Below are 144179 nucleotides of genomic sequence, written 5' to 3' on the forward strand. Positions count from 1 at the left end.
CCTGAAACTATTTAGGCAAATCACGGAAAACCTAAATCGGGATGGCTGGAGACGAGATTGAACCGCCGTCCTCCCAAATGCGAGTCCAGTGTGCTGACCACTGCGCCACCTCGCTCGGTGAGCCACCGTGATTCAATGTTGAGACGTGTAGCAGAGGTTGTAACTAGCAATGGCGGAAATACTCAATCTCTTTTTCATCACCTTCTTCACTTCACATGCGGTTGTATTTTCAAACACGTGATCTTTGAACAACGTATTATCTCTCACATCAGTTTGGCTTTAATATCTCTGGTCCTTTTTTTGGTGTCCCATTTTGGATAGCCACCAGTGTACACGAAGCAAAATTACATCTGTCTCTGAAGTTAGTTTCTCAGTACAGTATTTACTTTTGAAACTTCCTGACAGATTAAAACTGTGTGCCCGACCGAGACAGTTTTAATCTGCCAGGAAGTTTCATATCAGCGCACACTCCGCTGCAGAGTGAAAATCTCATTCTAGTATTTACTTTTTTTCACAAAAAGTAAAACCACTGTTATGGGCTTCACACTAATTGTCCTCTATGCAGACTTTCTCATTAGACTTTCAGGAAACTAGTCGGAAAGAAAACATTATTCTTTGTCTTACAGTTACACATCACAGCTTGCTAATGAAGTGGTTTTATTTTCGTTGTTGCCCATACTTATTGTTATACTTCGAAGTAAAGGGAAACACCGTGCATGTTTTGAATAGTTTGCTATGAAAATGCAGTCGCTGGCCAGTTTGTTTGATGTGTTTTACGACATACATCAGAACATACGAAATATAGCTAACATTTCGAAATTGTTTTTAATGGTGGAAGCAGAGCTATACATCTTTCCATACTTGAGAAAATCCGTGAGACATATTGGAGGTTCTCCATATCGATGTTGGCAAATGCTTCAAATGGCTCTGAGCACTATGGGACTCAACATTTGAGGTCATCAGTCCCCTAGAACTTAGAACTACTTAAACCTAACTAGCATAAGGACATCACACACATCCAAGCCCGAGGCTGGAATCGAACCTGCGACGGTAGCAGCAGCGCGGTTCCGCACTGAAGCACCTAGAACCGCTCGGTCATCGAGGTTAGCAGGTGGGCACCACAAGCGAGGCAGTTGCCGCCTGCTAAGCAGAGTGCAGAACTGCCTCTTGTCTCTCTTTTTCGTATGCAGCCGGTGCAAGCCGAAGCTGAAAAGTAAAAAGTTACTCAACTGAAAAGACACTGGACGTCGTCAACTGACGATGTTTTTTTCTCAGTCTGTGCTCTCGGATTTCACGAATCCTCGTGACAGGCGCGAAAAGGATTTGAAAGCTAAGTTCCTGTTTCACCTGAATGAGTAACTACACAAACCCAAGGACACGTCGAGATTTTTATCATCAAGGACTTCTTCAATTTCTTCAAACGCATTGTGTACCTTTGCGAAGAGTTCACTATCCACTGCTATGGCACTGGTCGTGACTGATTTGTCTTCAAATATAGCAACATTTCTGTTCAGTACTCCTCTAGCTCAATTGTATACGACATTGTAAAACTAAATAGTTTTACAAAAACTATGCTAGCTTTATTAATTTGTAACCATTATCTATATACGAGCCGCCGGCCGCTGTGGCCGAGCGGTTCTTGGTGCTTCAGTCGGGAACCGCGCTGTTGCTACGGTCGCAGGTTCGAATCCTGCCTCGGACATTGATGTGTGTGATATCCTTAGGTTAGTTAGGTTTAAGTAGTTCTAAGTCTAGGGGACTGATGACCTCAGATGTTAAGTCCCATAGTGCTTGGAGCCATTTGAACCATTATGTATATGAGCCACACTCAATAAAGTAGCACACCAGATGATCTTACTAAGAATAAACTGTTCACAGTGGATTTTTAAACATCACCCAAACACTTGCACGACCTTGCCTATTGCAATGAGCAGCTTCTCAACAGGTGAAGGAGCAAGTCGAAAATTTGTCCTGCTTCGTCAGTGTAGCAGATACCAGTGGAAACTGTCTGGACTCATTCTATAGAATTCGTAAAATTTATGTTCATGTTGGGAGAGCTCAAGAGAAATCACAGCCAAACTGTATTTAATATTAATAGCATTGTATGGGTGCACCCAGTACTTACCTTTGTTTTTCAGTGGTTTGAGCTTCAAATACAGATAAACCACAGTAGCTCTCTCTTCATAAGGCCTCATACGTGCAGGCGAGCCAGAAACGTGCTGTCTTGTTGTTTTCTGTAACACAGGTCGCATCATTTATCGTGTCCCTTATCGTATGCCCCAGTGGGAACGCCAGTATCACATCAATCAGCGTCGCATCGCGCGACCTTTATTTACAATGAATCATATCGTATATCACACCGCTTCAGTGTTAACCGCATCTAACTCAGGAATGACTAAGTTTGCGACTAATAAATTTAGTTTGTGAATGGTCATTAGTAAAAATAGTCGAGTGTAGTGTGTTACATCTACATCTACATGGATACTCTGCAAATCACATTTAAGTGCCTGGCAGAGGTTTCATCGAACCACCTTCACAATTGTTATTCCAATCTCGCATAGCGCGCGGAAAGAGTGAAACCTGTATCTTTCCGTACGAGTTCTGATTTCCCTTATTTTATCGTGGTGATCGTTGCGTCCTATGTAGGTCGGTGTCAACAAAACATTTTCGCATTCGGAGGAGAAAGTTGGTGATTGGAATTTCGTGAGAAGATTCCGTAGCAAAGAAAAACGCGTTTCTTTTAATGATGTCCAACCCAAATCTAGTATCATTTTTGTCACACAAAACGTGCTGCCTTTCTTTGAACTTTTTCGATGTTACATTAACAACACTTGTCAGACACTCAAAAGACAAAGATAATCAGTGTAAAAGTACCACTGTTCGAGAGCAATGTCCAAAAAAATGCCATCAAATCAGCTTGTGTCCATAAGGTCAAAAGATTAATCGATGGTTTCAGTTTTTAAGCAAAAACTCTGATCATTTATTATTTAATTAATTCTGACTCAGAATAACGCAACAAAAGAATCACTGAAAGCCACTAACCAAAATGTCACGTGAAACTGTCAATAGAATGGTAACTTTTTCTTTTGCTTAATTCACGTGTTATGCTTTGTACAAAACCACTCGGTGAACTTTGTGTGCTATCTATTAAGCAACTTCTCTTCGACATTCGGTCGTGTGTGCGATCTCGCGGCAAGCAGACCGCCTCGGCCACACTCGAGTCGGTCGATTTCCGGCCGGTAGGGTGTCCCAGGCAATGGCAGCAGGACCCACTACGGTGACAACACAGGCTACGGACACGGCTTTCAAGAGGACAACACCTTACGACCATAGATGGCTCTCATATTGCTACCATTTGCCAACAACCCAATAACGGAAACAACTCACTTCAAGACACAAGACTGCTACCGGTCGAGCTTGCCTCCGCTGAAGTGCACCGCATCCCAGACCACAGCACAGCAGGGAAGGGAATCTTCAACTGAGACTTCCAGTACTCCTGCAAAGCAAGAAGTGACGCTGATAAATATCATGTATATCTGTAAGAGGCGTATGCAGGCATCAGTAATAATTGTAAAAATTCCCAGTATTTGCATCGAAAACCATCGGTGTTGGTTTAACCACATAGGAACTTCAGTGTTAGTCATTAATATCCATATCAATGTAAATGGGTGTGACATCACATGGGGTAATGGCTTTTAGAATTTCATACAGCACAGCATAAGCATCAATCTCGATGTGAGCAGGTGTGACATTTACAGCACCTAGAAAAGAAAAAAAAAGAAACTCATGGGTAACGCATGCAAGCACAATTATTATTGAGAAACATCAATTGCAGCTACATATCTGTCCAGTCATTAATAATAAGAGTCCATCCCTGTGTGGAAATTTATATATTTCTGTATCTATCCTACTACACACCTCTATGATTGTAGTCAGGTTTGCTAGAATGAAGTAAACAATAATTACTAATCTATTTAAGGTTAAAGTCCTGGGAGCTCAGGTTGCAACAATGTGCCCCAGGTATTTCTATAAAAAAACCCAACTATTTAACAAACATGAATATGCATGTGCCTCTCCCCCACACACAGATGGCTTCTTTATTGTATAGTCTTGATACGTTGGTGCTGGCAGAGTGGGGGCACTTCTTCCATTCCTAAGGGTGCTCTTTTATTGAAAAATATTGCAAAGAAAGAAAGCAGTATGTTAGATATCCATACTATTATTCACATACACCGAGAGAGAGAGAGAGAGAGAGAGAGAGAGAGAGAGAGAGAGAGAGAGAGAGAGAGAGAGAGAAAGAAGAGAGGAACTTGATGACATTCACAAAATTCGCCTGATAATTGTTCCGGGGAGCACCTGTGGTCTTGGGATAGCGTCTTTGATTCATAATCAAAACGTCTTTGGTCCCGGGTTCGAATTCCGACGCTGCTTAAATTTTGACTAATAATAAGCACTGGCGGCCGAAGACTTCCGGCATAAGAAGTCACCCTCATTCTGCCAACTGCCTTGTCAAAGAGGGCGGAGGAGCGGACAGAGGTTCAGGGCACTCTCTTGTCCTAGGGGTGGTAAACCCCCCTAAAGGCGGAAGAATCAACACGGATGAACGGCATGAGGATGCAGGAGGCAATGAAACCACTGCATTAAAGACACGTAAATCGGAATAAGTGTCATGATGATCTCGCCTTTGGCCAAAGATTCCGGAATAGTCACCCATTCGTACCGCCAGGAGGGGGCTGCCAAGGGGGAGGTTACCAAGAGAAACTGATTGAATAATCAACGAAACAATAGCGTTCTGCAGGTGGTAGGGAAACTAGAAAATCTGAAAAGGGAAATGCAAAGGCTCAATCTAGGTATAGTAGGTGTCAGTGAAGTGAAGTGGAAAAAGACAAGCATTTCTGGTCAGATGAGTATAGGGTAGTGTCAACAGCAGCAGAAAATGGTGTAGCGGGAGTAGGATTAGTTATGAATAGGAAGGTAGGGCAGAGAGTGTGTTACTGTGAACAGTTCAGTGATAGGGCTGTTCTTATCAGAACCGGCAGCAAACCAACACCGACAACTATAGTTTAGGTATACATGCCGATGTCGAAAGCTGAAGATGGACCCACCAGGTAGCTGAGAGCACTAATGGACTGCTTCCTGGACCAGAGTACTCGCCGGCCCCGGATCGAATCCGCCCAGAAGATTAACGACGAGGGCCGGTTAGCTGGCCACCCTGGATGTGGTTTTTAGGCGGTCTTCCACATCCCACTAGATGAATACCAGGCTGTTGCCCCACCTCAGTTACACGACTCGCAGACATTTGCAACGTGTTCACACTATTTTCATGATTTATACTAGACACAGACAACTGGGCTACACTGATTCCATCCCAGGGGGTACGGGGTGGCGGCAGGAAGGGCATGTGGCCACCCCTTCAAACTAACCATGCCAAATCCGATTTTAACCACCCCGACCCTACGAAACGTGCAGGCGAAAGCGAAAGAAAAAGAAGTCGCTAGCTGAAGATGAAGAGACAGAGAAAGTGTATGAGGATATTGAAAGGCTAATACAGTACGTAAAGGGAGATGGAAATCTAATAGTCATGGGTCACTGGAATTCATTTGTAGGGGATAGAGTAGAAGAAAAGGTTACAGGTGAATATGTGTTTGGGACAAGAAATGAGAGCAGAAAGATTGAGTTCTATAATAAGCTTCAGTTAGTAATAGCGAATACTCTGTTCAGGAATCACAAGAGGAGGAGGTATACATGGAAAAGGCCGAGTATTACGGGAAGATTTCAGTTAGATTACATCATGGTCAGAGAGAGATTCCAAAATCAGATCCTGGATTGTAACACATACCCAGGAGCAGATACAGACTCAGATCACAGAATAGTAGTAGGATGAAGTGTAAGACATTAGTGAGGAAGAATAAATACGCAAAGATGTGGGATACAGAAGTATTAAGGAATGACGAGATAAGCTTGAAGTTTTCTATGGCTATAGATAGAGCAGTAAGGAATAGCTCAGTAGGCAGTACAGTTGAAGAGGAATAAACATGTTTAAAAAGGGCCATAACAGAAGCAGGAAAGAAAATCATGGGTACAAAGAAAGTAACTGCGAAGAAACCGTGGGTAACAGAAGAAATACTTCAGTTTATCGATGAAAAGGGGAAATACAAAAATGTTCTGGGAGACTCATGACTACAGAAATACAAGTCGATGAGGAATGAAATAAATAGGAAGTGCAGGGAAGCTACGACGAAATGTCTGCAGGAAAAAATGTGAAGAAATCGATAAATAAATGATTGTCGGCAAGACTGACTCAGCATGCAGGAAAGTCAAAATAACCGTCAGTGACATTAAAAGCAAGGGTGATATCATTAAGAGTGCAATGGGAATTCCACTGTTAAATGCAGAGGAGAGAGCAGGTAGGTGGAAAGAATACATTGAAAGCCTCTATGAGGGGGAAGATTTGTCTGATGTGATAGAAGAAAAAACAGGAGTCGATTTAGAAGAGATAGCGAACCCAGTGTTAGAATCAGAATTTAAAAGAGCTTCGGAGGACTTAAGGTCAAATAAGGCAGAAGGGAATCATTGGGAGAAGTGGCAACAAAACTACTATTTAATTTGGTGTGTAGAATGTACGAGTCTGGCGACATACCACCTGAATTTCGGAAAAACATCATCCACACAATTCCAAAGACGGCAAGAGCTGACAAGTGCGAGAATTATCGCACAATCAGCTCAACAACTCATACATCCAAGTTGCTGATAATAGTAATATACAGAAGAATGGAAAAGAAAATCGTGGATGTGCCAGATGACGATCAGTTTGGCTTTAGGAAAGGTGAAGGGACGAGAGGGGCAAGTCTGACGTTGCGGTTAATAATGGAAGCAAGGCTAAAGAAAAATAAAGACACGTTCATAGGATTTGTCGACCTGGAAAAAGCGTTCGACAATGCAAAATGGTGGAAGATGTTTTAAATTCTGAGAAAAATAGGGGTAAGCTATAGGCAGAGACGGGTCATATACAATATATACAACACCCAAGAGGGAATAATAAGATTGGACAACTAAGAACTAAGTGCTCGTATTAAAAAGGGTGTAAGACAACTATGTAGTCTTTCGCCCCTTCTGTTCAATCTGTACATCGAAGAAGCAATGATAGAAATAAAAGAAAGCTTCAGGAGAGAAATTACAATTCAAGGTAAAATGATATCAATGATACGGTTCGCTGATGACATTGCTATCCTGAGGGAAAGTGAAGAAAAATTACATTATCTGCTGAACCGACTGAACAGTCTAATGTGTACACAGTATGGTTTGAGAGTAAATCGGAGAAAGACGAAGGTAATGAGAAGTAGTAGAAATGAGAACAGCGAGAAACTTGACATCAGGATTGATGGTCACGAAGTAGATGAAGTTAAGGAATTCTGCTACCTAGGCAATAAAATAACCAATGACGGACGGAGCAAGGAAGACATCAAAAGCAGACGAGCAATTGCAGAAAGGGCTTTCCTGGCCAAGAGAGGGCTACCAATATCAGACATCGGCCTTAATTTCTGAGAATGTACGTCTGGAGTACAGCATTGTATGGTAGTGAAACATGGACTGTGAGAAAACCGGAACAGAAGAGAATCGAAGTATCTGGGATGTGGTACTACAGACGAATGTTGAAAATTAGTGGAGGAGGTTCTGTACAGAATCGGAGAGGGAAGGAATATGTGGAAAACACCGATAAGGAGAAGGGCCAGGATGACAGGACATACGTTAAGACATGAGGGAATGACTTCCATGGTACTATAGGGAGCTGTAGAAGGCAAAAACTGTAGAGGAAGACAGAGATTGGAATACATCCAGCAAATACTAGAGGACGTAGGTTGCAAGTGCTACTCTGAGATGAGTCTGGCGCTGGGGAGGAATTTGTGGCGGGCTGCATCAAACTAGTCAGAGGATTGATGACCCTCCACCCCACCCCACCAAAAAAAGTTCAGGAACCCAACCGCCGCCCTCTGAAGCACTGATCAGCTCCAGCTCCATTAGGTCATCAAATTCACTAGTGATGGTATGTCACCATCCACATCCATCTGCATTTCATCTTTGCAGATGTTATTCCAGCATGGACTGCGAACCAAGTAATAACTCCCAGGAAAGCACCTCTTATTTGTAGATGGCTGGATCCTGCCTCTGCAGTGACGAGTTTAGACCTGTAGACATAAGAGTGGCATGTGCAGCTGCTTTTAAGGAGCTGTCTGTTCAGAATGCTACCATATTAAGTTAACTTATGCTCATTCCTGCATACATGTGATGACACCATCCACAGTATCGAAATTAAGGTCACTGGTCTACAGTGGCACAAGTGTGGTGGTGAGTGCTGCTATCTAGCTAGTGGTGACACTGTTCAAAAGATTATTGCATTATACTTAGTAAAGCCCATTAACATGTACTAAGAGAGCAAGATGCATCATTGCTATTGGGTCCAGCCAGTGCAGCATGTGCTGGGAGAACGTCTGTTACTGCCCCATCCTATACTGTTGATCTCACGATAATAATTTTCAAAAATTCCTCGAAGAGGTATAACGTCAGCATGGATTGCCGTTTATGGTGGTCGGTGGTACCGTTTTAAGCTCTTTTTCACCACAGTTATGTGATCCTCTGAAAATCCACAAAGAAGATCTTCGATTATGTTGTATTGTGAGAAATTCTGGCCCAGTCTTCCTTCTTTATTGAAACCATTTGTGGGAAGTGGTTAGATCATATTCGCTACTTTGGTGACTTTAATAATGGACTGAAATCACTTGAGCTCACTGAAAGTGACTTATTAGTAAGCTCTTCATCAGGGCCCTTCTCATGGATTTATTGTCACTCATCGGTAGTAGTATCAATGCCGAAATAACTGCGCTGTTTCATCTTGCCCTTATCTCAACCTTATTTTTATTCAACAGCGAATACCACGAGCAAATTGACTGTATTGTTATGGGTAGTCCTCTCTCCTCTCTAGTAGAAAGCTTTTTTATGGAAGACTTTGAGAAAAGGGTACTTGATTCCGCCTAACCTAAACCAAAAGTCTTCTGACGATATTTAGATGATACTTTTGTAGTGTGGCCCCATGCTGAAGAAGAAGGATCACAGTTTTTCAAGCACTTGAATTCAATCTACAAGACTATCCAGTTTACGATGGAAGTGGAAATGAGCGTCTGTCTGTTGTTTCCTGACGTCAGTCGGAAAGTGAATGGGTTCTTGGGGCATTCCGTTTACCGTAAGCCCACTCATAAAGACCTTTATTTTCAGGCTTCTAGCTGCCACTACCTCACAAACTATGGCCGTCCTTCGAACTTCGGTGCACCGGGCACATGTTGTGTCTGAGAGGGACAGCCCTGCAAAGCAGCCGCAAAACTTACAATCTGTCTTTAAAGATAACAGGTGTTCTCTGCATCACATCAGCACTGATTTAGGGCTGAAGAAAAGTGACCATCCACACGAACAACGGGAGGAGGAGTGGTTCATGTCCAGGGCGTTCCTTCCGTACGTCGGAAACATTTCGAAATTGGGAAAAATCGTAAGAAAAAATTATGTCAAAGTAATCTTCCGACCACCTACAGGGACTTGTGTTCTTCTCGGATCGGTAAAAGCAGAACTGGGACTGCGGTGAGCTGCGATCTAAAGAATACCTTGCCAATGTGACAAAATCCGCGGTGGTCAGACAACACGCAGAGTACGTGAAAGGTTCATTGAAGATGATAGCCACACTCGTCTCTCGCAGCCCAGTAAGTCAGCCGTAGGAGAGTATTATATTTCCACGGAAACCGTGGCCTGGACCAGATAGTACTGAGATTCAGTTATTCAGGAATGGGTGGAAATACGTTTGGCGGCAGATCTTTCTAATACTGATGGCGGCTTCCAACTTGATAAGGCGTGGGATCCCGGTGGTTTATTTATATGTATATACCGGCCGGTTATTGTTAAACATTCCCTATTTAACACGTTATAACACAGAAAATAATTACCGTGGGACTACCGAACTTTGTAGCGTTAATGTTAAGGACATGGGGAAGAGAAATAATGCAGAACCAGTTCAATTGAAACACTTTTTAATGTGCTGCTACGGTACGTCATACCACTACGTAGTGGTAGCATTACTGCTACAAAATGGGCTCAGTATGACACCCCTCAGTGTCCAGAGGAGTCTGAAGCGCAGGATTGCATTCAGCACAGCAGATACAAGGTGCGGCTAGAAAAAACCGGACTGATGCTGGAAAAAACATTTATTTACAATTATTTACAATTTCATGTTATCTCCTTCAATGTACTCTCCTCCTCGGTCTCTACACCGCTCCATACGAATTTTCCACTGTTCATAGCAATGCTGCAGATCATTTTCGGTAAGTCCATACATTACTTCCGTCGCTTTTTCTTTTACTGCTTCAATAGTCTCAAATCTAGTTCCTTTCAAAGCTGACTTGACTTCAGGGAAAAGAAAAAAGTCACAGGGGACCAAATCAGGTGAGTAGGGTGGATGATCTAAGATGGGAATGTTGTGTTTTGTCAAAAACGTCTTCACTGACAACGCACTGTGAGCTGGGGCATTGTCTTGGTGAAGGATCCATGACTTTTTCCTCCACAAATCGTTCAGTTTTCTCCGTACTCGCTCACGTAGGGTAGCCAGGACGCTAATGTAGTAATGCTGATTCACTGTTTGTCCCTCTGTTACCCAATCAATAAGCACAATCCCTTTGATGTCAAAAAAAAAAAAATCATCATTGCCTTGAATTTCGATTTTTACATTCGTGCTTTTTTTTTGTCGTGAAGAACCAGGAGTTTTCCAATCCATCGATTGGCGTTTAGTTTCGGGAGCGTAAGTAAAAAACCACGATTCATCGCAAGTAATAACATTTTGTAAGAAGGTGGGATCACTTTCAATGTTTTCCAGGATGTCAGAACAAATCATTCTTCGGCGTTCCTTCTGTTCAATTGTGAGACACTTTGGAACCATTTTTGAACACACTTTGTTCATGTTGAAACTTTCATGAAGAATCTGCCTAACACTTTCCTTGTCAACTCCTGTTAACTCAGACACTGCTCTGATTGTTAAACGGCGATCTTGTCGAACAAGTTTACCGATTTTTTCAATGTTTGCATCAGTTTTTGCTGACAATGGTCTGCCAGTGCGAGTGTCATCACTGGTGTCTTCGCGGCCATCTTTAAATCGTTTAAACCACTCAAACACTTGTGTTCGCGATAAACAATCATCGCCGTACACTTGTTGTAACATTACAAACGTTTCACTTGTAGATTTTCCTAGTTTGAAACAAAATTTGATGTTAACACGCTGTTCTTTCTGTACACTCAACATTTTCCTACGCACAGACGCCACAGGCAGACTGAGTGCAGGAGTCAGATGAAACTCGAGCAGTAGGCGGAGCGAGAGTCATGTGACAGGCCACGCGACTTTCAGCCTTATTGCATTCGTTTTATTGTTTCACCAGTACCAGTCCGGTTTTTTTCTAGCCACACCTCGTAGAAGCATGTCCGTAGGTCCGCTGGCTACCTCTCTTGAGACGCTGCGCTTCAGATCAGCACATGTGTGAGTGTTTCCCTGGTAAATCCTGTCCTTCAGGTAACTGCACAACCAGAAATCACAGGGAGTGAGATTAGGTGATCGTGTCGGCCAGGCATGTGGAAAAAGATCGGCGAACTTCACGAGCAATGTGGGGTGGGGGCCCCATCTTGCATGAAGACTGTTGAGTTCAATCCGTCTCCCTCCTGCAGGGGGGGGGGGGGGGGGAGGGTATGATATGCGGGCGAAGCATATCGCAGTAACGCTGGCCAGTCACACTACACGTCTTTGGTTCTTGAGCGCCAACCTGTTCGAAAAAGAATGGGCCAATGATGGGCCACACGATACAGTGACACGTTCACCTTACAGTGCAACTTCATGCACAGTGACTGGAGGTGAAGATACACACACTCGGCAATTCTGTGTGTTCACCTCGTCCGTCAGAGAAACATGAGCTTCGTCTGCCCATACGATGGTTCAGCGCTAGACTTCGTCAACTGCAGTCCTTGCTAGAAAGTGGAGAGCGAAGTCAACACGTCGTTGTGCGTCCTGTGGTGCAAGCTGCTGTACTATTATGGATCACGTACCGATACCACTTGAGAATGGTTCGAAGCACTTTCCGTACTGTGGACCACGGGATGTACAACTGTCGCGACACAGCACTCGCAGTGGCTGAGGATCGGGAATTGCGCGTAGCGTTGTCTGGCATAGCAACAGCGATTTCATCAGCCACCTGTGGTGCAACCGGTCGTCGATCTCTTCCCGGAGCGACGCCCAGTTCTCCAGTGATTCGAACTTAATCACCACGCTCCGCACAGCAGATCGCGAAAGAGGACCCTTAAATAATCCTGTCAGCCGGAGATATTATCGAAGTGCAGCTGCAGCATTACTGTTGTTTTGATAGTAGAGATTCAAGAATAATGCCCTGCTCTTTCTGTCCAAGTTCATGTTGACTGGTCAACAAGTGCACTGCGACTGGTCAGGTGAGTGAGACAATGAATCACGATGACTGATCAGGGCACCTAGTGGCCATAGTTGGAACTTGACGGTGGCTCTGTGACGCATGGAAATCGTGCACCTCATACTACGGACATTAATGCTACCGAGTATGGTACTTGTATGGTAATAAGAATTCGTGTTATAACGTGTTGAATATGGAAAGTTTAATTATAACCACTCGGTATATACGAGGTGCATTCAAGTTCTAAGGCCTCCTATTTTTTTTCTAATTAACTACTCACCCGAAATCGATGAAACTGGCGTTACTTTTCGACGTAATCGCCCTGCAGACGTACATATTTTTCACAACGCTGACGCCATGATTCCATGGCAGCGGCGAAGGCTTCTTTAGGAGTCTGTTTTGACCACTGGAAAATCGCTGAGAAAATAGCAGCACGGCTGGTGAATGTGCGGCCACGGAGAGTGTTCTTCATTGTTGGAAAAAGCCAAAAGTCACTAGAAGCCAGGTCAGGTGAGTAGGGAGCATGAGAAATCACTTCAAAGTTGTTATCACGAAGAAACTGTTGCGTAGCGTTAGCTCGATGTGCGGGTGCGTTGTCTTGGTGAAACAGCACACGCTCAGCCCTTCCCGGACGTTTTTGTTGCAGTGCAGGAGGGAATTTGTTCTTCAAAACATTTTCGTAGGATGCACCTGTTACCGTAGTGCCCTTTGGAACGCAATGGGTAAGGATTACGCCCTCGCTGTCCCAGAACATAGACACCATCATTTTCTCAGCACTGTCGGTTACCCGAAATTGTTATGGTGACGGTGAACCTATGTGCTTCCATTGAGCTGACTTGGGCTTTGTTTCTGGATTGAAAAATGGCATCCACGTCTCATCCATTGTCACAACCGACGAAAAGAAAGTCCCATTCATGCTGCCGTTGCGCGTCAACATTGCTTGGCAACATGCCACACGGGCAGCCATGTGGTCGTCCATCAGCATTCGTGGCACCCACCTGGATGACACTTTTCGCATTTTCAGGTCGTCATGCAGGATTGTGTGCACAGAACCCACAGAAATGCCAACTCTCGAGGCGATCTGTTCAACAGTCATTCGGCGATCCCCCAAAACAATTCTCTCCACTTTCTCTATCATGTCGTCAGACCGGCTTATGCGAGCCCGAGGTTGTTTCGGTTTGTTGTCACACGATGTTCTGCATTCATTAAACTGTCGCACCCGTGAACGCACTTTCGACACATTCATAACTCCATCACCAGATGTCTCCTTCAACTGTCGATGAATTTTAATTGGTTTCACACCACGCAAATTCAGAAAACGAATGATTGCACGCTGTTCAAGTATGGAAAACGTCGCCATTTTAAGTATTTAAAACAGTTCTCATTCTCGCTGCTGGCAGTAAAATTCCATCTGCCATAAGGTGCTGCCACCTCTGGGACGTATTGACAATGAACGCGGCCTCATTTTAAAACAATGCGCATGTTTCTATCTCTTTCAGTCCGGAGAAAAAAAATCGCAGGCCTTAGAACTTGAATGCACCTCGTATATGAGCAAGCATTTTGTGACTAGTGACACGTCTAGCGACAGTTAATCTTATTAATTTGGACATCTGAATGCGCCAGCACGCAATATTCTTAAGATGGCACGAAAGTCTACAGATGTCTCTCATGCAGCGGCTGCCTTTGCGCATGCGTCTCTACGCCAATTTTCCGTATAAAGACAGTGATGCGAACTAGAAATCACCGGTGCAAACCACTCACCTGAGGATGGCTGAATGTTTCTCAGATGAAATATCGTGGCGAGAAGTCAACGTCCTCTGACTGTAATACCGAAACTTCATGCGACAGGGTAAGACTTTTCTTGTATGCGAGGCTACAGATAGTAGCATCTGTTGTTGCAGGTACTCGTACCATGTAAAGAAAATTCGAGAAAGCATCTGCTACCAACTACCCCATTACTCTCTGAAAACATCGGACGAAGACAAGATACATTGACACTCTACGGTGGTCTGGCGGGGATGACCAGGAAAATCGTTGGGCTGGGCTGCCAGATTTTGTGCACGAGCCTGGCATGTTCGGACTGCACTATAAGTGCTGGAAGGTGTCTGTCACGATCGCAGCTTGCAGTACTGACTTTCCTATCACGTGTAATAAATCGCAAAAACACAACATTGTTATTTTCTGTAGCAAGCAATCGATATGTTAAAACATAACTGTGTTTGATGCAGTAGAAGCGTATGTAAAGGAACACCTTGGCGTGCTGGCTACAACTCGTCATGGTGTACTGGAAACGTTTCAGTTTGAATGGACGAATGCAGCCTAGTTAGAGTCCGATGGTTCGCGTGGCTTGGTGTATAGAAACGCTGCTGTGGTTGAGTTAAATATATTAAGTAGAACTGAAAGTAGTTTCCGTTGTTCATTTTCAGAAAAAACGCGTGCCTGTTTTCTGGTTCGTATTGCAAAACATTTTCAAAACGTTAACGATACTGTCGTTGTTCGATGAGATGGACTATTTCTGAAACACGAAACATTAGTACTTCCAAATATTAGGCCACCTGAATTTATCATATCCTTGTCTAGCAAGGCTTTCTCAATATTTTCTGAAAGACAGTGTAATCTTTTTGCTTAAATCTTTTACTTGTGGAGGTTTATTCCACATGTTCTATACACGGATGTTATGTGTGTCATGGTGACCACCATTATGCTTTAAATGCAGTTATATTTCCTGGAGCACAGTCTGGAAGATTTGTTCGTGATTCCTCCCCACTGCTTTAAAATTAAAATATATGCATAACTGAGTATGTACTTTGCTGCCAGCATCGAGTTATCTTACGTGTTATTGTAGGTTTTCTACCACCAACGGGGAGACCTGCCCTCGTGAGCCAACATTGTAACCAGCATACAGATTTCTCAAAGCTGCAGTCAGCAGGCGTTTCCAATATTTCTTCGCTTAATCGCGGGAGGATAAGTCAGCAGTGAAGTTGTTGGAGAGAGGAGAGAGAGAGAGAGAGAGAGAGAGAGAGAGAGAGAGAGAGAGAGAGAGAGAGAGAGAGAGAGATTATTTATTTCTCGTTCGATTTGCCAGATATATTTTACAAAGAAAATATAAGAATTAATACGAATCACTATAAACGTTTGGAACTTACAATGTGGAAACAAACTATATCCGTTATTACATAACAATTATGTCAGGGAAACTACATTATTACATTAAATGGAACAAAAATCACATAAATCGGAGACAATTAATTACACAGTAACATTAAGATTATGGAGTCATTTCCTGGCATTGTCCGTTAACTTGTGGAGCGACATCAGAGAGCTGTCTCTGAAACCAGAAGATGGTCCATTGTTTGTACCTCGCCACAGTCACAACACGAATCGTCTGTATAGCCCCATTTGGTTGTTTGCTGTCTGCATCGTCCAACTCCCGTGCGAAACCTGTTTAGAGCCGACCAGTGTTTCCTGTTGAGATTGATGCCTTCAACCCTTTTCGTTGGGTCGTGGATTAGGTGATGGTTTTCCACGACGCCTCTTCTCAGACCCTGCCATGCATTCTTCCATTCAGCATCGAGACCCTCTGTGCCCAATGTTCTGCTCCAGACGATACGTTTCCTGGACTTGAGTCTCGTGGGTCTTCCCATGTCGGCATGTATGGGTAGCCTTGGGTATGCTTCAATTTTTTTCTACTATGTCCTGGATTGCTTTCTCTCTACGTATGGAAGCAGGAGCGATGTTTGCCAGCACCAGAAGCCACTTAACGGGGGTTGGCCTGAGAGTGCCGGTGACGGTTCTCAGTGGCATTTAGCTGTACAGCCACTTTTTTGGCGTCCGGGCTTCTGCTGCAGACTGGGGCACAGTATTCTGCAGCGCTATACACCAGTGCCAGTGCAGGAGTTCGTAGAGTGGCAGCTTCACAGCCCCAAGTGGAGCCTGCCAGTCTGTTGAGCAGGTTATTTCTCGTCTTTAGCTTTTGGGCAGTATCAGTTAGATGTAGTCTGAAAGTCATGGTGCGATCTAGCTTAATACCGAGATATTTTGGGAAATTCTCGTGGCTGACAGCTGTACTATTTATAACCAGGCGCAGATCCCTTCTCGCTTCCTTGTTGTTTATATGCATGGCTGTGCTTACTGTTTTTGTCACATTGATTTTTAGATGTCATGTGTCATAGTATTTTTTCAGTGTAGCTAGATCTTCATTTAATGTTGATTACAGGGTTTCAAACGAGTTACTTTGCTCTGTAATAGCTAAATCATCTGCGTAGGCAAATTTCGTGAATGCAGATCAGGAAAATCTGCTATATAGATGTTGAAGAGCCAGGGAACTAAGACTGATCCTTGCGGAAGACCATTTTTTAGGGTATGGCACTTGGTGGTTTCACCATTTAATTTGACCCTGAAATACAACTGGGAAGCATATCGAGAAAGCGTGGAGAAAACGATTATGAGAATACCACCTACTGCTGCAAACTGTGCACGCTTCTGTAAGTTACTCATCCACGCAGCTCATAAAAATATCCCCTGAGGAGCCAGAAAATACCACATCCCCTGCTGGTCTGAAGAATCCAGCAACCTACTGGAAGAATTTAACAGAACACAAGATGTGGGCACTGCCCAGGCGCTTACCGACCTACTGGACGAGGAACGAAAACAAAGATGGCACAAGCTGATGGAACAAATGGCCTCCACACATTCAAGCCGGTAAAAACTGGAGTCTCATGAGAAAGCTGGGAGGGGCCAACCACAGAAAGTCAGCAGCGGCCAGTATCCACGCAAACAAAATCAGCAAGAAACTCAGGGATAACGCCAAGGTAACAGTGACTCCTGAGCAAAGAAAAAACATAAAAGCTCAGACGGCTGTGGCACTGCAGGAATGTGAAGAAAAAGCCGACATGTTCACGGCAGCAGTCCAAGAAGCAGAGGTGAAGATGGCACTCCAACACACACGGGCAGGGAAGGCAGCTGGACCAGACAACATCCTCCCTGAATTATTAAAAAATCTTGGACCAAAAGCGCTGAAATGACTATGCAAACTATTCACGAGAATAATGGAAAGCTGTGAAATCCCCAGAGAATGGAAAACAGTTAAAATCATTGCCATACTTAAAGCAGGGAAGAGTGGAACTGACGCTGGGAACTTTAGGCCAATCTCATTACTGTGCATAACCTACAAACTTTTTGAAAGGATATTGTTGGACAGACTTAAACCAGTACTGGAGGAACAACTACCAGTGGAGCAAGCAGGTTTTAGACAAGGAAGAAGCTGCTGAGACCAGGTGCTGCCACTTACCACACACATTGAACGAGGCTTTCAGGAAAAGAAGAAAACAGGGATGGTCCTCATTGACCTGACATCAGCGTACGACACTGTATAGCTAAATGGTCTCATGTTAAAACTGGCAAAGATAGTCAAATGCAAAATAACGTTGAAGCTCATGAACAACATGCTGAGCGAAAGGAAGTTCAGAGAGAGAGAGAGAGAGAGAGAGCAAGAGCAAGAGAGCAAGTACTCTTACTTCTCCACGTGGGAATAGCCGATCGAACAGCCTCGTTCAAAGTGTTGACTCGACGCTGGAGCACTGCAACGTGTTTGGACATGTATGCTTGGACGGTTTGACACTTTCTGCTGTGGAATCAACTAGTGGCATGCGTGATATTGCGTCGGCTTCCAGTAACCAGACCCAACAACGCCTCAGACTCATATGGGAGCCGTCACTGGCTTGTTGACTGTCAAAATTTAGTGTTTTCGGACGAGCTCCACTTCAGTTTATCCTACAGTGATGGCAACGTAGCGTCCGACTTTACCATGGTGACAACTATGAGGCCGTCTCCATTGCAGAGTGGTACATTTAACAGACGCTGAGTTTAAAAATGGCTCTAAGGACTATCGGACTTAACATCTGAGGTCATCAGTCCCCTCGCCTTGGAACTACGTAAACCCAACTAACCTAAGGACATCACACACACCCATGCCCGTGGCAGGATTCGAGCTTGCGACCGTATCAGCTGCGTGGTTCCTGACTGAAGCGCCTAGAACCGCTCGGCCACCGCTGCCGGCCTGACGCTAAGTGTCGAGGTCTCGGTCGTCATTGGCTATAACATGTGATGTCTCGTTGTGCGTACTGAGGGCAGTCTGAACGCCATCCCCCTCCCGCCGGAGGTTCGAGTCCTCCCTCGGGCATGGGTGTGTGTGTTCTTAGCATAGGTTAGTTTAAGTAGTGAGTAAGTCTAGGGACCGAAGATCTAAGCAGTCTGGTCCCTTAGGAATTCACAGACATTTGAACGGCAACCGCTGCATCAGGGATGCCTCAGAGGCCGAGGCATAGCCCATCCTGCAGGCACCTTCATGTGCCATATTTCAGTAGCTCAATGCACGGCAACATGTGGCGAGAACTCTGGATGTCATCTCGTGTCCTACATGTTCGATTTACATGTCTCGCATGAGACATACGTGGTATATGATCGGGCAGCGACTTATTCGTTCAGGTAATCCTGCGAACACTGACAGTGTTTTCTACACTACTGGCCATTAAAATTGCTACACCAAGAAGAAATGCAGATGATAAACGTGTATTCATTGGACAAATATATTATACTAGAACTGACATGTGATTATCTTTTCACGCAATTTGGGTGCATCGATCCAGAGAAATCAGTACCCAGAACAACCACCTCTGGCCGTAATAACGGCCTTGACCAACACCGACTCAAAGGAAGGCCTCGGCGCTTGTTCGTGACGTCACGTCAGCTAGGCACGGCGAACACCAGGTCTGTTGCAGGCAGAAACGCCTGGGCGTGCTTATCACTATAAATCTATTTTTGGACAAAATGTTTGGTATTGTTTTGGATTCTGCAGTTTTATTTAGATGAAAGATTTTCTTACTGTCGTAAAGCTACAAATGATGACCATAGTTCTGTATTACTGAATCCTGTCGAAACAAACGTAGATCAATATGAGATGCTTTGCCCCGTTGCGAGCTTCGGAAATTTTACATTCAAGTAACTATATTTACTTGATCCACTTTGTTATCGAAACTTACCCCAACCCCCTTACAATGAATTCGTTTCTTTTATTTATTTATTTATTTTCGTTTGACATTGTCACCGGAAATGTGAACGAATTTACATGTGTAAATGTCCAACTGTTGCCAGTAATTACATTACAGTCGTTTTCAACGAAAGGAATTCTAAACAGGAAACAAAATGGCTTCATACATCGAAAATACTGCTGAGCTTAAACTTTTTTAAACATGCACATTAGAAAAGATAAATATTCCCCTCTTGCAACTGAAAGGAGAAACTTTGAAGATGATAAATTTTATTTGATAAAACAAGTATCTCTCTTTTGCATCTTCTTCTGTCCCCCCACCCCCTCCCCCAACGAGTACAATCGCGAGATATTGCATTAACATTCAGTGCTCCTCACCCCATAGTCAACCAAGATACCTAAAGAAGAGCACCAATATGTTCATAGTTTCTTGTAAAAGCAACCCAGCACAAACGTAACTTCCTCAGATTTACAAATAAGGTAAAGAAGCACGAATTCTGTTGCTGCTGGACCATGAAGTTGTTTTTATGTCAATCCTTAAAACAAGTGGAAATTTAAGTTCAGGAGTACACTACTTGTTAAGAAGTGTAATGAATTGCACAATTAATTGATTGCAGAAATCTCTCAGAACAATGTGTGTTGGTCAACTACCGCCAAGTTTCACATTTTCCTGTGTCAGAGAGGGAGACACCACCATTATGAGTATGCCTGCAACAAACCAGGCGTTCGCCGTGCCTAGCTGACGTGGCGTCACCAACAAGCGCCGAGGCCTTCCTTTGAGTCGGTGTTGCCTTGACACGCCTGGGCATTGAGTCAAACAGAGCTTGGATGGCGTGTACAGGTACAGCTGCCCATGCAGCTTCAACATGATACCACAGTTCATCAAGAGTAGTGACTGACGTATTGTGACGAGCCAGTTGCTCGGCCGCCATTGACCAGACGTTTTCAATTGATGAGAGATCTGGAGAATGCGCTGGCCAGGGCAGCAGTCGAACATTTTCTGTATCCAGAAAGGCCCGCACACGACCTGCAACATTCGGTCGTGCATTATCCTGCTGAAATGTAGGGTTTGGCAGGGATCGAATGAAGTGTACAGCCACGGGTCGTAACAAATCTGAACGTCTACTGTTCAAAGTGCCGTCAATGCGAACAAGAAGTGACCCAGAGGTGTAACCAATGACACCCCATACCATTACGCCGGGTGATACGCCAGTATGGCGATGACGAATACACGCTTCCAATGTGCGTTCACCGCGACGACGTCAAACACGGATGCGACCATCATGATGCTGTAAATATTGTAAGTAGGCTGTTTATGTTTTCTCTATGTAAGTAGGCTGTTTATGTTTTCTTATTGGCAACGTTACGTAGCGCTCAATATGAAAATCACTGGCTGTGCTGTGTGCAGTCTGTGGCTAGTTTGCATTGTTGTCTGCCATTGTAGTGTTGGGCAGCGGCAGCTGGATGTGAACAGCGCGTAGCGTTGCGCAGTTGGAGGTGAGCCGCCAGCAGTGGTGGATGTGGGGAGAGAGATGGCGGAGTTTTGTAATTTGTCATGAACTGATATATATATTATGACTTGTGATGATATTAAGGTAAATACATGGTTTGTTCTCTATTAATATCTTTCATTTGCTAACTATCCCTATCAGTAGTTAGTGCCTTCCATAGTTTGAATCTTTTATTTAGCTGGCAGTAGTGGCGCTCGCTGTATTGCAGTAGCTTGAGCAGCGAAGATTTTTGTGAGGTAAGTGATTTGTGAAAGGTATAGTTTAATGTTAGTCAGGGCCATTCTTTTGTAGGGAATTTTGAAAGTCAGATTGCGTTGCGCTAACAAAATATTGTGTGTCAGTTTAAGCACAGTCATATGTATAATTGTTCAAAGGGGACGTTTCATATGTCGACCCTTAGCCTAGGATACCTCACTGGAATCTTCTGATTTTTTTTTCTTGTAGTTTGTGTATTTAGTGTAGCTTTTGTTTATTGCTAGCGCGTAATTGTAGAGAGAATCTCCTTTGTAGTTGTAGCCTTTCATTGTTGTACTGTAAAACAGTTGCTTGCAATTAACTAAATATTATTTTCAGTGCTATGTTAATGTGTTCTCTTATTTTTGCTCTTCAAATTGTGCTTTTCTGCGTTGTCGTGTGAAATATTGTGACAATAATGGCGTGTGAAAAACGTAATACTAGGCTCCAAAGTAAACTCAGAAATGACAGTCAAGACGAAAGCAGTGTGATAGCGCCGCAGAGTAATGAATTAACAGACATTCAAAGTAGTAATTTGGTAACTGTTCATAGGGAAATGGAGCAGGCGGCAAACAATGGCGTGGACAGTGAAACAATTAGTGAAGAGGGACGCATTATCGATCGATCGGTCGGCAACAGCTTGCCTCAGGAATCGGGAATGAGAGGACACAATTTTGCGAATACTGTAGACTCAGGTTTTGGGTTCTCGCCGTTTTCTCAAATAAGTCAAGACACATTTTCTGCATGTCAAAATGTCAATGTTGCCGGTGCAAATTCATTGCCGAAAAGCACTGAGGAACATGTTTCAGACACCAATGCATTGTTATTACAATTAATACAACAAATGGGACAAACACAGCAAAAGCTTCAAAAGTTAGACACAGTGGAACAAAATATTAAAAAGTTAGACACAATGGAACAACACCAGAGACAAACACAGCAACAGTTAGACACAATGGAACAACACCAGAGACAAACACAGCAACAGTTAGACGCAATGGAACAAAATCTTCACACCACGCTTGAACAAACACGTGAAGATTTAACTACTGAGTTACTTAACATTGAATCGAAATGTCAAAAAGTCTGTAATGACGTAAAAACACAAATTTGTGAGCATTTTCAACCTATTTTTTCGCGGCATGAAAATGCATTACAGAATCACGAAGCAGCCATAAAAGAACTGCAAGCCATTGTTCATGAAAATCATGAGACCTTGTGGGCTAAAATTGACTCAGTTGCATCTACCGATTCGGTTACGCAACTTGCAATAACTCAGGAAAACTTAAAGGACACAGTAGATACGATTTCAACACAAATGGACACTCTGAAACTTGGTTCAGAAAAACACACTGAGGAAATGTGTTCACTATCGGAGAAAGTAGCCGAACTTTCGGATCAGGTCACTAACTTATCTACAAAGGTAGATGACGATCTGAATGACACAAGACCTGTAGCCTTCACTGACACTGAAGAGTGCGAACAAATTAGGAAATTCAAACAAAATCAGAATCAGATTAATACGCAACACCAAAGAGAAATCCGGGAAGTACAAGATCAGCTGACACAGTTAATACAAGAATTACGTATTTCAGAGGATACTCGCGCCCCAATACGGGAAGAGGGACACAGAAATACGGAACAGCCACAAAATAATAACACAGGGCATTTCGGAAGTTATGAAAGAAATTGGCAATGTGCACCGAATTTTGAGATGGAACCGCCGAAACGAAGTAACAATGACCGACATGCGACTCGCTGACATGACGATTTTGACTATAAGCTGTTCATTACTACACGTAAATTCAAAACATTTAAGAATTCTGGCAACGACATTCATCCACAAGCATGGCTCCATCAATTCTCTCATTGTTTTCCTCCCAACTGGTCGTTGGAACACAGATTAGAATTTATGTGTGGCTACTTAGAGAATGAACCAGCTGTAAGAATGCGATCGGTCATTCACGATTGCCACAGTGAAGGAGAATTTTACCATGCCTTCCTCTCAGCATATTGGTCTCAAGCCACACAAGACCGCGTAAAACATGGCATCATAATGATGAAACATTTCGAACAATCTGAATTCTCCAGTCTTGTGAAATATTTTGAAGACATGTTGCACAAGAATCAGTACCTGTCAAACCCATACAGCCCCTCAGAACTCATCCGCATTTGCTTAATCAAATTACCTGAACATTTACGACATATTATTTTGGCAGGACGTTGCAAAGACGACATTGAAGCATTTCAGGGACTCTTACAAGAATTAGAAATTGACACTGACAATCGCGGAACGCGAAACCAGGAACACAGCAATTACAGGTCACATCCGTCGCAATTCCGCGATGAAAGAAGTAATAACTTTACACGACAAGGCTATTCTTACAACGCAAATCGTGACCAAAACAGACACCACCCATATGACAACCACTGGCAGAGTAATAATAGTTACAGAGAAAGATCGCATTTCCGTAGTAATGAATATGACAGAGATAACCACAGAAACAGACAATATGGGAACCAAAACAATTATTACCAGGGGAGACAGAATAACTTCAGACGCAACAGTTCAGCGCGGAGTTACGATTCAGGGAGAAATTCTCCACCACGTGACCGACAAGGAAGAAACTACGGATTCTACCGAAATGACGACAGACGATATGATCATAACGACAGACGTCAATTGCATCAGAACTGGCGGGATTCAAACAGAGCAGGGCCCTCTCGGTAAGGCGAATTTGTAGAAGTTAGGTCTCCTAATCCCAATAACGACGCGCGCCAACAAAGAGACAGACAATGACTCGCACCGCAGGCAGCCGCGTGCGGCCGCTGGCTCAGGGAAAAATAACATGACGCTAACCTTGAGAAAAATTCCAGTATTCTTTACCGACGTATACTGCATGATAATTGTATTCCAGCCAAACTGTGAGTACTATGAAGAGTAAAGGTTTACACCACATTTCACATGTAAAACCGTTTATTGAAAGATAATATGCTTTTTAACTTAGTCTTTGTCATAAAATTTTTCGCTTCACATTACTAATATGCTTTGTCAGATTTAGAATCTGTTAACATGTAACAATGTTTGAAGTGAAATATCCAGTCAAGAACCAAGAGAACTTATTTAAACAGAAATGACGAATGCATTGTTATAGTGAACAGACGTCACAGTGTTATTGTGTGTGTACATTCTTGCTTGTTTGTTGCACGATTACGTAACGACTATGAGGCTCACATACTTAGAACATTTACCAGTACTGCTAATGAGATTTTAATGCAACATTTTGGTTTATTTGAAAATACATTCTGAATTTAAAGTGCTTTCTGAGAGATACCAGATGACACAGAGGTTAGTTTATGTGACAGCTACACGATTTTTATCACGACGCTACTAATGAGTGACAATTTACAATGTTGCTTTTGCGGTGTTTCTGTTTTATATCTGCACAGTTTTCTGAATTCTTCTGGAAAGAAAAACATGTTTTAGTAGTAACTTTTATGGTGTAGCAACAATGAGAGAGCCTTTTTTCGTGGCACAACAATACGTTACTGTACAGTACTTTCTTCATCACGCCAATAAGCATTATAACTACGATATCTATACGCAAAGCATTTCACTTTTGTTTATCATGAGGTAAGTACATTGACTTCTGCAGAACTTAGCTTTCGGAGGACGATAACTACGACACTTCCACAGAGATTATGTTGCAACAAGACGCACATTTAGCGCTACAGTACACGTATTTGAGTGATCAATTTTATACTTAAAACATTTATTTTTAAAGATTTTTGAATTACAAAGAAAGTTTTCCATGATACATTTCATTCCATTGCTGTAATCTGTAACACCTGAGGGTATAATTACATTAATCCTCAGGGGGGTACACACTTACTTTGTGTACCATGTGTGTGGCAACCACAAGGAACCCTAGCTAATATGGTATTTGCTTATACAACTTTACACATCGGTACCATATTTCTCTAACACACAAATTACACAGCTATCTGATCATTTAACTGAGAGAGACAAACATTTATTTTATTACATCAGTGACATATGTTTACGCAATTACACAGTTGGATAACTTCACACTTATGAAACTGTATTTTGTCTGTACGTTGTAAACTGTTCATATTTTTTCGGAATCATTGTGATACTATGAGAGCTTTGAATGATATATTTGGTATGAGATCATGATTTTTAAAGTACGTTTGAGGCAGCTGACACTTTTGACATGAGCAGAGAATTTTTTTAGGCTTAGAAATTATTGGAGGAAGTTACGACGATTTTGAGATTTGACTGAGGTGTTATGATGTTATTATTACGACGACGATGTGTATTATGTTGTTGAGGAATGTTTATTATGCTACGTATTTCTCATGATGAAATATTGAAGAAGTGTCAACGAATATGTATATGTATAATGAGGTAAGGAATAATGAGTAGTGTTTAGGGACTCTGATTTATGAAAAGGATGTTGGAAACCAAGAAACGTACTTTAAGAGTTATGAAATGTGTGTGTATATTCGTGAATGTATTACAATGCAGACGAAAATTTTTTTGGACACTGTTATATCAATAGCATTTTGTTTCTACAGATTTGTAACGCAAATTCTTGACCTGTGAAATATTTTTATATGTGACTGTCACTGTAGCGGAAACTGCTGTCGTAAATATTTCCGTAAGAAAGTTAACGGACCACCTACACATAATGCGTCGTGGGCACCCAGCTGTGTCAGACGCCTGGAGAAAAAGCCATTAGCGCGTGCCTTTCAGAGCACAGGAAAACACCTGGAGAACAAGCCATTAGGGTGTGCCTTTCATCGCTAATGCGACACCCTCGTTACTTGAAAACATATGATTACTCGCACTTTGTGCTAATTACTGAAATGCTTATGAATTGATGGGAAATATTCGTACATCTGCACACCTGATTATGACAAGTGTCTTTCTCCGAGAGTTGAGTGCTACTGACTTACGAAATGCCACATGACTATTGAATGATATTTTTATGCTTTGCTTTTCATAGTTGCTTATTTCATTTGACATCTGGTTTCCAGCTGTGTTGCAGCATTGCTTTTATAAAATAAAATGCATTTGCTAATGTGAACACTTTCTGTCAACAGATCTATTAAATAATTATTTTATGATCCACATTCTTTAAAAAAGGAGCACTTGGAAAGGAAAGAACAATAAGAAGGAACTAGTAACTGCATTCATAATTTTCTTTTCAAGTAATTGGTAACTTTTTGGTAGAATAACTTCTTGTGGTGCACCACTTTAATTACATAGACATTAAGATGTGAATATACATTTCCCTTATCTGCATTGTTGTTTAGTGTAATATTTTTTCTGCTTGCGCTATGTCATGTTTAGGTATAAGTTGCTGCTGTTTGCCAGGCATAGTGTTATTGAATTTGACTTTTGCTCATTTATGCTGCTAGCTTTGCCAATTTGCATTTTTTGCATTGCTGTTTGTGTTGATTTGTTATGTGATGCTGCATTGCCTCGTCCCTTAGTTTAGCATCTGAGCTCAGTAGATTTAAGTTAGCTTAAGAGGGGGTAGCCTCTAAGAGAATGAGTTGCGATGAATTGGAAGAAATGCATTGAGAAAACAGGTTTAGGTAGGATTTTCTTGGAAATAAATGTTGAGGTAAGAAATGTGTGAACATATAAATACAGAAAGCATGCTTAGATAGAATATTTTTGGTGGAAACAAAGGATGAAATAAGAGGAAAGATATATGAAGTTTTGGGTTGGACTGCAGTACCAAATGTTACACTGAAAACGAACCCTGTCCTTTCCTATTGGTGTTATCCCACTATGTGTTTGTGTACCCTTGTGTATTTGTTTTCTTCCTGTCTCTGTGTAGTTTCATAGAATTTTTTTCTTCTTTTAATATTAAGCTACATTCACTATGATGAGGAATACTGTTATCCTCGAATATAATTGGCATTAATAATATGTTATTTACTTTGTAAAGATGTTAGACATTATTCATTCTGTTTAAATGCTCATGTGTGAAGTTGATGTTTCGCAAGTTATTCTGATCTTTTATGTATGTACTCATGTCATAATTCCTGTAACACTGACGTATATGTCTATTTCTATTCTTTTGTAAAGCCTGTGTTACTGCAATTGTTATCTATATTGCTATGTTTTTAATGATGTATTTTGTACCTTTGTAATTGTATTCTTATGTTATAAAATTGTAATTGTCACCAGTTCATGATATTATTAACTTGTTAGTTACATTTCACTGCACACGTTTCTGTTGGTCATAGTATATGGACAATATGTGAGAAGTTGGGACTGTTAGTGTTTGCACGTGTGTTACTAATTCAGCAAGGGACTGGATAACAGCATTGCTTATTTTAAGGACAATTTCAAAAACTTTGTGAGTGCACAAGTTGTGGTTTATGGACTTGCTATATCATCCGCAAGACTCTTCAATGGTGATTGTGCACCTGCACGGTCACAACAGATGGCTGCTGGCCATCTCTTCAAGGACTACAGTGGGTCTACATCTTTGATGATCCATCAATACCATTACCTCTACAAGGACTGCAGTGGGTCTGCACCTCTGGTGGCCCACCATTACCATTATCTCTACAAGGACTACAGTGGGTCTGCATCTTTGATGGCCCACCAATACCACAATCTCTACCAGGACTCCAGTGGGTCTGCTCTGTGATGACCTAACTACCAATATTCTTCCAAACTACGACTGACTCTGCTGTGGGTTTGCTCTGTTGTGGCCCATTATCTGTCAGCATGTTGCTATTCTACTGTTAAGTACGATTAGGACTGTCTTTATGGACTGTGAGAAAATTTGAGCTTTTGACCAACGTTGTATCAATAAGTGTGTGCATTTTATATCTTTGTTACTGTAATTGTGAAAAATTTTTGTCAAGTCTGTATTGGCCAGTGCCCAACACCATTTGTAAAAATTTTTGTGGGGAGCATGGGGGCTATGTAAGTAGGCTGTTTATGTTTTCTCTATGTAAGTAGGCTGTTTATGTTTTATTATTGGCAACGTTACGTAGCGCTCAATATGAAAATCACTGGCTGTGCTGTGTGCAGTCTGTGGCTAGTTTGCATTGTTGTCTGCCATTGTAGTGTTGGGCAGCGGCAGCTGGATGTGAACAGCGCGTAGCGTTGCGCAGTTGGAGGTGAGCCGCCAGCAGTGGGGGATGTGGGGAGAGAGATGGCGGAGGTTTGTAATTCGTCATGAACTGATATATATATATTATGACTTGTGATGATATTAAGGTAAATACATTGTTTGTTCTCTATTAATATCTTTCATTTGCTAACTATCCCTATCAGTAGTTAGTGCCTTCCATAGTTTGAATCTTTTATTTAGCTGGCAGTAGTGGCGCTCGCTGTATTGCAGTAGCTTGAGCAGCGAAGATTTTTGTGAGGTAAGTGATTTGTGAAAGGTATAGTTTAATGTTAGTCAGGGCCATTCTTTTGTAGGGAATTTTGAAAGTCAGATTGCGTTGCGCTAACAAAATATTGTGTGTCAGTTTAAGCACAGTCATATGCATAATTGTTCAAAGGGGACGTTTCAATATAACCTGCATTCATCCGGAGAAATGATGTTTTGCCATTCGTGCACCCAGGTTCGACATTGAGTACACCATCGCAGGCGCTCCTGTCTGTGATGCAGCGTCAAGGGTAACCGCAGCCATGGTCTCCGAGCTGATAGTCCATGCTGCTGCAAACGTCGTCGAACTGTTCGTGCAGATGATTGTTGTCTTGCAAACGTCCCCATCTGTTGACTCAGCGATCGAGACGTGGCTGCACGATCCGTTACAGCCATGCGGATAAGATGCCTGTCATCTCGACTGCTAGTGATAAGAGGTCGTTGGGATCCAGCACGGCGTTCCGTATTACCCTCCTGAACCCATCGATTCCATATTCTGCTGACAGCCATTGGATCTCGACCAACGCGAGCAGCAATGTCGAGATACGATAAACCGCTCCACTCTTCGGGGGCAGGTGGAGGCTTTGTCTGTTAGGCTCATCGAGCTCGAGGCGCAGGCGTCGGCTCGTAGTGGCGTTGGGGCAACTGTGGTGAGACCTATGCCTACTTCGGTGGCCTTGGAATCACATGGAACCCCTGATGTCGCTGCGTCTTCCGGCAGTGAGCATCTTACCGGTCAGCCATCACTCCAGGGTGAATGGCGGACAGTGGTGGGCTCGCGCGTGCCTGGCCGAAAGGCGAAGGTGGGATCTGGCCGCGTGGCAGCTGCCTTACCCCTTTCCAACAGGTACGGGGTGCTTCCTAGTGGTGATGACATCGTTTCCGAGCCACCACAGGATGCCGCGCCTGTTGGGCCAGTGGCCGATTCTCCGGCAAGGTCCTGACAGTCACAGAGGGCGGGCCTATTAGTTATAGGGAGCTCCAACGTTAGGCGGGTTATGGAGCCCCACAGGAAAATAGCGGGTAGGTCGGGGAAGAATGCCAGTGTGCACTCGGTGTGCTTGCCGGGGGGTCTCGTCCGTAATGTGGAGGAGGCCCTTCCGGCAGCTATTGAACGCACTGGGTGTGACCGGCTGCAAATAGTAGCACATGTCGGAATGAATGACGCCTGCCGCTTGGGTTCTGAGGCCATCCTTGGTTCCTTCCGGCGGCTGGCTGATTTGGTGAAGACAACCAGCATCGCACGCGGAGTGCAAGCTGAGCTTAATATCTGCAGCATAGTGCCCAGAGTCGATCGCGGTCCTCTGGTTTGGAGCCGTGTGGAGGGTCTAAACCAGAGGCTCAGACGACTCTGCGACTATAATGGTTGCAAATTCATCGACCTCCGTTATTGGGTGGAGAACTGTAGGGCCCCCCTAGACAGGTCAGGCGTGCACTACACACCGGAAGCAGCTACTAGGGTAGCAGAGTACGTGTGGCGTGCACACGGGGGTTTTTTAGGTTAGAGGGACCCCCCCTTGGGCGAAACGATAAAATACCTGACGGCTTACCAGAGAGGACATTATCATCGTTGATAAAGAACGTCCGTCCTCAGAGACCAAAAACAGGAAAAGTTAACGTAATATTGGTAAACTGCAGGAGTATCCAGGGCAAGGTTCCTGAATTAGTATCTCTTATTGAAGGAAATAGTGCGCATATAGTATTAGGAACGGAAAGTTGGTTAAAACCGGAAGTGAACAGTAACGAAATCCTAGACACAGAATGGAGTATATACCGCAAGGATAGGATAAACGCCAATGGTGGAGGAGTATTTATAGCAGTAAAGAATTCAATAATATCCAGTGAAGTTATTAGCGAATGCGAATGTGAAATAATCTGGGTTAAGTTAAGTATCAAAGGTGGGTCAGATATGATAGTCGGATGCTTCTATAGACCACCTGCATCAGCAACCGTAGTAGTTGAGCGCCTCAGAGAGAACCTGCAGAACGTCGTCAAGAAGTTTCGTGATCATACTATTGTAATAGGGGGAGACTTCAATCTACCAGGTATAGAATGGGATAGTCACACAATCAGAACTGGAGCCAGGGACAGAGACTCTTGTGACATTATCCTGACTGCCTTGTCCGAGAATTACTTCGAGCAGATAGTTAGAGAACCAACTCGCGAAGCTAACGTTTTAGACCTCATAGCAACAAATAGACCGGAACTTTTCGACTCCGTGAATGTAGAAGAGGGTATCAGTGATCATAAGTCAGTGGCTGCATCAATGACTACAAGTGTAATAAGAAATGCCAAGAAAGGAAGGAAAATATATTTGCTTAACAAGAGTGATAGGGCACAATTCGCAGAACATCTGAGTGACCACCATCAAACGTTCATTTCTGAGGAAGAGGATGTGGAACAAAAATGGAAAAAATTCAGAAACATCGTCCAGTACGCCTTAGATAAGTTCGTACCGACTAAGGTCCAAAGCGAGGGGAAAGATCCACCGTGGTATAACAATCATGTACGAAAGGTACTACGGAAACAAAGAAAGCTTCATCATAGGTTTAAGAGTAGTCGAATCATAGCTGATAAGGAAAAGCTGAACGAAGCGAAAAAGAGCGTAAAGAGAGCAATGAGAGAAGCATTCAACGAATTCGAACATAAAACATTGGCAAACAATCTAAACAAGAACCCTAAAAAGTTTTGGTCATATGTAAAATCGGTAAGCGGATCTAAATCCCCTATTCAGTCACTCGTTGACCACGATGGCACCGAAACAGAGGACGACCGAAGAAAGGCAGAAATACTGAATTCAGTGTTCCGAAACTGTTTCACTGCGGAAAATCGTAACACGGTCCCTGACTTCAGCCGTCGCACGGACGCCAAAATGGAAAATATTGAAATAAACGATATCGGAATTGAAAAACAACTGCTATCACTTAGTAGCGGAAAAGCATCCGGACCAGACGAGATACCCTTAAGATTCTACAGTGATTATGCTAAAGAACTTGCCCCCTTTCTATCAGCAATTTATCGTAGATCGCTGGAAGAACGTAAAGTACCTAGCGACTGGAAGAAAGCGCAGGTCGTTCCCATTTTCAAGAAGGGTCATAAATCAGATGCGAATAATTATAGGCCTATTTCGCTTACGTCAATCTGTTGTAGAATAATGGAACATGTTTTGGGTTCTCGTATTATGACGTTCTTAGATAATACAAATCTCCTTCATCATAACCAACATGGATTCCGCAAACAGAGATCATGTGAAACTCAGCTCGCCCTATTTGCCCAAGAAATTCACAGTGCCGTAGACACTGGCGAGCAGATTGATGCCGTATTCCTGGACTTCAGGAAGGCATTTGATACGGTTCCGCACTTACGTTTAGTGAAAAAAATACGAGCTTACGGAATATCGGACCAGGTTTGTGATTGGATTCAGGATTTCCTAGAAGAAAGAACACAACATGTCATTCTTAACGGTTCAAAATCTGCAGATGTAGAGGTAATTTCGGGAGTACCGCAGGGAAGCGTGATAGGACCTTTATTGTTTACAATATACATAAATGACTTAGTTGACAACATCGGTAGCTCCGTGAGGCTATTTGCAGATGACACGGTTGTCTACAAGAAAGTAGCAACATCAGAAGACTCGTACGTACTCCAGGAGGACCTGCAGAGGATTAATGCATGGTGCGACAGCTGGCAGCTTTCCCTAAACGTAGATAAATGTAATATAATGCGCATACATAGGGGCAGAAATCCATTCCAGTACGATTATGCCATAGGTGGTAAATCATTGGAAGCGGTAACGACCGTAAAATACTTAGGAGTTACTATCCGGAGCGATCTGAAGTGGAATGATCACATAAAACAAATAGTGGGAAAAGCAGGCGCCAGGTTGAGATTCATAGGAAGAATTCTAAGAAAATGTGACTCATCGACGAAAGAAGTAGCTTACAAAACGCTTGTTCGTCCGATTCTTGAGTATTGCTCATCAGTATGGGACCCTTACCAGGTTGGATTAATAGAAGAGATAGACATGATCCAGCGAAAAGCAGCGCGATTCGTCATGGGGACATTTAGTCAGCGCGAGAGCGTTACGGAGATGCTGAACAAGCTCCAGTGGCGGACACTTCAAGAAAGGCGTTACGCAATACGGAGAGGTTTATTATCGAAATTGCGAGAGAGCACATTCCGGGAAGAGATGGGCAACATATTACTACCGCCCACATATATCTCGCGTAATGATCACAACGAAAAGATCCGAGAAATTAGAGCAAATACGGAGACTTACAAGCAGTCGTTCTTCCCACGCACAATTCGTGAATGGAACAGGGAAGGGGGGATCAGATAGTGGTACAATAAGTACCCTCCGCCACACACCGTAAGGTGGCTCGCGGAGTATAGATGTAGATGTAGATGTAGATAGGTTATAATCCGACCTTTATCAAAGTCGGAAACGTGGTGGTACGGATTTGGATTTGGCTCTGAGCACTATGGGACTTAACATCGTTGGTCATCAGTCCCCTAGAACTTAGAACTACTTAAACCTAACTAACCTAAGGACAGCACACAAAACCCAGCCATCACGAGGCAGAGAAAATCCCTGACCCCGCCAGGAATCGAACCCGGGAACCCGGGCGCGTGGTGGTACGCATTTCTCTTCCTTACACGAGGTATCACAACAACGTTTCACCAGGCAACGCTGGTCAACTGCTGTTTGTGTATGAGAAATTGGTTGGAAACTTTCCTCATGTCAGTAAGTTGTAGGTGTCGCCACCGGCGCCAACCTTGTGTGAACGCTCTGAAAAGCCAATCATTTGCATACCGCAGCATCTTCTTCATGTCGGTTAAATTTCGCGTCTGTAGCACGTCATCTTCGTGGTGTAGAAATTTTAATGGCCAGTAGTGTAGATGTGCCTACAAAATACACAGCATTGTGTTCTCCGGCTGCATATCCAGGCCCACTCTCGTTCCGTGCCACGACGTCCTGAGCCTCTGGCTGCAGCGCGTGGCGCTTCACGCTGTACTTACTAGCACTGTCAGACTGTATGTACAGTTCTACAATTCCCCGTCTTGGTGTTGGGAACATTAATGTAGTTCTCAGGCATGAATAATTCCGTAAAGGAGGCAGGCCGACAGCGAGACATTACAGATGAGGTTGCGTGATAAATCTGCACTTTTCGATTATTAAACGGCACCTTACCGTCGGCGCTAGAGTGGAGACAGATGCCGTCTCAGATACGCTGACACGGAATGAGGGAGGGTCGAGCCGCGCGCGCCAGACTAATAGCGTGTAATTAGTCGCAATTAGCAGCGGCTGTTCACCTTGTTTTGCGTCGGGCGCCGGCTTTGACGTACGGCCCCGCCACTTTGCGAGTCGGCGCACGCCCGCCGCCCCGCGGCCTTCGGACATCTGTTAGGCGACGCCGGCGACAGCGCGGGGGCGGCTCCACCCCCACCCACCCTCCCCCATCCTGACAAACTGCCTGCCCCGGGGAGCGATTACGGCCCGCGCGGCGCAACTCAGAAACAGGATTGCAATCGAGGCTGGTCCCGCAGCTACTCCGTCGTCGCCGTATTTACCGCCCTAAACCGTTACTAATATTTTAAGCGTTCTTAGTTCACGTGTTCACTTTCATCGGCGTGTGATGCATATCTCCTTGTGTCACGACAAGGTGAAGACATAAGTTTTCCTTTAACAGCTTCCATTCTGTATAGAATTTTGGTAATCACCTCTTCGAAAGCCTATTTATGCTGTGATGGATCTACCGTATTATCAAGCTTGAGAGGCTAATACAAATAAATATATTGATTTATTATAAACCATACACCTAAGTGTTGCATTACAAACCAATACAAATAAACACGTTCGATGTATCATCTACAGGGATGTAATCGGTATACATTACTGGCCATTAAAATTGCTACACCACGAAGGTGACGGGCTACAGACGCGAAATTTAACTGACAGGAAGAAGATGCTATGATATGCAAATGATTAACTTTTCAGGGCATTCACGCAAGGTTGGCGCCAGTGGCTACACCGTGCTGACATGAAGAAAGTTGCCGACCGATTTCTCATACACAAACAGCAGTTTACCGGCGTACCCTAGTGAAACGTTGTTGTGATGCCTCGTGTAAGGAGGAGAAATGCGTACCATCACGTTCCTGACTTTGATAAAGGTCGGATTGTAGCCTATCGCGATTGCGGTTTATCGAATCGCGACATTGCTGCTCGCGTTGGTTTAGATACAATGACTATTATCAGAATATGGAATCGGTGGGTTCAGGAGGGTAATACGGAACGTCGTGCTGGATACCAACGGTCTCGTATCACTAGCAGTTGAGATGACAGGCATCTTATCCGCATGGCTGTAACGGATCGTGCAGCCACGTCTCTATCCCTGAGTCAACAGATTGGGACGTTTGCAAGACAACAACCATCTGCACGAACAGTTCGACGACGTTTGCAGCAGCATGGACTATCATCTCGGAGACCGTGGCTGCGGTTACCCTTGACGCTGTATCACAGACAGGAGCACCTGCGATGGTGTACTCAACGACGAACCTGGGAGCACAAATGGCAAAACGTATTTTTTTCTGATGAATCGAGGTTCTGTTTAGAGTATCATGATGGTCGCATCCGTGTTTGGCGACAACGCGGTGATCGAACATTGGACGCGTGTATACGTCATCGTCATACCGGCGTATCACCCGTCGTGATGGTATGGAATGCCATAGGTTACACGTCTCGGTCACCTCTTGTTCGCATTGACGGCACTTTGAACAGTGGACGTTACATTTCAGATGTTTTACGACCCATGGCTCTACCCTTCATTCGATCTTTGCCAAACCCTGCATTTCAGCAGGATAATGCTCGATAGCATGTTCCCGGTCCTGTGCGGGCCTTTCTGGATACAGAAAATGTTCGACTGCTGTCCTGTCCAGCACATTCTCCAGATCTTTCAGCCGGCCGAAGTGGCCGAGCGGTTAAAGGCGCTGCAGTCTGGAACCGCACGACCGCTACGGTCGCCGGTTCGAATCCTGCCTCGGGCATGGATGTTTGTGATGTCCTTAGGTTAGTTAGGTTTAACTAGTTCTAAGTTCTAGGGGACTAATGACCTCAGCAGTTGAGTCCCATAGTGCTCAGAGCCATTTGAACCATTTGAACCAGATCTTTCACCAAATGAAAACGTCTGGTCAATGGTGGCCGAGCAACTGGCTCGTCACAATACGCCAGTCACTACGAGTGATGAACTGTGGTATCGTGTTGAAGCTGAATGGGCAGCTGTACCTGTGCACGCCATCCAAGCTCTGTTTGACTCAATGCCCAGGCGTATCAAGGCTGTTATTATGACTAGAGGTGGTTGTTCTGGGTACTGATTTCTCAGGATCTATGCACCGAAATTGCGTGAAAATGTAATCACATGTCAGTTGTAGTATGATACATTTGTCCAATGAATACCCGTTTATCATCTGCATTTGTTCTTGGTGTAGTAATTTCATGGCCAGTAGTGTATATAATACTGTTTTTACAGCCATAAAATGAGTAATTTTTGGCCATACATGCATTTATTGCAGTGACCCTTCCGGAAGCCACTTAATAGCTTACTCTGAAGAGCCAAAATCAAAATAATTAATAACTTTCCTCCATAAAATATTGGCTATGGTGATCTAGTAGGTAGAGCACAAGACTCCCAGTTTTAAATCTGAACAGTGGCGGGTATGTTTCATCGTTCCAGTATCTCCGTGAGAGCCCCAGGACCTGCTATCAAATGGGATGGGGATGTATTCTGAGGTTAAAAGGCGGTCGAAACAATGCGCTCGCCATCCATCCTCTCCTAGTGACGGCGCGAAAGAAGTCTGCACTCTGCCTGATGTGAGACCAACAGCCCAGAGCAGACTTTACCACCAGGGCTGTGTTTAAACACGACTCGAACTGTTCGAACAGCTTACGTCACAATTCGGGAAATCTCTTAGATCTTTAGGTCGACATGCGATCTAGTGACATCTGTTGGTACTATCGCAACGACCCCTTGTTAGTGTTCTTATTGTACTATGGATTTTAATTAAAAATTAATTGTGCAACACGGTCTGAAATATCTTCTAGGGTGCAGGTCATGCGTAGCAACGACAACTAATAAATAAATAAGACTGCAGTGAGGATTCTGTCCAGTTTCCGAAGTTTCATTCGTCCTGCAATCTAGCGACGTTCGAAGGTACTACCTCCAAGACAGGTCTTGCCGCAGTAATTCACTCTCGTGATAAAAATTAGTCACCTAATTACTACATATTTTGTTTGTTCGCTGTTGATTTCTAATTACTCGCCTTCGTTGTTTTATCTGAATGTTGCCGTCTTGTTTTCAAACTGATTAAAATCTGGCAAGTTTTTATCTGTTATTCTACTATGTGAATAGGGATTGAATTGCTCATTTTCATCATACTTCGTAAATAATTACCGTCTCTCATAAACAAATATTATACTGGGTCCGGTCAAGTATTATCTTTTGGAGACCAACATTTTCGTCTTTGTCTGTTATATTTGCTTAGCAATCAGCGTAAATGTCTCTACATCCATACGTATGGGTATTGTAAGACAAATGATACCTTTGTTCAAATACAGTAAGAGTCTTTGCAGTGGTAGGATTTAACGCTATTTCCTCCAGTGTTTCACGAAATTGTCAAACATTAAGCGGAGCTGTAGATTATTGTCGTGGCTAGTTCGTAGTTTCTTGCATATCCCTTGCACTCGCGCCGGGCGAGTCAAATACCACGTGATTGTTCAGATTAGATTAGATTAGATTAGTTTTTCGTTCCATAGATCCATGCTGAGGAGATCCTCGTGGATGTGGAACATGTCAACTTTTTTTTTTTTTCAAAAAATCTCGATACTGTATCGAAAGCTGCGACATATCGGGAAATCTTAAGCTCGTTCGAATGAAAGTATCGTTTGCCCAGGCCTATTTACTGCACGACAAGTTAAAAAATAAAACAAACCTGATAAACTTAGGGTCGTGTTCATGGATGTTATGACCAAAACAGGCAGTCCGGAACCGCGCGACTGCTACGGTCGCAGGTTCGAATCCTGCCTCGGGCATGGATGTGTGTGATGTTCTTAGGTTAGTTAGGTTTAAGTAGTTCTAAGTTCTAGGGGACTGATGACCACAGCTGTTAAGTCCCATAGTGTTCAGAGCCATTTTTTTTTACCTTTTTTTACTGTTAGTGGATCGCCATCTGACTGCTACATCGAACTGTGACATTACTATACTTACTCTGTTTTACTATACTCTATTAACTGCTGGTGGGCTGTCATAATAAGTGGCTGTATTTATTACCAAAGCTGACGTTACTCTTTAATAGCAAAGTTGACATTCTTTAATTGAAACTTCCTGGCAGATTAAAACTGTGTGCCCGACCGAGACTCGAACTCGGGACCTTTGCCTTTCGCGGGCAAGTGCTCTACCAACTGAGCTACCGAAGCACGACTCACGCCCGGTACTCACAGCTTTACTTCTGCCAGTACCTCGCAGGAGAGCTTCTGTAAAGTTAGGAAGGTAGGAGACGAGGTACTGGCAGAAATAAAGCTGTGAGAACCGGGCGTGAGTCGTGCTTCGGTAGCTCAGTTGGTAGAGCACTTGCCCGCGAAAGGCAAAGGTCCCGAGTTCGAGTCTCGGTCGGGCACACAGTTTTAATCTGCCAGGAAGTTTCATATCAGGGCACACTCCGCTGCAGAGTGAAAATCTCATTCTGGATTCTTTAATTGATTTGACTGAAGTTACGTAATTCATAGTTTTTTTTCTTGACAACAATAAAATTTCGCAAAGTTTTACATTGATGGTTTTTGGGATGTATTATAATCAGTAATGCAATATTGCTGGCAAAAATGAATTATATTCTGAAAACAATTCTTCAAATATTTACTATTGGTAATGAAATCATTTTACAAATGTTCAAATCGATCTTACTTTTTACAATAATCTCACAACTAGCGTTGCTAAAAAAAATTCAATTAAATTAGTTCATCTTATGATAATAGTTAGCTGATGTCTCTGTACATCCGTTTATAATCTCTTGTAAATCATAGCTGGTGGCTGGCAGGCACACTGCTCCTCTCAACCTCGCGCTTCAGACCTGTTACCGACTCGCTTCACATCTCCCTTACTACTGACTTCCTACGAACGCTACAGTGCGGTTTCTCCGGCCAAGAATGCTTTCTGGTGCAGACAATCCCTGCTACCATTACAAAATGTATCAATGCACGGTCTTTCCCTCCATTTTCTTAAATTGTATCCATACTTGGTCTCCCCACCCTTTTTAAAATTTGATCAATGTGCAGTCTCTCCCGCCAACAATACTTTGGTGCAGACCTTCCCCGCTACCACAATTATTTCCAAAATGACAAATATTAATTATTCCTACTTAATCCTATTAATAAAATATAAACGTCTTTCATAAATTGTGGTTCGACAATAGACAATAGAAATATACACGTCTTACACTGTAAAAAAGTAAGAAACAAAGAAGTAATTGTTCGGTTGTAGTATTAATTAGGCTGTCATTGTGGTTGGCCTGCGTTATTGCTTAATCTCTGGTGGTGAAAACAAAGCCATGTTGCCAAACAAGTTAGAATCTAGTTGTTATGATTCATTTCTGGGCCCCACTGGGCCACCCGACTGCAACAAGTGTATTTTGATAATGTTCTTTTATCTCTTCTTTACAGCCATACTAATTTCTTTCTGTCAGAAACGGCACAAAAAAAAAGACAGTGCGACGAAGGAATTATACAAGTTGGTCACAAATTGCTATTCATTTCATGCAAGTACCGAAGGAAAATGGGGAAACTGTAAACTTTGACGGTCGGAATGTGTGACGCAGCAGCACAATTTCACCGCGCAGCTGGCAAGGATGGTAAGCTGGGAACTTATAACAGGGGATAAAGTCTTTGCGAATTTCATTCCGTGTACTTGGGTGGACAGTAACTAGGTCTCACATACAGTCGCATGAACGATATACGCAGATGTCGGCATTTGAGAAAGGACGTGTAGTTGGGCTCAAAGAAACGTTTTGGAGCATTTGGAGAATCATTAGGCGTTTGAATAAAAGCGAAGCCACTATTCGACGTGGGTGAACCATGGCCGAACACACTTCAGGATGGAAGCGGTCGACCTAGAGAGGCGGCAGAATACGAAGCTCGAGCAGTCGTCAGAGAGGCACTCAGAGTCACTGATTAATCATTGTAATCGATCCGACGTGCAACTGGAGCATTAACAGGTGGCTCACAGGAAGGGGACGAGCTCAAGGCGCCCCTTGAGCCGACTCTCGTTGACTTCCGCACACCAACAAGCGCGTTTGTAGTGGTGTCGGGTTCATTCGGCCTGGAATCTCATTGAGTGGGGATACCAACCTAAGTGTCGCCCAAAATACGCCAGACGACGAGGAGTGTTGGTCTGGGGGTGCCATTTCTTTGCATAGCAGGGTCCGTTTGGTTGTCAACCACGGCACTCTTACATCACAGCGGTACGTCGAGGCCCGTTTTGTTGCCCTTCAAGGAAAGCCATCCAGGGCTCACATTCCAGAAGGATAACGCCCACACGCACATGGCGAAAGTTCCTAGCGCTTGTCTTTATGCTCGCCAAGCCGTAACTCCGCCAACAAAGTGCCGATTTCCTTCCCAATTTAGAGCGTTTGGATCGTTACGGACGTGGCGCTCCAAGCAGCTCGGTATTTCGGCAATCTGACACTCCAGTTGGACAGAATATGGCATTATATCCCTCAGGGAGGCGTCCAATCATTCTGTGAAATAGTGCCAAGCCGAATAAGTATTTGCATAAGGACCAGAGGTGGACCAATGTATAATTCACTTGCTCTGTTTTTTGAAATTGTAATCATTTGTTTGCCTGAATATGTACGTTACATCTATCGATTTCCGTCCCATTCCGATATTTCATTCGCGGTGTCTCTTTTATATATTATTTTTAATTTTTTAATTTTTGTAATAGAGTGTACGAGGGTCACTCCAAAAGAAATGCACGCTATTTTTTTTAAATCCATCTTTTATTCTACATGTTTGAAAGTCTTACAGTTGTAAGTAGGCTGTTTATGTTTTCTCTATGTAAGTAGGCTGTTTATGTTTTCTTATTGGCAACGTTACGTAGCGCTCAATATGAAAATCACTGGCTGTGCTGTGTGCAGTCTGTGGCTAGTTTGCATTGTTGTCTGCCATTGTAGTGTTGGGCAGCGGCAGCTGGATGTGAACAGCGCGTAGCGTTGCGCAGTTGGAGGTGAGCCGCCAGCAGTGGTGGATGTGGGGAGAGAGATGGCGGAGATTTGTAATTTGTCATGAACTGGTATATTTATACATGATGATATCAAGGTAAATACATTGTTTGTTCTCTATTAATATCTTTCATTTGCTAACTATCCGTATCAGTAGTTAGTGCCTTCCATAGTTTGAATCTTTTATTTAGCTGGCAGTAGTGGCGCTCGCTGTATTGCAGTAGCTTGAGCAGCGAAGATTTTTGTGAGGTAAGTGATTTGTGAAAGGTATAGTTTAATGTTAGTCAGGGCCATTCTTTTGTAGGGAATTTTGAAAGTCAGATTGCGTTGCGCTAACAAAATATTGTGTGTCAGTTTAAGCACAGTCTTGTATAAATTGTTAAAAGGGGACGTTTCATATGTCGACCCTTAGCCTAGGATACCTCACTGGAACCTTCTGATTTTTCTTGTAGTTTGTGTATTTAGTGTAGCTTTTGTTTATTGCTAGCGCGTAATTGTAGAGAGAATTTCCTTTGTAGTTGCAGTCTTTCATTGTTGTATAGTAAAACAGTTGTGGCATGCATGTAGATTTGCACCAAGTATTTCGCAGCTGCGCTTGCAATTAACTAGATATTATTTTCAGTGCTATGTTAATGTGTTCTCTTATTTTTGATCTTCAAATTGTGTTTTTCTGTGTTGTCGTGTGAAATACTGTGACAATAATGGCGTGTGAAAAACGTAACACTAGGCTCCAAACTAAACTGAGAAATAATAGTGATGACGAGCGTAGCTTATCAGCGCCGCCGAGTAATGAATTTACTAATGTTCAAAGTAGTAATTTAGTAACTGTGCACAGGGAAATGGAGCGGGCGTCAAACAATGGCGTGGACAGTGAAACAATTAGTGAAGAGGGAAGCATTATCGATCGACCGGTCGGCAATAGCTCGCCTCAGGAAGCCGAAATGACACGACACGATCTCGCAAATACTGTAGATTCAGGTTTTGGGTCATCACCGTTTTCTCAAATAAGTCAAGACACATTTTCTGCTTGTCAAAATGTGAATGTTGTCGGTGCAAATGCACTGCCGAAAAGCGTAGAGAAACAGATTCCAGACACTAATACATTATTATTGCAATTAATGCAACAAATGGAACAAAATCAGAGACAAACACAGCAAAAGCTTGAAAAGTTAGACACAATGGAACAACACCAGAGACAAACACAGCAACAGTTAGACACAGTGGAACAAAATCTCAAAAAGTTAGACACAATGGAACAAAATCTTCAAAAGTTAGACACCACACTTGAACAAACACGTGAAGATTTAACTAGTGAGTTACATAACATTGAATCGAAATGTCAAAAAGTCTGTAATGACGTAAAATCACAAATTTGTGAGCATTTCCAACCTATTTTTTCGCGGCATGAAAATGCATTACAGAATCATGAAGCAGCCATAAAAGAACTGCAAACTATTTTTCATGAAAATCACAACACCTTGCAAGCTAAAATTGACTCAGTTGCATCTACCGATTCGGTTACGCAACTTGCAAAAACTCAGGAAAACCTAAAGGTCACAGTAGACACGATTGCAACACAAATGGACACTCTGAAACTTGGTTCTGAAAAACATAGAGAGGAAATGATTTCACTATCGGATAAAGTAGCCGAACTTTCAGATCAGTTCACTAACTTATCTACAAAGGTAGATGATGATCTGAATGACACAACACCTGTAGCCTTCATGGACACTGAAGAGTATGAACAAATTAGAAAATTCAAACAAAATCAAAATCAAATCAATACACAGTACAAAAGAGAAATCCGGGAAGTGCAAGATCAGTTGGCACAAGTAGTACAAGAATTACGTATTTCAGAGGACACTCGCGCCCCAATACGGGAAGAGGGACATACAAATACGGAACAGACACAAAATAACAACACAGGGCACTTCGGAAATTGTGAAAGAAGTTGGCAAGGTACGCCGAATTTTGAGATGGAACCGCCGAAACGACGTAACTATGACCGAGATGCTACTCGCCGACACGATGATTTTGACTATAAGCTGTTCATTACTACACGTAAATTCAAAACGTTTAAGAATTCTGCCAACGACATTCATCCACAAGCATGGCTCCATCAATTCTCTCATTGTTTTCCTCCCAACTGGTCGTTGGAACACAGATTAGAATTTATGTGTGGCTACTTAGAGAATGAACCAGCTGTAAGAATGCCATCGGTAATTCACGATTGCCACAGTGAAGGAGAGTTTTACCATGCCTTCCTCTCAGCATATTGGTCTCAAGCCACACAAGACCGAGTAAAACATAGCATCATGATGATGAAACACTTTGAACAGTCTGAATTTTCCAGTCTTGTCAAATATTTTGAAGACATGTTGCACAAGAATCAGTACCTGTCAAACCCATACAGCCCCTCAAAACTCATCCGCATTTGCTTACTCAAATTGCCTGAACATTTACGACATATTATTTTAGCAGGACGTTGCAAAGAAGACATTGAGGCTTTTCAGGGACTGTTACAAGAACTAGAAATTGACACTGATAATCGCGGAACGCGAAAACAAGGACACAACAATTACAGGTCACATCCGTCACAATTCCGTGACGACAGAAACAATAACTGGACACGAAAAGGCTATTCTTACAACGCAAATCGTGACCAAAACAGACACCACCCATATGACAACCGTTGGCAGAGTAGTAATAACTACAGGGAAAGATCACCTCTCCGTGGTAATGACTATCACAGAGACAATAAGAGAAACAGACAATATGGGAACCAAAATAAATACTATCAAGGGAGGCAGAATAACTTCAGACGCAACAGTTCGGCGCAGAGTTACGATTCAGGGAGAAATTCTCCACCACATGACCGACAAACAAGAAACTATGTAAACTACCGACAAAACGACAGACGTGAATTTCATCAGAACTGGCGGGATTCTAACAGAGCTGGGCCCTCTCGGCAAGGCGAATTCGTAGAAGTTAGGTCTCCTAATCCCAATAACGACGCGCGCCAACAAAGAGACAGACAATGACTCGCACAGCAGGCAGCTGCGTGCGGCCGCTGGCTCAGGGAAAAATAACAAAGACGCTAGCCTTGAGAAAAGATTTAGCATTCTTTACCGATGTAAACAACATGATAATTGCTTTGAAGTTGAAAGTCTGCGTACTAGGAAGAGTAAAGGATTGCACCACACTTCACATGTAAAACCGCTTACTGAGAGATAATCTGCTTTTTAACTTAGTCTTTGTCATAAAATTTTTCGCTTCACATTACTAATATGCTTTGTGAGACTTAGAATCTGTTAACATACAACAATGTTTGAAGTTAAATATCCAATCAAGAACCAAGAGAACTTATTTAAACAGAAATGACGAATGCATTGTTATAGTGAACAGACGTTACAGTGTTATTGTGTGTGTACATTCTTGCTTGTTAGTTGCACGATTACGTAACGACTATAAGGCTCACATACTTAGAACATTTACCAGTACTGCTAATGAGATTTTAAGGCAACATTTTGGTTGACCTGAAAATATATTCTGGATTTAAAGTACTTTCTGTGAGATACCAGATGACACAGTGTTAGTTTATGTGAGTTACACGATTTTATCACGACGCTACTAATGAGTGACAATTTACAATGTTGCTTTTGCGGTGTATCTGTTTTATATCTGCACAGTTTTCTGAATTCTTCTGGAAAGAAAAACATGTTTTAGTAGTAACTTTTGTGGTATAGCAACAATGAGACAGCCTTTTTCGTGGCACAACATTACGTTACTGTACAGTACTTTCTTCATCACGCCAATAAGCATAATAACTACGACATCTATACGCAAAGCATTTCACTTTTGTTTATCATGTGGTAAGTACATTGACTTCTGCAGAACTTAGCTTTCAGAGGACGATAACTACGACACTTCCACAGAGATTATCTTACAGCAAGACGGGCATTTAGCGCTACAGGACACGCATTTGAGTGATTAATCTTATACTTAAAACACTTATTTTCAAAGATTTTTTAATTACAAAGAAAGTTTTCCGTGATACATTTCATTCCATTGCTGTAATTTGTAACACCTGAGGGTATAATTACATTTATCCTCAGGGGGGTACATGCCTACTTTGTGTACCATGTGTTTGGCAAGCACAAGGAACCCTAGCTAATATGGTATTTGCTTATACAACTTTACACATCGGTACCATATTTCTCTAACACACAAATTACACAGCTACCTGATCATTTAACTGAGAGAGACAAACATTTATTTTTACTACATCTGTGACACATGTTTACGCAATTACACAGTTGCCCGCATCTCGTGGTCGTGCGGTAGCGTTCTCGCTTCCCACGCCCGGGTTCCCGGGTTCGATTCCCGCCGGGGTCAGGGATTTTCTCTGCCTCGTGATGGCTGGGTGTTGTGTGCTGTCCTTAGGTTAGTTAGGTTTAAGTAGTTCTAAGTTCTAGGGGACTTATGACCACAGCAGTTGAGTCCCATAGTGCTCCGAGCCATTTGAACCATTTGAATTACACAGTTGGATAACTTCACACTTATGAAACTGTATTTTGTCTGTACTTTGTAAACTGTTCATATTTTTTCGGAACCATTGTGATACTATGAGAGCTTTGAATGATGTATTTGGTAAAGGGATTATGATTTTTAAAGTACGTTTGAGGCAGATGACACTTTTGACATGAGCAGAGAATTTTTTTAATTATTGGAGGAAGCTACGACGATTTTGAGATTTGACTGAGGTGTTATGATGTTATTTTTACGACGACGATGTGTATTATGCTGCTGAGGTATGTTTACGATTAATAGGCTGAGGCTACCATATGAGTTATTTGATTATGCTTCATATTTATAATGACGAAATATTGACGAGTGTCGATGGATACGTATATGTGTAATAAGGTAAGGAGTAATGATACTGAAATGCTTATGAATTGATGGGAAATATTCGTACATCTGCACACCTGATTACGGCAAGCGTCTTTCTACGAGAGTTGAGAGAATTTCTACTAACTTATGAAATGTCACATGACTATTGAATGATATTTTTATGCTTTGGTTTGCGTAATTGCTTATTTCATTTGATACCTGTTTTTCAGCTGTGTTGCAGCATTGGTTTTATAAAATGAAATGCATTTGCTAATGTGAACACTTTCTGTCAACAGATCTATTAAATAATTATTTTATGATCCACATTCTTTAAAAAAGGAGCACTTCGAAAGGAAAGAACAATAAGAAGGCACTAGTAACAGTAACACATAATTTTCTTTTCAAGTACTTGGTAATTTCTTTTGTAGAATAAATTGTGATGCATCACTCTAATGTTAAGATGTGACATAGGTATTAGACATGGCCATTTTAGTGTAATATTTTTTGTGCTTGCGCTATGTCATGTTTAGGTATAAGTTGCTGCTGTTTGCCAGGCATAGTGTTATTGAATTTGACTTTTGCTAATTTATACTGTAGCTTGCTTTGCAATTTTCCATTTTTTTCATTGCTGTTTATAATAATTGTTTTACGTGCTGCTGCATTGCCTCGTCCCTTAGTTTAGCATCTGAGCTCAGTAGATTTAAGTTAGCTTAAGAGGGGGTAGCCTCTAAGAGAATGAGTTGCGATGAATTGGAAGAAATGCATTGAGAAAACAGGTTTAGGTAGGATTTTCTTGGAAATAAATGTTGAGGTAAGAAATGTGTGAACATATAAATACAGAAAGCATGCTTAGATAGAATTTTTTTGGTGGAAACAAAGGATGAAATAAGAGGAAAGATATATGAAGTTTTAGGTTGGACTGCAGTACCAAATGTTACACTGAAAGCGAACCCTGTCCTTTCCTATTGGTGTTATCCCACTATGTGTTTGTGTACCCTTGGGTATTTGTTTTCTTCCTGTCTCTGTGTAGTTTCATAGAATTTTTTTCTCTTTTAATATTAAGCTACATTCACCATGATGAGGAATACTGTTATCCTCAAATATAATTGGCATTAATAATATGTTATTTACTTTGTAAAGATGTTAGACATTATTCATTCTGTTTAAATGCTCATGTGTGAAGTTGATGTTTCAATAATTATTCTGATCTTCTATGTATGTACTCATGTCATAATTCCTGTAACACTGACGTATATGTCTATTTCTATTCTTTTGTAAAGCCCCTATTACTACAAATGTTATCTATATTGTTATGTTTTTAATGATGTATTGTGTACCTTTGTTATTGTATTCTCATGTTATAAAATTGTAATTGTTACCAGTTCTTCAAATTAAGTAACATTTCACTGCACACGTTTCTGTTGGTCATAGTACATGGACAATATGTGAGAAGTAGGGACTGATAGTGTTTGCACGTGTGTTAATAATTCAGCAAGGGACTGGATAACAGCATTGCTGGTTCTAAGGACAATTCCAAAAACGTTGTGAGTGCACAAGTGGTGGTTTATGGACTTGCTATATTCTCTGCAAGACTCTTCGATGGTGATTGTGCACCTGCACATTTGCAACAGATGGCTGCTGGCCGTCTCTACAAGGACTACAGTGGGTCTACATCTTTGATGGCCCACCAATACCGTAATCTCTACCAGGACTACAGTGGGTCTGCTCTGTGATGACCTACCTACCAATATTCTTCCAAACTACGACTGACTCTGCTGTGGGTTTGCTCTGTTGTGGCCCATTATCTGTCAGCATATCAAGAGTCAGCACTGTCTTTCCATTGGAAGGACAACACTACTTCTTCAAGACTGCATGGAAATCCACTACTTCCGTGTGCATTTTCTTTTACTGCTCAGACTTTGAGAAAAAACACTGCTATTCTACTGTTATGTACGATTAGGACTGTCTTTATGGACTGTGAGAAAATTTTAGCTTTTGACCAACATTGTATCAACAAGTGTGTGCATTTGACATGTTTGTTATTGTAATTATGAAAAATTTTATCAAATCATTATTGGCCACTGCCCAAAAAATATTTTGTAAAATTTTTTGTGGGGAGCATGGGGGCTATGTAAGTAGGCTGTTTATGTTTTCTCTATGTAAGTAGGCTGTTTATGTTTTCTTATTGGCAACGTTACGTAGCGCTCAATATGAAAATCACTGGCTGTGCTGTGTGCAGTCTGTGGCTAGTTTGCATTGTTGTCTGCCATTGTAGTGTTGGGCAGCGGCAGCTGGATGTGAACAGCGCGTAGCGTTGCGCAGTTGGAGGTGAGCCGCCAGCAGTGGTGGATGTGGGGAGAGAGATGGCGGAGATTTGTAATTTGTCATGAACTGGTATATTTATACATGATGATATCAAGGTAAATACATTGTTTGTTCTCTATTAATATCTTTCATTTGCTAACTATCCGTATCAGTAGTTAGTGCCTTCCATAGTTTGAATCTTTTATTTAGCTGGCAGTAGTGGCGCTTGCTGTATTGCAGTAGCTTGAGCAGCGAAGATTTTTGTGAGGTAAGTGATTTGTGAAAGGTATAGTTTAATGTTAGTCAGGGCCATTCTTTTGTAGGGAATTTTGAAAGTCAGATTGCGTTGCGCTAACAAAATATTGTGTGTCAGTTTAAGCACAGTCTTGTATAAATTGTTCAAAGGGGGGGAAGTTTCACAGTGTGTAGATACATTCTTTAGGAACAATATTTTCCTTTCTCCACATAATTTCCATCCCTCTCAACTGCCTTACGCGATCTTGGAACCAGCGCCTGTATATCCGCACGGTGAAATTCTGGACCAACCTGCTGGAGCCACTGTTTGGCAGCGTGCACAAGGGAGTCATCATCATCAAACCTTGTTATACTAAGAGAGTCTTTCAGTTTCCCAAAGAGATGATAGTCACATGGAGCCAGGTCAGGACTGTAAGGCGGGTGTTTCAGTGTTGTCCATCCGAGTTTTGTGATCGCTTCCATGATTTTTTGACTGACATGTGGCCGTGCATTGTCGTACAACAGCAAAACATCCTGCTTTTGCCGATGTGGTCGAACACGACTCAATTGAGCTTGAAGTTTCTTCAGTGTCGTCACATATGCATCAGAATTTATGGTGGTTCCACTTGACATGATGTCCACAAGCAAGAGTCCTTCGGAATCGAAAAACACCGTAGCCATAACTTTTCCAGCAGAAGGTGTGGTTTTGAATTTTTTTTTCCTTGGGTGAATTTGCACGATGCCACTTCATTGATTGCCTCTACGTCTCTGGTGAAAAATGATGGAACCATGTTTCATCACCTGTCACAGTTCTTCCAAGAAATTCATCGCCACCATTCTCGTACTGTTCCAAAAGTTCGCTACATACCGTTTTTCTTGTTTCTTTGTGAGCCACTGTCAACATCTTGGGAACCCACCTGGCACAAACCTTTTTTAACGCCAACAGTTTCAGTATTCTGCAAACACATCCTTCCCCTATCCTAAAGTAGCGTGACAATTCGTTCACTGTGATGCATGTGTCAGCAGTCAGCAATTCGTTAACTCTCTGCACATTGTCTGGAGTGTATGCAGTACGAGGCCTGCCGCTGCGAGGACAATCCTCAATATTACCGTGCCCGCTTTCATCACGTAACCTGCTCGCCCACCGACTAACTGTACTGCGATCGACAGCAGCATCTCCATACACCTTTTTCAACCTCTTGTGGATGTTTCCCACTGTCTCGTTTTCATAGCACAGGAATTCTATGACAGCACGTTGCTTCTGACGAACGTCAAGTGTAGCAGCCATCTTGAAGGCATGCTGTGACGGCGCCACTCACGGGAATAGGTTGAACTATGTTTGAAAACAAGCGGGAAGGATGTATCTACACACACTAAAACTTTCACACATGCGGAGTGAAAACTGTATTTTTACAAAAATATTGTGCATTTCTTTTGGGGTGACCCTCATATTTTAACTGAGAAAATCTTTTGAGTTTCCCTTTATTTCCGTTTTAGAATTTTTGGTAGTTAGTTCATGCTGGGCATGTATTTTTTTATCTTTTCGAATGACATTTGGAGCCCTACTCTTTCACTGTTTCTTCAAAAACGTCTGTACGTTTCGGTGCTTTTTGAATAGCTTGACATTTTTGTTTATTACTGAACATAATTGATTCTGTGAGTTTACGAGCGGTATGACTGACACACGAATTGCTCTATGTGTTTGTAACAGAGCAACAGCAAAGCGGAAGGGCTGGTTGACCAAGTGGGCACCGGCGGAACGGTGTCGTATCCATCACGACGCGGTATGGAAGAGGTTTTAGCCGAGCACTGTACGGCTGGTAAATTGCGGATAACGGCCACACGATACCGGTAAACATGAGCCGTTACGCACAGTGGCCGCAACGAGTGAGGCGAGATGGTAGGCGGATATCTGGTCAGCCAGTAAGCGGCTGTTGCTGCAATTTCCCCCTCCCGAGAGGAATGAAACTAGGTCACCTTTTTTTAAAATTATTTTTGTCAGGACAGCGTGAACGCAATACCGAGTACCAAAAATTATGCGCCCGAGGGAAGCGCATGTTTTTTATTTATTTATTTATTTATGAACATAACATCGTTACAACAATACATAACCAGAAAAAAATGTAATTGTGAATAACTTGTCAACACTTCACACAGTCGAAATCCTTTAAGAACAGAAATAAATACAACTGTCATGTGTGACAAGCCATTTACAGAAAGCTTTTAGTAGCAATTCTAAGAAATGGACAGTATGTGTTATGAAATGTATACGAAATGTAAGTTAGTGCATTTTTTGGTCTATGGACTCTAAGCAGCATGGCGAGGTTCCGACTGTTTTTAAAACTAAAACATACGTATCTGTTCACCAAAAACACTAAATTCACTTTCAAAAGAACAACAGAAAAATTAAGACAGCGTTGGAATCACAGTAAAGGCACGATCCTGTAAAAGTTTCACCGAATTTATCAACTACGTTCTTAATATTTGTATGTGATATTGTTTATATCGACAGTAACAAAAGTTACAGAAACGTTACAAATGCGTTTGCTCCGTCATCAGGGTATGTCTTGATGCCTTTTTGGTTGTTTGTAGTTGGCTGGCTAAGGTCCGTAAGCTACTGTGCGGCCAGAAAGCTGCAAGTGTGTGAAGGAATAGCGTGATGGGCTGTTCGTTTTGACTTAGACATTTCAGAGCGTTAATTTGCTGCTTTGAAAATGTGTGATCACTGAGGGATTGTGTAGACATCTATTGATTAACTGTGTTTTAAAAGACGGAACATTACAAGTAGTCAATTGTGAAGTGTTTAACTGTTAGGCGTTCGTTCAGATTATCGTTTTGATGCACTGCACAATACGTTTGATAGGCTTTAATTATTGCCTGAGTGAACCCTGCTTGTTCTGCTGGAACAGTCTTACGAAGTTGTGAGCTTCACTGTGTGTATTACTAGCCTATGTAAGGCCATCACTGTTAATAAGATATTGTTTGTTTAAGCAAAATAAATTGAAAGTGAATCTTAATTCTGTACTCACGGTACATTATCGTCTTAAGGGACGATACATACATACTTTCCATTTATTAATTCGCATGTATCTGTTTAATGATTGTTCATTGACTGTCCGTTAGTGTGACCTGCCATTTATTAAAAGATCTCTAAGGGCATAACGCAACAATTCACAGCCAAAGCACCAGTGTCACGAAGGGAGCTACTAGATTGGTTTTCGGTTGTGAATGAGCTCTCTCTTCTTTAAATAAATGTTAATTACCTATCTGACAATTATATTTACTTCATTTATCTGTTAGCAGCTACCATTGTTTGATCTCACCACCGATTAAAGCAGTTGTGGCCTCTTAGGTCGCTACTCCCTTAACATCCATATCAGTATGAATTAATTAAAACTGATGTGGATTATTTTTAATACACTCTACAAAATTTTGACATGAAATATTGTTATGCGGTCGCGTGAGCCAAATGCTAGGGGTCTGGTTACCACAGACCCTTACTATAATCCTCTGGTACTGGACTGTGCCACAGCAATCATTTAGGTGTCCCAACCAGCCTGTTAGTTGGTGACCAGCTGATTACCAAAACCAAGGGCACTGCCGCATGTGGACTACGTGACATCTTTGGCAACCACATCACAGCAAACCCTCTCTGCTGCATATACATACTGGATATCCCGCTTGCTTGGTCAGCAATCAGCGAGTCATTATGCTGGCATCCGCTGTAGTCTTGGCTTCTACCATGAGGCTGCTACCATAATCCTGACAGGACCACCAGCAAGGGAATCAGACGCAGCATTGATGGGCTGAAGACTGAATGAGGTCCTCCTAGCTGCCAAGCCATTGGACATCTGCCAGCACTAGACACTTCCAGTCAGACACGGGTCCGCTGTCCACACCTGGATACCTCCACTGCCTCACACCAGGCCAACTGCCAGCCAACCTCACCTATACATGAGCTGTGCCACTTTGCACCAAAGCTGAGCCAGTAATTCCGGTAGTTTGAGTATGCGACATCGCAAGACCCTCGTGCCGTCCTACTGAGCTAGATGTAACAACAGCCGGCTAAGTCACTGCTGTGCTTCGACCATCAAGGTCCAAAAGCATGACGCCCGTCACCCAGCGACTGATGTGAACACCAGAATCCAATAAAAACTGTTGGGAAATAACGCCCATACTCACCAACCTCCACCAGAGAACAACCACTCTCGTTATAAGTGGGGTCAGAAGTGGGACCGATGGAGGTGCTACCATCATCAACAATGCAGTCAAGAGTAAGTAGCAACATGTGTATTCTGCATCTAGCTGCTGCTTCTTATTATCCATTGTTCCTAGGTTTTGGTCTATTCTCTTCCTGACGTGCTATTGATACGTCGTGATAATGTCAGGAACAGATCTGTTTGTGTTATCTGGGAGGTGTCCAAGAGTTGAAATGATCAAACGGGTTATATACACACAGTGTAGCCTACTAGGTCATGTGACTCCATGTACCAAGTCACATGTATTGACATGACACCAAATGGAGTATTATGCCAGGCAATGTAAGGAGTGTGGGTAGCCGAGACGCCGTGGACAGTAGGTACTGGGGAAGTTTGGGTGACTGTAAGGACTAGACGAGTCAAGGCAGAGTTTATTGTACATGGTGACATGTGAGTTTCGAATTTATGAGTCCTCCAAGCACTAGTGGATATGTCTTTACCATTCATAGAATGCTTGATTCATGTGACAAGCTTTCGTTTTTCTGTTTCTGCGCCTCACTCCTGCTTCTGTGGGTGATTATAATCTCTAGTGATGTAGTTCTAAGGCATGGTCAGCGCTAACGGGATAAAAACAGATCAGTTTCGCAGGAATGTCTTGCTGTTCGGCATTTTTTCGTCTTCTCATCATACTACACTGACTGAAAACAACGTAGTAAGGCGCTGAGATGTCATGAATGCGTGGTGATCAGTGGCCATGACGTCATCTTATAGCGTTCCCGCTTTCTCGAAGTTATATAGCAGGAAATCTACCTGAGATAACTGTAAAAAACTGTCTAAGGATTAATGGGATTGATAACGAAAAAACATAGCAACTTTAAGGGAAATATAACTAGGTGAAATTGTTATCGGGTAAAAGAAGTTGAATTAAGGAATACAGATTGTAAACGGTATTGCCCATGTCGTTAAATAAATACGTCAGTGCTATTGTAGACGTCATGGAGCACGCTGAATGGGTCTCTCAGGGACGAGAGGATACGTTTTAATATTTAAGCGATCGTTCTCCAGACATTACGACAAAATAGATCTCTAGTGCTTACATAATTTTTGTAAATAATTCATATTAATTTCCTCTTGCCGAAGTTTTGAACTTATTTCAAGTGCAGTGATACAACGTAACAGGCTAACAGGGTAACGTGTAACATGGGGAATTAGATGACTAGATTTAGGGGTGGATGAGTTGTAGGAAAGAGAGAGTATGCAGAGTGATGTTAGAGAAGTCAAGTGGGAGAACTGTTGTAGCAAGCCTTAAGGAAACCCGAAAACCCCATCGCTGCCATATGGTTTGACGCTGAAAAAAAAATAGAGACTGCGAGTGTTTTATGGACTCCTTGAAAGCCAGAAGAGCAGAAGCTCTACTTCCGTTCACAGAGATTCCCTGAACGTCGACGACCATTTTTTTCATGCATCAACCAGACGAAATTTGACGCCCTTAATAAGCAGCTTCAAAAATTGTAAAACTCAGTTTCGAGCTTTTTCTCGCATATGGAATTTAGTCCACCGTCACATCATTTCAATCGATCTACTTTACATCCATCTCTTAATAGTCTCAAATTGTTTCGTCATCAATGTTTAGCCCTTCGCAGATAATAATAACTGCTAATATGCCGATGTTGCTCAACTTTCTCATGATTACACCGAATTTTACAGTCTACATCTACATACACTATGTGATCAAAAGAATTCTGACACGTGGCTGAAAATCTCTTACAAGTTCGTGGCGCCCTCCACCAGTAATGCTTCAGTTCAGTATGACAGCTTCCACTCTCGCAGACATACGTTATATCAGGTGCCAGAAGGTTTCTTGGGGAATGGCAGCCCATTCTTCACGGAGTGCTGCGCTGAGGTGACGTATCGATGTCGGTCGGTGAGGCCTGGAACGAAGTCGGCGTTCCAAAACATCCCAAAGGTGTTCTACAGGAATCAGATGACGATCTGTGCAGGCGAGTCCATTACAGGGATGTTATTGTCGTGTAACCACTTCGCCACAGGCCGTGCATTATGAACAAGGCCGGCCACGGTGGCCGAGCGGTTCTAGGCGTTTCAGTCCGGAACCGCGCGACTGCTACGGTCGCAGGTTCGAATCCGGCCTCGGGCATGGATGTGTGTGTGATGTCCTTAGGTTAGTTAGGTTTAAGTAGTTCTAACTTCTAGGGGACTGATGACCTCAGCAGTTAGGTCCCATAGTTCTCAGAGCCATTTGAACCATTTTTTTATGAACAGGTGCTCGGTCTTGTTGAAAGAAGCAATCGCCATCCCCGAATTGCTCTTCTACAGTGGGAAGCAAGAAGGTGCTTAAAACGTCATTGTACGCCTATACTGTGATAGTGCCTCGCAAAGCAACAAGGGGTGCAAGCCCCCTTCATGAAAAACACGACCACACCATAACACCACCGCCTCTGAAATTTACTGTTGGCACTACACACGCTGGCAGGTGACGTTCACCGTGCATTCGCCATACCCAAACCCTGCTATTGGATCTCCACATTGTGTACGCATGATTCGTCACTCCAGACAACGTTTTTCCACTGTTCAATCGTCCTATATTTACGCTCCTTACACAAAGCGAGGCGTCGTTTGGCATTTATCGGCGTGATGTGTAGCTTATGAGCAGCCGCTCGAGCATGAAATCCACGTTTTCTCACCTCCTGCCTAACTGTCATAGTAGTTGCAGTGGATCCTGATGCATTTCGAAAGTCTTGTATGATGGTCTGGATAGATGTCTGCCTATCACACATTGCAACCCTCTTCAAATGTCGGCGGTCTCTGTCAGTCAACAGACGACATCAGCCTGTACGTTTTTGTGCTGTACGTGTCCCTTCACGTTTCCACTCCACTATCACATCGGAAGCAGTGGACCTAGGGATGCCTAGGAGTGTGGAAATCTCGCTTACAGACGTATGACACAAGTGACACGCAATCACCTGAGCACGTTCGAAGTCTATGAGTTACGCAGAGCGCCCCATTCTGCTCTCTCACGATATCTAATGACTATTGCAGTCGCTGATATGGAAGTAGGTGGTAGCACAATGCACCGAATGTGAAAAATGTATGTAGTTTAGGGGGTATCCCGATGCTTTTGATCACATAGTGTAGATACTCCGCAAGCCACCGTACTGTGCTTGGTGGAGGGTATCCTGTACCACTACTTGTCATTCCGTTCCCCCCCCCCCCCCCCTTATGTTCCACTCACAAACAGAGCGAGGGAAAATCGACTGTCTGTACGTCTCCAAACGAGCCCTAATTTCTCGTATCTTATCTTCATGGTTCTCACGCGCAATATACGTTGGCGGCAGTAGATGTAGATGTAGAATTTTACAATACGCTGTTGCGAAAGATGAGATGCATCTTCGACATACTGCGTCCTTCCTATCACGAAATTCTAAATCCAATCAGAAATATCGTTAATACTCTACAAGACCGTACTATAAGCGTTGGCTGGATACCGAGTCAAATGATTTACGAAAAGCACGGAAGACTTCAACTAGGTGACTGCCTTGGTGACTGTTTTTGTTGTTGTTGTTGTTGTTGTCTTCAGTCCTGAGACTGGTTTGATGCAGCTCTCCATGCTACTCTATCCTGTGCAAGCTTCTTCATCTCCCAGTACTTACTGCAACCTACATCGTTCTGAATCTGCTTAGTGTATTCATCTCTTGGTCTCCCTCTACGGTTTTTACCCTCCACGCTGCCCTCCAATGCTAAATTTGTGATCCCTTGATGCCTCAGAACATGTCCTACCAACCGGTCCCTTCTTCTTGTCAAGTTGTGCCACAAACTCCTCTTCTCCCCAATTCTATTCAATACCTCCTCATTAGTTATGTGATCTACCCATCTAATCTTCAGCATTCTTCTGTAGCACCACATTTCAAAAGCTTCTATTCTCTTGTTGTCCAAACTATTTATCGTCCATGTTTCACTTCCATGCATGGCTACACTCCATACAAATACTTTCAGAAACGACTTCCTGACACTTAAAACTATACTCGATGTTAACAAATTTCTCTTCTTCAGAAACGCTTTCCTTGCCATTGTCAGTCTACATTTTATATCCTCTCTACTTCGACCATCATCAGTTATTTTACTCCCTAAATAGAAAATCTCCTTTACTACTTTAAGTGTCTCATTTCCTAATCTAATTCCCTCAGCATCACCCGACTTAATTCGACTACATTCCAGTACCCTCGTTTTGCTTTTGTTGATGTTCATCTTCTATCCTCCTTTCAAGACACTATCCATTCCATTCAACTGCTCTTTCAAGTCCTTTGCTGTCTCTGATGGAATTACAATGTCATCGGCGAACCTCAAAGTTTTTATTTCTTCTCCCTGGAATTTAATACTCACTCCGAATTTTTCTTTTGTTTTCTTTACTGCTTGCTCAATATACAGATTGAATAACATCGGGGACAGGCTACAACCCTGTCTCACTCCCTTCCCATCCACCGCTTCCCTTTCATGCCCCTTCACTATTATAACTGCCATCTGGTTTCTGTATTAATTGTAAATAGCCTTTCGCTCCCTGTATTTTACCCCTGCCACCTTCAGAATTTGAAAGAGACTAGGTTTTTAGAAGTCATGTGAGAAAAGTACAATATGGGTTATGAATGGCCGACGTTTTCGGAATCTACAACGACCAGCCAGGACATTATGACCACCAACCCACTGTCGAAATAAACCCATCCAGGCGACAGCAGCATCACCTGGCGAGGAAAACTGCTAGTCAGACACACGCACGGTGCATGTAGTATCAGTGAGCAGGTATGTAGAAGGGGAAGGCGTGCGATGTATCTGAGTTTGATCGATGGTAGATTGTGATGGCCCTGAGCTTTGGCACGAGCATTTCGGAAACTGCACGGCTTTTCGAGTGATCGAGGAGTGCTTTGGTGAGAGTCTTCAACTCGTTGCGCAACGAGGGTGAAACCTGGTCCGGACGTGGTGGGGTCGGTCGGCCACCTCTCATTACAGATGTCGGACGTCGTAGGCTGGGCGGACTGGTAAAACAGGACAGGCGGCGAACTGTGGCGGCACTAACATCAGACTTTAATGTGGGCGGGGTACAAGTGTCTCTGAACACACAGTGCACCGAACACTCCTAATGATGGGCTTCCCAGTCAATGACCCACGCATGCACCAATGTTACCACCATGACATCAGCAGCTACTACTGAAATGTACACGCGACCATCGACACTGGGCGTTGGTGCAATGGAAGAGCTCTGCATGGTCTGATGAGTCCCTATGCCTTCTTCATCATTCCGATGGGAGGGCGCGAATTCGTCGTCTTCCAGGGGTACAGCTCCCTGGCACCTGTACTGCAGCACGGAGACAAGTTGGCGGCTGCTCCATTATTCATGTGGGCCTACGTGGCTCCAGTGGAGCTCGTGCAAGGCACCATGACGGTTCAAATGCCTCTGAGCACTATGGGACTTAACATTTATGGTCATCAGTCCCCTAGAACTTAGAACTACTTAAACCTAACTAACCTAAGGACATCACACAACACAACTAACCTAAGGCCATCACACACATCCATGCGCGAGGCAGGATTCGAACCTGCGACCGTAGCGGTCGCGCGGGTCCAGACTGAAGCGCCTAGAACCGCTCGGCCACTCCGGCCGGCGCACCATGACGGTGGGACCACTTACACCCCTTTATGGCGATCATGTTTCCCGACAGCTGTGGCATTTTCAAGAAGATAATGGGCCATATTACAAGGCCAGGAGTGTGACGGAGTGGTTAGAGCCACAATTGACGTGCTGGATCCCCAACTCGCCAAATGTGAATGCTGTCTAACACATCTGGGATGTGATTGAACTTGGCGTCAGAGCTCATCACCTCCCTTCCAGGAATCTGCGGGGTTGGGTGACGTATGTGCGCAGATGTGGTGCCAGCTCCCTCCAACGAGCTACTAAGGCGTCATTGCTTCCATGCCATGACGCAACGTCACTGTTATTTGTGCCAAAGGTGAAAATACTGGCTATTAGGTAGTTGCTCATAATGTTCTGGAGGATCAGTGTGTACTGATTGGCATGGCGGAAGTCATTCTATTCGAAATTCCTAGGTCTAACTGTTTGTTGCGATATGAAATTCCAAGGTCTAACAGTTGATTGCGATATGAAATGGACTCAAACGTAAAGGGTACTGGTGGCAGACTTCGGTTCATTTGCAAGATACTAGGCAAATGCAATGAATCTGAAAAGGACGTTGCTTACTCAACATTTATGCAGTCCATTCTAGTGTAATGTACGTCTGTGTGGGATCCATTCCAAAGACGACTAACAAGAAATGTTGAACATATACAACGAAGGGCAGCACAGATGATGATGAGCATTAGGTATTGTAATCACCTGTTTTTGTCTCCCTCTTGGATCTATTCATCTTTTATGAGGTTCTTTTATGAGGTCTACCTATTTCTCTCTTTCCAATCGGCCAACAATTTATTAGCTTTTTTGGCAACCTATTTTCAATCATTCTATCAACTTGAGTCTTTCATTTCTTCCTATTCACTTCTATCTTGTCCTTAACTGAAAAGATTTTTGAATCTGGTCATATTGTTTCACTCCTTATTTTATCCATTTTATTACAACTCCTCATATATCTCGTGAAATTAATCACTGCTGCCTGTATAAATGATTTTTCTTTCTTTTTGTTACTGTGTGTGATTTGGAACCATATACAAGAGTATCTACAACAATAATTTTGTATAATTTCATTTGTGTTTCATTTCTTGTTTTCCTTCCCAATGTTCTGCCAACTGTTCCGTAGATAGCTTGTTATTTATTAATCCTCTTCTTAATGTTTTTGTCCTAATCAAAACTAATATCACATCCTAGATAATTCAGTTGGGATACTTGTTCTAAAATTTTCTCATTGTTATTATTTTCGGTCTGGCACATTCTTTACTTTGAAAGCCATTACCTTTGGCTTAGTTGCAAATATAGTTAGGTTGTAAAATATAGCGATTTGGTTCAATCTATATATTGCTCTTTGTAAATTATCTTCTATTTCCTGTATAATTATCTACTCATTAGCATATAATAGAGTATTTAATGATATGCTACATTCCTCACTGTATTTCATCTTTCCACTTCATAAATAGGTCATCAATAGTGAGAGGCACCCACTTGCCTTTCTCATACTGTGGCATCAAGCAGTCAGGCCTGCAAGATGAGTGGTTTGCCAAGCGAGTGGATTCTTCCTTAATTTATCGAGCAACATGAATTCTCGTATCTTACCATTTAGTTACAAATTATCCTCCTGTATGAATAATACGCAACGGAAACACGCATCTGACTATCAGTGATTTATAGAACTCTGACTGTACACTACGCACTGGCAATACCACATTTACCTTTTGTCTTTGATTTAACGGCTTTTATATAAATTCGGGACATTACGATAACATACAATTTAATGAAAAAGGCCACCAATCTCTTTCTTTTCACTATTTGATTTATTCCTCAACACACAAATTCTACAACCTACAACAAAATCACATGAGAAATTCCGCCCAGTGGGCATGGCTTTACGTTAGTGAATCTCTATACTATGGTCTCGTAATCTATTTACCGCAACAGTGCACTCCCTGGATCGGATGGTGGATCTTTTATTATACCTCACACTTCGCCTCTCACAATAATCCTCACGAAACTTTCCTCCAGATCGAGCGATACAGAAGGAACAGGCATACCCACAAATCTTTCGAAACTACCTTGCTACTCCCATGCAAAACACACATACCCAAATTACAAGACATACACAACACAACAATATGAAATATTACACAAAGAACGGTTACAACTTCATCACTTTCCGCTTTCCCACTTCAATCAATATTTATCCCAGTTTCACACGACACTGCCCCACTTTGTAATTCTACTTTCCTACTGTGAACTCTGGAGATAAACGCACGTCTTCCTGTGCAATGCAAGCCATGTGGCGTTGCTGGAAAAACGGCCGACTCACCTTGATTCTCTCTCAGAGTTTAAATTCAGCGTCACACGGAATGATATTTCTTAAATACTTCAACTTATGATACACACGCTATTTCTTAAATATTTCAGCTTATTGTACACACGCTATTAATTCTTAAATATTTCAGCTTAAGCTCACGGAAGTATCTCAACTTATAACTACACGTGGGCTCTTTGTGACCGTTGGTTTACTACAATCCCCTTAAAATTACCTGCCTCACTTTGTAATTTTCCCCACAAAAGGTCCTGTGAGAGAGAAATTATTAATTCTAACTACTCTTAAATATTCCACATCCATACCATGCCTCCACTCTTTCATCACGGAGCACAACAAAAAAAACAGGTCTTTACAGCAGAAGGTTCAGCGGCAGAGTGCTGAAACATGGCCGTATTCTCGATTCTCTCGCACCTCTCTCGAAGTGGGAGAAGCACCCTGCTACCTTATTGGTCAGCCACATTTCAGACGCTCAAAGCTCTGGTAACTTCCATCTCTTTGGTCTCACCAAAGGTAGCCAAAGGATCGACTCAAAGATGATCATATATTCCGATTCACTATCTGTGGTTAGCAGACGACCATACATTCATTCCTTTCACAGATCTCACCAAACTGGATGTAGGGATTTATTTTGAGGGAGTGCACATGTGATCAATTAAATAAATAAATTGTCATTCTTTCCCACACTGGTATCCGGCTTCGCTGTATTAATTGAAATTGAGTTACTTTTACACAAAAAATGTGTTGTTCTGACAAGAATTTCGTACCTATTTTCAGTGTTGGGCGGTACTGTACCGTTTCACCACCGGCTACCCATGCAGAAAAAAATGGCACGGTACTATCCTTGCAATGCGAGGGTAGTTCCGAACATTTTTTTTTTTTTTTTTTTTTTTTTTTAAGAAAATTGTATTAAAACAAACGTAGCAATTCATCAAAATAACCAGGAGGAGACCTTAGCCCCTGGTGACCTCAAATTGACGACCAAATGTTGTTACTTTACCAAATTGGCAGTTGTTGCATTATTGTACTCTCCACAATCCGGAGTAACGTACACATACTAATTTACAACAATCTACATGACAAATAAAACATCACATCATAGAAATGAAAAAATAATCTTGAGATAAAATTTTGCTTTAGTTACTGGGATCTTCGTTATTTTTATGAGTAATCCAACTTTCAATAATTCTAAAACAAATAAAAAATACTTTCTCTGTTGTCACACATATAGACGACAAGAACTTGCATTTCGACTAGCCTTCGTTACACTTTAATGTGAAATGTCACCACTGTGATAATAAAAATAAGTGGCTTCAGTCAAAACACCAACAAGATTATTACTATGGACGACATCAAAATACATCAGTTAATTCCGATATTTGTTGTGCAATGCAAACTCTTGTCCCCTGTGACAATCTTACTGATCAATGCTACATGAACCGCTACGTTAGTATTACGCCACTGGCTTATAATTAGAGCATCATTGTACCAAATATTCTAATAAACATGCTACGTGAACTTGATAACCCAGAACAGACAAAAAACAAACACTAACTATTCTAAACACAAATGTTGATGAAATACAATTACACTTGCTGTCCCTTCAAGAATGAAACACACAAAAAAAACATTTACACAATCACAAATACATTATTCCCTATCTTGCGAGTCACACGGAAACCTTTCATTCTGTGATTTTCTTGTGGTCAAAAAGTTGCTGATAGTTTTCCTAGAACCACTGTCTCGGTGTCAAAGCTCTCCCATGGTTACCCGGACGAAAGTCTTTGAGTCACTCAAATCGGCATTTTGAACACGCACTGGACAGTAAACTGTATCTCACATTAAACACAAATGTCATAGTCACTGTCAGAGTACCATCCACACGAATCTGTTCGTCCAAAAAAATGGCCCTACAACTACTATTACCCACGGTTCTGTCCTTTCAGTTCATGGTGTAATTAAAAGTCGTAAGTTTCAACAAACAGCACTTATTCCCGCACCAGTTCAAGAAATGTCTCGTACTACAGACGCAAATGTCAATGTCCCACTCTAGTTTCTTGCCTTCATACAATAATTGTTCACCAAACGACAACTGTCCTCTAAGTATACCAAGTGTCCCACGTGCAATTCACAAAGCACACTTAACAAGTCACTGCCAAAAGTTTATGGATCCCACCATTCAGTGGTCAAGACAAAACAAAACGATCGTCCTGTCTGCTAAAGACAAAATCTTTTCCACCACTCACAACGTGGAAACACCAGTCCTTCACTTTCCACATTATGGAAAGTCGCAGTCATCTTGTTTCACGGCTCCACAGTCCAGTACTAGTTATTAGCTGCTGGTAAAAAAAATGCTCGCCGGGCTCTGCCGCGCCTCGTCCATTCTGCAGTAGCGCCGCTGCGCGCGCCGCGCCGTTGAGCAGAAGAAACCACCCGCTGTTGCCTCCGCGGGATACCTTCCCCAGTCGTAAGGGTGGCGGAACTCATGAATGGCCAGTGGTACGTGCGTGTCGCCCCAGGCCGTTGACCTGCTGTAGCGGGCGCGTGGAGTGTACCCCGTCCGACAGTGGAGTGGGGAGTGCCGCGGCTCTGTCGCCTGTCGCCATGGCATCGTCAGCTCGGCCCGCTAGCGGTATGGGCGTTACGACACCCAATCAGTTAGCCTTCCGTGCATCTCGCAACATTACAGACAAAAGGAAATTCTTACATTAAAATTATACACCCTAGTTTTCTACACATACAACATCAACATTTATCTCTTTTCTATAGACAGCCCACACTCGTTCTATTCATTGTACCTGTCGTCCCTCATACAAAACATGAAAGTGTAAAAAAAACAAAAGGAATAATAAACAATCTATACAGCTCATAATTACAATATCAAATAGTAGGCTACTCTAACATCCTATCACAGTGAAAATATTAGAAACTTTATCCTAAAACTACAATATACAATGAACTTTTGTGCTTGTGACACACTGAAATTAATACCCCTTGAAAGTGTTCTAACAAAAAAATAAGAAATAATCTACACAGCTCACAATTACCTACCACTGGTTATTAAATATTAAACTACTTTAACATCCTAACACAACAAACATTTTAGAAACTGTTGACTCTAAATCTACAACATACAATGCACCTTTGTGCTTGTGACAGATTGAAATTAATATCACTTGAAAGTGTTCTAACAAAAAAAATAAGAAATAATCTATACAGCTCACAATTACCTACCACAGGTTATTAAACTACTTTAACATCCTAACACAATAAACATTTTAGAAACTGGTGACTCTAAATCTACAACATACAATGCACCTTTGTGTTTGTGACAGACTGAAATTAGTATCTCTTTATACATTTTACATTTTATTATATATAACAACATTTCTAGGACATGTATGAACCATCCACATGATGTCTAATCCTGACCTGCCATCGAGGTTCATCCAAATCAAACAATACACAATAATGTTTTAGTTACAGATCGGTAGGATCCCCTTTACAGGAGTGGGCGCATTGATCACACTACACTACGACTCTCACTCACCAGACATCACATTTTCCCTCTCATTCAATCCATAGATACACTAACAGAATAGGTCTAGAAGTCGGCTAACCTTAACACCACCACACTCACGACAACATACCATACCTTAGCTCCCTTATACTCAACCACATAACACATGAAGCTGTTTCAGAGATAGCTTTCCAGTCTCCGAATTCGTCCTTTCACTCTGGCACCTCTCTCCATCGGCTTACCTCCGCATTCACTTCATGCTGAATATCAACTTAGAATTGCGACATTTCATCTAAGAAACAAAAATACACAAATTATTCAACCTGCAAAATAACTGTACACATTCTTGGTACCGTTTTGATTAGTTATCCTGGTACCAGGCTTCAACAACAACAACAATAAATATTATTTTTGCCAAATCGCAAATGTTATGCTAAGAATTAGATCTTACACTTATATTACATCTTACGTCAGTGTTCCACAACGTTCACCATCTGGATCTCATACTCCCTTTATGTCCTTTCACATTGTGCAGTTGTCCTCATCTCTTCATTCGTATTTCGGCTCTCCGTCCGTCCATTACTCCATCATTTCCTGGTCTTCCTTCGCCATTCGCATCAATCTCTATTGCAGCATACACAGGTCTCTCTGTAACATACATCTAAGACATCTCCACATTATTCAATTCTACTCACCTTTATTTACCACTGTTTCATCACGTCGAATCTCTATTTATTAATCACACTGCTTCACGTCGCTTCTTCCCTTACCTATCACCTTTATCCACTACTATTTATCACGTCGCTTCTCTATCTACCATCTTTATTCCCTCATAAATCATCACGTCGTTTCTGCTTGATCCTTATTCATACGACAAAAAATACGTACATACACCACTCTGTCGACTCCTGTTCATGACTCATTTGACCAGTCTATTCCGTCATACTTCCTGACATCCCGCCTGAAAATTCTTATGTTCGATTTGACCCTGCACAACGTTACACACCACAAATAAATACACTGACTATCTACCATAAATTGCCTACTTTAGATCTATCCTTAACTTTTCCATAATTTGATGTTAGAAATGTGATGAAGCCCACGAGACTGTTTTCCCTTGATCGTCTCTATTGTGACAATGATTGTCCTGTCGTGAACGCAATGACTGCCTATCCTCTCTTCGCCCATCATTTTGATTTTCCTTTCTTCTTCCATCTCTGTCCCATCTTCTATTTTCCCGGTTTGACGGTCGATATTCCCATGAATTCTGCCCCCTACTTCCTCGCCATCTTCCATTCCCGTCATTCCTCTGATTCCATGCTCTCCTGCCATTCTGATAGTTTCTGCGGTTCCTATCCTCGACTCTGTCTGACCTATGAGTCGTGTCTCCGTTCACGATGTTCCTCTCATTACCCAGTTCCTGTAACAAGTGCTGAAATGACGCAGAATCGTCTAAGCCTCTGCCTGCTATCGCTATATCTCTGCGCAGTCTCACTGGCAACTTCGTCATACAGATCCTAATGAGCTCCCCAGGTTCGTATGGCACATCCAAATATCTATTTCGTCTCAGTATTTCCTGATAGCACGCCACTGGATCTCTTATACTACCTTCGTTACAATTTGGCATCATCAATATGCTTTGCTTAACCTGGTCCTGCTTACTTTTCGACCAGAATTCATTTAAAAACTTGTCACAAAATATCTTGTAGCTACTACAGTCATTAATAACTTCCTGCATTTTCGCTCTAGCCTCGTCCCTCAAATGGTTGCAAACAAACTTCATTTTGAGGAGCGGCCCCCACGATGCAGGTAATGAATCTTGAAATTGAGACAGCCACAGACATGGATGTTGGTAGTCATCAGGATCCGGAAAACAAGTGAACTTTTGTACCGACACGAAGTGCCTCCTACATTCTTCTTCCGCATTTATGTTTTCTGACCTTGGGCTATACCCAGTTGGATTTGCCACCTGTTTTATCCGACATAACCGTTCTTCTAACTCTCTGAGTTCGTCTTTCTCTTTCTGCCTATTTCCTTTTTTTGAATTTATCTTAGTCTCCCTCTGCAATCTACCTGGTGGTGTGTCACCTCCGCTACTGCATGCTAATCGCAACTGTGCTAGCTCTTCCCTATGTTTCCTATTTATTTCTAATTGCGCCTCTTTAAACTGTAATAGTGATTGTATCTCTTCCTGCTCGGCATAAACCTCTCGCTGCGTACTGTCAGAGCCTGTCTCGCCTCTTACACTGACCTTTTCTACCTCTGCACTAATTGTATTCATTCTGACCACTACCTCCGCAACTTCATCCCTGTATTTATTTAGCGCCACTTCCTGCTGGGTGATTTGAGCTTCCACGCTGTCTAATGCCCCTTGTTTATCCGCAAGTAAGTCCTCCACTACCTCTTTGATTCGCTCATCTGGCAACACGTCCCTACGTTCTGTGATATCCCTCTCTATTGCAATTATTCGTACCTCCAAATTATTGGTTTTTTCTTTCACGGCGTCACATACTTGCTTCAACGCACCCAGATTCTTCTCCCCCTCATCTAACCGATTATTAACTGCGGACAGACGCTCATCGATAACTGTGTGTAGCTTCCTCATTGCCTCTTTATTTCCCTTATCAATTGCCTCCAATCTTTCCTTATTTGCTTCCAATCTCTCCTTAGTCTCCCTATCTCTCTCCTTAGCCTCCCTATCTCTCTCCTTATTATCTCTATTGATTGCTTCTAATCTTTCGTTAGTCTCCCTACTCATCGCTTGTAAAAACTGCAGTATCACATCGTTATTTCCTACTTTCGACGCGCTCACCTCGTTCGCCTGAGAAACCGTAGCTTCGCTAAGGGTAGCTGCACTTTCACCGCACACCTGGCCTAGTCTCGGCTCGCCCGCGTCGTCGGGAAAAGCCCGCGTTTGTGGACAAAGCCCGCCGCATAAAGGATCCCCTTGCAGCGGTCCACTGAACAATACAGCCCCTTCGGAGTGTTTGTCTTTCTCGCTCATTAACCCATGGTCAACAGTTACTTCCTGCTGCACTGCTACGTCCACCCCAGAATCGCTATTCTCCATGGTGGCTACACTTTTTGACTGCGACCTAGTTACTACGGACATTACGCAAAAAAAAATTATGAAACGATCTTCCAGCCTTGTGCGATATAGCAATTAATTACATAAAATAAAATAAAAGATCCTCGCCAATCCAGAAAGAATTTCCAAACAGAAAAAATTTTACTTCTTAGCGCTATCACAATACATTCCATAAAAAAAATCTTAACAGCAAACCCTAACAACAAAATATCCTAACAAAAACGATCCTGGCAAAGGAATCCTGGCAACAAATTAAATATCCTGGCAGCAAAATTATCGTGGCAAAAAACGGAATCCTGGCAACAAATTAAATATCCTGGTAACAAAATTATCGTGGCAAAAAATGGAATCCTGGCAACAAATTAAATATCCAGGTAACAAAATTATCGTGGCAAAAAACGGAATCCTGGCAGGGTCGAAATTATGAGAGGCACCCACTTGCCTTTCTCATACTGTGGCATCAAGCAGTCAGGCCTGCAAGATGAGTGGTTTGCCAAGCGAGTGGATTCTTCCTTAATTTATCGAGCAACATGAATTCTCGTATCTTACCATTTAGTTACAAATTATCCCCCTGTATGAATAATACGCAACGGAAACACGCATCTGACTATCAGTGATTTATAGAACTCTGACTGTACACTATGCACTGGCAATACCACATTTACCTTTTGTCTTTGATTTAACGGCTTTTATATAAATTCGGGACATTACGATAACATACAATTTAATGAAAAAGGCCACCAATCTCTTTCTTTTCACTATTTGATTTATTCCTCAACACACAAATTCTACAACCTACAACAAAATCACATGAGAAATTCCGCCCAGTGGGCATGGCTTTACGTTAGTGAATCTCTATACTATGGTCTCGTAATCTATTTACCGCAACAGTGCACTCCCTGGATCGGATGGTGGATCTTTTATTATACCTCACACTTCGCCTCTCACAATAATCCTCACGAAACTTTCCTCCAGATCGAGCGATACAGAAGGAACAGGCATACCCACAAATCTTTCGAAACTACCTTGCTACTCCCATGCAAAACACACATACCCAAATTACAAGACATACACAACACAACAATATGAAATATTACACAAAGAACGGTTACAACTTCATCACTTTCCGCTTTCCCACTTCAATCAATATTTATCCCAGTTTCACACGACACTGCCCCACTTTGTAATTCTACTTTCCTACTGTGAACTCTGGAGATAAACGCACGTCTTCCTGTGCAATGCAAGCCATGTGGCGTTGCTGGAAAAACGGCCGACTCACCTTGATTCTCTCTCAGAGTTTAAATTCAGCGTCACACGGAATGATATTTCTTAAATACTTCAACTTATGATACACACGCTATTTCTTAAATATTTCAGCTTATTGTACACACGCTATTAATTCTTAAATATTTCAGCTTAATGTACACACGCTATTAATTCTTAAATATTTCAGCTTAAGCTCACGGAAGTATCTCAACTTATAACTACACGTGGGCTCTTTGTGACCGTTGGTTTACTACAATCCCCTTAAAATTACCTGCCTCACTTTGTAATTTTCCCCACAAAAGGTCCTGTGAGAGAGAAATTATTAATTCTAACTACTCTTAAATATTCCACATCCATACCATGCCTCCACTCTTTCATCACGGAGCACAACAAAAAAAACAGGTCTTTACAGCAGAAGGTTCAGCGGCAGAGTGCTGAAACATGGCCGTATTCTCGATTCTCTCGCACCTCTCTCGAAGTGGGAGAAGCACCCTGCTACCTTATTGGTCAGCCACATTTCAGACGCTCAAAGCTCTGGTAACTTCCATCTCTTTGGTCTCACCAAAGGTAGCCAAAGGATCGACTCAAAGATGATCATATATTCCGATTCACTATCTGTGGTTAGCAGACGACCATACATTCATTCCTTTCACAGATCTCACCAAACTGGATGTAGGGATTTATTTTGAGGGAGTGCACATGTGATCAATTAAATAAATAAATTGTCATTCTTTCCCACACTGGTATCCGGCTTCGCTGTATTAATTGAAATTGAGTTACTTTTACACAAAAAATGTGTTGTTCTGACAAGAATTTCGTACCTATTTTCAGTGTTGGGCGGTACTGTACCCTTTCAATAGATAAATTGAATAAAATTTGTGATAGACTGCACCCTTCTCGAACACTTCAATATATTAAAATTTCATCTGTCATTTTCGAACCTAAACTTATAAATATTTTTGTATTTACATACAGACTTTTACGGTATTAATAAGATGTTTAGGAAACGCATTTATTTCCAATATTTTTCACAAAAGGGGTTGAGCTGTGAGGGAGCTCGCAATCGATCTGGCATGCCCTGATTTCGGGCATTATTCAGTGGTGCTACTGCTGGCAGCGCGAATCGATTGTAGCTTGTCGCTGATCATGTATGGCAGGGCGAGTCCTAAAATAGGCCTTCAGCAGCGTTGGTGGAGGTGTAACAACGCGACGCAGCGAGTGACAGCGGACTGGAGGGCATCGCGGGCCGTTAGCTCTGTTCACCAGGTGTAGAAGTCTGTGTTTTGAAACAACATTCTATCCAAAATAATCTCCTCTGCCACTTATACATTTCTTCCACCTCTCCGACAGGCTATGATTGCCACGCCAAAAAGCAGTTCTTCTTTTGAAGCGAACCAGTCAGCGAGCCATTTTCGTACATTTTAATATGGATTGAAGCGTTGTTCAGCGAAAGCGTGTCACAGTGATGCAGACAGATGATAATAGGACGGAGCCAAGTCTGGTGAATATGCCGCATGCCCTAGTATTTCCCAACTGAACGCTACGTTGTTTGCTGTCTTTCATTCAGTTCATGAGGAACTCATTTGCCCACATTCTGCACTTTTCCCATAGCTTTCAACCGAAGAGAAACGGCTTTCTGCGCCACATTCCTGTTGAGTTTGAGTATCATCTTCATCCAATAAGGCCTGTAATTCGTTGTCTTCGATCTTTTTCAATGGTTTTGTAACCTCCGCCTCACTTATCGACCTTAATGACGGTAAAAATTAAACCGAGTGTACCTAATGGAAATTTGGGAAAGGCAATCGTCACCGAAGTTAATCTGACGGTAAAGAGGGAGGAAAGGGTTACATCTAAATGAAATGGAAAAATGCAAATGAAATTGGTGGAAATTAATTTTGAAAAGGGGTAAAGTTAATAAAGAAAGTAAATGTGCGGTCGTTACGTTAACAATTAATTGGCGTTAATTAGATATTTGAGATTTGGGGAAAATTACGGTCAGCGAGCCAATTTCGTACATTTTAATACGGATTGAAGCGTTGTTCAGCGAGACCGTGTCCCAGTGATGCAAACAGATGGTAATAGGACGGAGCCAAGTGTGCAGAAATGCCGCAGGCCCTAGTATTTCCCAACTGAACGCTTGGATCGTTTCCCTGAGCCGTTTTGCTGTGTGTGATGGGGCGTTATCATGGAGCAAGTCGACTTCGTGTTGCCTTTTCCCATATTCCTCTTGTTTTTCGCACAATGCTCGATTTAAATCGATCATTTGCTGTTGGTAGCGATCAGTGTTAACAGTTTCACCAGGCATTAGCAGCTCATAATAGATGACACACTTCTGATCCCACCAAACACAGAGCAATGTCTTCTTTTCAAAGCGATTTGGTCTTGCAATGGATGTCGATGGGCTGCCTGGATTCACCTATGGTTTCCGAAACTTAGGATTCTCAGATACATCCATTTTTCATCACCCGTAGCTATTCAATGGAGAAACGACTGTCTTTTGTATCAGGTGAGCCGCGTTTCACAAGTGGTCTTTCGATTTGTTTGCTGTCTTTCATTCAGTTCATGAGGAACTTATTTGCCCACTTTATGCACCTTTCCCATAACTTTCAACCGAGGAGAAACGGCTTTCTGCGTCACGTTCAATTGTTTCGCGAGTTCCTGTTGAGTCTGAATATCATCTCCATCCAATAAGGCCTGTAATTCGCTGTCTTCGAACTTTTTCGATGGTTTCGTCGTTTCTTACCCTCTGGAATTTTTTGAACCACTCGAAACACTGTGTTTTCGCATGAGCTCGCTCGCCGAAAGCTTCTACAAGCATTCGATGCGATTCTGCAGCGGTTTTCTTCAAATGATAACAGAAATCTGATGCTATCCACAAATCGTAGTTCGTAGGCACAAAACTCGACCTCTTTACGGGTTTGAAACATACATCGATGTATGGAGCCTGGGTCACTGTGTGTTGACATTCGCCGTCAGCCGTCACAGGAAGCAGATGGTGCTGCAGACGCGGTCTCACGGGCTCTACACTGACGGCCAGCAACATCTATAGGAAAATTCCGGTTTCATTCTTCTACATCTGGTATGTCAAGACTTGCTGTAAGTGCTGAAGTCAGAGCCGAGTACGTCTCCTTCTGACCGCACCCGCTAATTTGTCCGGCTTTTGATATTCCTTGTTGTATGGGACTGGTTGCTGGAAGCCGCAATGGATATTTCCAGGATTATTAAATATGTGTCACTTCTTGAGTTTACGGTCAGTATTTCTAACACTCCGATACGCCCACCTTACGGCATGCACTTTGTGGCTTACTGAAATATTTTTTTGGCAGTAATTATCTAAGACTTTGTTGCTTCAGATTTTTATACTTCTAGTGTCGAATATTTGGCTGTATATGTGATTGAGCCTGTATTGGGGATTTTTGTGTATCACTGAGAGTTTCATTGGAGTGTATTTGTGCTGGCTATGCACAGTGTGAAAGACTAAATGCAGTGGTTGACTTCAATGTTAGATTTTCACATTGGTATGTTCGTCGGCTTTCTTGTGCCGTAGTATTCGGGGAAAGGGTCCCGGAAATAAACCGTGGCAAAAAATGTTGCAGGTTGAATTGTAATCTTAGCGTTTTTATTATTTTGGATTTAATCTTTTATTTCATATGTCGTTTGTTTTAACATGATTTTCACGAATTTAATAAACGTGTTAAAATTGCGTTATAGATTTCCATGTGTAAATACCGTGGAAGGAAGCAGTGTTTGTTAGATCTAATTATTAACCACCGCCTCATAGAGGTAAGCTTGTCATTTTCTTTACATACAGCATGTGATCAAAAGTATCAGGACCCCCCCCCCCACCCCCGCAAAAAAGAAACTTACGTCTTTCATATTAGGTGCGTTGTGCTGCCACCTACTGCCAGGTACTTCATATCAGTCATTAGACATCGTGAGAGAGCAGAATGGGGCGCTCCGCGGAACTCACGGACTTCGAACGTGGTCAAGTGATTGGGTGTCACTTGTGTCATACGCCTGAACACGCGATTTCCACATTCCTAAACATCCCTCGGTCCATTGTTTCCGACGCGATGGTGAAGTGTAAACTTGAAGGGACACGTACAGCACAAAAGCTTGGATTTCATGGTCGAGCGGCTGCTCATAAGCCACACATCACGCCGGTAAATGCCAAACGACGCCTCGCTTGGTGTAAGATGCGTGAACATTGGACGACTAAACAGTGGAAAAGCGTTGTGTGAAGTGACGAATTACGGTTCACAATGTGACGATCCGACGGCAGGCTGTAGGTATGGGGAATTCCAGGTGAACGTCATCTGCCAGCGTGTGTAGCGCCAACATTAAAATTCGAAGGCGGTGGTGTTTTGGTGTGGTCGTGTTTTTCATGAAGGGGGCTTGCACCCCTTGTTGTTTTGCGTGTCACTATCACAGCACCGGCCTACATTGATGTTTTAAGCAAATTATTGCTTCCCACTGCTGAGAGGCAATTCGGGGATGGCGACTGCATCTTTCAACACGAGCGAGCACCTGTTCATAATGCATGGCCTGTGGCGGAGTGTTACACGACAATAGCATCCCTGTAATGGACTGGCCTGCACAGAGTCCTGACCTGTATCCTATAGAAGACCTTTGAGATGTTCGGAACGCCGACTTCGTGCCAGGCCTCACCGACCGACTTCGATACCTCTCCTCAGCGGAGCAATCCGTGAAGAATGGGCTGCCATTCCCCAAGAAACCTTCCAGCACCTGACTGAACGTATGCCTGCGAGAGTGGAAGCTGTCATCAGGGCTAAGGGTGGGCCAACACCATCCTTGCCTTGCCCATGTTATTAATTTCAGGTAGCGAAGTTTTTTGTAAAAGTGCTTAAACGCAAGGTACTGTCTTGATTATTACCTTAAGCAAATGTTTCCAGATCACTTAACTATAATTAGTGGCTTGGGATTTTCCAAATATCCATTAAAGGTCTTAATGAGCTTTTCTTAACTGTCTTAAAGACATCTTTGCTGTTGCCGTTTCAGCAGCTTCTGTTTTATAAGGAATGAATTTTTTTTTTCATTTATACTGTTTCACATTTACTCTGGCACTGTGTTATGTGGCTGGTTGAGGTAATATCATTTGTTAAATCCGATTATAGCTGTAAACAAAAAATTAGCCTTACCCCATCGCTCATAATTTTTTAAATTATTCTTTTGATTTATTCATACTATTGTCTAATATTTAAATGAACTTAGCCATTCAAATGACAAATGACGGTCCTAGTCTGGTTCGCCCTTTCGTGTTTTCCTTGTTCTACCCCATCCTGTGTTTAGGGATTTCAGTGGTCTTTTTTCATTATCAAAAGCTTGCTAATAATCAATAAATGCTAAATGTGTTTTTAAGGCAAATTCTCGACGTTTTTCAATAATTTGTCTTATTTTAAATATATTGTAATCACACAAATGTTCCTTTCTGAAGCATTATTGATCTTCTGAGATTATTGTATCAGCGATAATTCATAATCTTTGATTAAGAATTTTCCCATAAATTTTACATCTGCGTTTAGTAGACTTACCCCTATATAGTTTCCTGCGTCTTTCCCATTGCCTTTTTTAAATATTAAAATAAATGTAGCTGTGTTCCATTCTTCAGGTATGGAACAGTTATTCTAGCTGCCTTCATTCTTTAAATACGTGCACGAAATGGTTGCAGGTTAATTTGACTCGTGGAAGAGCGTCCATCAAAATATTGAAAACGACGACCGCCAGAAGCTTGGAAATTGATGTCAGTTGTCGCACGAAAGTCAAGTTGCAATGTTCCGAGAACCTGTGTTGAGGAATCTAGGAATGTATCACAGTACCACGAAGCTATAATTAAAATGACAGTATTCCCAGTGCTGCAGTGCGTGCTGTATACATCGCAACATGCTGAAACATCTTGCATACGTTCATTAATCACCACGTTCGCAGATTATGCTGAAAAAAAAGTTATATTTTCTGCCACCAGGTGAAAATATGGCGCTTTAAGACGTCAAAAGATGGAAGTGTTTCCTGTTCGACGTCACATACGCTGCTTATCGTTAGAGGACGCATGTTTATTTATTATGTGAAATGAGTGTCAGTGTAAAGGGTTGAGAAGGTTGAAATTTCCTCTACGAAACGCACTGGATATTGAGAAGAAAGGCTGTACACTGCTGGTAAAGCTGTTTCATCAAAACGGCAGCAACAGTAGCACTGCATTACCGGAAATATCGCCGACAGAAACAGCTACGAAGAGGCCCCACTTCAATGAATGGGCTGAAGAATATGACCAAGAAATCTGAAAAAGGAGTTGAATTAAGTGGTGCAACAGGGCGGGGGACGCGGCCCATTCCTAAGGCAATTGTTGATGAAGTCGCTGTAGCTACAGCTGAGACTATGCGACACATGCCAGTGCTCTAGCTGCGTCGCGATAATTCAGCAGAATATGCGCCAAATGAAGCCACAAGGTAGACTACAATGCAGTGACTTTGCCCTTCGTTTTTTGGCACGCATGTAAACGGGTGAATAGTTTTTGGGTGGAGGAGGCACATTTTACTCAACACGGTGTCACAGGGTCACAGGGTTATTTGGTAACCGTGATAGCGTTACGGAGATGTTTAATAAACTCAAGTGGCAGACTCTGCAAGAGAGGCGCTCTGCATCGCGGTGTAGATTGCTCGCCAGGTTTCGAGAGGGTGCGTTTCTGGATGAGGTGTCGAATATATTGCTTCCCCCTACTTATACTGTAAGTAGGCTGTTTAGGTTTTTTTTATTGGTAACGCCATCCCTGTATGAAAATCACTGGCTGTGCTGTGTGCAGTCTGTGGCTGCTTTGCATTGTTGTAATACTCGCCATTGTAGTGTTGGGCAGCGGCAGCTGGATGTGAACAGCGCGTAGCGTTGCGCAGTTGGAGGTGAGCCGCCAGCAGTGGTGGATGTGGGGAGAGAGATGGCGGAGTTTTGTAATTTGTCATGAACTGCTATATATATTATGACTTTTGATGATACTAAGGTAAATACATTGATTGTTCTCTATTAATATCTTTCATTTGCTAACTATCCCTACCAGTAGTTAGTGCCTTCCGTAGTTTGAATCTTTTATTTAGCGGGCAGTAGTGGCGCTCGCTGTACTGCAGTAGTTCGAGTAATGAAGATTTTTGTGAGGTAAGTGATTTCTGAAAGGTATAGTTTAATGTTTGCAGGGATTTTTGAAAGTCAGATTGCGTTGCGCTAAAAATATTGTATATCAGTTTAAGCACAGTCTTGTACAATTTTTCAAAGGGGACGTTTCAATACCTCCCGAGGAGATCACGAATGTAAAATTAGAGAGATTAGAGCGCGCACGGAGGCTTTCAGACAGTCGTTCTTTCCGCGAACCATACGCGACTGGAACAGGAAAGGGAGGTAATGACAGTGGCATGTAAAATGCCCTCCGCCACACACCTTTGGGTGGCTTGCGGAGTATAAATGTAGATGTAGATGTAGGTGCCGTGAATGCACATAACGGGTTCTACTCCGAATCGTGTTTTACAGAAACATCCACTATACTCAACTTATGGGCTGCATGGTGTGGTTTCTTTGAGGGGATGACACCTGGCGGGCCCTTTATGTGTACAGTGACATCTGCACGCTATAACTACCCCCTTGTGCGACAAGTGATCCAGATTTGCAAGAACGCAGTTGTGTCGACAGTTCTATTTGCATGCAAGACAGGGCGACACTAAATGTTGCTTGGCAGGTGACCGATTAGCTTTGAGAAACCTTCGGTAACGAACGCACCATCTTTAGGAAATTTTAAAGTTCTTAGCCTTCTACCCCCTTCCCCCCCCCCCCCCCCCATCTCAATTCATGTGACTTCTGGTTGCGAAGATATCTGAAAGATCGTGTCTATTAGAAATCTATCCAGACTCTTTCTGATCTGAAGGATAGCATGCTGCAAGATATCGCATAAACAATTTTTACCGCTGAAACCTCATATTATGAATAATTAAACTCTTGAATGGGATTTTCAATCTGCAGCGGAGTGTGCGCTGATATGAAACTTCCTGGCAGATTAAAACTGTGAGCTGGACCGAGACTCGAACTCAGGACTTTTGCCTTTCACGGGCAAGGGCTCTACCAACTGAGCTATCCAAGCACGACTCACGCCCCGTCCTCACAGCTTTACTTCTGCCAGTTCGAGTCTCGGTCCGGCAAACAGTTTTTATCTGCCAGGAAGTTTCAATTAAACTCTTGATTACTGGCAAACTTTGGTATTTACAAATTATTCGATACATGTTTCTGAAGTAGAATTTTAGCGTAGAGCTAATTCCCTAATCGGAATTAAGTGTGTGTATAAACTGATCACATAAGAGACTTCTGTGACGTGATGGGGTGCAATTTTCGTGTGTGGGAGGCGCTGATAATTTTGAGGGGGGGAATAGTTTTTTGAAGTGGTGGCCGAAGCTTTAGAAGGCCTGCTGCCAGGTTCCTCGGGGTCTGTCTGTCTGTCTGTCCGCTAGGTATTTGGTGGTCGATCTCTCGGTGTTCGGGCGTGTCTAAGGTGGCCCAGCTTTTGAGGTCCATCGGTCGGTATTTGGACTTAATAGACTCTGTGACACTCCGGCTCAGGTTCGACTGTGAGAATTTTTCAGTGCGCGACAGCACATAGTGAAAACGTTTTTTAAATTTCATATCTAATCGACATACAGGTCAGTTAACCGTTGTGTCGGCAAGCTAACATTGAGCGCAGTACTTATTCTTAATTTGTAGCAGTGAATACAGACTGGCGTTTTTTCAGCTTATTTATCTTTATTAAATTTATAGTGCGTTGTTATTCACCACTGGGAGCTTTAATCATATCATTCTTTGCTTAATTTTCATTGCTTTCCAGAGAACTTGTGTCTTGTGTCTTGATTGGGCAATAAATTATATATGTAAAAACTTAAATAACTTGTAGTTGCATTAGTGATTTGAAACTTGCACCTATGTTTCAACATACCAGTCATTGGATTTCAGACTAGTTGTCAGTAACCATTCTACAGTTTTAATTTTATATTAAAGTGACGCATTTTAGGATAGCCGATAGCAGTAACGCACTGCTTCCTGGACTCGCGTAGGCGCGCCGGCCCCGGATCGAATCCGCCCGGCGGATTAATGACTATGGCCGGTGTGCCGGCCAGCCTGGGTGTGGTTTTTAGGCGGTTTTCCACATCCTACTAGGTGAATACCGGGGTGCTCCCCACGTCCCGCCTCAGTTACACGACTCACAGACATATGAAACACATTCACACTGTTTCACGATCTACACTCGACGCAGACAGCTGGGGTACACTAAATCCATCCTGGGGGGTACGGGATGGCAGCAGGAAGGACATCCGGCCACCCCTTAAAATTACCATGCCAAATCCGGTTAACCATAGCCGACCCTGCGTAACCAAGGGAGAAGGCGCAGGCGATATATAGAATTAATGTGACGCATTTTAGGTAAAAAAATCTGCTCCCAGAAGAACAGAAACAGAATCCCATACATGTTTTACCACATTCACGTCGCAACTGTCTATTCAGTGTATCATTAAAATCGCAGAATCACGAAGCGGCGTGCAAGAAACTTCAATTGTCATGAGCACCGTACCAGATGCCTGGCAATGCAAATGATTAGCATTTCAGCACAACCGCACAAAACAGACAGAAATATCTGCATCTATATGCCGAGTACAAAGAATAATTACGTAGTGGGATTCTCACTCAGAAATGTCATTGGAATGTTGTTTGTTTGTGAGATGATCGTGTTACGTCTCGTGTAATCAATAATTAAATAAATCAATCGTTTAACTGCGGCTGCTGGCACAAATTATGCCGATACTAAATCAATTGCTAAATCCAAAATCACTTGATAATTAAATCAAATTACTGCAAAATAGAACATTTAGTTTAACAAAACTTACATATAATACAAAGAAAAAGTGAATAAATAAGCAAGAATAAAACTTTTGGAAACAAAATAAGAAATTTAAAAATTTATAAAAATAAGAAAAAGTAAAAGATTCAAATATTTAAAGAAAAAAAGAAAAAAAACACAAAAATGACAAAAAAAAGAAACGCACCCTTGAATGACCACAACTACTTCTCTATTATATATAAATAAAGATTAATATGGAACATGTATACCAATAAATGTATTATATTCTTTCTTATTTAATCTTTCTTTTCACTAATAATAAAGAAAGATTAAATAATATAATAAATATATTTTATATAATTATGTAAATTAATGTAATATGGTATTAATATAAAATTAACTTTATATTAAGTTAACTTAAATATTAATTAGTTAAATAATCTAATTATAGATAATTTATTAAATTATATTATTATAATTAATATAATTGTTTATATTAATATAAAATTTTATATTTAATAATATTAATTATATTTATTATATCCAATTATAATAATATTTAATATTAATTTACATATTATTATATAATTTATAATATAATAACCTATTTTAAGCTAAAAACATAAGTAGCTATAATTGTAGGTAAATAAATGTATTAAAATAATCATTTAATAATTATAAAATAACATTATAGGTATTTAGATTTAATTAAATGTAATATATTAATATAAATTATTTATTATATATAATATATATTCAGATTATCCTAACCAAGATAAATTAATTAGAAATAACCAAAATAATACATAAACAAATTTAAAAAAAAATTTTAATTTATATATTAAATATAAATGAAGTGCCTGATTAAAGGGTTACCTTGATAGGGTAAATCAAGTAAATGAAATTACCTTCATTAAAAATTACATAAGACAGAATTAAACTACCTCCTTTAGTATCAAAAACTAACGTGCATCATACACCTTAATGTAAAAAGGTAAGCTAAACAAGCTAATGGGTTCATACTCCATTTATAGAGGTATCAATCCTCTCCTTTTTAATGACCAACAACTCTACAAAACTTCTCTTCCTATCAACATTAATGATAGGAACGATCCTGTCCATTTAATCAAACTCCTGATTTGGAGTTTGAATAGGACTTGAGATCAACTTACTTTCATTTATTCTGCTCCTAACAAGAAATAAAAATATAATAATAAATGAATCATCAATTAAATATTTTATTGTCCAAGCAATAGCATCGACAATACTATTATTTTCAATTTTCCTGATTCAAATAAAGTATCCAATAGGATGAGAAACAGAATTTATTCCATCAATAATAATTAGATCTAGATTATTATTAAAGATCGGGGCTGCACCCTTTCATTTCTGATTTCCAGAAGTAATGGGAGCTTCAAGATGAAATAACTGTTTAACACTAATAACATGGCAAAAAATTGCCCCAATAATGGTATTATCTTATTGTATTCAACTAAGAACTTTCATTTGAACAATTATTATTCTAAGAATTATTATTGGGGCAATAGGTGGTTTAAATCAAACATCTCTACGACAACTTCTAGCATATTCCTCAATTAGACATTTAGGGTGAATAATTAGATCCCTGACAGTTAGAGAAAACATTTGAGAACTATACTTTATTATTTATTCACTTTTAAGATTAATTATGGTCTTATTATTTAAGCAAATAAATCTATTTTTTATAAACCAGATTTATTCAGCCAGAAATATAAAAACTGAAATTAAATTCATAATATTTTTATCCCTTTTATCCTTAGGTGGTTTACCACCATTTCTTGGATTTCTACCAAAATGAATTGTAATACAATCATTGATGGAAAATAACATAACAACTATTATAACAATTATGGTTGTATTAACTACAATTACACTTTATTATTATATACGTTTTAGATTCTCAGCCCTAATTATGTCATACACAGAAAATTCGTGATCTATAAAAATCAAGTCTCAAAAATCAAGAATTATTCTTCCTATAACAGTAATAATTTCAACAATAGGATTAATCTCAACATCAACCTTAATCTCATTATACTAAGGACTTAAGTTAAACAAACTAATAACCTTCAAAGTTATAATTAAAAGAATAATCTTTTAGGCCTTAGTAAAATTTTATACCTCTAGAATTGCAGTCTAGAATCATAATTGAATATAAGACCTAAAGCATGGTAAGAGAGAAACATCTCATAAGTAGATTTACAGTCTACCACCTTAAATTCAGCCATCTTACCGCAAAAATGATTATTCTCAACAAACCATAAGGATATTGGTACTTTATACTTCTTATTTGGAGCGTGAGCAGGAATAGTAGGAACATCAATAAGAATACTTATTTGTGCTGAACTTGGTCAACCAGGATCTCTAATTGGAGATGACCAAATTTATAATGTCATTATTACAGCCCACGCATTTGTAATAATTTTTTTTATAGTAATACCTATTATAATTGGTGGATTTGGTAATTGACTCGTACCATTAATAATTGGTGCACCAGATATAGCGTTCCCACGAATAAATAATATAAGTTTTTGATTACTACCGCCTTCACTAACCCTTCTTCTTACATCTTCTATAGTAGATAACGGTGCTGGTACAGGATGAACTGTTTACCCTCCTCTTGCAGGAGCTATCGCACATGGGGGGGCATCTGTAGACCTAGCTATTTTTTCACTTCACTTAGCAGGTGTATCATCTATTCTTGGTGCAGTAAACTTCATTACAACAGCAATTAATATACGATCAGAAAGTATAGCTCTAGATCAAACACCTTTATTTGTCTGATCTGTAGCTATTACAGCCCTTCTCCTCCTTTTATCGCTTCCAGTATTAGCAGGGGCTATTACTATACTATTAACAGATCAAAATTTAAATACATCATTCTTTGACCCTGCAGGAGGAGGTGACGGACATTTAATTGAAACAATCTGAACAGCACTACCACCAATTACACTAATTTTTATTGCACTCCCATCATTACGACTACTATATTTACTTGATGATTCAGTAGATGCAATAATTACAATTAAAACAATTGGACGACAATGATATTGAAGATATGAATATTCAGACTTTATAGATGTAGAATTTGACACTTATATAACACCAGAACAAGACCTAGAAAACGACGGATTTCGACTTCTAGATGTAGATAACCGAACAATTCTACCAATAAATACAGAAGTATGAGTACTAACAAGAGCATCAGACGTTCTACACTCATGAGCAGTGCCTGCATTAGGGGTTAAAATTGACGCAACGCCAGGTCGACTAAACCAAGGAACATTTACAATAAACCGGCCTGGACTATTCTTTGGACAACGCTCAGAAATTTGTGGAGCAAACCACAGATTTATACCAATTGTAATTGAAAGAACTTCAGTAAACTTATTTATCAAGTGATTATCTAAGATAATCTAAGGAGTTAGTTAAAATATATAACATTAGAGTGTCAATCTAAAATAACTAAATAATTAGTACACCTTGAAATACATCAGATGACTGAAAGTAAGTAATGGTCTCTTAAACCAAAAAATAGTAAATTAACGACTACTTCTGATGGGGAAATTCAATCCAAATCCCTCAAATATCCCCTCTCATATGATTCTCCTTATTTATTACATTTTCGACTACATTAATTTTATTTAATCAAATAAACTTTTTCTCATTTAAACCAAACCTTATTTAAAGAGCAGAAAAAAGAACAATTAATATAAAGAACTTGAATTGAAAATGATAACAAACTTATTTTCAACATTTGATCCATCAACTAATATCTTCAATTTATCATAAAATTGAACTAGAACATTCCTAGGATTATTATTAATCCCATCAATATTTTGACTTACACCATCACGAATTAATATTATTTGAAATAAACTAAACTTAACCTTACACAATGAATTTAAAACATTACTAGGACCAAAATCATTTAATGGAACAACATTCATCTTCATTTCAATCTTTATTATAATACTATTTAATAATTTCATAGGATTATTCCCTTATATCTTTACTAGAACAAGACATTTAGCATTAACATTTGCAATCGCTCTACCTATATGATTAAGATTTATGTTATTTGGATGAATTAATCATACCAATCACATATTTACACACCTTGTTCCCCAAGGAACACCACCTGCATTAATATCATTTATAGTATTAATTGAAACAATTAGAAATGTCATTCGACCAGGTACGCTAGCAGTACGACTAGCAGCAAATATAATTGCAGGACACTTACTATTAACATTACTAGAAAATACAGGACCATCTATAGCAATAAACTTAATTTCACTATTAATTATTGGACAAATACTTCTGTTAATTCTAGAATCAGCAGTAGCAATAATTCAAGCCTATGTTTTCTCAATTTTAAGAACTTTGTATTCTAGAGAAGTATACTAAACTTATGTTAACAACTCACTCAAACCACCCATTCCACTTAGTAGATTACAGACCTTGACCATTAACAGGAGCAATTGGAGCAATAGTTCTAGTATCAGGATTAGCGAAATGATTTCACCTATTTAACATTAACTTATTTATAATCGGATTTGGAATTACCCTACTAACTATAATCCAATGATGACGAGATGTAGTTCGAGAAGGAACATACCAAGGACTACATACGGGATTTGTATCAATTGGATTACGATGTGGAATAATTTTATTTATTGCATCAGAAGTACTATTCTTTGTTTCATTTTTCTGAGCATTTTTAGAAGAAGACTAGCACCTACTATTGGACTAGGGATATTATGACCCCCAATAGGAATTCAACCTTTCAATCCTATACAAATTCCATTACTTAATACAGCTATTCTTTTAGCATCAGGAGTAACAGTAACATGAGCACATCATAGTCTAATAGAATCTAATCATACTCAAGCATTACAAGGATTATTCTTCACAGTACTACTAGGACTATACTTCACTATACTTCAAGCATATGAATATTGAGAAGCACCCTTCACCATTGTAGACGCAGTTTATGGATCAACATTCTTTGTTGCAACAGGATTCCATGGTCCACATGTAATTATCGGAACAATTTTCTTATCAACATGTCTACTTCGACATTCAATAAATCAATTCTCACCAAGACACCACTTTGGATTTGAAGCAGCAGCATGATACTGACACTTTGTAGACGTAGTATGATTATTCTTATACATTTCTATTTATTGATGAGGTAGATAATTGTTTTTCTAGTATAAATAGTACATTCGACTTCCAATCAAAAAGCTTGATATAAATCAAGAAAAACAATCCTAATTTTATCTACAAGAATTTTTATTAGATTTATTATTCCAATAATTGTTATAATCCTTGCTACAACATTATCAAAAAAATTAATTAATGACCGAGAAAAAAGATCACCATTTGAGTGTGGATTTGACCCAAAAAGATCAGCACGAATACCGTTCTCACTTCGATTCTTCTTAATTGCAGTAATTTTCTTAATTTTTGATGTAGAAATCGCACTAATCCTTCCAATTGTAATTATTTTTAAAACTTCAGACATTATAATCTGAACAGTATCAACAATATTTTTTATTATAGTATTATCAGGTGGACTATACCATGAATGAAATCAAGGAGCCTTACAATGAGCAGAATAAAGGGTTGTAGTTAACTATAACATTTGGGTTGCATACAAAAAGTATTGATATAATCAATCAACCTTAAATAGAATAAGAAGCGAAGTATTGCAGTCAGTTTCGACCTGGAAGGTTGGTAAATAAAATACCCTTATTCTTATTAATTGAAGCCAAAAAGAGGCGTATTACTGTTAATAATATAATTGAACTATAAAGTTCCAATTAAGGAAATGTAATGCCAATATGAAAGCTGCTAACTTTTTATATTAGCGGTTAAACTCCGTTAACATTTCTAAAATTTATATAGTTTAAATAAAACATTACATTTTCACTGTAAAAATAATATATGTATATTTATAAACACCTAAAAGTAAAAATACTTCCTTAACATCTTCAGTGTCACGCTCTAATTATAAGCTATTTAAGTAAACGAAAAATAATACCACCAAAATAAATATTCAAAAAATAAAAGTTAAAAGATAAATCTTAAAATTAGAATCATATCAACCTTGTATATAACTAATTAAATAAATAAATAGTCTATACAAACCTTGACCACCAAATAATTCACCTCAACCATAATCAAATGACTTTGATGAATAATAACCCAATTTTAAAGGAACATATCTAATAAACTTAGTCGAAATGAAAGGTATAAACCACATAGAACCAGCAAATCTAACAAAAGAAAGTATACTTAAAGAAAATAAATTTTGAGAAAAATCAAAATTAGAAATAAGATAACCCAAATAAGCACCCAAAACAACTACAGTAATAGTTAAAAACTTCAAATAATAAGGCAAGGCAATCACATGAGGAACAGGAAAAATTAACCAAGACAAAAGGCTACCACCAAAAACAGCAACAAACAATAAACCAATTATACCAAAAGAAATATAATAACCCTTATCGTCAAAAGAAAATCTAGAATAAAAATTATTATCACCAGATATTGAATAATAAAAAAGACGAAAAGAATAAGAAGCAGTTAAACCAGTAGAAAAGAAATAAAGAAAAAAAATCAAACAATTAATTCATCTTAAACAAACCATCTCAAGAATTAAATCCTTTGAATAAAAACCTGCTAAAAATGGTATACCACACAAACACAAACTAGAAACATTAAAACAAACTGAAGTTAAAGGCATAAAATTAACAATTGAACCTATAAAACGAATATCCTGAGAATCCTTTAAATTATGAATTATCGAACCTGCACACATAAACAATAAAGCCTTAAATAAAGCATGAGCTAATAAATGAAAAAATGCAAGTTTTGGATAACCCATAGCCAAAATTCTTATTATTAAACCAAGTTGTCTTAACATAGAAAGAGCAATAATTTTCTTCAAATCAAATTCAAAATTTGCTCCCAAACCAGCCATAAACATAGTTATACAACCAAGTAAAAGTAAGAAGCAACCACAATTATAAGTATCTAATATTGGTCTAAAACGAATTAATAAATAAACCTCAGCAGTAACAAGAGTAGAAGAATGGACCAAAGCAGAAACAGGGGTAGGAGCAGCCATAGCAGCAGGAAGTCAAGAAGAAAAGGGAATTTGAGCTCTTTTAGCTATAGCTGCTAAAACAATTAATATAGTAATAAGCTTTATTTCAAAAGAATTAGAAATAAAATCATAATAATAAATATAATTTCAACCACCAAAATTCAATATTCAAGCAATAGAAATTAAAATAGCAACATCACCAATACGATTAGAAAGTGCAGTTAACATACCCGCACTATAAGATTTCACATTTTGATAATAAATAACTAAACAATAAGAAACTAAACCTAAACCATCCCATCCCAATAAAATTCTAATCTAATTAGGACTGATAATTAAAAAACCTATAGAAAGAATAAATATTAAAACAATAATAATAAAACGATTTATTTTCTTTTCTCCCAATATATAATCCTCTCTATAATAAATAACCAAAGAAGAAATATACATAACAAAAGACATAAAAATAAGAGACATTCAATCCAAAATTAAAGTCATAACAACCATAGAACCATTTAAATTAAAAAGCTCTCATTCAACAAAAACTCTATAATCAATTATTAAATAATAAATACCCAAAATAAAAATTATAGTTCTAGAAAAAAATAAAGAAAAAAAACTCAAAGAACAAATAGAAAACAAATTCACGGCCTAAGATGAAAAAATTCATATCATTGATTCCACAAAACAACATTTTTAATAAAATACTTAAGCAACCTAAACACAACAATACTCCCCCTTTAAGCAAATAATATTTAAAGGCAATCAATGTAAAAGTAGAAGATGATATTCATGAAAATAACCAAGAGAACAAGTATAAACACCAGAATAATAATTACCATGCTGAGAATAAGAATACATATATAAAGTATAAACAGCTCTAAAAAAAGACAAAAAAATTAAAGCAAAAAATCTAAAAGAAGATCAAGACATAATTCTATTTAACAATCTAAGTTCACCTACCAAATTTAAAGAAGGAGGAGCAGCTATATTAGAAGATCTCAAAAGGAATCATCATAAAGCCATTCTTGGTATCAAATTAATTATACCCTTGGTAATTAATAATCTTCGTCTACCTAAACACTCATAAATAATATTAGATAAACAAAATAAACCAGAAGAACACAAACCATGACCAACCATTAAAGAAAGAGAACCTATACAACCTCATCAATTCATAGTTATCAATCCTCCAATAACCATTCTTATATGAGCAACAGAAGAATATGCAATTAAAGACTTTAAATCAACCTGACGAAAACAAATAAATCTAACAATAACCCCACCAGATAAACCTAAAGACAATCAAAAATAATTAAACTTTAAACCCAAATAAGAAATAACCTTCATAACACGAAAAATACCATAACCACCTAACTTTAATAAAACACCAGCAAGAATCATTCTACCTGAAATAGGGGCCTCAACATGGGCCTTAGGAAGCCACAAATGAACCAAAAATATTGGCATCTTAACTAAAAAAGCAAGAATTATAAACACATTAAGTATAAAATAATAAGAACCAAAATCAACCAATAAAGGAAAATATAAAGTATTAGAAAAATCCTAAACCCTAAATAACACTAATAATAAAGGCAATCTAGCAACCAGAGTATAAAAAATTAAATAAACACCAGCCTGCAACCGTTCAGGTTGATAGCCTCAACCCAAAATCGAAAGTAAAGTAGGAACCAATCTAGCCTCAAAAAAAATATAAAAAGAAAGAAGACTTAATCTAGCAAACTACAAGCATAATCATTAAAATTAAGACTATAAAAACAAAAAAATTAGAATGATAAGAACTCAAATAAACTGAACCTCTAGCAGTAATTATTAATGAACAAATTCAAAAACTAAGCAGAATCAAACTAAAAGAAAAATAATCAATACCAAAATAATATCTAATCATATTCAAATCTGCATATGAATAAACACAAATCATAAAAACAAAACTAGACAGAAACATTAAAGAATGAACCAACCATCAACAATTATTAACTAAACAATGAGGGATCAAAAAAATAGTTATAAATAAATACTTTAACATAAAGATAAACCAAAAGAATTAAAAAAATCATTCCCATTAGAACGAATTATTGAAACTAAAATAGAAAGACCTAAAGCACCTTCACAAACAGAAAAAACCAAAAAAATACAGGAAAAAAATAATCATAATCAAACTCAATAAGAAAAACAATAACCAATATAAATAAAGAAAGAACAATATATTCTAATCTCAAAAGAACCATTAATAAATGCTTACGTTTAGAAGAAAAAACATAAACACCAGCAAAATTAATCAATAAAGAAGTAAAGACAGAGAATATAAACATTAGTTTTAATAGTTTAAAAAAAACGCCGGTCTTGTAAACCGGAAATAAGTCTAGCCCCCACTTTTAAAACTTCAGAGGTGGAAAGCTTTCCATCATCGGTCCCCAAAACCGATATTTTAAATAAACTAAGCCCTGAAATGATCAAAATAATAATTATATCGCTATCAAACGTAATAAATATTAATTTTATTAAATTAAGACACCCAATATCAATAATGCTTTTCATTATCCTACAAACTTTTCTAGTTGGACTAATAACAGGAACAATAATGGAAAGATATTGGTTATCGTATATTTTATTTTTAACGTTTCTTGGTGGTATATTAGTTCTATTTATTTATATTACGAGAATTGCATCAAACGAAATATTTCAACCTAAATCAATTACAATAATTATTACATTAACAATATGAATATTTATCATATCAACATTAATTATTTTAGATATAACAATATTTATAGACTTTTTCAAAAATACTGAAACTATAAATATTGATAATTCAATCAATTATCAAGAAATAACAATATGTTTAGAAAAATTATATAATAGACCAACATTCATTATTACAATAATAATAATAATTTATTTATTTTTGCACTGTTAGCAGTTGTTAAAATCACCAACATTAACCAGGGACCTATTCGTAAAATAAGATAATTTACTGATGAATAAACCCTTACGATTGAGACATCCTTTAATTAAAATCATTAATAACTCTTTAGTTGATTTACCCGCACCAACAAATATTTCATTTTAATGGAATTTTGGGTCCCTACTAGGTTTATGTCTGGTAATTCAAATTGTAACTGGACTATGTTTAGCTATACATTATACATCAAATATTGAAATAGCATTTAGTAGTGTAGTTCACATCTGCCGAGACGTAAATAATGGCTGAATTATTCGAACCTTACATGCAAATGGAGCTTCTATATTTTTTATTTGTATTTATTTACATGTCGGACGAGGAATTTACTATGGATCTTATATATGCATACACACCTGAATAATTGGTACAGTAATCCTATTCTTAGTTATAGCAACTGCATTTATAGTATGCGTTTTACCTTGAGGTCAAATGTCATTCTGAGGTGCGACAGTAATTACTAATTTATTATCAGCAATCCCATATTTAGGAACAGATTTAGTTCAATGAGTATGAGGAGGGTTTGCGGTTGATAATGCAACATTAAATCGATTCTTTACATTTCATTTTGTACTACCATTTATTATTGCTGCCATGGCAGCAATTCATTTATTTTTCCTCCACCAAACAGGGTCTAATAACCCCCTAGGGCTAAATGGAGATATTGAAAAAATCCCATTTCACCCATACTTTACTTTCAAGGACTCTATTACATTTGTATTAATAACATGATTATTAACTATGCTGTGCTTGATTAATCCTTACCTCCTAGGAGATCCAGATAATTTTATACCTGCCAACCCATTAGTAACCCCCATCCATATTCAACCAGAATGATATTTCTTATTTGCATACGCAATTCTACGGTCAATCCCTAATAAACTCGGAGGTGTTATTGCATTGTTCTTATCAATTAGAATCTTAATAATTTTACCATTTTATAATAAAACACCATTCCGAGGTATTCAATTCTATCCTATCAATCAGATTTTATTCTGAATTATAGTAGTTGTTGTATGCTTATTAACATGAATTGGAAAACGGCCTTACATTATAACAGGACAAATCTTAACAATTATCTACTTTACATACTTCTTAATTAATGTACATGTTGCAAACGCATGAGATAAACTAATTAACGAATAATAAGTTAATTAGCTTAGGAAAAGCATATGTTTTGAAAACATAAAACTAGAAGTTTAACTCTTCTATTAACTTTTCTTAAAAAATTTCACTAAATAAATGAAATAAATAAAATCTTTAAACCAACAAAGAAAATAAAAAAATTTAAAGATAATGGCAAAAAACTTTTTCAAGCTAAGTACATTAACTTATCATAACTAAAACGTGGTAATATGCCACGAACTCAAATAAAACCAAAGGACATAACAGCAAGCTTAATAAAAAATATAAAAGAATAAAAATCACCACCTAAAAAAATTAAAGCTAATAATATTCTTATAAAAACAATTCTAGTATACTCAGCTAAAAAAATTAAAGTAAAACCGCCTGAACCATATTCAATATTAAAACCTGAAACTAACTCAGATTCACCTTCGGTAAAGTCAAAAGGAGTACGGTTAGTCTCAGCTAAACAAGAAGCAAAACAAGCTAAAGCTAAAGGAAAAGAAATAATAATAAATCAACAATAAAGGTGGTAATTTATAAAATCAAACATGTTAAAACTACCAATTAAAATAATTAAAGATAATAAAATTAAAGCCAAACTAACTTCGTATGAAATTGTTTGAGCAACAGAATGAAGAGAACCTAGTAAAGAATAATTTGAATTAGAAGACCAACCAGCAATTATAACAGTATAAACACCTAATCTAGTACAGCATAAAAAAAACAAAAATCCATAAGAAAAAGAACATATATAAGTTAAGTAAGGGAAAATCACTCAAACAGCCAAGGAAATTATTAAATTAAAACAGGAGAAAATTAATAAAGTAAATAATTAGATATAATAGGAATTGGCTGCTCCTTACAAATTAACTTGATAACATCACTAAAATGTTGAGGAATTCCGACAAAACCTACTTTATTTGGACCCTTTCGAATTTGAATGTAACCTAAAACCTTACGCTCCAATAAAGTTAAAAAAGCAACACTAATTAAAACACGAATAACTAATAAAAGAAAATTCAAAATAAACATAAATAAATCATAAAGTATCAATACTATTTGTAGAAAAAATCTACATAAATGAATTCTAAACTCAACACATTAATCTGTCAAAATAGTAATTTAATTAGTATTAATCAATAAAATAAAAAATATTTCAACCATATGGTCCTTTCGTACTAATATGAATTAATAATCTTAGGATAGAAACCGACCTGGCTCACGCCGGTCTGAACTCAGATCATGTAAGAATTTAAAGGTCGAACAGACCTAATTACTGGGCTACTGCACCCAAAATTTTTCTTAATCCAACATCGAGGTCGCAATCTGCTTTGTCGATATGAGCTCTCAAAAACAATTACGCTGTTATCCCTAAGGTAACTTAATCTTATGATCATAAGTTATGGATCAAAACAACAAACATAAATAAATGATATAATATTGAAGAGTTTGTTTATTCTTCATGTCACCCCAACAAAACATCATCATTAAATATAGAAAGACAAACAAAAAACTATATAAAAATAAAATGTTAAGCTCTATAGGGTCTTCTCGTCCTAAAGAAAAATTTAAGCCTTTTGACTCAAAAGTTAGATTCAAAAATTTATTAAGAGACAGTTGATTTCTCGTCCATCCATTCATTCCAGCCACTAATTAAGAGACTAATGATTATGCTACCTTTGCACGGTCAAAATACCGTGGCTCTTTAAAAATCTGCTCAGTGAGCAGGCCAGACCTCAAAGTATTTTCAAGAGGACATGTTTTTGATAAACAGGCGGAAATCAATTTTGCCTAGTTCCTTATAATAAATTCACAAGGTAAAAATTATATACAAATAAATATACTAATTCTATCATTATTACAAAAATTTCAAAATTAAATTTATAATCTTAATAAAAAACCTAAAATAATTATAAAATCAAAAATAAAAATAATGAACTAAAACGTAATCTTAGAGATAGCTGGTTTAAAGCTTACTATTATATTTTATAAAACAAATTATAGGTTATTAATTTCAAAGCTTATCCCTTAAAGAATAAATAAGTCAATATTTATACCTAAAAAATTAAATAAAAACAATTAACTTCAAAATATTAAATTTTTTCTTAAGAAACTAGATATATTGGGAAACGATTAACATCTCATTTCTATAAATAATTTAATAATAATTATGATACATTAACTATAAATTGTTTATAAATCAACCCAAATCGAGACAAGTAAAGTAAATACTAAAATTTTGATAAACCCTGATACAAAAGGTACAATAAATAAAATCTACTCTTAAAAATTTAAAATAATATTTCATAAAACAATTACATTACCAATAAACTATGATCTAAAAAATCAATTCTACAAAATATACTAAGACAAAATTCGACAAAATTATTTTTATTAAATAATTAAATAAATCCAGCAGAAATGTAAACCACTGATTGTCGGAATTCGGGGATGGCAGGGTAGTGGCGTATCGAGACTGCGGATGATCGTTCTACGATATCGCTGTTTGTGTTGATCGGGATCACACATGAATGTGGAATCGATGAACGCAGGAGGGTGACAGTACTTAACGCCATGCAACACGTCAACGCAACCGACGACTAGCGTGCCAGAGACGACCCGTATTGTTCACTCAGCCGTGTAGAATCGAACAGCCGTGTCACGCACCTTGTATCAGGAAGTGGGATTGTTCGCAGCTCCTTACAGACGGCACAACGATCTAGAGCAGCACTGTCTCTTATCACGACATCCACTGTGGCATTTGCGTCTGATCCCAAAACAAAACGGAGCACATTGCAGTGAAGCGGTCAGTGACAACACTGCATTGGGGTAGCAGCACGCCGGCTTTTCAGGCAAGTCCCGGTTAAGCGTACAGCATCCCGACGCACCTACCCGTGTATGGACGCTCCGAGGTGAGCGAACGTTGGCAAATTGCATTTGCCATCGATGGCAACACGAGGCATGATTGTATATGGTGACATCGGGTGCTCAATACCGTCAGTTCTTCTTAGTGTAGCGGGTGATTTCGACTGCAGTCGTTCTATTTGGTACGGTATAAGCTATGAAGAAGTGGAAAGGTGCCATTCTAACACTAATTCAGACATCCTTTAAAACAAACTTACTAACAAACAGTTGTTTCTCAACAGTTACCAAAAACATGTTGTCGTAACCCTCTTATTTTTTCTTCTCTTAAAGGGTAGACATTACAAGGCCTAATCTTAACTGATAATATTCACACTGATCCAATATCAGTGGTAAAATACCGGTGATACATTAACGTCAAAATTGAGCCCAAAGCAATTGTAATATCAATTAAAAGTTTCAACTGTGATACCTTGTGATAAAAAATTTAAAATCCCGAATGCTATCTTAAAAATGGATCCAGTAAACCTTAAACAAATGTATGATAACAAAGCGACAGTAGTTCAAACCTGAAAACAATATTCAGATAAATCAAGATTAACAAAAGCACTTGAAATATACAACAACAAATTACAGCTTGACGCCCTTATCAAAAGTTTTGTACACACCAGTTTTTCTCGTGCCACAGTTTAAAATTTGCTGACTTACTGCACAGGAGTACCGAACAGTTTCAAAATACGTTTAGGTGCAAAACTCCTTCACATCAACGCCAAATTAAGAGTCGTGAACTGTTCAATTTCAGAAGGCAATTGCTTAACTCAAGAACAAATCTCAGTGGTCTTACAGAGCCGTAATCTTGCAATCTTATTTTATTTCACGTGTCAGCCTTGCGCACACTTCCTCTCTATACAGTGCACATATTAATAAACTGGCGTGATAAGACCTGAAACATAAATCAGTTACCTTTGATCCCACACATGCGTACAAATAATGGCCCCCACCACGGCAAATTCAATGACAACCTTGTAATAAGAACAATTAAAATGAACAAATGACCAGTCACGAAATAATGGGACTAACGGCGCCCCACAAGGGCAGACTCAGTTACAATTTTGAAAGACGAACAACTGAAAATCACAGATGGGCAAGTACTCAATAATAAGGTTGCTCAGCTTCACGTGGAGTTATCCAGTGCTCATACGTAAATGCAACCAGGGCGCAGCAACAGTATACCGACGGCTGTACAGACTTCCAGCCGTTGTTTTAACAGCCGGTCTCCTTCGGGCGATACCAATATTGTGTAACCGAAGCACACTTGCATGCGAAAATCGCGCTCCTTTCCAAATTGATGAAAATCGAATCTGTGAGAGGATTTGTGAGGTTTGGAAAATGAAATAAAATTTGTTTCGTCGGTGGAGGGTTTGTTCAGGACGGGGAGCAATTGTTTCGATGTACCAGCTTTGGGACATGGGTACATTCTCTGTGTAGTATAGTTAATCCTTCCGAAGCTTTTCATTGTGGGAGGTGCCTTTGATCCTAAACGACGTTTATTGTTTTTTGATAAATTTTCTATACGTTAACGTATACTAATCAAACGAATAAGTTGTATTAACATCATTCAAGTAATCAGACTGTTTGAAAAGACTTCAGTGCATTCATAATTGCTAAAAACATGACTGAAGTAGTTTTACATTGTGTTATTCCTTTAACTGATTTTCAACAACTAAACTTGTTTTGCAACGTTTGTTTATGAAGAACAGTTGTTGTCTTTATGCTCCTCCGAAATTTTCAATAATTTCGATTTCCCATAAAAACATATTAAAATAGGTTTCACCCATTTAAAAAAACTCGAAACTGAAGCTAGTGGCATTATCTCCATAGATCAAGGAATGTCGGTGTAAGTAACTTGGCCAAATGTTAAATATTTTTATGTTGAGTTGTTTTCAGACTTCTTTTTAGTTTAATGTACTGAAGTATAAGTGCATAACTTAATTTTAATTGAGTGAATTCTGACACTGGGAAATCTTAAACAGTAATCTGATCTTTACTGCCCTACCTTTGGCCTTTCCCAAATTCTCTCCTAACTGGCAGCCCCAAAGCGACGCAGCAGAAAAAATATTGTAGTAGGTTCGTGGCAATACTGAGGCGTTTCCATTGAGATAGTTACAAAATTGTGTTACGTCATGGGTTGTAGTAAACGTGAGAAACAGACCATGCGAAGCTTGGTTTAACTGTCTGGCTTTTCGTTTCGACGAATGGTCTAAGAACTAACTTCTCCTTGTCGCGAAAAAAAAAAAAAAATTAGAAACTAGACACATTTCTACGATCACGCGGTTCCATTCATTATGGACTGCCAGAGGTAAATAATGATTGAATTCAGCCATAACACAGCGCGATCGAGACCAAAAATGTTACAGAATGACTAAGAGTTCATTGAATCTTACTTAACAGAGTTAGTCAAAGTTAGTGTATTATAACTTTCTACGTGATAACTATGACGCATCGTATCAGGTTAATGGAAGTGAACTTAGAGTTCTTTTTTTTCCACAAGACGTGAAGAAATGCCCTTTTATGAGGGTTGCCTTTTAACCACTGGGCCACACGTGAGAAAGATTACCGTCATCGGCACTTGGGATAGAAAAAACAGTGACGTACTCACACAACAGTCGTCGTACATACAGTAATTATCCACTTATCCTCGTGATTCATAACGCAGACGAGGCGCAATGTATGCAGTGGTCCTCCGAAGCTAAAGTCTGCGGTCTGCTGGATATGAGCCATGGACGAGGGCTCCCGGCCCGGGGCAAGTGTAATTGGGTCGTGAGTGCTTTATATTCGCGCGGCGGTTTCGCGGACAATGGATTCCACTCGGGCGCCTGTTGTCCTGCCCCTTCCCTGCGCTCCTTTGTTTTATGTTAGGGACCAGCAGATTCATTTATGACGCTGCAGCGACGTAGCGGGCCAATTACACGGGCCGCATGGCGCAGCAAAACGTAAATATGGAGATAGAATTCGCGCTGAGCTAATTAACCAGAAATTGTGTAGCGTAGCTAGCGTTTATGAGATTAAAAAAGATTCGAATCCACGGAGGCCCGTCTGGAATAGCATTCGCAATATGATTATCGGCTGTCAGGTAGACAGGTGATACGCAGCGCCAAATGCGCAGCGTAATTTACTCTTTAGAAGAATGACTGTAACAAGATAGTATCTTTGCTCTTGATAATCATTAATGGCCCACGTAACGTGAAATACGTCAAATAAATTAAGCGCCTTCTTACACTGTTTTTCACGTTTCGATTCGGGGTAAATGAATAGAGTGCATTTTTACAACTGAGAGATTTCTCGAAAGTGCGTCATTTACTGGCGACAGAAGGGAGAAGAGAGAGGAACATGTCCTGTCACAGACGAAACTCATCCTTCCTCTCAACAACATATTTTGAATTCTTACGCTATGAAATAAAATTAATATTGACACCATACCACCACAGAGTTTTTGTTTTTCAAAGGAATGCGTTTGTAGATCATTTTATTAAACAAACTATCGCTCACTGTGGACAATTACTGTGGTCAACGGCATCATTTTGTTTCATGAGTTAATTTAATAGACGTTTTCAAATAGAAAATAAATCACAGACACACACACACACACACACACATTATAATGAAATATTCTTGTACGCTGTACAAGGTTCGACAATTTTGTACCCCATGAGCATTGTAGAGACCGACCAATCTTCAAAAACGCATCGATGTTGTTATTGAAAAGCTGAAGGCTCTGAAAGGGACTTTAATAGCGGTATGATTTATTTTTGTCTAGGAAGTTATTAAACGAAACACCGTAGGATGAAGAGCTTTTCGAAAAAGTGAAATCTTTAGGGTACTTAAGGAGTTTCCTAACGAAAAATGGAAGCTACGTGGGCGAAACAAGAAACGAATAACAGTAACAATCCATTTGAAAAGATGGCAAGTTTGTTGAGGGTAAAAAGAAGTTCAATAGAGCTAACTAAGAGAGTCCCAAAGTGCTTTATGTTACTCGTAGTAACATATGATAATAAATCGTGGGCCATGAGAAAGTATGCTTGGACAGTTTCGGAATGTGATTGTGGAGGAAAAAAATCGACTGATACAATGAGAAAGGAAGAAATAGACTTACTTAAGATTAGAACGAATGCTAGTGATTACAATAAACAGGAGACAAAATCTTCGTGGGGACATACAGTGTGATTTTGCCAAATGAGGTCGAACTGCAGGAAAATGTCCCTGAGAGGATAAGTAGGAGAAAAGGTCATATCTCATATTGGTATATGGTCGAAAATGTGGTTCAAAGGACGTAAATTCATTTGAAGCTGGAGATAAAAGATCTTTGGCAGTGAAGGTCACTACGGTGGAAAAAACACAAAAGAACACACCAGGCAATTGGGAATGTTTTGTCTGTAGTAGCGTTTTCGTTCCACAATCAAGAGGACAGTGATGTTGTCCACGACAACGACTCATTCATGCACGGGTACTAAGGGGTACTGACGTAAAAGTTAACACCATCCACAGGCACTGTTGGGCCCACCGAGATTGATGTCTGATTGTTAATTGTGGTTTCGAACCTGGGCTCTACGGAATCTTACAGGAAGGTAGTCCTGTTAATCGAAGGCAATTTCGTCGAGAAAATAGCTAGTGGTGGGAGTTACTGGTCATTTGAACGGGGGTTGTTAAAGTAAGATTAAACCGCATTGTTTACATGGGAACTGTTGCGTTTCATTTACTGCGACTTGTGAACTACTTTTTTCTTTTTTGTCTTGAAACTATATGTTTCCTTAGGTGAAACTGCAGGATGACGGTTGGGGGTTCTGTTGATAGTAGAAGTAGTGAGTGTCGGTCCAACAGTAGCAATTTACCTGAAGGCATTCTGATTGTTACAGAGACGACAGTGGTGTAGAACTGATTACATGTATATCGTAGCTTTGTGTGTCAAGGCAAGCTGGTGAGCCTAAATCGTAAATACCAAAGTGAAGGATGGCTCTGAGCACTATGGGACTTGACATCTTAGGTCATCAGTCTCCTAGAACTTGGAACTATTTAAACCTAACTAACCTAAAGACATCACACACATCAATGCCCGAGGCAGGATTCCAACCTGCGACCGTAACGGTCCCGCGGTTCCGGACTGCAGCGCCTAGAACCGCACGGCCCCCGCGGCCGGCCCCAAAGTGAAGGAGTTGATCCGATTCCGAGGATAAATTTTTCCCTTAATGCCATAATTGCTTTGCACAGTGAGATCGCATGCTGCATCGCGCGATGACGGTAGTGGTGGATGCCGGACACTCCCCACCGCGATTTCGACTTAGCAGAAATGGCTGGCTCTGAGCACTATGGGACTTAACATCCGAGGTCATCAGTCTCCTAGAACTTAGAACTACTTAAACCTAACTAACCTAAGGACATCACACACACCCATGCCCGAGGCAGGATTCGAACCTGCGACCGTAGCGGTCGCGCGGTTCCAGACTTTAGCGCCTAGTACCGCTCGGCCACCCCGGCCGGCCGACTTAGCAGAGTATGTGGCTAAAGCCCCTTGAAGAGACCTACAGTGGAACGTACTCTTATTTCCCCTTTGTTTACTTTCTAGAGGCGATTTCAGCACGTGAATGCTTACGGATGCAATGAATTAGATTTTATCCCCAATTTTTTAATTTATTTTATGTCTCGTATCACCTAGTACAGTTGATTAGCACTTTCCTACTTCTTAGTGACTTTTTAAAGTCATTCCACGGCGATGTCGGGTGTGAATGTCTAGCTTCAAAGTTCGTTGGTCAGTTTGATTTCGCTCTTCTTATGTGACCCATATTTATTTCATTTAAGTAAGATCCGATGAGCAGTAGTACCAGGCGACAAGTTGATGTTCGCACGGGCTATCTAAAAAGCGTTACTAAGCCTTTGCAGTAGTCTCCAAAAGGAATATGTTAAAATTTGAGTCACCCACTGGGATTAAGCCAGAAGTACCGTAGTATGTAACATAGCAGTATTTTCTAACAATTATACCTCGATAAATGTCATGTGAATATTCTAATACCGTAGAGGCGCAGTTAGTGTGAAACAACCAGGAAACAAACTACAAGCAGAATCCGCCAATTACGAGGAGTTACATGGGTAAATCTCAATTATATTACTTTGTCTGTCTTAAGCAATACAAAAACTGAGCTTTTATTGACAAAATATCACTAGCAGTTATAATGTATACTACTCATTTCATTCCTTTAACTCCTACAGACTGAATGACAGCTTTGATTAAGGATGATATACTCAGAATATTACTGTAAGCGTTTTGTGATTCTTGGTCCACATTCATACCAGATCTTAGCAGAAGCTAGAATCAAAACTGCTCTGCACTTATTCTCTTGTTTCACTTCCTTCACGGTTTTTTGTATTATTCCAGACTAGCGCAGTTTGTATGTTTCCTTTGAAGCAGTACGTTATTTGCAGCTTATGAAATTTGTTGGTGGATGCTAGTGTTTAGAAATCTGTTCTGTAATTTACTTTCATTTGTATTCTGTATTAAAGATAGTGCCAATGAAAGTATTTTTAAGGAAACCTGTTTTTAGTCTACAACTTTCAAAAGAACAAATCATATTACTTACACATATTGTTCACTGTATAGCGTGTGGTGATGAGAAAGAAAGCGGATCGCTTTTGGTGAATGAGCTTTCTTGTTAGCAGTACGCTTATGGGGCTCCGTACCAGTTGAAACCTTGAAATTTTCAGTTTTTGTTTATTTTATTGATCTTAATCTACGGAATATCCCACTTCCAATGACATATGATACGTATACACTACTGAATTATTTCTCGTTTGTTCATTCATTTAAACGAAACATTTTGTAGGCAAACCATTTTCCAAGAATATGAACTGCCGAAGAGTGTAAGATTCGCCAGTTATATAGGAGATGGTGATCAAACGATTTCAGAGCATTTGAGGAAGAGAAGCCATATGGAGAAAATGTAGGTGTCACTAAACTGGAGTGCATAGGTCATGTACAAAAACGAATGGGTACGAGACTGCGACTACGGAACACTGCATACAAGGGAAAGAAGTTGGAAGATGACAGAGGATTAAATGGTAAGAATAGAGTCACAAAATCTATCATAAATAAAATCCAAAATTATTATGGCCTGACCATCAGGCAAAATGTTAGTAGTGTAGAAGATATGAAAAGTCTGCATGGGCACTTTAGTTTCACATTTCTTCAACATGCGATAAACCGATTCATGGTCCATAATCTCTAGGAAGCGATTCACGCTGCAAATACAACAGAGCACAGAAAAATGGTGAGATGTTTATTCACAAACCAAATACATCTTTTACCGATCTGGAGGTCTTGAAAGAAACTTTCAGGGTTTTGTCAGATGTAAGACTAGTGAAGAAATGTCTTTATGGTCGCACCCAGAACCCTAACAAGTATATCAACAGTGTAATCTGGGCCAGAACTGTCAAGACAGCGTTTGTATCAGTTAGGCCACTGTATTTTCGTGTCTTCGATGCAGTGGCAACGTTCGACGAAGGAAATGTTGCAAGGAGTGAAGTCCTGAAAAGACTGCTGCAAGCTTTTGGCCGTTTCACACTTACACAAATGTTGAATCTGGGTAGAGAGATAGTTAGAGAATCTGAGAGCTATAAGAGGCCTTGAAACAAGGGCAAGGCAACGTCGGCGAACAGGAGAAAGGAGAGTGCAAGGTGAGTTGGTAGAGGATGCAGGCAACCCATCCTATGGAGCTCGAATGCATTGCCTACCTGAATGGCTGTTTTCCCTAAGTTCTATTTTTTAAGAACGAACTCTACTTTTCTCAGCTTCTACTAACCAGAATTTGTTCAAGGATACATTAATTTGAGTACTGTGCACAGGAGTTTTCCTGTTTTGTAAATTTCAAAGTCGTTAGCGCCTTACGTAAACAGAAAAATGTAAACAGTTTCTTATTTTGATGTACATTTTTTACAAAAATAATTTTTATCTCAAAACCAATAAATATTTTTAGCAATTCTCCTGTTAAGACGGTAAGCAATGCGTAACATACAACCCATATGTTTCTCTGATAAGAGGTACCTTTTACATTAAAAAATTTTACGTTATTTCAGATTTAAAAAATTAGCTTCAATGGTTACATGAAAAGGAAGACCACCCAAATAATTCCCACTGCTCTTTATTTATGATGTTCAGATTGCATTCGGTGCAGCTGGATGTTATTTGGAACTGTGTTTTACATCAGTATCCTCGTTACAGAAATGAGAATAAAAATACTTTACGTATTTCAGTCTTCAGTCAATGCAGCAGCAGCCTGTATGACAACCTCTCTGAAACGCCATTTCTCAAGTGCGAATCAGCTCAAGCAAGATATCGGTTACGTAAAGCTACATTTGGCAACTGTGTGATCTTCAGTTAACTTCATGGAGTGATATATACTTATCTTGCTAAAATCATTTAATATTTTTTTTTGACTTTTCCATTACACTTAAGGTGTAATGCAGTGTTACCAGATTTATGATTTTGGTTTCAGGATTGTCGTTCGATGCAGTTATAGAACTAATCTAACATTTAACATTGCGAATTGTCTGTGTTGCCCATCACTGTGGCAGTGAGAGATGAGTATGGCCAAGAGCTTATGTGCTAGCTTTGCTCTTGACTGCAAGCTCGCTGGATGTCTGGGTACGGGAGTGACATTAATTCTATGCGCTTCAACTTCCATTTATTTTAACATCACGAGATGTATGTAAGTTGTAATATACTAAATCAATGTATTAAGCTTCTACTGTTTTTTACGACATGTTTTCTAAGTTTTTATCATATTAAGAAAATGAATTATGTTACATATTTATTAAAAGTAAATGTCGTGTGACTAGGGCCTCCCGTCGGGTAGACAGTTCAAAAAAATGGCTCTGAGCACAATGGGACTTAACATCTATGGTCATCAGTCAAGGTAGCGTCCTCGCCCCATTGCTGTATAATATTTATATCAATGACCAACCGATCAGCATGGACGCTCGCTCCTTCATCTATGCAGACGATACAGTCGTTGCCACCCAGGGAAAAACCTTTGAATAGGTAGAAAGTAAATTAACTTTAGCGATTGAAAAGCTGGGTGACTATTATGATAATAACCACCTCAAGCCAAACCCAGCAAAAACCCAGGTCTGTGCTTTTCACCTACGTAATAATGAAGCAAGGAGGAAACTCAACATAAGCTGGAAGGGACAACATCTATCTCACTGCGACACACCAAAATATCTTGGGATTAAACTTGACCGTGCTCTCACCTACAAGAAACACTGTTTGGCCACAAAGATGAAAGTGAGTGCCAGGAACAACATCATCCGCAAGGTAACAAATAGCAGATGGGGAGCGCAACCTACAGTTCTCCGCACGTCAGCTTTAGCTTTATGTTTCTCCACTGCGGAGTACTCGGCACCCGTTTGGCAAAATTCCACCCACGCTGAACGAGCAAATATAGCATTGAATGAGACTGGACGCATCGTGACAGGATGCCTCCGCCCAACCCCCACAAAGCTGCTGTACCACCTCATGGGCATAGCTCCGCCAGACATCAGAAGAAGGACCGCCGCAGAAATCGAGAAACATAAACGGGAGACAGATCCCTGGCATCCAATGTTCGGATACAATCTTCAACCTCGCCGACTTAAATCAAGGAAGAGTTTCCTACGAACAACTGAAGCAACTCTTTTATCGCCTAGAGCACGACGAGAAGAGCTGTGGTACAATGTGGACCCAGGAAGACCAGGGAATAGCCCCAGGGAAGAACCCACAGCTGGCTCTGAACTGCCATATACGACCTGGAAAGCCCTGAATAGACTACGAACAGGCGTATCAAGATGCAGAGCAAACCTGGAAAAATGGGGCTACATCAGTGCAGACGAGCCCTGCGAGTGTGGAGAACAGCAAGACCCACAACATCTACTGGTCTGCAGGAAACTAAACAACCCGTGTTCGACTCAAGACCTATTTGAAGCAAATGACAAGGCTATTCAAGCTGCAGTGTATTGGGCTTCACGTGAGATATGAAAATCGCTCTGTTTCGCATCCTTAGCGCTTATCATTATATGTTACATACTTTTCTATATTATTGCAGTTAATTTACCTTATAACCATGTATTATTGTATTATAGCTACTTCTCTTGCATTGTAATATAATTTGTTTTTGTAAAATGGTGATGTCTTGGATACGATAAATAAATAAATAAGTCCCCTGGAACTTAGAACTACTTAAACCTAACTAACCTAAGGACATGACACATCACCCAGTCATCACGAGGCAGAGAAAATCCCTGACCCCGCCGGGAATCGAACCCGGGAACGCGGGCATGGGAAGCGAGAACGCTACCGCACGACCACGAGCTGCAGACGGTAGACAGTTCGCTGGGTACAAATCTTTCGATTTGACGCCAGTTCGGCGACTTACGCGTCGATGGGGATGAGATAATGCTGATTAGAACAACGCAACACGCAATCCCAGAGCGGCGAAAATCTCCGACCCAGCCGGTAATGGAACTGAGGCCCTGAGGATTGACATTCTGTCGCGCTGACCACTCAGCTACCGGGGGCGGACTTTATTAAAAGTAAGTAGCCATAACTGATAACGAATTGAAATCCCTATTTTACACGCCTGTGCAGCAGCAGCAGCGCAAGTTTCTCACTTGTTCTGTTCTAACATATCAAACAATAATTGCCATTATTTGTTGCTTTATCCAGTGAGGGAAAGCGTTCTGATCATTGTTGTAACTGTAGTACCCAGTGTACATTGTAACTGAAGAGTAAGATTTCTCTAAAGCTGGCTGAGCCGAGGCAGTAGACTAAGGAGCGTAAGGCAATAATAGTCCGCGAAGAAGGTTATTCTTAACGCCGAAATAGCAGTGCGGTTGGGTGCAGCGCTACAAAGTCGGATGTGAAGAAAGCCTGCTAGCGATACGACAAACCGTAGCTCCTCCAAGAACAGGCAGAAAACCAAACTGGATGATCAAAACTGGCGTCTTGCTCTGCAAGAACGTCGGCGTCCCGTAAAAGATGTAAATGCCATCCTGAAGACTTGAAGAGCTGAAGTTTCTGATGGAACAGTCAGACAAAATCTTTTGGATATGGGTTGCCGGCGAGGGCTGCAAGAAAGTAGCATTATCTTAGCAAAGTACAGGGAGTGGTAGCTAGAAGCGTCACTTGGAGTGAGTAAGTGACATTAAGAGCGACGAGTACGTTAGGAATAGTATGTGTATGGAGCTGTGTGGGTTGAGCTGTTAGTGGCTGAGAAGTAGCCGCATGTGGCCGAGCCAGGTGAGTCAGGCTGGAATCTGGACAGAGTGAACGGATGCTCGTGGCAGGATTTGGGCTGCAGGTGACTTGGAGACTTGGAAATTCCGAGTGGAAGGGGTAGAGGAAGGTGGCGTAGTAACTGTGTTACAATTTAAACCTAATATACACACTGCAAATACCAAATCTGCTTACAGACGTTCTGCTTAATATCTAAAGACAGTGTTGGAGATGAAGTTACTGAAGTTATTACCATAGTTACAAAATTATTATTAACAAACTAATTAACATTTGAAACTAAAACTGTTTATAAAATCCATAACCAACGACACAGAAACACGATGTACAAATACGATACGCCTTTTGAAGCTCTTGACACGACGTATGGAATGAATAGCTTTCAATTACTCTAAAACAGTAAGCAAATAATTTTAAATTATTTAGCGGATAACTTCAAAATAGGTGCATAAACTATGATTTCCCCACATGTCCACAACCGATTATCACCATCATTAGAGACACGTGCTATTATCGAATCAATCAACGCCTGCCATTCACGATATTTAGGTGTTTACTGTATGTGTAGATGTCACTTTGACGAACATAGAGCCACACCTCTCAGCGGAGTAAAATTGCCCACCCCTCGTTCTACTGCAACTCCGTTTAAAATTGAATACGTTTCAGTTATTATTGCTGTATTTAGAATTTAGTAAAGTGACATGATGTTGCTGATCAACCGAAAGTATTTATTGTAAATTATGAAATTGGAATCTAGAAATGCTGTATTTGTTGAGTTTTTACACTTGTTGGTCAAATTGTAACATGATGTATTGTGTAATGTCGGGGTAATGGGAGGAATGCTTTAAAGACGCAAGCAAAGCGGAGTTCATGGCCTTTAGTTCGTCTGCAGTTGGTTTGATATTGTGCACCCAGACTGTCGCTTGTGCTGAAGTGTGTTACGAGTACTTCGAACTTAAAAACATTTTGAGATCCACCAGTTCAGGCCTTAAAATATCTTGGAACTTTGAATGCTAGTGAACTTAGAATCACGGTCCAGTTACCAGTGATTGAATATTTTTTTAACTACTGTAATTTGTTACGGTATGATACTTGTATGTAGCTGCTGAACTTTGAGATTTTTTGCTCCAGGTTTTTTTTCTGATTTTATTGCTCATCTCCAAGGATTTAGTCCACACTTGTTACAGACTGCGAATGCTCTGCTTACATTACAAGTTAATCATTTCTGCTGCCCTTAATCGATAATGAGTTGAGTTAACAATTTATGTGAGTTCACCTTGGAATTCAAATTTATGCATGCTCATCTGAATGAAAATGTAGTCGAAGACTGACCCATCTGTTGCCGTCCACATTATTATCCTACCGGATTATTTCTTCGAGTTTACCTTTAAACTCGGTTTATTATTTATTTAATTATATCGCTTATGTCTATGATAATCAATGTGATTCATAAGTGATCCATATTTCTATAAGGACTTAAAGCAACAGTGCATGAACGAACACCTTTTGACTGAACGTACGATACAAAAAAAATCTAATGCCGTGCAGTTACCCCTGCTGGATGCGTGGCAACTAATTTATACTGACTGGAGAATCCTTTCATTATTATTGTTGTCGCAGCCCCAGCGAAGCTGCAGTTGGTTTTGTCTCATTTGGGATATGCTGTTGGTGCAGCAGTCAGCGAAGTTGCAAAGAGACTAAGACCAGCGTCTTTAGAAGCGATGGAATTAAATTAGTTCGTCTTCGACCAGGTGAAGATTTATCGCCTGAGCTCACAGCTGATATCGTAAACTAATCCCTCATTTCATGATGCGCGGTTGCATGGTAAGGTAATAAAAATGACTGAACGCTTTGAAACGAACGTGACTACATTCAGTGTCCAGTGCAACACTCACCCTGCGTATTCATTCCCTCCTCAGTGTTAACACAGATTGCATGTAACAGCTCCCATTTGTACTGGGAACGCACGACATGTTGTAACGTCTCCATGTGAGCCACTACGTGGTTAAGAGCAGTGTAGCCAACCATTGATTAGAGCTTCGAATACGTCAACGATGGGCCAGAGAGGCATTAGTGGCCACTGGTGAGCACCCATTCTGAGGCTGGTGCAGGTAGAAACCGCTTACTCTCGCCCTTCCGGCCTCGGTGTGTGGACCCCGGACGGGAAAGACGATTAGGTTACTCTTCCCTAGAACGCCGGTGAAGGGGTACTCTGAGTAGCGTCTCTGTTTGCTGACTTGAAATGTGTGAGAGATTTGTTTGAGTTCGCGGTAGTCACTCTGGTGCGTGGCACTGCTAATCATGCCGCACCAACTAATTCAATCAGGAAATGGTGTTAATGTCAGTAATGTTCAGTTTATGCGATGAGATCTTTTGTGCGGCTGTAACTTGATGTGGACGAGCGGTGCCAACACATGATGTACAGCTTTAGTTAGTTTAGCGTATTATGTACGGGTATGTTGTGTGATTTGTGGAATGCTTGTGCTAAATTTTATTTAATTTACCGTCCAATTTGTGTTTAATTCCCACGGACTTAGTAGCCCGTTCTAGGGTGCACCAAGTGTGTTTCAGTGTGCACCATGAGGCTCCAGTTCGACGTAAACACCTCTCGTGTTCGAATTGAAGCAACAGTTTCATGACGGAGTAGACGTGTTCTTGTTTAGCAAACTTATTTACAAAATTAGTGAGTTGTACGGAATTTTAGAAGTGGACTTTGTTCTCTGAAATTGACCGTTAAAGGCAGTTGCGCTATAACCCAGTGAGCTTACATGTTGAATAGGGAAGCCTTCTTCCTAAATCCTATCTTTCGTTGTGTGAGTGACCAATGTGAACGTGGTACGTGTGATCTTAATAAATTGTATCCAGTAAATTAGCAGACTTGTCCATCGTGTATCGGTCTAGATGCTAGGCTGTCATCTGTCGATGCACCCGCTAGCATATCAAATAACTGTATTTTAACTTCTGTGTGTGTGTGTGTGTGTGTGTGTGTGTGTGTGTGTGTGTGTGTGTGTGTGTGTGAAAGAGAGAGAGAGTGTGTGTTAACGTTAATTAAAAAATGGATACGACATATTGTTGAATTCTTTATTATTACATCTCACAGTGCCATTCCGCTCCCTAGTCAGGATCCTTAAAATCAGTCAGTTTGCACCTCCCCTTAGCAACGTTTCAATGAAATTCACCCTGATTATTGTATATCCAATACGTAGATTGGTATTTTATTAAATCATCAAATTATCTGCGAGGTGGGGTCTTTTCATCAGTTCAATTAATTAATGTTTAAATTTAGCCCACTAATCAGACATTTTGTGTTTGGTACTTGTTGCAGGCAAGCAAACGTATCCCCTACTTGCAGAGTCACTCTTGAGAGTTAGTGAATCAGTAAAGAAATATTTTGTTTAGCCGATCTTACCAGTAACATGCAGCAGTAAAAGACGACAGGTATAATTCAGTGTGAGGGACCTATTTACCACATCAAAGCAGAAAACTAAAATCCTGTACATATCCACACACCACGATGTTATTTGCGAGTTTTGTAACTGAGTAGTACTTTGAGCAGTTTACGTAAAACCACTCGCCAAGTGAATGACAAGTAATGGTTGGAAAACTTTTCTGAAATATGAGTTATTGTAATCAATTTGAATTCACAATGGTTAAGCGCTGTCTCATCTTTAATAACGTGTTTCCTGTATTTGCAATATCGTGGTGTTAATTTACATCTGGAATGATTAAGATACAGAGCAGTGTTCTGTAGGGATGTTTATAGTAACCACTTCACATAGTTACACGACTTTACCTAATGTAGTGTACAGTACATACGAGAAAGTTACGTTACTTGCGCTGCATGCAAATCAGGTGTAACACAATTCAAGTCGCAATTCAGGTCGTTTGGATACTTTTGAGAATGGCAGTGCCTTCAGTCACGTACCGTACGGTGACTTGTTAGATTTGAATGTAGATCTAAACAAAGATGTAGACCACATCATCGGCGAGAGGTTGAGCCTTATTCTTCCTTTTTCCATCCATGAGGAGGCGTTCTGTGCAGTGGGCTCCAAGGAACCAAAGCCGACTTGCATACGTGTCGATGAAAGTGTTTATTCACGATAATGGAAGTGTTGTCACACTAGAGAGGCGGTTATATCAAACCAAGACAAATTATCATCGGGGAAAGTTCATTTTAATAAAGTTTGGGACTGGAAGGTATTTGGACTTGAAAATAAGACCTAACACCTTTTCGGTGCGTGAGATACGTCTCAGGATAAATGGACTTGAGAAACTAATTCTGTTGTGAGGGGTCTACGGTAATCATCTAGGAGGAATTTGGTTCAAATGGCTAGCGTAAAACTCGGTTTTCTTTTCAAATATGCGATTTAGTTAATACTGGTCTGTTATAATTAAAGTGCAGCTTCTCGCGAAGGTCCAGTGCGGGCTGTAATTATCTTACGGCAGCGAAATTTTGTTGATATTCTAGTGCGTTAATGCAGAACCGATTTACGCTGGAAGAAAAGTTCCAGTTTTGGCCTCTAGGTTCAAATCTGGCACTCAACAGCATCTCGTCGGTGTCTCCAGTGCTCATATTGAACAAATTGTGTAAGCGGCTGTTAATAATAAAATAAACATGACGCCTTTCTTACCTGTTCGACGTTTTCTGCCCCAACCTTGTTCCTAATCCATTTTGCATGGAAAAATGTATACAGGGTGAATCAAAAGTAACTGTACAAGCTTTGTACGAGGGTAATCCCAAAAGTAAGGTCTCCTTTTATAAGTACATAGACCTGTTTATTTCTACAATGGTTTACATCAGTTTACAGCTTGAACATTTCGCCATTTTTCGACACAATCACTAGTTCTGTCGATATATTTTTGTAGACGCTGTGGCACTTTTTGTATGCCCATGTCATACCAACTCGCCGTCATGCTGTTCAGAAAGTTACGAACCTCTTCTTTCACTTCGTCGTCGGAGCTGAATCGCTTTCCTGCCAAATGTTCTTTTAACCTACGGAATAGGTGATAGTCACTGGGCGCCAAGTCAGGACTATAGGCTGGGTGGGTGATTATGTTCCACTGAAACTGTTGCAGGAGAGCAACGGATTGCCGAGCGATCAAGCGATGTGGGGGCGAGCGTTGTCATGGAGAACGTGTACGCCCTTGCTCAACATTACTCTTCTCCGTTCTGAATTGCCCGTTTGAGTTTCTTCAGAGTCTTACAGTACCTGTCAGCATTAATTGTGGTCCCATCAATTCAGCTACGACGACGAGGTGAAAGAAGAGGTTCTCTAACTTTCTAAACAGCATGGCGGTGAGCTGGTATTACATGGGCATATAAAAACTGCCACAACGCCTACAAAAATGCATCGACAGAAATGGTGATTATGCCGAAAAATAGCTAAATGTTCAAGCTGTAAACTGATGTAAACCATTGTAGAAATAAACAGGTCTATGTACTTACATTAAAATAGGAGACCTTACTTTTGGGATTACCGTCGTAGGTGTAATGTATGCATCAAAATAAGAGCACACATAAAATAATATTTTGTCTGAAATTGCTTTATTTCAGAGTTATGCAGTAGAATGCAGTAGAGTAGGGGTCAAAAATGCAACACAGATAACATAAAATTAATTTTTCACCCAAGGCTACAACACGAAGGGACCGAAGATCCCTCTCAGCTACGTACTGTGAATTTACCCCAGGACACGTTCAAAATAATATCCATGTATACGAACACAGTGACGAGCTCGACTTGTTACCGCATAGAAACGTTTCAGGTTCCGATCATCTCATCCTGTACAGTTGCATATCTATTTTCAGATCATTGCGGTAGGGTTGCTACAATCTTAGTTGCAACACCATACACGCCCTCCTTCAGACCTACCGGAAGGTGGAGGTCTAGGGTTTAAGATCCAGAGATCTGGCGGGCCAAGCGACAGGTCCTGCACGACCTACGTACTTATCGGGATAAGCAACTCTGAGATATTCTTTTGCCTCCCGACTGAAATGTGCAGCGATACCACCGAGAAAGTAGCATCAGTCGACATGTGGGCAAACAAGACACGCCAAAAGCTTGTACTGCCGCATGATGTAAAGCCTATCACAAATGCCATAATGAATCGTAACTCGGAAATAAGGCAGTTTGAGATAAAACTTTAGTTAACACGTTCCTCTTGTTTTGATCGATACATTACACCCACGAAATCTGTAGAGCTACACTACTGGCCATTAAAATTGCTACACCATGAAGAAATGCAGATGGTAAACGGGTACTCATTGGACAAACATATTATACTACAACTGACATGTGATTACATTTTCACGCAATTTGGGTACATAGATCCTGAGGAATCAGTACCCAGAACAACCATCCCTGGCCGTAATAACGGCCTTGATACGCCTGGCCATTGAGTCAAACAGAGCTTGGATGGCTTGTACAGGTACAGCTGCACATGCAGTTTCAACACGATACCACAGTTCATCAAGACTAGTGACTGGTGTATTGTGACGAGCCAGTTGCTCGGCTACCACTGACCAGACGTTTTCAATTGGTGAGAGATCTCGAGAATGTGCTGGCCAGGGCAGCAGTCTAACATTTTCTGTATCCAGAAATGCCCGTACAGGACCTGCAACATGCGGTCGTGCATTATCCTGCTGAAATGTAGGGTTTCGCAGGGGTCGAAAGAAGGGTAGAGCCACGGGTTGTGACACATCTGAAATGTAACGTCCACTGCAAAGTGCCGTCAATGCGAACAAGAGGTGGCCGAGACGTGTAACCAATGGCACCCCAATCCATCGCGCCGGGTGATATGCCAGTATGACGATAACGAATACACGCTTCCAATGTGTGTTCACTGCGATGTCGCCAAACACGGATGCGACCATCATGATGCTGTGAACAGAACCTGGATTCATCCGAAAAAATGACGTTTAGCCATTCGTGCACCCAGATTCGTCATTGAGCACACCATCGCAGGCGTTCCTGTCTGTGATGCAGCGTCAAGGGTAACCGCAGCCATGGTCTCCGAGCTCATAGTCCATGCTGCTGCAAACGCCGTCGAACTGTTCGTGCAGATGGTTGTTGTCTTGCAAACGTCCCCATTTGTTGACTCAGGGATCGAGACGTGTCTGCACGATCCGTTATAGCCATACGGATAATATGCCTGTCATCTCGACTGCTAGTGATACGAGGTCGTTGGGATCCAGTACGGCGTTCCGTATTACCCTCCTGAAGCCACTGATTCCATATTCTGCTAACAGTCATTGGATCTCGACCAACGCACGCGAGCAGGAATGCCGTGATACAATAAACCGCATCGCGACAGACTACAATCGGATCTTTATCAAAGTCGGAAACATGATGGTACGCATTTCTCCTCCTTACACAAGGCGTCACAACAACGTTTCGCCAGGCAACGCCGGTCAACTGCTGTTTGTGTATGAGAAATCGGTTGGTAACTTTCCTCATGTCAGCACGTTATAGGTGTCGCCACCGGCGCCAACCTTGTGTGAGTGCTCTGAAAAGCTAATCATTTCCATATCACAGCATCTTCTTCCTGTCGGTTAAATTTCGTCTGTAGCATGTCATACTCGTGGTGTAGCAATTTTAATGGCCAGTAGTGTACTTTTTAATCACCCTGTATATGTCTTCCTTGTATTCACAGTGCCAAATTTTCACCTGGTGGCCAAAATTGGAACTATTCTTTTAAGCGTAAATCGGTTCCGCACTAACGCGTTAGAATATCTACCAATACGATAGTTACAGTCCACGCTGGACCACCCGATACCTCAAGATAGAAAAATGTGATTCCATAAATATTTCTTACATCTTAGTGACTCAATTTATGCAGCTGTCGAGTGACGGTGGTCATGTGACCTTTGGCAACGCGCCTTGGAACAGCAAGCGTTAAGCACGAAGCGTCTGCGTAGGCGCGGACGGGGGTGTCCCGTGTTTATGTGCGGCGCCTCCTCTCGAGTTCATCAAAGTAATCGCGCCGGCCATTAAGCGCCGGATAATGAAGTTCCGCTCAGTACACGCGGGCACGGCGGGGCGGCTATCGATCTCGGCCAAGACGCTGCGGACGGCTCGCTACGTGCGGAGTCTGTGCTGGAAAAGAGCCCCTTTGCTAAGAGTTGTGTAGCCTTGTGTAAGGAGGAGTAATTTCTTACATATTTTCAGAGAGACCGATCCAATGATACGACAAAGCTGTTCCAGGTTTTACAGGTTTCACTCTGTTAAGTTTGTACACAGTCTGTCAACGAACGTGAAACATCTAGAAGACAAGGTTGACTGTCACAGTAACATCTTACAAGCACACACCATACGAGAGGGGCGTCGTTGCCTTTATTCATACGGCCTGCTGGTTGAATCATGCAGTATCCATGGTTGTGGACAGTTCATACGTGACAGCGGCCCGATGTCGGACGGCATGGGAACGCAAGCGCAGGCATACACGTTTGTCAAGGTTCCGGTCGGTGTGTTGTGCACGAAGCACGTCGTAACCCATTTCACATCTCCACCTGCCATGCGACAACAAGTAATGGACTCCTTGCAACACTGTGTCATCCTAAACTATTGATCAGGTGAATGGGGGGGGGGGGGGGAGCTAGCAGTGATCAGCTCCTGTGGAACTCTGAGAGACAGTTTGTTGGGAAACTATAGCTCCTGAAGGAACTTGTGAACTCTGCAGACAACAGTCTTGCAAACGTTAGTGAATTTAGTATGCAGCTAAGGCCAGACATTGGTCCTTCTGTGGAGTGGGTTGAAAGGGGTCTGTTTCAGCCCTATTTTATTTTTCTCCATATGGTCTTCAGTCCGAAGACTGGTTTGATGCCGATCTACATGCTACACTATCCTGTGCAAGCCTCATCATCTCCTAATAACTGCTGCAACCCACATTCTTCTGAATCTGATTACATCTCTGGGTCTCCAATTCGCCCCCCCCCCCCCCACACACACACACATTTCCCACCAACACCAAACTGATGATCCACTGACGTCTCAGAATGTGTCCTATAAACTGATCCCTCCTTCTAGTCAGGTTCTGCCACAAATTTTCTTTTCTCCTCAATTCTCTTCAGCATCTGTCCATTAGCTATTTGATCTACTCACCTAAGCTTCAGCATTCTTGTGTAGCACCACATTTCAAAAAGTTATATTTCCTTCTTGTCTAAACTGTTCGTCATCCATGTTTGCTTCCCTACGTGGCTACACTCCATACAAATACAGTACTTTGAGAAAAGACTTCCTACCACTTAAATCTATATTCCACAGAAACCTTTTTTTTGCCATAACCAGTTTTCATTTTATATCCTCTCTAGTTCTTCAGTCATTATGCCTAAAGAATAATACTCATCTACTACCTCAAATGTTTCGTTTCCTAACTTAATCCCCTCAGCATAACCTGACTTAATTCGACTACATTCCGTTATCCTTGTTTTGCTTTCGTTGCCGTTCATCTTATATTCCCGTTTGACGACGCTGTCCATTCCGTTCAACTGCTCCTCCAAGTCCATTACTGTCTCTGACAGAATTACAGTGTCGTATGCAAATCTCAAAATTTTTATTCCTTCTCACGGAACTTTAATTCCTAGTCCAAATATTGCTTTGTTTCCTTCACTGTTTGCTTAGTGTGCTGAGTGGGTAGGCTACAACCCTTCTCACCCCCTTCTCAACCACTACTTCCCTTTCGGGCCTCTCGATTTTTATAACTGCCGTCGTGTTACAAGTTGTAAATGATCTTTCGCTCCCAGTATTTTACCCATTCTACCTTCAGAATTTCAGCGAAAGTATTCCATCCAACAATGAAAATATCTTTCTGTAAATCTACAAATCCTTCCGCAACTTATCTTCTAAGATAAGTCGTAGGGTCGGTATTGCTTCGCGTATTCTTACATGTCTCCGGTATCCAAGTTTATCTTTCCCGGGCTCAGCTTCTACCTTTATTTCCATTCTTGTATAAAGAATTCCTGTTAGTATTTTGCAGGCATTACTTATTAAACTGACAGTTCGGTAATACTCACCAATGTCAACACCTGCTGTCTTTAGAATTGGAACGATTACATTCTGCTTGAAGTTTATGCGGTTTCCACCTGTCTCCTACATCTTGCACACAAAATGGTACAGTTTCGCTATGTCTCCACGTATCTTTCTGATTATCACATAGTTGTTTTCTGTTCTATTGGATGAAAGTACTCAGAATTTAGAGCACATTTGGAACAAGGAGCAATTATGATTTGATTCATTTTTATAAATAGTGACCTGTTTCCATTCTCACTTTTCGCCTAAATCGAATCTATAAGTGTGAATGTATCAGTGAGTGACTTTTCACACTTGCCAGTTGCGGGACAGAGAGTTTCTTTTCCTCTAATGTTGAGTAGTACTAACTTCTCAGATTTCCTCCAGAGATGTCTGCAAAGTAGTTTCCTCTTGATTCGCTGATTTCTTGCTTCTTCTTTATTCTGTCCATACAATTGGCTAGAGGAATCCCCCCACACGTTGCTATAAAAGGGGGGGGGGGAGGGAATGGTAATTGGGCAGCACTTTTATAAGTTACTCTGAGATTCTATGCAGAGCTGTGTGTAAACGTGCCTCAGCAATGCCTCTGCGACGTGGTTACCTTCGTCGCTGGCGGTGCAGTACCCCAATTTAGAAGACACTTATTTCCGGGTCATGGTTTCCTGTGGTCTCATTTCGGTTGGTCGGGTTTAACAGCTGTTTTTTGTTATGGAAACAGTTAGCTATTTCCTTCCAATTATGCGTTGGAATATGTTTTTGATTTCATTCGTTGTGTATTTCGTATGTGTTACGGCGTAAGGTCAGCACAGGCACGCCAGTCGGGAACGACAAAGAAGAGAAGGTTGTGAGAAGAGGTCAGCTAATAGCACACCGACCTCTCTCTCTCCAGGACGACAACGCGACAGCAGTGGCCTCTAGATGAAGACGATAAAGCGCTCCGCCCGACTGATGGCGACCCACTTGTATAGCAGCTTCAAGATCAACCACTTCGTCAGCAGTTGAGGACAGACTTTCGTCAGTTAGAGATCAGCAAGTAAGACTGATTACTTCGTATGTCGTCGTTCACTTCCGACAAATACGTGCAACTGCCAAAGTTAAGCATTGTAATTATCTTATTGCAATAAAACTCATTAATCCGAGTTGTTTGATTGTTTCTCTAGCGAGCCGAGTACACAGGATTCCTAGACACAACACCATGCGTACCGCGAAATGAACGAACATAAGACTGCCTTTTCTTCTGATCAGACACAACCACATACCTTCAGCACCTCCGACAGTTAACTGCAATCTTTTCGTCTGTCTGCGAGGCTTAATGTCTCAACTGATGAAGGTCGCAGTTCTCTGGATCAAGTATTTTAAATTGAATTTTGGGATTAAGTAACTTAGTGATACTGAGTGATGAACTTTCGTACCCTTGTTGAGTAAAGTCGGTAACTGTGTTTGGGTAACTGCCTGTACTATCTCAGCCTTCGTGTCGCGCGATTTCCAGGTGTGATCGCCCAGCGGCAGCGAATAGACCAAAGTATTTTACACACAATGAATCTCTGTTTGTGGATTTAAATAAAATTATAGAATTTATTGACTTTTATGGGAAAGCTCTGATATAAAATCCTATCCCCCCTCAGCTCACCGCCTTTATTTTTGATCGATACGGTTACGTAGTATTAGAATAAAGTCCTACAGTTTGTAAGTAGGCTGTTTAGGTTTCTATATTGGTAACGCCACGTAGCGCTCTGTATGAAAATCACTGGCTGTGCTGTGTGCAGTCTGTGGCTGGGTGGCATTGTTGTAATATTCGCTATTGTAGTGTTGGGGTGTTGGCTGTTAACAGCGCGTAGCGTTGCGCAGTTGGAGGTTAGCCGCCAGCAGTGGTGGATGTGGGGAAGTCAGATGGCCGATTTTTGATAGCGGATGATCTGGACGTGTGTCCATCAGAAACAGTACATTTGTAAGAATGGATGTCATGAACTGCTATATATTATGACTTTTGAACACTATTAAGGTAAATACAGTGTTTGTTCTCTATCAAAATCTTTCATTTGCTAACCATGCCTATCAGTAGTTAGTGCCTTCAGTAGTTTGAATCTCTTATTTAGCAGGCATTAGTGGCGCTCGCTGTATTGCAGTAGTTCGAGTAACGAAGATTTTTGTGAGGTAAGTGATTTGTGTATAGGTTAAAGTTAGTCAGGGCCATCATTCTTTTGTAGGGATTATTGAAAGTCAGATTGCATTGCGCTAAAAATATTGTGTGTCAGTTTCGTGTTGATCAGAATAAGTGAAGAAAGTAGTGTCTGAGTACGTTCAGTTTTGCTCAGCTGTTTGAAAATCAAATAATGTAAGAGATTTATCAGCACAGTAATTCATTAATTTTTGTAAGGGGACGTTTCATAAGTTCTTAGAATCTGCATGGGCGTTTGACTGCGTGCTTGAGAAGCTGGTTAATTTTCTCTTTTATGAAGTTTCCTAATTTTGTATCAACTCCCTCACAAGTCACGTGCGCCAGCGTTCCCGCCCAGTTTTGACAGAATGTACACGTTAAATATGTTAGGGGAACACCTTATTATATCGATTCGTTAATGTTTGAGGTGATTTACTTAGGTATTAAGATTTTAGAAATAAATTCCTAATTCAATAGTAATTAACTTGCAAATGTTCATAAACGTGACAAATGTTTGTATGTCAGGCGCTTCTGTTCGAGAGGAAATTTCCTTCTGTAATAGCAGGGTTCCCAACGGTTCGCTGTTTTCCAGTGGCACCTTTGGTGCAGTGGTTGCGTGTTGCCACATTCGTTCCCCGTGATGAACGTTTCCTGTTACAGGTGTATGGCCTTGCCTTGAGATCTTACAGACGTGTACCAGGCGCTTGTCGACTAACAATTAATTTGAAGTTTCTATAATGGCTTTTTTGTATTTGGCGATATGCGTTCGATTCCCAAGATCTGCTATAGTGTAACTGAGAAACCCATCACGCAAGTGTGAAATCATTCAGATATCAAATCATTTCACCCCACATTTGCCGGTAGACGTATTAAAGGGCAGTCATACAATTTTAACTAACATTTCGAAAACATCAAGCTGCGACCGTGGAACCTGGCGGTGGTGTTACTAATTGTCTACGTGTTTACCCTCAAATATGACGACTTCTCCCGAACGATGACTGATTTGGCGGAGATTCTGAGTCGTACAAGTCTGCATTTTGGCTATTCTGCAAATGTTCCATCTCGTGAATCACTTAGTTGTCATTCTGGTAATGGCTGCGACACAATGGTTTCTCCATCCAAGGAAAGAACAGTAATTGACTGGGTACCTTGTGAGAAGAATCCGGGCGCTGAGGCAAACTTTGACAGCCTAAGGAGCAGCATGCGTGCCTGTGTCCTGTATAAAATACGTTGCGCCTAACCACCCGGCAACCAACGATACAGCCAAGGAGGCGGTTACATAACTCGCAGGCGCCACCCTTGCAACAGACATGCTACTCGGCCACAATCCGCCCAGCCATCGGATGACATCCCAGACTCCGGTAGATGTCTGTGGCTCCAAGGACCTTTCCTCGTCCGAGGGACACGTGAGTGAAAGTAGTGCCTACGGTATCCTGGCGCGCAGCCTGTAGTAAGTGCGGCACTCGAGCCACAACGAGGTCTTCACTCCGAGTGGTCTTCCTGGGCAGGCTCCCGATGTAGTAGCCATCCCATCAATCAAGAACTCACTTTGGAGCTGCCATAACGTCGGCGCCGATTTCCATCTCAGTGATTAGCTGGGGGACTTGTAAGAATTCTGATGCTTGTTTCATTAGTGTTACACCGGACTGGCCCGTATTTTCTCGGACTGGAACTTTGGTTCCGGACTGTCCTTATGGGCTTTGTACTGATCCTAAGTTCACAGTTACTACATTATTCTTTGGACTGTCGCATCGGGAGTTTTCTAGTGTAGTGCATTGTGTTTCACTAGGTTCGGTGAAGCTACAGGGTGTTTCAAAAATGACCGGTATATTTGAAACGGCAATAAAAACTAAACGAGCAGCGATAGAAATACACCGTTTGTTGCAATATGCTTGGGACAACAGTACATTTTCAGGCGGACAAACTTTCGAAATTACAGTAGTTACAATTTTCAACAACAGATGGCGCTGCAAGTGATGTGAAAGATATAGAAGACAACGCAGTCTGTGGGTGCGCCATTCTGTACGTCGTCTTTCTGCTGTAAGCGTGTGCTGTTCACAACGTGCAAGTGTGCTGTAGACAACATGGTTTATTCCTTAGGATTTTTCTGGTGTTGGAATTCCACCACCTAGAACACAGTGTTGTTGCAACAAGACGAAGTTTTCAACGGAGGTTTAATGTAACCAAAGGACCGAAAAGCGATACAATAAAGGATCTGTCTGAAAAATTTCAACGGACTGGGAACGTGACGGATGAACGTTCTGGAAAGGTAGGGCGACCGCGTACGGCAACCACAGAGGGCAACGCGCAGCTAGTGCAGCAGGTGATCCAACAGCGGCCTCGGGTTTCCGTTCGCCGTGTTGCAGCTGCGGTCCAAATGACGCCAACGTCCACGTATCGTCTCATGCGCCAGAGTTTACACCTCTATCCATACAAAATTCAAACGCGGCAACCCCTCAGCGCCGCTACCATTGCTGCACGAGAGACATTCGCTAACGATATAGTGCACAGGATTGATGACGGCGATATGCATGTGGGCAGCATTTGGTTTACTGACGAAGCTTATTTTAACCTGGACGGCTTCGTCAATAAACAGAACTGGCGCATATGGGGAACCGAAAAGCCCCATGTTGCAGTCCCATCGTCCCTGCATCCTCAAAAAGTACTGGTCTGTGCCGCCATTTCTTCCAAAGGAATCATTGGCCCATTTTTCAGATCCGAAACGATTACTGCATCACGCTATCTGGACATTCTTCGTGAATTTGTGGCGGTACAAACTGCCTTAGACGACACTGCGAACACCTCGTGGTTTACGCAAGATGGTGCCAGGCCACATCGCACGGCCGACGTCTTTAATTTCCTGAATGAATATTTCGATGATCGTGTGATTGCTTTGGGCTATCCGAAACATACAGGAGGCGGCGTGGATTGGCCTCCCTATTCGCCAGACATGAACCCCTGTGACGTCTTTCTGTGGGGACACTTGAAAGACCAGGTGTACCGCCAGAATCCAGAAACAATTGAACAGCTGAAGCAGTACATCTCATCTGCATGTGAAGCCATTCCGCCAGACACTTTGTTAAAGGTTTCGGGTAATTTCATTCAGAGACTACGGCATATTATTGTTACGCATGGTGGATATGTGGAAAATATCGTACTATAGAGTTTCCCAGACCGCAGCGCCATCTGTTGTTGAAAATTGTAACTACTGTAATTTCGAAAGTTTGTCTGCCTGAAAATGTACTGTTGTCCCAAGCATATTGCAACAAACGGTGTATTTCTATCGCTGCTCGTTTAGTTTTTATTGCCGTTTCAAATATACCGGTCATTTTTGAAACACCCTGTATATACTACATTGATGTTAATTCTTTATTCAAGAAGTGATCTTTTCATTCAGGCCTTCTGCCTACATATATATGGTGCTGTTATTTCCATACTCGAGAAGAGACATTCTGTTAATACTGTATATTCTTATTCAAGAAGCCATTGCCTTCCTAAAGTAATTATTTCTTACATTGGAGAAGACGTATTCTTTCTTTGTTAGTTAACGTTCCTCTACAAAATTTACGCAAACATTTGTTGTCCACCAAAAGGCGGACACACCAAAAACTATTGTATAATATTCCAATTCAGCATTGGATGTGTGCTGCTTGATACAGTCACGTCGATTAAATATCTACGCATAAGAGTCCAAAGTGGTATGAAATGGAACGGGTGTGGAAGGTCAGTAGTAGGGAAGGCTATTTGTCGATTTCTGATTTCTGGCCCGGCCGGCGTGGCCGAGCGGTTCTAGGCGCTACAGTCTGGAACCGCGCGACCACTACGGTCGGAGGTTCGAATCCTGCCTCGGGCATGGATGTTTGTGATGTCCTTAGGTTAGTTAGGTTTAACTATTTCTAAGTTATAGGGGACTGACGACCTCAGCAGTTAAATCCCATAGTGCTCAGAGCCATTGGAACCATTTGATTTCTGGAAGCATTCTACGAAAGTGTAGTTCATCTGTAAAGGAGGCCGCGTATAGAAGTCTAATGCGGCACCTTCTTGAGTACTGCTGGAATACTTAGGATCCCTTCCCTCCAAGATCAGTTTAGAGGAACACATCGAAGCATTTCAGAGGTGTGCTGCTACATTTGTTATCGGTTGGTTCTATTAATATGCGAGTATTACGGAAATGGTCCAGTGAACTTAAATGGGTATCCGTGAAGGTCAGGCGTCGTTGTACTCGCGAAATATTGGTAACGAGCCGCGCGGGGTAGCCGCGCGGTCTCGGGCGTCTTGTTACGGTCCGCGCGGCTCCCCCCGTCGTAGGTTCGAGTCCTCCCTCGGGCATGTGTTGTCCATAGCGTAAGTTATTTTCAGTTAGATTAAGTAGTGTGTAAGCTTAGGGACCGAGGACCTACGCAGTTTGGTCCCATAAGATCGTATCTCACACACACACACACACAAAAAGATACTGCTATCGAAGTATAGTGAACGGGCATTTGCGACAGCTCGCAGAACGATTCTACTGCCACCAACGTACGCTTCACATAAGGACCGCGAAGACAAGAGCAGAGAAATTAGAGTTTTTACGGAGGTACAAAGTAGTTTTTCCCTCGATCCATTTGCTAGCGGAACAGGAAAAGGAATACTAGTAGTGTTAGAAGCTACCTTCCGCCATGCACCATCTGGTGGCTTGCTGAGTATGTATGCAGATGTAGGTGCAGGAGATTTCGGAAGTATGTTCCTATGGTCATTCACTCCTTGTGAGCATAATCTGTTGGGATCACACCACGGCAGTCTCGAACAACGCTCAGTATTACCCAGTCTATTACAATAATAGTAATTCCGAGTGAGTCATCGGTCAGGTGCAGCTCTTTCAGTTGGACGCCATATCTGCAACTTGTCTGTCCCTAACCTACCCCAGTAATGTTACCGGGGAGAGGGGACCTACAGCTTAACGTGAAATCCGAACCACGCGTCGTTCCTGGCGTATCTTCACAATACTGAGAGGTGGAAGTTGATGGCTAGGTCTCCTCCTTCTTCGTTGGTGGTGAATGCCACGTTTCCACTTCTTGCTTTGTTCGTTTCTATCAGTCGCATAGCGATGCATCCAGAATTCCTCCATTGTGTTTAGGAAGCCTGAAAACGTCACCTGCGTTATCTGACACAGTTGCAACATTTCCGCTGTTGCCTCGGCTCCGTGATCTTTCTTGAATTGGCGTGAACGGTTGTGGAGCGCAGCGGGCGGCGCCCTTTGTTACGTTCATAATATCGTGCAAGGAGTTGAAAACTGATGCATTACTGATTTTCACTTTCTTCAATGTCTCCTCGTTTGTGATTCGTCAGTCTTCGAGCGGCATGCCCTCCACTTCACTTGTGGCTGCCTGGTCTATTCCGCCAATTAGATCTTCGTTATTCAGCTGCCGTACCATCTAACAAGTGTTTTATGTGCTGGTGTATTGTTACCTTATGCTTACCCCAATTAAACATTGGTAGTTGCAATGTTGTTCAAATGCAGAATAAAAATACCGCATGACACTCTACTGTATCGAAGGACTGTGTCATTGAGTTGGGCTCCCCTTGCAGCGTGTTGCGGTACTGGGGAGCGGGGATTTCAGTGTGTACCACGACTGTAGACATGCATCTAAGATAAAACTTAATAACGCAACCTTTTGTTTCCTAGGTGATAATTGAAACTTTATGGACGACCATTGTAGAATCGCTGGTTTATTGACTAATTGACTGATTTATTACTTAACGTATAGCATGGTTATCTGGGAGACCCCGATTGGTAGGTTCAGCCACCTTGTTGGCAAGGTTCTTCTTTCCTTTGCACACAATGGCACCTTTACTTCGCGAGGTATGAATTGTGTGTTAATGGTATTTGTTGAGTGTAGGTGACTGTAGTGAGTGTGTATAGTGTGATATTGTGTATACCTTGTGTGATGACTGAAGGCAGAAAGTGAAACTGATGCTGGGACATATCTTACTCCTCCTGTATAGCACCAGACTGGCTCCTGGGCGAAACGTCCCTATCCCTCAGACGGATAACCACCAATAGCTACAAAGTGCCCTCTCTTTATAACAATTTAGACGGTTTCTGTCTGGTTAATCCTGGAGTGGGAAAGAAATTATGGCTGTATACTCTTATGTTTTACTGTTTCCTGAACTTAATTTTTAAATGTTTGTTTGCGCAACTGATTTTCTTGTTAATATTTATTCATGCGATGATGTTATTTGATTGCAGTAAGATGTAGTGGGTTATCTGCGATGTGAAGATTTTAATCTTGAATTCTGAAATTCCGAAATCTTTATCTTAGTGTTATGCTATATCTTATATTTTGAAGTAGTATTGTGCTCTGGGTTACCATCGAGGTGATAGTGAGCTCCGCTTGAGTGCGTTGATGTTTTCTTAACGTTTATTCGTCGGTAACTATGTAATAATAAACCTACAATTATTCCTTTTGAGTTATCGTTTATTATTTCCAATACGTTTTTGGCGCCAGCTGTTATCAAACAACCTTACCATTCCTTGCACCATGTTATTTCACTCTACTCACCTGTTTGTCAAAATAAAACTTGTTCTATATTTTCCTTATTATACAGACAGGCTCATCTCATGCTTTGAGTATTTTATCTAAAATTGTTAGTGGTAGCAATATTGCTGCAACACTCCCACGTCTTTCGCCGTCGTTCTCTCTTAGGTTCACCACGCTCAAAGTCCTAAGCCTCTATTTCTGTGTTGTGACGCTATCTTGGCGTCTCTTCTCGCGGTTTAGAGTCTCAACGTCGCACGCTATGCTTTTCACCGATTGCACTACATTACTTCACGTGGCTTGCCGACGATTACGATATTCTCCCAAACAATTCCCTTTTCTTATCAAACTTCTACGTAAAACTGAGGCTGGATTCAGGGCAAATTAACTATTCATTTACCCACACTAAAGTCATAATTATTTTTCAGTTAATGAAAAGGCAAGGTAACTGAGCCTTGACGCGACCTATCGGCAAATCGTAGCTGTCTTCCGGGCAAAGATTGTGGTGCGCGGAACGGGTAAGCTTTATGGCGCGCGTGTGCTGGAGAAGGGGCATTCTGACACTAGGACGCGAAGCGAGGCGGAAGGAGCTGACAAAGGAAACTCCCCATTGCACCCCATCAGATTTAGAAATAAAATGGCCCAGTGGATAGCCCCTGAAAACCTGAACACAGATCAAGCATGAAAATAGGAGCAAGTTGTACTAGAATGTGAAAAAAAGCAAAATAGAAAGAGCGGAAAGTCCAGGTTCAAGATACGCAACACAGAACGAGTTTGAATAGCCACAGTGTTGGGCAGCAAAGCGGGAAATCCGTATTCAAGTCTCCCTCGTGCCCCATTTTTTTCACAAATTTATGATCTGTCCGTCCGGTCATTGACGTGCCTCTTTTACTTCTGTAGTATTGGCAGTCATGGTATACACTGCATACAGAGTATGACTCATGTGATAAGGGTATATTACCGTCGCAAGTAAATGTGGCGAATAGTGAGAGCAGGCGAAATGATATTCTCACAGAAAGGAAAACAACAAATAAACGGGTGTGAACCATGTTACAACAAAGGAATTCAAGAGCCAAAACTTCAAAAACGGATCGCAGGAGTCATATAGCATGTGGTGCTTGTGTAGAACAAATAGGAGATGTATAAATCTGGAGGTCCCTTCGTTCCACCTCGCTGTTGCAAACGGACGTTACAACTCGACACGGACACAAATCTGAATACAGCGAACAGACGCATCAGCCTCCCCGTATTGCAAGTGTTCCCGTTTTAGCGACACTTGTGTCCACTCTGAGGTGCTCTATGCATGATAGATCACAATGCCCGTGCCTACCTGACCGTTAATCTGCAGGTGCCGTATTAACGTTGGTGATTACTTTCTGTGCTGCGGATATTGATTTTACTGTTGTATTTGTGCATCTTAAACTATGTAACCGAGCGGGCCCATTTGCTTGAGGACACTCTATTGTGTATCTTGAATCCTTTTCACGGGATTAGCAGGTAGAATAGTAAAGTATTCACGCTAGGGTGTACTCGTTTAATTGTTATAACAGTGTGAGCGAGCCTGCTTAAATTTTCTGGCATTTTCTGCTACATTTGTACTCTTTCTTCTCCCGTGTATAATTTTGTCATCTGACCGCTTTCTGGAGCTCCTTACGAGTCCTTTACTATTCTGGGGGAAGGAGAGGCAGATTACATCTTAAAACTAATTATTCATTGTTTTGTGTCATCGTTGCCACTGTAGAGTCTTGTACCAGGGGAAGCAAGGTGAGGATGTTGTTTGGTGGCCAGTACCCTCTTTCTATAACTGCACACATGTATTAAGAGGGTTCTTTATTCACAAGAGCAAGAAGCTACTTATCTGTAAGCAAGTTGTTATGGTACAGCCTCTTCCGTAATAGTCCACGTTAGCCTCACTGCTGGTGAATTAAAAGTCCCGCTGTAAACACTACACTGTCATAGAGGGTGACATCAACTGACAGATACCAACTAGAATAGTGACTGAGACTGCGACTGATTCCGTTTGTGACTGGGCTGACTGTCTGTGACTGACTGACCCCTCCGGTCCGCGGCGGCGATCTAAATACTGGCTGTCGAGAGGGCGTTGGCGGCGCATTGCTTGCGACTCTGTCTTTGGCCCCTCTCCTGATAGGCGCAATTGATACAGCGTTATTATCGATCTTCTTGCAACTTCTTTGCCGACCGGTGTGCTCGCGAAAGTTTATGCCAGCACACATTGCGTTCTTGGCACGCGCTCCTGAAGATTTTGTTTCATCGACGTGTCCTAAGCTGAACTCACTCCCAGTATTGTGGTTCTACATCTACATTTACATTTATACTCCGCAAGCCACCCAACGGTGTGTGGCGGAGGGCACTTTACGTGCCACTGTCATTACCTCCTTTTTCTTTTCCAGTCGCATATGGTTCGCGGGAAGAACGACTGTCTGAAAGCCTCCGTGCGCGCTCTAATCTCTCTAATTTTACATTCGTGATCTCCTCGGGAGGTATAAGTAGGGGGAAGCAATATATTCGATACCTCATCCAGAAACGCACCCTCTCGAAACCTGGACAGCAAACTACACCGCGATGCAGAGCGCCTCTCTTGCAGAGTCTGCCACTTGAGTTTGCTAAACATCTCCGTAACGCTATCACGGTTACCAAATAACCCTGCGACGAAACGCGCCGCTCTTCTTTGGATCTTCTCTATCTCCTCCATCAACCCGACTAGGTACGGATCCCACGCTGATGAGCAATACTCAAGTATAGGTCGAACGAGTGTTTTGTAAGCCACCTCCTTTGTTGATGGACTACATTTTCTAAGGACTCTCCCAATGAATCTCAACCTGGTACCCGCCTTACCAACAATTAATTTTATATGATCGTTCCACTTCAAATCATTCCGCACGCATACTCCCAGATATTTTACAGAAGTAACTGCTACCAGTGTTTGTTCCGCTATCATATAATCATACAATAAAGGATCCTTCATTCTATGTATTCGCAATACATTACATTTGTCTATGTTAAGGGTCAGTTGCCACTCCCTGCACCAAGTGCCTATCCGCTGCAGATCTTCCTGCATTTCGCTACAATTTTCTAATGCTGCAACTTCTCTGTATACTACAGCAGCATAATCCGCGAAAAGCCGCATGGAACTTCCGACACTATCTACTAGGTCATTTATATATATTGTGAAAAGCAATGGTCCCGTAACACTCCCCTGTGGCACGCCAGAGGTTACTTTAACGTCTGTAGACGTCTCTCCATTGATAACAACATGCTGTGTTCTGTTTTCTAAAAACTCTTCAATCCAGCCACACGGCTGGTCTGATATTCCGTAGGCTCTTACTTTGTTTATCAGGCGACAGTGCGGAACTGTATCGAACGCCTTCCGGAAGTCAAGGAAAGCAGCATCTACCTGGGAGCCTGTATCTAATATTTTCTGGGTCTCATGAACAAATAAAGCGAGTTGGGTCTCACACGATCGCTGTTTCGGGAATACATGTTGATTCCCACAGAGTAGATTCTGGGTTTCCAAAAACGACATGATACTCGAGCAAAAAACATGTTCTAAAATTCTACAACAGATCGACGTCAGAGATATAGGTCTATAGTTTTGCGCATCTGCTCGACGACCCTTCTTGAAGACTGGGACTACCTGTGCTCTTTTCCAATCATTTGGAACCTTCCGTTCCTCTAGTGACTTGCGGTACACGGCTGTCAGAAGGGGGGCAACCTTCAATTAGTATTTAATTCTTTGTGTATTTGTAAGAGAGTATTCTGTGTGTTATTCAAATGTTCTGTTCCTGTGTTGAGGCTAAAGATCAGTGCAGCAGATCGGTTGGGTAGTCAGCGCCAGGCGTGATATTACAGTCCGGCCTGGGCGGCTAAGGTGCTTTGCACTAATTCTGATGTTGCTTTGTTTACGACACCGCTGTTATTCTGTAACTGCTCTTGTTGGTAGCGTTTTATTTTAACGACGGTACAGGTCTTGCAGCCTGTAATCTTTCCCCTTTTGTGTTCCTAATTAGTAAAGTTAATTATCATTCCTGTGAAGTTTAAAAACTGCTTCATAATCCTTGTTGAATTGCATTCATTTTGGGCAATGGTTTGCCATTAGCATTTCAGATGCAGCGGAGTGTGTGCTGATATGAAACTTCCTGGCAGATTAAAACTGTGTGCCGGACCGATAGTCGAACTCCGGACCTTTGCATTTCGCGGCCAAGTGCTCTACCGTCTGAGCTACCCAACCACAACTCACGACCCGTTCTCACAGCTTCTTGCAGAAGTGCTAGTTCTACTAGGTTCGCAGAAGAGCTTCTGTGAAGTTTGCAAGGTAGGAGACGAGGTACTGACACAATTGAAGCTGTGAGGACGGGTCGTGAGTCGTGCTTGGGTAGCTCAGTCGGTAGAACACTTGCCAGCGAAAGAGAAAGGTCCTGAGTTCGAGTTTCAGTCCGGCACAACTGTTAAATTGTTATTTTAAAGCTCTATCGAAGCGTGAAGTCTCTTGCTCTGTATTATCGGAAATATTGTTATCACTACTAAAATTGTTTTAAATATACTTCGAAGACAGCATTTCGGTCTTGTACTGTAGTTTTAAATTAATTGTCTTACGCTGGAGCAGTCAATAAATCGCAGGAAGCGTGTCAGTAACATCGAAGGTTTTCGTAAATGCGGTTTCCTTACCCAGTGTCAAATGCCATCTCATAAGACACTTCCGAGAATTCTGGAATTTAATACAGCATACTAAGACGAAATCTGGTAATCATGACGAACTTTGCTCCTCTTGGAGGTCAAATACCGCGGTGACAATTTCTTCCTCTACCAGGATTCTAACTGGCTTACCTCCGAATCGAGCACCACCGCAAAGGCGTGCTTTATCCACCTCGGCGATGGAGGTAAGCACTCGCGTATTAAACCTCTTGCCCGCCACAAGTACGCATTACTGCCGCGGGAGCACAGAACTGCTAGCAGATAATGTCACGTCACACACAATCGACAACTGTACAAGGGTAGAGGATCGCTGGCGGCCGGCCGGAGTGGCCGTGCGTTTCTAGGCGCTACAGTCTGGAGCCGCGTGAGCGGTACGGTCGCAGGTTCGAATCCTGCCTCGGGCATGGACGTATGTGTGATGTCCTTAGGTTAGTTAGGTTTAAGTAGTTCTAAGTTCTAGGGGATTGATAACCACAGCAGTTAAGTCCCATAGTGCTCAGAGCCATTTGAGCCATTTTGGATCGCTGGCGAGTCACTTGTAAGTGGCAGATCCGTGCCGCAGTACCCGACATGCGGCCCATCTGTTGACGATGAGGGCTGCGCCACGCCGCGCCGCGCGGGGCTTCGCCTTTCGAAGCGATTGCTTATCGATTGCGAGCGCGTTGGGCCGCACAGTATATTCGCCACCCCTCTCCGCCCCCGGCACCACTCAACTCGCCACCCCTCCCCCCCTCCCCACCCTCTCCTCGTACCGAATTCCTGGCGCGCTCCTTCCTCGCCGACTCCACCAGCGGCAGCCGCATCTTTCTACTGGCCTGACCTCAATTTTGAGAAATTCTCCCGGAAGCATCTCGCAAGACAGAGCTAAATCGATTGCTTTGGAGCTCATCTCTGAACTGAATTATTCATTATGTCCCCATGACCTGCCAAGTGTATCGAAGCGATCGCATAACACACACAGTATTTATCATGTACAGTACAAGAAATCGATGGCATACTATAGCAGAAGAGAAGCATCGCTCATGGTATACAGTCTCCATCAAGAAACTTAAAAAAGAACAACCATGTGTTGTAGGCAGAGAGATGGTGTATGAAACACCTTTGGCTGCCGAAACGTCTTCAATGACTGCCGTGCCAGAATCTTAACAAAAACTCTCGCTCAAAACTCAAAGAAATGCTTTTGTATGTCCATCCTATTGACAGGAAAGAGATGGGGGCCCTCCACGCTCGTACCAACGTGGTGACCAAACCAAAGTTTCTACTGTCACCTCCGTCAACAAGTTAGTTATCTAATAGGTGCCTGCCTGTGTGGCTGAGCGGTTCTAGGCGCTACAGTCTGGAACCGCGCGACCGCTACGGTCGCAGTTTCGAATCCTACCTCAGGCATGGATGTGTGTGATGTCCTTAGGTTAGTTAGGTTTAAGTAGTTCTAAGTTCTAGGGGACTGATGACCTCCGAAGTTAAGTCCCATAGTGCTCAGAGCCATTTGAACCAATCTAATAGGTGGATCACAGGATGCTGGGCTGTGATGTTATCCGTGCGTCTGGGTAAGACTACGCATTAACACGGTCCATCAGGTGATAGAGAGTGGACGTAACGTGAATGAGGGTTGCAATTTGGAGAGCAGAGGGAAAAAAAGTGCCAAGGCTCGTGCCGTGGGAAAAAAACCTCTGCGGCAGTGGGATGGGTAGTAAGAGCGGTAGTGGCTTACTAGCTGCGATAGTTCGTGCAAGGTTGGGTTTGTTAGTATGGGTATCATGCATCATTACCGTGGCAGGCGATGGCGATGTATCCGAGTTTGCTGCAGCCGCTGCATTCCTGGAACAATCAAGATCGTTATATAGTAGTGGGAGATGGGCCATAGATCATCTCACTGTGCTGGAGGTGTGTGGAGCTTGTCTGCATGTAGTGTACGGTACGGCTTCGCTGCGTGGTGCCAGTTACTCGGCAAGTGTGTTCCATGTGGATATCTAGTAGTGGTGTCTGATTAACAGGGGCTCGCCTGTACCGTTGTGTTTGCGTGGCCATAGATGTTAGGTCCTTACAAGTACGTCTTTTGGTCTTTTATGTTTCCATCTGTGGTTGTGGTCATTGTTCCCCAGATTCAGAATAAACGGGTTCTGCGAATGTCTGGAGTTTCTGTACAGTCTTGTGGTGAGTTTGTGGATTACCTCCGTGAGAGTCTCAAGTTGGTATTCCCGGTGAAGGTCCGCGATGCGTGTGTATCGTGGAGCATTGCTTATGATTTTGAGTACTTTGTTTTGTATGATTTGCAGACGGCACAGGCGTGTGGGCGCAGCGTATCCCCAGACAGGAGCTGCGTACGTCATCAGGGGTCGGATAAGTGTCATGTACATGGACCTCGACACCCTTCTGTTCAGTGTGCTACACCTGTTGAGCATAGGGTAGAGCTGTTTGAGCCTCGCGCTTACTCGGTTGGTCACGTGTTGTATATAGTCCCAGTGCATGTACAGTTATAGGTCTGCAGTATCGGTGTTTGCGCAGTTTCTTCGGTCTTCTAGTGAACAGAGCGGTGACGCCGACGCTGACGCTAGGCATACGGGCCTGATCCTTGGCCCGAGGTACGGAGTCTAAGCTTAGTATAGCTGTTCCTTCAAGATCCTCATGGGTTGGAATGGTGTTGCCTCTCGTTCTGGATGGTCCTTGTGTGTTGCCTGGTCGTAGATCCTGGTTGCCAGCATGCAGGCATGCTGGCGGTGACGTTGGAAGTTCCTGTGGTACTAGGTGTTCTTCCCATCTCGCGCTATGTTGTTCAGCGCGGACTCCAGCTCGGGTGTAAGCTTTCTGTCTCCATCTCCAACTTCTTTCTTCAGCCGCGCGACCGCGTCCTCCAAGATGAAGCCCCAGTCCCGCGGCGTGAAGATCGGGTTGGAGTTTATGGTGTGGAGGTCCTTCTTCGTGAAGAATTCGAGCATAATTGCCCGATATCCGCCACGAAGCTCGAACGGCCGGTGTGGAAGCGGTGGCTTCCGTTTCCCTTCCGCATGCGCGAAAAGGTACGGTTTTCGTTGGACGTTGTACCGCCCATCCCGCACCATGGTCGCGATCTTCTTCAGGACCGCTGGGAAGTTGGTGACGTCCGGGAAAGGGATGGTTTCGGAGTACATCCCTCCCCCCTCTTGCTCAATTGCTGCTGCTGCTTCTTCTTCTCCACAGACGGCTGTGGCGGCGGCGGCGGCGGCGGCGGCGGGACCGGCTGCACCACGTCCATGGGCGTCTCCCCGGTTTCCTGTATTGCTACAAGTTCCGGGGCGACGTCCGTTTGCGTGGCCACGTCCACCCCAGCTTGTCGTACCACCATGGGGGTGGCATCGGGGGCGGGTGGCTTCTTTTGCAGCGTCCTTATTTCTTCCCGCAATTCTTGCAGCTGCCGGTGAAGACCGACGATCTCCTTCTGCGTTGCCGCTCTCTCTGCCGCCATCGCGGCTTTGAGGGCGGCCACAGCGTCGTCGGTGGCGGCGCTGGGCGGGACTGCGGCCGCCCCGTTTCCCCCTTTGGGAGGGGGTGGCGGGACGGCTGCCTCTTCTTCATGTACCGCTTTCTTGGCGGTAGGTGTCCGCTGCTTCAGGTATGCGCAGCTGCGTGCGTTTGCGGCCGCCGCAGTTAACGGACGTTGGCGCGACGTGTGGTGGCTTGTCGCAGTCGCGTGTATCATGTGCCTTTGCACATTTTGAACATGCGACTGCGTCCCTACACGTCCTGGCGACGTGTCCCATCTTCTGGCAGCGGTAGCACTGCCTCTTGTGCTGCGGTCGGCTGCGCTTCTTCTTGTCGCTGCCGCGGCCGTCTCCTGCCAGCGTGAGCAGAAGCTTTGCCACAGTAGCAAGTTTGCCTCCCTTTCCGCGTCCGGACATGGTGTTGGGCTAGTAGAAATGATGAACATAGCGGCTACGCACTTGTCGACGTTTACTCTAAGACGCCATTTCTCCAACCAAGGCTCAGCCACTCTGAGTGCGGTCTGTAAGCTTTACGTAATGTTTGATGGTTTCCAATCTTGCGTGAGGATTGCTGTGTCATCCGCGTAGATTGCCATCATTGTGTTGTGTGTGGTTGGGAGATCGTTTATGTAGAGGTTAAGCCCGCATCTCGTGGTCGTGCGGAAGCGTTCTCGCTTCCCACGCCCGGGTTCCCGGGTTCGATTCCCGGCGGGGTCAGGGATTTTCTCTGCCTCGTGATGGCTGGGTGTTGTGTGCTGTCCTTAGGTTAGTTAGGTTTAAGTAGTTCTAAGTTCTAGGGGACTTATGACCACAGCAGTTGAGTCCCATAGTGCTGAGAGCCATTTTGTAGAGGTTAAACAGTAGGGGCCATAGGATGCTTCCTTGGGGTACCGTGTCCTGTTGATTGTTTTCCCTGCACGTCAGTGTTGAAACTCCTGTCTGTGAGGTATGAGTGTATGAGACGCACCAGCCCGTCGGGGAATCCCGCGTCGCTGAGTTTGCGAATGAGGCCGTTGTGCCATAGACGGTCGAAAGGAGGTCTTGGGGACGACGGCCGCTTACTGCTGTGAGAAAATGAAACGCCTACAGCCGTCCTTACGAATTTATTTATTTTGTAGCTACCAGTTTTGACTCTTCAGTACGCCATCTTCAGGCTGCAGTTGATGCTGTTGCTGCTGTCGGTGATGCTGAAAGGAATCGTGTCAATCCCATGAGAATCAACTACTGCCCGAGGATGACACATTGAAGCACTGAAACTGGTAGCTACAAAAGAAATAAATTCGTAAGGACGGCTGTAGGCGTTTCATTTCCTCAGAAAGAAATTGTGATCATATGTCAAGTCTTTTCAGTGGCACCATAATGTCCAGACACTCATGGATGGCACAGAAACAGAAATTAAGGGTAGTAAAGAAAATTCAGCAATAATAAACTATATTTCCCAGTATTCCCAAACAAAGGAAGATACAGAAGTACTACCGTAGTTAAATACTCGCACACTGCTAATTTGAAAAGGTTTCTGGGCCAGAATATGAAGCTGAGTTACTTCTGATTTTAACCATAATATACAGTAGCTCAAACATAAAACTGAACTAAAAGGTTGGAAGAAAGCACAGTTCACTTACGTCTTCAAGAAGGATAGTAGAATTGACCCCGAAATCTATCCTGTTTCATTGACGTTCATCTGATTTAGAATCAGATGTATTTGAGTAAAAATTGTATTCAAATTGTACGTCCGTGATATCGGACGTGTCGAAGCAACATAACTTTTCTTGTTCAGCATGTTCGGCATTGTCGACACAGAGACACATGGCGTCCACAGTAATCATAAAGCATCATTTGAACAAAATTTCAGCACCATGTTAGGTACCCCCTGTTTTCAAACGACATTTTATTTTCTTATTTTCCACAACGAAGTGCTCGGATGAAAATGAATATAAGTCAGGGAGGTACTCTTCCTTCCATAGTGTTAAATCTATACGTCGAGGAAGAAATAAGATAGGTTCAAGAGTGGGTCTAAATCTCGTGAAAGGATATAAATCATAAGATACACTGATGGTATTATCATCCTCGGTGAAAGTGGGAAAGTGGAGAAGAATTACAGGATGTGTTGAATGAAATGAACAGTCTAATGAGAAAAGAATGTAGAGTGAGAGTAAACCGAAGATAGACGAAAGTAATGAGAGGTAGCAGAAACGAGGACAGCGAGAAACTTAACATCAGCGTTGATGGTCACGAAGTAGATGAAGTTAAGGAATTCTACTACCTAGGCAGCAAAATAACCAATGACGGACGGACCAAGGAGGACATCAAAAGCAGACTACCACGGGAAAAAATGGACATTAATTGCCACGAGAAGTCTTCTAATATAAAAAATATTCCTGAATTTGAGGACGAAATTTCTAATACTCTATGTTTGGGGCACTGAACTATATGGCAGTGAAACATGGATTGTGGGAAAACTGGAACAGAAGAGCATCGAAGCATTTGAGATGTGGTGCTACAGGAGAATACTGAAAATTAGGTGGACTTATAGGGTAGGAAGTGAGGAGGTTCTGCGCAGAAATGGCGAGGAAAGGAATATATGGAGAACACTGACAAGAAGAAGGAACAGAATTATAGGACATCAGGGAATGACTTCCATCGTAGACTTTTAGAAAGAGCTATAGAGAGTGAAAATTTTAGAGGAAGACAGAGATTGGAACACACCCAGAAAATATTTGAGAACATGGGTTGCAAGTGCTACTCTGAGAGGAATTCGTGATGTGTTGCATAAAACCAATCAGAACACCGACGAAAACAGAAAAAAACAGATTTACATTTTATAACGTGTCTGCACATATCAGTAACATTCATTGAGGTCAGCCGCTACTGCAAAGCGCATGGCAGGAAGTAAGATTTCAAGTCGTACGCTAGTTGCCAGTGGACTATGGGGTGAGGCGCTTAGGCTAGCTGTGAAAAAGACAGTTACACTAGCTCACGATGCACCGTTAAATCACAGCCATTCTGGTGCGAAGCAGGTGATTTTGTTGAGTACATATTTAATAATAAAAGCCACGTTTCCTCTATAGATATTAGGAGAAGCCTACTGCTCATAAGCAGTTTCTTACAACAATATTACAACGCAAGGAAGCAACCGTTTTGATAAGTACATGAACGATGATTAAGGTAACGAAGATGTACGAACAGCTACGATATTTCACGGTAGTAAGTACGAGATCTAGAGTTGTCGCCATAGTCACCAATCGCCGATAGGATGCCATCCGAACTAGTTCTCTCATAAGACCATGCCCTCAAGAAATTGCTAGATTCGAGTTCATAAGCGATGTATTGTTTTATTATCAAATTAGGTGTTTTCGTAAATAAACACATCATAATGAGATACACGAACATGATTTAAAGTAATATAGTTTTCCGCATTATCATTTAGGAATTACAGGATATAGAATTGCACTTTCCAGGGAATCTAATGGCGCTGATACTGCTGCTGCGAGGGACATAAACTACGAGAGGTTTGCCGCGAAACGGCTATGAGGAAACCCTTCGCGACGACTAACTAAGACAGCCCCGGGACGTCTTGTCTTAAACTCTGCAAATTTCGGATGTAAAAATGCGACCAGACATACTGTACGCCTCTTATGACGTCTTCTACTGACTAACTAAACTGAGATACTGCGGGTAGGGGATCTTGCATTTGGCATCCCTTGCGTGGGAAAATCCGATCTCATTTGGATAACCTACGGTGGAAAGAACTATTTATTACAAATTTGTGTTGAGAAGAGGAGTTGTAGTTCGACAGCAAGTGCAATGAAAAAAAGCGGGAAGTGAGCAATAAATTTTAAAGGTGACTGAAATTTATGGTATACAGAGTGCGGCCGCGCGGGATTAGCCGTGCGGTCAGGGGCGCTGCAAAATGGCTCTGAGCACTATGGGACTTAAGGGGCTCCGGAACGCCCTATACTTGCAATGTTAAAATAACGCTTATAAATTACATATTTCCTCACAAAGTATTTGAGGTAGGAAGTTGAACTTTTTACAGATTATTTATTGGAATATAGGCTACAACTTAACACAGGGATTTTACAAAATTTTAGTTCAGTTATTAAAGATGATTTTTTTTCAATTGTAATGAAAATTCACAACATTTTTTTGCAATTTTTTATTTATATATTCAAAAATATACCTTTTTTGGAAAAAGGCTGTGTTAAATTATGCAGAAGGTACTGTGTAACATTTACTGAAAGTTTGAAACAAATATGTTTGGAAGATCCTTAGAAAACATGTAATTAGTATGAGAAAATAAAAGTTTTGGGAATCGAGCGACAAAGATTGGATTAACTTTTTAGTGGATTCCAGGTCCATAGGATGGATTATCTTCATCCTCTGCAAACTCCTCCTCCAGCTTCCTCTTGTTCCTCCTCCTGTTTACTCTTGCTTGTATTTCTAGACTCTTTACAGCCGTGTCTGCAGCCCGAAGGCGTTCCTTGTCTAAAGCAAGCATCGCTCGTTGTTGTGTTCGTAGATTTTGCTACCATTTTCTTCAGTTGCAGTTACTGCAACACTGTTCCAAAAGGTGGTCATGTATGAACACTTATCACATTTCAGTTGTATTTCACTAGCAAGTCCTACGTGCTTTATTATGGAGAGTTCCAGACCAACTTCACTACAATGAATACATCTTACACAGTTTGAAAAAATTCCTTTGAGAACCGACATATCAAATATTTCATTCACATCCGATTCGCCCATAAAACATTCATAGTTTTCACTCATTGTACCAAGCTTCTTCTGTGAAGTATTTTCTTTCGCACTTTGACTGCTATGGGCAGGTGTACTTGAGAGGTTAGGTTCACTCACTTGGTTATCGTCTTTATTGTTTACAGTAATAACACATACCTTTGGCTTTCCAATATTTCTCCTTTTCTTAAAAGCCTTCAGAGGATTTCTAATAACTTTACTTTTACTCATTATTATACTTCAACAAAACAGAGACTCAAGAAACAGAATTAATTACGAATATTTTCGAGATAACGACAGAGTAGATAAACATGAGGCAATCGACAATCACACCAGCGATATATATTGAACCATCACAGGTTAGCCACAACACATACTTTATCTCACATCACTAAAATGTACCTGATGAACACGGACGTTAATAATAACACCATTTGACAGCACTTTAACAGCGCCACAGTGGATCACGCCCATGTAGAACACATTTCAAAAAAAATTTAAAAATAGTTGTAGTCTTCGGAATTGAATAAATTATATATCTATTAAAAGGTAATAGTCTGCAGATTCAGAAAACGCAAAAAAGTAAAAATTGAACTTTTCATGATTTTGAGCCTTTCCGGAGCCCCTTAACAGCTGAGGTCATCAGTCCCCTAGAACTTAGAACTACTTAAACCTAACCAACCTAAGGACATCACACACATGCATGCCCGAGGCAGGATTCGAACCTGCGACCGTACCGGTCGCTCGGTGCCGGACTGAAGCGCCTAGAACCGCTCGGCCACTCCGACCGGCAGGGGCGCTGCAGTCATGGACTGTGCGGCTAGTTCCGGCGGAGGTTCGAGTCCTCCCTCGGGCATGGGTGTGTGTGTTTGTCCCTAGGATGATTTAGGTTAAGTAGTGTGTAAGCTTAGGGACTGATGACCTTAGCAGTTAAGTGCCATAAGATTTCACACACATTTGAACAAACAGAGTGCGAAAAATATGTCGCGAGTCGTAATAGGTCTGTGTAGTGGAAATACAGTTCGCGTTTAAGAATTACGAACATTTCGCTAATGAAATTTAGCGGACAGTCGTCGAAAGATATCGAAGTGGAGCTCAGCGTAGCGACAGAGAAGGGATGCGCTGGAGGCGTACACTCAGAGGTCCGCAGATCGAAGCACGGACGATACGCCGGAGGCTTATGTAGACCATAGGCCACTGATACATACTTAAAGTAAGTTAAAATTCATTTCGAGTATATAAAGGTTGTATTAATGATCATGCAATGTGGCTCGGAAGCGGCAGAGTTCAGTGCTGCGTGCAGCAAACCTGCACGCGGCACGGGACTTCCGTGGGCAGACAGTACCTTGCACTTCGCCACTCCTACAAGCAATGTGGCCAGCGAACACACATCATGGTGTTATGATAGGGCTTATGTGGATCTTTTGATAATGTCAGAAACTGGTCGCCATTTAAATAAAAACAAACTTCTCTACAACTTCGACCGTTTTGTAATTTCATTGACTTCCACTTCTGTTGACGACTCTCCATCCGAGATAACATGTTGTTTCCGTCCTATCAAGGAATATTCAATCCAGTCACGAAAGCTCCGTCTACATATTTTCTTGTGAATTATAAATAAAAATATTGCCATCACGATTGGGCAAGCGTAGCAACGAGAATGAGTGTTTCGGGAAAAGGGAACAAAAATTCGTGCATGCAAAGAGGGATTTCGAGACCTCAGATTGTAAATCACGCTCGCAGATGTCGAGATGGATGGATAAGGTTGGGGCTGTTGGTTGGCGTGGCCAAACTGCACACGATCATTGCGATTCCGTATTTGGGTCTAGTCAATCCATCTTGCGGCAGGAAAATAAAGTTAGTGTAGTGACAAAATATCCTCGAGCGATTAGGCGAGAGGCATCGTCGTCATGCAGAAACTGATCTGCTAGTTTGCTGCTCTTAACCATAGTATAAGTTGCTGCGAATGGGGCGTCGTTAATCGGTTGATACTCGAAAAAAGTTTATCAGTGAATTCGCTGAGAAGCCTGGATCCCATACGAGAACGATGCAGTCGTTTGAATATATGTGAGGTGGCGGCTGCATTCATCAAGACAACTGAGATGACAGCATTTCGTTATAGATGCAACTCCTTGATAGCCACTGTTGACATGCGAAAAGTATCACGCAGCCCTATGGGAATTACAGTTCAGTTCCATGATCTAATAAATTGTTTTCCATAAGACTTCTTCTTAGTTTTATGCAGCAAAGGCCTCAACCTACTGCTGTGTCATTCATTTTGGATCTATTGTCACTGTAATGATAATATATTAATTAATTAACTTTACTTATCAAAGTATTATGCCAAAAATCAATCTACACAATAATTTTACAAAGAGTCACACAGTCCTACAGGAGGTAGAATTTATCAAAAGTGGAGAAATGTTCCTCTGATATGTCTGGATACGAGAACCTGCTAAGATATGGACTAATTTGTCGTCTCATACCTACCTTACGCAGAAGTGGACACTATAGGTTGTGCTGGATGTGGTTAGTAAGCATCCTGAAACGTCCTTCAGCTCTTCTTCGCTGTGAATCACTGTGAGGTGCCTCTAACTTGAGGAAGACATTTTTACCAGTTTTCATAAATTATTGTCTCTTATTGATGTATTCACGATAGTTCGGAAGTGCTGTAGTCCGTAGCCGGCCATGAATCGGGGAGCATTTCCCACGCTGGCTGGCTAGGTGACGAAGCGACCATATGTCGCGCGTAGTGGGGTGGGGCTCGGCGCTGGACCGTAGCAACAAGCGTCAGCCTGGGAAATATACATGACGGGAAGTACCGAAGTCACCGATTTTGTTTATTTATATTTAATAATTAAAGTCATTTGTGACAACATGAATACTAGGAGGAGCCTCTGGATGTTTAAAACTATTTATCATAATTTTGCCTCGTTAAAATTCACACCCGTTCATCAACAAATGCATATCTTAGTAAGTACGAACTTAATCGGAAATTCACGAACTGTGACGAAAGTGGTAAGGGATACGGACTGAGCGCCAAAGTCGGCAGTCGGCGTTAAGAGCTCTTCCTGTCTTGTTCGGTGGTAGTCATGCTCTTGGTTACGATTAGTTTGTCACATGAGTGTTTCATTATTGATCTAATAGGAATAAAAGTGATATTACGGCATTCTGAATGTTAATTTCGAGTAAACTGATACCCCAAAGTTGATCGACAGCAGTTTCAGATAATTAGCTTCGACCGACAGAGACATCCACTGCGCCAATGAAGAATCTGCACGGCACGACATTTACGAGAGCTGCACCGCGCACAGGTAGGAGGAAATCCGACGACACGACCCACCAGGGTGGATCAAGGAAGGTCCGACTTAAACTCGCAAATTCCGGGTGGGAATGCTGACCAGTTATACTGTACGTCACATATACCACCCTCTACGGACACGCGGCTTAGATGAGTGATAACTAGACCACGGATTTGTAGGTCGGAAAAAGTGTGTTTTAGGCACCTAAAATAGGCTCCTTCAGTAGTTCATTTAGGCTATATAAAACATAAAATCGGCTCTAATAAAAATGATGCAGAGAAAATAAAAATAAATAGAAATACTCAGTGTTAACTGTATGATCATCTTATTAGTCATTGAAACGAGGAGAATGAATATTTACACAGTTACAGAGCACAGCAATCTACAACATTAATGTTCAACATAACTCCAAATATTTTTGAGTTCCTGCAAGACCTCCGTAAAAAAAAGATGTGGCATTGGTTTAATTAATACATTCGTAGTTTCACATATTCTAACCACAGTTGGCTTCACAATAAATAACCAAAATTTTTTCTAGGTTTTATAGTGAAAAACTGTGGCGCTTGTCAGTCAGAATCAATTTATACGCTGAAAAAGAGCGTTCTACATCAACAGATGTGACGGGGGCGTACTTCATTTTCGGCACATGTTGGACAGGAATGCTGCAGTCAGGAGTGCTGGATTTTCGACTAAGTATGTCGGCAGCTGCACACAACTCCTTCAGGCCAGTTTTCTTCTGCAAAATCGTTTGCATTTTTTCCCGTACTTTTTCCCCTACTTCACCTGACGCTTCATTAATTTTCATTTTGACTTCTTCAAGCAAAGAAATATTGTCGTAGATAGGTCTCCCTTCTTGCCATAAATGTGTAGTGGGCCCTAATGTAAGATAAGTCCCGTTTTAAAGAAGAATCTTTGAATAACTCCATTGCTGCAGTTACGGATGCAGCATCCTCCGGTATATTTTCAACCACCTTCTGGACAGCTGAGAGATGCGTACTATAGTATTCTGCTGCTATCAGCCACGTGCCCCAGCGGGTGACAACAGGCTCTGGCGGCAATGGGACATCTGGAAGCTGTTCTTTGAATGCTTGTATTCTTGATGGTGCCTTAACAAAAATTTTCTTCCCCATAGATATTACTTTATTTACTTTAGGAAACTGTAGCCTTACTTGCTCTGCTATGCGGTTGATCCCATGCACTACACAAGTTACGCACAGCATCAATGGGTAGAATACTTTTAATAGGTGAAACGCTGCTATCATACATGCAGCAGCATCAGTGACGGCTAAAAGCGCCTTATTCTCATCCACTCGTAGCACCTTAAGCCCATTGTTCACAAACTGTGCTATTGTTTGTTGCTTAGTTTTTGCAAGCTGTTTTGAGTAAATCAAATGAGCCCTGGATGGAGCATCTGGATCTAGCTTGCCAATAATCAGGTTTGATATGTAACGGCCAAGACAGTCAGTAGTTTCATCCACAGAAATCCATATACAAGTTTCTCCAACATCATCTCGGATTCTGTGCAGTGCAGCATTGTAAGCTGAATCCACACAATTCTTACGTAAAGTTGACTCTGCAGGAATAGACTGATGGCAGTACTTCTCAAGAAAACCTCTGAAAATAGGGTTTTCTAGTTTCCGAAAGGGGATGTTTGTTGCCACAAGTGCATCACACAAATCACTGCGGAACTTGTTTTTTTCGGAGGATTCACCAGATTTATTGGTTAAAAGAGTTTGCTTCAATTTTGACTTTCGTTCAACATTAGCTTTATGTGCCATTCCATCTGCATGGTGAGTTAAGTGAGATTTAAGAAACCTAATACGAGAGAAAAGGGAAGTGCAGTTTAGAATCGCATAGAAAGAGTATTTCGTATTACTAAAGATAGCGATAAAAAAGAATCCTAAGTGACAGGAAAATAAGAAGTCTAAGAAAAACATCAACTAACCTCCTTGTTGCATGCTTGGCAGAAAATAATTCTCCCATCTGTTGTATAATGCGGAAAATCTTGCAGCCACTGCCTTATGTGAGTAGACTTTGAACTAGCTGTTTTCGGCATAGTGCAGTATTATCACACAGAAACTAGAATTTATTTTGCACTTAGAACGTAAGTAACACCTAACACGTCGGTCGCTACACAATGTACTGATTTGTTTTCGCTGGGAAAAAGTCAACGATGACCTTTTTTTTTTTACTGCGGTGCATGGGAGCGGTAGGGGAAGTACCGTACTCGTTGCTGGACATACGGCACCTGACAGATGGCCCCCCCTTCTGAACAGGCAAATGGAATCTACCGGTGCTTCAGATGAAAACATCTCACTACTAGCAAATTATTTTTCGAACCGGAAAATTCACGTATAATACCTTTCACGAAACAGAGTAATTTGATAGGACTGCCTGTAGACAGCAGCGAGAGAATGCGCGAAGGGCAGTAATTTAGCTATAGAGGGCGTCTACGAATAACATTGTGATTTTTTAATCCGTGCTCAGCTTAAGGCCTACGAAACCGTTTCTTTGCGAAAATACACAGCTGGTCATAATCCTACGAACGAAATATTTTCAAATATGACATTTAGTACTCCCACGTTCGATTCTAATGTGTAACTCAAATCTTTGACCGGTTCCCATTCGCTCACCGAAGTTAAGCACTGTTGCGCTCGGCCCGTACTTGGATGGATGACCATTCAATCGTGCCGAGTGATGTTGGTAGTAAGGCAAGCAAAGGAATTGTGAACAGTCTCTAACGACCTTCGCCTTCGACGAGACGTAAAGCCCTAAGTTTACTTCCTTTTTCTAATCTTTGAAAACACAAGAACTCTATGTCGAATTAACGAAATAGGAACTTTTTAGGATTTTGATGCCGAAATAGGCAAAATTAAGCGTCAACGTCGAAATACGCAATTTTAGGTCCTATAGAACTAACGGTATTCAGTTTAGTTAGTCATGAAACGCATAAGTACCAACTTATATGCAAATTGGAGGTTAGGAAAAAAAAAAGGGTTTTAACCTAAAGATCCGTGATCTATTTTTTACATATGAATAATAAAACACCTATGAAGAGTTGGGTTGGGTTGTTTGGAGGAAGAGACCAAACAGCGAGGTCATCGGTCTCATCGGATTAGGGAAGGACGGGGAAGGTAGTCGGCCGTGCCCTTTCAAAGGAACCATCGCGGCATTTGCCTGGAGCGATTTTGGGAAATCACGGAAAACCTAAATCTGGATGGCCGGACGCGGGATTGAACCGTCGTCCTCCCGAATGCGAGTCCAGTGTGCTAACTACTGCGACCTATGAAGAGTATTTGGTATTAACAGGGATAGCGATATAAAAAACTAAAGAAAGACCGAAGTGTTAGGCAAATACGAAGCACGAGCGCATATCAACTAGCCACCTTGCTGCACGCTGGGCAGAAAATATTTTTTTCCATCCGTCGTATAGTGTGGAAAAACTTGGAGCCACTGTCTTATATGATGGAGTAGGCACTTTTTAGGATATTAAAGCCGAAATAGGCAAAAATAGGCACTAACGTCGAAATAGGCTTTTTTAGGTCCTATAGAATTAACGCTATGAAGTGTAAATAGTCATGAAACGCATAACTACAAATTTTTATGCAAATAGGAACTCAGGAACAAAATAGGTTTTTAAATCCGCGGTCTAGTGATATCAGTATCAGTTTAGAAGCGAGGGGATCTTGCGTCACGCACACTTTCAAATACATCTCCCTACATTTGGATTCTGTCACAAGGAGTGTTCACACGCTCCTAAAAACGTCTGTGCCTTGTCGATGGGTTGGACATACACCAATGTCTTTAAGTGTCACTCTAGACAGAAACCCAAAGAACTCAGGTCCGGTGAATGAGGATGCCACACTGCCAGTCCTCCTCGACCAATACATAGTCCAGGAAACGTTGTGGTGAGGTAGTGCCGTACGATCCGTAGAAAATGGGATTGTACCCAGCCGTTGTATCCAGCCGTGCCTACTGCAAGGTAGTTGTCTTTCCGCAAGGGCAACATTCTGCAGTAACTCTGGTAGTTTATCGCACTGAAACCGGTGATGCATAGCACCTGTTAATTTGTTTGCTAAAGTATATCGGCCTATGAATCTGTCACGAAAATACTTTTCTGTACGTTCATACTGAAGCGGTTCCTATACCTCACCTCCATGATTGCCCGAGGACTTACATCTGCACAGTCGTGTGTATTGTGATACTACACCATCTCTTGTGGTAGCCCAAATCACGAAACACTATACATTACTCATTTCAGGTAAAATGATCCATAAATCGGAAGGTATTGGATTGCGGACATACAAGTATAGGAAGTTTCCATCTAGTTTTGACCAATACTACACTATGTGATAAAAAGTATCTATATAATAGGCTGAAAATGACTAACAAGTCCGTGGAACCCTCCATCGGTAATACTGCAATTCAGTATGGTGTTGGCCGTGATGATAGCTTCCACTCTCACCGGCAAACGTTCAATCAGGTGCTGGAAGGTTTCTTGGGGAATGGCAGCCCATTCTTCACGGAGTGCTGCGCTGAGGAGAGGTATCGATGTCGGTCGGTGTGGCCTGGCACGAAGTCGACGTTCCAAAACATCCCAAAGGTATTCTGTAGGATCGTGGCCAGGAGGCCAGGACTGTGTGCAGGCCAGTCAATTAAAGGGATGTTACTGTCGTGTAACCACTCCGCTACATGCCGTTTATTATGAAAAGGTGCGCGATCGCGTTGAAAGATGTAGTCGTAATTCCAGAATTACTGTGATAGTTCCACGCAAAACAACAAGGGGTGCCAGTTCTATCCATGAAAAACACGACCACACCATAACACCACCGCCTCCGAATTTTACTCTTGGCACTACACACGCTGGCATTCACCGAGCATTCGCCGTGCCCACATCCTGCCATCGGATCGCCACATTGTGTACCGTGATTCGTCACTCCACACAACGTTTTTCCACTCTTCAATCGTCCAATGTTTACTCTCCTTACACCAAGCGAGGCGTCGTTTGGCATTTACCGGCGTGATGTCTGCCTTATGACCAGCCACTCGACCATGAAATCCAAGTGTTCTCACCTTCCGCCTAACTGTCATAGTACTTGGAGTGAATCCTGTTGCAGTTGGGAATTCCTGTGTGATGGTCTATATAGATGTCTGCCTATTACGCATTACGACCCTCTTCAACTGTCGGCGGTTTGTCAGTCAACAGACGAGGTTGGCCTGTATGCTCCTGTGCTGTAGTGTCCATTCACCTTTCCACTTCACTATCACACTGGAAACAGTGGACCCAGAGATGTCTAGGAGTGTGGAAATCTCACGTACAGACGTGTGATACAAGTGACACCGAATCAGCTGAGCACGTTTCGCGGAGCGCCCCGTTCTTCTCTCTCCCGATGTCTGATGATATGGATTACCTGACTGTAGGTGGCAGCGCAATGCACTTAATATGAAAAACGCAGTTTCTTGGGGTTT

Source organism: Schistocerca serialis, chromosome 6, assembly GCF_023864345.2.
Source record: "Schistocerca serialis cubense isolate TAMUIC-IGC-003099 chromosome 6, iqSchSeri2.2, whole genome shotgun sequence".
NCBI classification, from domain to species: domain Eukaryota; kingdom Metazoa; phylum Arthropoda; class Insecta; order Orthoptera; family Acrididae; genus Schistocerca; species Schistocerca serialis.